General features: G+C 32.8%; 15 protein-coding genes, 1 long non-coding RNA gene and 1 pseudogene across 27 annotated transcripts in view; 8 read left to right on the forward strand and 9 right to left on the reverse strand.

Annotated features, from left to right (window-relative positions):
* Nucleotides 1-8,618, forward strand: part of LOC114399637 (katanin p80 WD40 repeat-containing subunit B1 homolog) — a 15,498-nt gene extending 6,880 nt beyond the window's left edge. The window contains exons 12-19 of the mRNA XM_028361845.1: nucleotides 1,750-1,809; nucleotides 1,887-2,005; nucleotides 4,142-4,267; nucleotides 5,320-5,394; nucleotides 5,559-5,671; nucleotides 7,442-7,558; nucleotides 7,659-7,727; nucleotides 7,999-8,618. Coding sequence (XP_028217646.1) covers nucleotides 1,750-1,809; nucleotides 1,887-2,005; nucleotides 4,142-4,267; nucleotides 5,320-5,394; nucleotides 5,559-5,671; nucleotides 7,442-7,558; nucleotides 7,659-7,727; nucleotides 7,999-8,062 — 743 coding nt within the window. The 3' untranslated portion in view covers nucleotides 8,063-8,618. The remainder of the gene's footprint in view (nucleotides 1-1,749; nucleotides 1,810-1,886; nucleotides 2,006-4,141; nucleotides 4,268-5,319; nucleotides 5,395-5,558; nucleotides 5,672-7,441; nucleotides 7,559-7,658; nucleotides 7,728-7,998) is intronic.
* Nucleotides 8,619-9,848: 1,230 nt separating this feature from the next.
* Nucleotides 9,849-14,847, reverse strand: LOC114398095. 2 transcript variants are annotated; one of them, XM_028360241.1, is made up of 7 exons: nucleotides 14,486-14,847; nucleotides 14,247-14,420; nucleotides 14,086-14,164; nucleotides 13,941-14,000; nucleotides 12,021-12,142; nucleotides 10,363-10,434; nucleotides 9,849-10,259 (listed from the first exon to the last, which is right to left on the reverse strand). In XM_028360241.1, exons 1-7 carry the CDS (start codon nucleotides 14,779-14,781, stop codon nucleotides 10,157-10,159), a joined length of 906 nt encoding a protein of 301 aa, XP_028216042.1. In that variant the 5' UTR covers nucleotides 14,782-14,847; the 3' UTR covers nucleotides 9,849-10,156. The 2 variants fall into 2 exon arrangements, with proteins under 2 accessions (XP_028216042.1, XP_028216043.1); XM_028360242.1 differs by lacking the exons at nucleotides 9,849-10,259; nucleotides 10,363-10,434 and adding an exon at nucleotides 10,613-11,206.
* Nucleotides 14,848-17,565: 2,718 nt separating this feature from the next.
* Nucleotides 17,566-20,085, reverse strand: LOC114400037 (pyruvate kinase, cytosolic isozyme-like). The gene is made up of 4 exons (XM_028362281.1): nucleotides 19,851-20,085; nucleotides 19,473-19,754; nucleotides 18,925-19,386; nucleotides 17,566-18,580 (listed from the first exon to the last, which is right to left on the reverse strand). The coding sequence occupies exons 2-4, from the start codon at nucleotides 19,728-19,730 to the stop codon at nucleotides 17,768-17,770; spliced, it is 1,533 nt and encodes a 510-aa protein (XP_028218082.1). The 5' UTR covers nucleotides 19,731-19,754; nucleotides 19,851-20,085; the 3' UTR covers nucleotides 17,566-17,767.
* Nucleotides 20,086-21,814: 1,729 nt separating this feature from the next.
* LOC114399198 lies at nucleotides 21,815-23,847 on the forward strand. Its single transcript, XM_028361333.1, has 4 exons — nucleotides 21,815-22,051; nucleotides 22,137-22,203; nucleotides 22,287-22,370; nucleotides 23,594-23,847. Exons 1-4 carry the CDS (start codon nucleotides 21,890-21,892, stop codon nucleotides 23,656-23,658), a joined length of 378 nt encoding a protein of 125 aa, XP_028217134.1. The 5' UTR covers nucleotides 21,815-21,889; the 3' UTR covers nucleotides 23,659-23,847.
* Nucleotides 23,848-24,846: 999 nt separating this feature from the next.
* On the forward strand, nucleotides 24,847-27,584 carry LOC114399196 (actin-97-like). 3 transcript variants are annotated; one of them, XM_028361330.1, is made up of 5 exons: nucleotides 24,847-25,166; nucleotides 25,785-25,862; nucleotides 25,957-26,350; nucleotides 26,597-27,210; nucleotides 27,299-27,584. In XM_028361330.1, the coding sequence occupies exons 2-5, from the start codon at nucleotides 25,803-25,805 to the stop codon at nucleotides 27,362-27,364; spliced, it is 1,134 nt and encodes a 377-aa protein (XP_028217131.1). In that variant the 5' UTR covers nucleotides 24,847-25,166; nucleotides 25,785-25,802; the 3' UTR covers nucleotides 27,365-27,584. The 3 variants fall into 3 exon arrangements, with proteins under 3 accessions (XP_028217131.1, XP_028217130.1, XP_028217129.1); XM_028361329.1 differs by having other exon boundaries at nucleotides 24,848-25,166; nucleotides 25,788-25,862; XM_028361328.1 differs by lacking the exon at nucleotides 24,847-25,166 and having other exon boundaries at nucleotides 25,713-25,862.
* A 5,278-nt stretch (nucleotides 27,585-32,862) lies between these two features.
* LOC114399197 (heavy metal-associated isoprenylated plant protein 21-like) lies at nucleotides 32,863-33,548 on the reverse strand. The gene is made up of 2 exons (XM_028361332.1): nucleotides 33,401-33,548; nucleotides 32,863-33,311 (listed from the first exon to the last, which is right to left on the reverse strand). The coding sequence occupies exons 1-2, from the start codon at nucleotides 33,470-33,472 to the stop codon at nucleotides 32,949-32,951; spliced, it is 435 nt and encodes a 144-aa protein (XP_028217133.1). The 5' UTR covers nucleotides 33,473-33,548; the 3' UTR covers nucleotides 32,863-32,948.
* Nucleotides 33,549-39,403: 5,855 nt separating this feature from the next.
* Nucleotides 39,404-41,849, reverse strand: LOC114398936. Of its 2 annotated transcripts, XR_003663616.1 has the most exons (4): nucleotides 41,536-41,849; nucleotides 41,301-41,401; nucleotides 39,888-39,947; nucleotides 39,404-39,808 (listed from the first exon to the last, which is right to left on the reverse strand). It is a non-coding gene; the product is annotated as an uncharacterized LOC114398936 (long non-coding RNA). The 2 variants fall into 2 exon arrangements; XR_003663615.1 differs by having other exon boundaries at nucleotides 39,404-39,947.
* A 12-nt stretch (nucleotides 41,850-41,861) lies between these two features.
* LOC114398934 (50S ribosomal protein L22, chloroplastic-like) lies at nucleotides 41,862-44,021 on the forward strand. Its single transcript, XM_028361020.1, has 2 exons — nucleotides 41,862-42,168; nucleotides 43,397-44,021. The coding sequence occupies exons 1-2, from the start codon at nucleotides 41,958-41,960 to the stop codon at nucleotides 43,780-43,782; spliced, it is 597 nt and encodes a 198-aa protein (XP_028216821.1). The 5' UTR covers nucleotides 41,862-41,957; the 3' UTR covers nucleotides 43,783-44,021.
* A 750-nt stretch (nucleotides 44,022-44,771) lies between these two features.
* On the reverse strand, nucleotides 44,772-46,995 carry LOC114397962 (eukaryotic translation initiation factor 5-like). Its single transcript, XM_028360051.1, has 2 exons — nucleotides 46,899-46,995; nucleotides 44,772-46,607 (listed from the first exon to the last, which is right to left on the reverse strand). Exon 2 carries the CDS (start codon nucleotides 46,310-46,312, stop codon nucleotides 44,978-44,980), a length of 1,335 nt encoding a protein of 444 aa, XP_028215852.1. The 5' UTR covers nucleotides 46,313-46,607; nucleotides 46,899-46,995; the 3' UTR covers nucleotides 44,772-44,977.
* Nucleotides 46,996-48,083: 1,088 nt separating this feature from the next.
* On the forward strand, nucleotides 48,084-51,562 carry LOC114400507 (elongation factor Ts, mitochondrial). 2 transcript variants are annotated; one of them, XM_028362981.1, is made up of 7 exons: nucleotides 48,084-48,724; nucleotides 48,798-48,863; nucleotides 48,958-49,142; nucleotides 49,396-49,521; nucleotides 50,823-50,911; nucleotides 51,135-51,184; nucleotides 51,279-51,562. In XM_028362981.1, the coding sequence occupies exons 1-6, from the start codon at nucleotides 48,187-48,189 to the stop codon at nucleotides 51,175-51,177; spliced, it is 1,047 nt and encodes a 348-aa protein (XP_028218782.1). In that variant the 5' UTR covers nucleotides 48,084-48,186; the 3' UTR covers nucleotides 51,178-51,184; nucleotides 51,279-51,562. The 2 variants fall into 2 exon arrangements, with proteins under 2 accessions (XP_028218782.1, XP_028218781.1); XM_028362980.1 differs by having other exon boundaries at nucleotides 51,135-51,562.
* Nucleotides 51,563-53,959: 2,397 nt separating this feature from the next.
* Nucleotides 53,960-54,927, forward strand: LOC114399840. The gene has a single exon (XM_028362059.1). It carries the CDS (start codon nucleotides 54,115-54,117, stop codon nucleotides 54,715-54,717), a length of 603 nt encoding a protein of 200 aa, XP_028217860.1. The 5' UTR covers nucleotides 53,960-54,114; the 3' UTR covers nucleotides 54,718-54,927.
* Nucleotides 54,928-56,008: 1,081 nt separating this feature from the next.
* LOC114399394 (mediator of RNA polymerase II transcription subunit 33B-like) lies at nucleotides 56,009-65,614 on the reverse strand. The gene is made up of 10 exons (XM_028361579.1): nucleotides 64,871-65,614; nucleotides 64,038-64,360; nucleotides 63,824-63,915; nucleotides 63,119-63,470; nucleotides 62,371-62,581; nucleotides 61,536-61,650; nucleotides 61,225-61,386; nucleotides 59,659-60,325; nucleotides 57,810-58,016; nucleotides 56,009-57,437 (listed from the first exon to the last, which is right to left on the reverse strand). Exons 1-10 carry the CDS (start codon nucleotides 65,551-65,553, stop codon nucleotides 56,317-56,319), a joined length of 3,933 nt encoding a protein of 1,310 aa, XP_028217380.1. The 5' UTR covers nucleotides 65,554-65,614; the 3' UTR covers nucleotides 56,009-56,316.
* Nucleotides 65,615-69,315: 3,701 nt separating this feature from the next.
* LOC114399151 (protein DETOXIFICATION 9-like) lies at nucleotides 69,316-73,814 on the forward strand. Of its 2 annotated transcripts, XR_003663650.1 has the most exons (8): nucleotides 69,316-69,742; nucleotides 70,473-71,017; nucleotides 71,133-71,219; nucleotides 71,464-71,520; nucleotides 71,615-72,059; nucleotides 72,150-72,314; nucleotides 73,129-73,314; nucleotides 73,538-73,814. XR_003663650.1 is itself a non-coding variant. In XM_028361278.1 (6 exons), exons 1-6 carry the CDS (start codon nucleotides 69,434-69,436, stop codon nucleotides 72,201-72,203), a joined length of 1,497 nt encoding a protein of 498 aa, XP_028217079.1. In that variant the 5' UTR covers nucleotides 69,316-69,433; the 3' UTR covers nucleotides 72,204-72,530. The 2 variants fall into 2 exon arrangements, 1 of the variants encoding a protein (XP_028217079.1); XM_028361278.1 differs by lacking the exons at nucleotides 73,129-73,314; nucleotides 73,538-73,814 and having other exon boundaries at nucleotides 72,150-72,530.
* A 3,162-nt stretch (nucleotides 73,815-76,976) lies between these two features.
* Nucleotides 76,977-83,852, reverse strand: LOC114400330 (methionine aminopeptidase 2B-like). 4 transcript variants are annotated; one of them, XM_028362753.1, is made up of 13 exons: nucleotides 83,690-83,852; nucleotides 83,422-83,590; nucleotides 83,272-83,308; nucleotides 83,068-83,175; nucleotides 82,477-82,576; nucleotides 81,787-81,932; nucleotides 81,197-81,288; nucleotides 80,985-81,079; nucleotides 78,992-79,088; nucleotides 78,175-78,318; nucleotides 77,874-78,091; nucleotides 77,173-77,313; nucleotides 76,977-77,118 (listed from the first exon to the last, which is right to left on the reverse strand). In XM_028362753.1, the coding sequence occupies exons 2-12, from the start codon at nucleotides 83,570-83,572 to the stop codon at nucleotides 77,203-77,205; spliced, it is 1,299 nt and encodes a 432-aa protein (XP_028218554.1). In that variant the 5' UTR covers nucleotides 83,573-83,590; nucleotides 83,690-83,852; the 3' UTR covers nucleotides 76,977-77,118; nucleotides 77,173-77,202. The 4 variants fall into 4 exon arrangements, with proteins under 4 accessions (XP_028218554.1, XP_028218552.1, XP_028218553.1 ...); XM_028362751.1 differs by having other exon boundaries at nucleotides 76,977-77,122; XM_028362752.1 differs by having other exon boundaries at nucleotides 76,977-77,132.
* Nucleotides 83,853-85,193: 1,341 nt separating this feature from the next.
* LOC114400720 (protein PLASTID MOVEMENT IMPAIRED 2-like) lies at nucleotides 85,194-88,211 on the reverse strand. 3 transcript variants are annotated; one of them, XM_028363326.1, is made up of 3 exons: nucleotides 88,023-88,211; nucleotides 87,652-87,796; nucleotides 85,194-87,124 (listed from the first exon to the last, which is right to left on the reverse strand). In XM_028363326.1, exons 2-3 carry the CDS (start codon nucleotides 87,781-87,783, stop codon nucleotides 85,493-85,495), a joined length of 1,764 nt encoding a protein of 587 aa, XP_028219127.1. In that variant the 5' UTR covers nucleotides 87,784-87,796; nucleotides 88,023-88,211; the 3' UTR covers nucleotides 85,194-85,492. The 3 variants fall into 3 exon arrangements, with proteins under 3 accessions (XP_028219127.1, XP_028219128.1, XP_028219126.1); XM_028363327.1 differs by having other exon boundaries at nucleotides 87,652-87,814; XM_028363325.1 differs by having other exon boundaries at nucleotides 87,652-87,819.
* Nucleotides 88,212-91,777: 3,566 nt separating this feature from the next.
* LOC114400721 (transcription factor RADIALIS-like) lies at nucleotides 91,778-92,366 on the reverse strand. Its single transcript, XM_028363328.1, has one exon. The coding sequence runs from the start codon at nucleotides 92,322-92,324 to the stop codon at nucleotides 92,082-92,084; it is 243 nt and encodes an 80-aa protein (XP_028219129.1). The 5' UTR covers nucleotides 92,325-92,366; the 3' UTR covers nucleotides 91,778-92,081.
* A 3,539-nt stretch (nucleotides 92,367-95,905) lies between these two features.
* On the forward strand, nucleotides 95,906-98,921 carry LOC114399218 (annotated as a pseudogene).
* Nucleotides 98,922-111,957: the final 13,036 nt, after the last annotated feature.

A 111,957-nucleotide genomic window follows, 5' to 3' on the forward strand; every position in this document is an offset into this window, starting at 1 on the left:
AGGATTTATTAACCTCTAGCTTTTTTGCCTCTCCTTTGTTTCTTATTAAATTTAGTTCTTTGTTTATAAAAAATTATTGTGGAATCAATTAATATATAAATGACAAGCAATGTTGGGCATTGTTTCCCAATTTAGTACCCTCTCTGATTAGGTTTGGTGTTCTTATTGTATTTGTGTGCTTAGGCTTGTACTTGTAATTGTAATACACTTTTTAGAATTTGGGCTTGCAGTGAGGGTTTCCCTCACTTATATACACCATGTTGGCCATATTACTAGTCAATGTGAGATTCCAATACACCCTTTGATACCGAGGACTTCACCTTTCGAGCTTGAAAAAAAAATGATAACATTTTTGTGTTTTTAAATTAACAAATTATTATTACACCATATTAATCTAATACAAACTACTAGGAGTCTGTTCTCTGCTTTCTCTCTTACTCCTTTCATGTTGGGAAAAATCCAAGTCCCACATCGACTAGAAATAAAATTAAGATAGAGTATATAAGTGAGAGGCAATCCTCACCCTATGAGCTAGTTTTTGGGGTTCAGTTAGGCCCAAATCCACATTCTTAAATGATATCCGAGACTATCGTAGATCCATTAAACAAGCCACCCACCATATTATTATCCACACAACAAGCCCAAAAGTGTCTGGGCTTGAGGGGGTGTATTGGAAAAAACCAAGTCCCAAATTTTCTTAGAGATAAGGCAAAGATAGAATAAATAAGTGGGGGGCAATCCTCACCCCATGTGCTAGCTTTTGGGGTTGAGTTAGGCCCAAACCCACATTCTAAGATGGTACATATCTAGATCTTATAATTTCAACCGATTTATTGTATGAATTTTAAAAAAAATCTTTGGCCAAATTATTGATTAATGTGCTTTATCTAATATCTACATGTAATAAACTTTCATGTGAAGGTAACATGTCTAATCTAATCAAGGCCATTTTTAAGTACTTAATGACTTAAGCTGTTGAGTGATTTTTTTGACAGATAGTATTTCTTGTTTCTCTAGATATTATCTCAATACATGTCATGTGCCTGAGCGAGAAGGCCCTTGTGTTACTCACAATAAGAAAGTAATACAAGTGTGGGATGGAAATTAGTTTTGCGGAAGATAAACTTAGATTGATTGACTACCATGCCTGTAAAAAAAAAACTTTGTATAAAAGTGAGTTCTGTGCTATGTCGAGAAGCCCCAATCTGCAATAACAGAAATTGACCTTTAATTAGTATTACTATAGCAAGCCATTCTTGTTTTATGCTTTGGGCTTCCATGAATATGGGATGTTATAAGAAAAGATGACATGTTTTCCCAGTCATCCTAACATCTAAAAGTAATATGCTGTTAATAATTTTGTCAGGCATAGGTCTCAAGTCACAGTGTTAACTTGCAGGAAGCTTTAACTTTCCAACATGATTTGCTTATTAGGAATGATTAGAGGTTTATCAATGCATCTCAACTTGTCATGGGAAGGGCCTGTGCTTATGTGTTCTCTTTAGTGTTCTGCATGTAGCTGTTTTGATCTCTGTGTGAATTTACATGGACACTGAATTCAAGGATATAATGAGACTAAACATAATCTTACGTAGCCAATGTAACCTAATGCCCAAAAATGGTGTGAAGGTCCACTGCACCATGTTATGGTTGTTACAATGATTGTTGAGTATTTGTTAGTGAAAATCTGGATGTCTTTGTTCTGTTGGATGGTGTATTAATAGTGTTTAGAGTTCTGTCTTGTGCCAGATGAAGCTCGAGGACTGAAAGTAAACAGAGATGTATGCTCTGTCGAAGTACAAAAAGGAGGTATCTTTCTTTGTGTAAATTGTTGATTGTCATTAATATAAATGGTTTCTTAATTTTATGCTTTTTATCATATATAGGGAGAATGCGCTCACTTCTCAATTTAGAAAAGAGGGAACGATCTCTTAATTATGAGGGACCTAGACAAGGGATTTCTCATGGAAGGATATCATCAGTTCATGTGCTCCCTTTCAGTGGGGTATTATACCTCTTCATATTGTCTGCTATGATAATTTTCTTGCCTTTCTATTTCTACCTTCTGTTATATGTGATGATTAATGCATCATAATTTTGTTTACAGACATAAAACTTAAAGAGCACAAAGAAATACTTGTATAATCAAACCTTTCTTCTGTAAGAATGTGCATAAATTTTTATTTATTTTGGAGAGGGCATTAAAGTTAGTGTCAGAATAAGTGGACTCTTATATAGTTATACTTCTTTTGTATGTGTACCCTTTCTACTATAAGGGCCAAGGGGTAAACCGTAATTGTTTTCTTTTGGCTTGTGCTTGTGAAAAGTGCTGCATGTAATATGATGGGAACTAATGACAGATGAAATATACAAATAAGAAACACTTATAAGCTCAGCTCCTTGCAAAAATGAGATTCTGCAAATCTCAGACTGCAACCAAAGATTACCGAAAGGAAGAAAATGACAGTGCTTTAATGGATCCTTGAACCTCACTTTTGGCTTAAGAATAGGCTTACCTTAGCTTTCCTCTATCACTACTTTTTTTCCACCCTTCTCTCATCCCCCTTACCTTAATCATATATCTCCCTCCACTCATACTATTATATCTCCTTCCTTCTCCTAAATTTATCATTTCTCCCTGTCCCATAACTAACTCCTCAATTGACCACACCTCTCTTGTCCCTTGATCTCTTAAGGATACTACTCTCTTAGCTTCCCTTTTCTTCCTTCTTTCATACACCTACCACTCCTTTGTATCTCTGTTTCTGTTCTTATTCTTATTCTTCCTAGTATAAAACATCATAAAAATTCTAAACATGTTTAAGGCGTGCATTTTTTTCCTTATCTCCTTGATATATTTTACTATTGCTGGTATTACATGTTTGCAATTTTGGTAACATGTTGTAGTTTTTTATCTCAATATTATTGTATTTTTCTTTTGTAGAAACATTAGGCTGTAGTTCAAAGTGAAAACAGTAAAATTGTATACAAGTGGAGATTGTTCTCCTTTATAGTAAAGAGTGTGTTCAAAAGAGTTTGTTGCTAGCATTTCTCTAAAATTTTAAATCCATAGAGTTTAATAACCATAGTCTTAAAGATGCTTTGGTCTCAACTGCATGCTGCTTTGCCTGGCTTGAAGAAAGTAGCATATCACCTGGACGTCATGTTACCTGATACATAAGCTGTGAGATATTCTTCATGTCAAACCTGATGTGGCCCCATCACTCATCAGGCACTTATGACCACCAGATTATGTGTTCCATTGGCCTTGTTTTTCTTTCCTGGCTGTTATGATATTAGTTATTGTCCTATTGAAATTCATTTTTAAGAGAATCACAGGAGAGAATGTGTCTTTTACCTTGCTTATACATCAAATACATTACCATTAACACTATATGGGTGCTGTTTATCTATGATTAAGAACACTAGTTGAGTGCAGTTTATATATGATTAAGAGATAGCTGGATTTTCCCTTTGTTTTATATTCTTTATTTTAACTTTTTTCTGTTTTGGTTGACCAGAGAGGATATATCCTCCTTTGTACTTTTGTTTCTCTTAATGAATTTTCTTATTATATAAAGGAAATCTATTGAAAATAGTTTAATCGTGCACATTTCTATCAGAAAAATATATGCAACATCTTAATGAGTTAGGACAGTCATGTTGAACTTGGAGAGTTCATATATTTAGAAGCAACTTAGGGGGGGTTTGGTGAATGTAATCTTTTTTCATTCTTGGAAATCATGTTTCCTAGGAATCATATTTCCTGGGAATATCTAAAATATTACTGGAATTGAAGGACATAATTGTGTTTTTGCATTATAAAAAACTTCCCCCCTTCATGGGAATCTTGGACTCCACCCCTCCCATAGGAAAATTTTACTGGGAAACACAGTTAAAAAATAATTTCTGGGAATGTTAAACTCTTCGGAATGATTATTAAAATTGTCATACCAAACATGGGAATTCAACATTCACAACCTAAGATTCTTGAGAAACTTAAGAAATCTTCCTTCCGAACACTGCCTTAATGTTTGATTTAATTGTACTGAGACATAGTTGTTTGCTTTTATCTTGTGTCCTTTTCCCTGTTTTCTTTTTATTGGAGTATGTAATTTCCTTATTCCTCAAAGTTAAACAGAGAGCACATTCTATATCCACTGAGAAGGCTACAGTTTCTGCTACCGATGAAGATTCCATTGCTGATGTGATGGAACAGCATGACGAATTTCTTAGTTCAATGCTGGCTCGTTCAGCTAAGTTACAGGTATTGATGATTTAATTATGACTTTATTAATAGTTTAAATTGAGTCCTTTGAATTGTGTATCGGCTATCTGTTATATGATAGCAAGCAAGGGTCTTTGAATGTTATTAAAATGTCAACAGGACACGGTTGTAGGAAGGTAACTTGGATGAACATGATGTGCTTCGGCATCTTTTTCTTCTCATAGATAAGAGAACAAAAAATACTCAAGAAGAGGAGAGAAGTTCATGATCAGATGATAATATATCTGTTGAAATTATAAGGATTTAGGTAGGGAAAGAGAGAGAGATAGAACAAACTCCCAATAATAGAATATAATATTCATACACGGTGTTTATACTAATACTACACTCAATCCTAATTAAATGAGGAAACCAATCATGAAATACTGAAGTGTGGAAAGCACCCCTAAGATATTCCAGGTACTCTAAAATATTCCGTGATACAATGATGATATTATTGGACATTTTCTACATATTTGATTTCTTACAATACCATCCTATAGAGTTTCAAGTCTACTACTTACATAACGTCATAACCTCGAGTGCACAAGAAAAAAACATATCTACTTGACAATGCTTGCTAATAACTTTGTATATCATATGAAGAACTCTTAGAAAGGTATTCACCAAGGACCACAGAGAAGCTAAGACCATTTTATCCCATAAAAAGAGGAAATGACAAATATTTATACCAGAATTATCCCATAAAAAGAGAAAATAGCAAATATTTATACCAGAAAATTCCATCAATCCTCTATAATCGTAGATACGCTAAACCACTGCAACCAACTTAACCATTCTGAAGTTTGAAGTAAGCTTTTTTTCTTTGGGCAAGTTGAATTTGTCCCTAAAACCAATCTGACGGATCCACAGCCTGACCCAGAGCAATTTTCCTGAACAAGCAAAATGAGAACATGGTTTTTTATATAAAAAGAAAAAACATCCTTCAATAAGCATTTACGAATTCTATAGACTAAAATAGAATTTTGGTAACTGAAGCAGACCTACTTGCATTTGTACATTTACTGAACTTCGAAAGCATTATACTGCAGATGGTCTTCAGATGTTGGGAAAGAAATGATGTTAAGGAGGTCATTGGCATAATGGCAAGGATGGATGATCATGCTGTGAGCATCTTGAGTTTGCTTCTTTTTTTTTCCTGTCATTACAGCATGTCATTATTATTTTGTGTCCTTGTTTGTGGTATCGATGATATGTATACACAAGGTTTTTATTTTTTTGCAAATGTTAAATTCTCATAATACTCCTGTCTTATTGGTATTTATTCCAGGTGATTGCTGATGTTGTTAGCATTATAATGGAAAAAATTGATATCATTACACTTGAGATATGTGCTGGTCTTCTGCCACTTCTAACTGATCTTCTACAAAGTGAAATGGAAAGGTGAGTGATATCTCTTCTGATACAAGGCAGCAGTGTAAACGCATTGTGCTGGACAAATATTGTCAAAATTGAGAAAAGGAAGAAGAAAATGATAACCAGATTTCTGTGGGAATGAGGGGGAAGATCATTTTTAGAGAAAACTGGTGTTAGAATAATCCAATGTGTGGGTAACTAAGGCCATGATTAACCTTGTCTGAATTTCATTGGATATCATTCTCTCTCAATATGAGTACTAACTAACTGGTGTAGAAGGTATTCCCAACAGCAAGAATGAGGAGGTCATTTTGGGGATTTAAGGGAAAGGGGTGGATCATAAAAGTGATGATTCACTCTGTTTGATGTTTTATTAAATATAATTTCCCTCAATTTGTGTGTATTGGACCAGCTTAAAGGATACTTTTAACAGTATTATGCAGTAACTATTAATTGTGAGTTTTTCTTATTTTGTGGCGAGAGAAAGAGGAAGGAATTTATCCAAGGAGAGTGACACTGATCAGTAATCATTAGTTTAAATTGCAATTGATCCTTACATGATAATAAGTTAGTAAATTAGGGGCCATTTAATTTAAGAAAACACTTTCTATTTTCATTTTAATTATGAGAATGCCACCTTGTTTATACTTTGTTTCCTATTTTCAAAAGTTGTACAGAAAATAGTAATCAATAATCATTAACTTTTTTTATTGTTTTCTATTTTCACTGTTTCCTATACAATTTTTGAAAATAGGAAACAAAATGAAAACAATGTGGTATTTTGTGAAATAGATCTGTTCTCAAACCAAACAGTCCCTTAATTCTGTGATATGTTAAAACTATATTCTCAAGCAAGTACAAGTATGTTGTTAATGTTTGTTTCAGAATATAATTGATGAGTGACATACATGACAGGCTGAGCCATTATTTATTCACTTCTTGTAAGCATCCTAGTCCTGTTTAGAAACCTGATTGGGAAACTGAATTCTTCTATTTGAAGGAATCAAACACTAGGGGAAGGAACTTCTGGATTTTAATAGTTATTAACTTATTATTTCTTTCAAGGATCTTGGCTATTGTCTTTTTCCTGGGATAAAATAATCAGTAGATCCTTTATCCTTGCAGTTTTGCTAAATTTTTAAATAAGTCCCTATAATTTGAATGTTTTAAACAGAATCCCTGTACTTCTATTTTTTTTCATAAGTCCTTATTTGCTAATTTCCATTAAGATCTATTTAACAATTCAAGTTTTGCTAAATTATAAAGTCACTTGGAAATAGGTGTTTATGATTTAGTAAAAGTTAATGACTGCCGGCAAGTACGACCTATTTAAAGATTGATAGAAATACAAGGACTCTGTTAAAACTTTAAAAATATTTGAATCTACTTTAAAATTCAACAAATTATAAAGACTTACCAAATAATTTAACCTTTATGAGGGGTGGGGGAGGTACAAGCTTTTATCTTGTAGTTGTGAGCTGGTGTCAATTGAGCGCAAGCACTTTGGCTCTTTATTGCATGTTTTATGTCTCAGCTTCAATAATATATGATCATTTTTCTAATAAATTCTGCGAGTATTCACTTGTAATGTGTCTTGGGCTTTCCTGTTTAGCTCAGCTGCCAAGACTCTACTTCCTTAATTTTGTCCAGTTACGAAGTTTTCATCAGTGTTGTGACTTGAGATTATATCCACGTAGAACATGAGGAATTTTGATGTGCTTTTATATATTTACATTTATAAATTACAATTTTATAGATTTAGTTTTGTTGACTATTTTGATATTTATATATCTGTAGACATCTAGGAATATCCTTGGAAATGCTATTGAAACTGGTCAGAATATTTGGTTCAGTAATCTATTCAACCGTATCAGCTACACAACCTGTTGGTGTCGATATCGAGGCAGAGAACAGGTGTTAACTCCTCAGGGCTTTCCATATATATATATATATGTGTGTGTGTGTGTGTGAGATGCGCATATTCATTCATCTTTTGTTTGTTAACGAGGTTCAGGCTAGAGCGTTGCAACCTCTGCTTCACAGAGCTTGAAAAAGTCAAACGTTTTTTGCCTTCTCTTTCAAGGTATGAGTTCAAGTTTATTTATTTGGCTTTTCTGAAAGAAAAAATCCTTTTATTTAAGCCGCTTTTGGTAATGCTAGTAGTGGACTAGTTGTAAATAGTTTCTCAAATATTTAGCCAGAAATTCTGAGGAAATGTAGAAACATTAATATTTTGAAAGCTCAAAAAGCATGAATACTTTCAAGTAACTGAGGGTCAGTGAGTTGATATATTATTAGGGTGATTTAAAATTTCTGGTGCTAATTTCTCATTATTTGTTGTCTCTTCCCTGTAGAAGAGGAGGATCAATTGCAAAATCTGCACAAGAGTTGAATCTGGCTTTGCAGGATGTTTCGTGATCTTTTCCTGATTCAATTATTTCCGCCGCTCAAGTTTTACCGGTGCTTTTTAGGGGTTTTGTGCATTTTAAAGATTTAAACCTCCATACAAGCCACCGAATAGTTTGATGCATTGTCATTTGGCATTGAATGAAGCCTTTTCCTGTATGTACATTTATTGCTGTTAAAAATTCATGGTAATTGATTAGTGGAGGCACTGATAGCTGCTAATTCTGCGACATATACTCGAAGCCAAAGCTTGAGGCATGTCACCCTCTGCTGATGGTTGCACAGCTGACTATAACCTGTCGATATCTGCTTAATGTGTAGATCTCAGTCGGTTCCATAACTAACCTAATATGTGGCGCAAGATACTACTGCCTATCTAATCTTATTTCAAAATTTCATGATTTTTGTTATGGTTCTTTAAGTGCGGTTATACACAGTGAGTGGTGCCGTTCATATTTCTATTTGTTGCATATTTTTGTATGATTTTTTTAAAATGCTTTGGTGAATTATGCCGACGGATAAGTGTCATGTATGTGCTAAGAAATGAGATCACAGCTTTGCCAAATGATCTGATATTTATGGACTATATGAATTGTTTAGAATTCCCATATTTTGGGTTATTTTGACTAATCTTTAGGCACTTGAGTTTGATTCTTCATAAGAGAAAATAGCCTAAATGTTTTTTTCACTTGGGAAATTTTCTAATTGTTTAGACTTAAGAGTAAAAAGTTATTTGATTCCCATGTGTGAAAGAGGATTTGTCAAAAATGGCTTTCGGGAGTGCATGTATCCAGACTAAGGTGGAAACTGGGTAATGAAGGTATTGTTCGACTCATGATGAAGAGAACAAAAGAAAGTATTACTCGAAAAATCTTTCAAAGGCTCAAGTTTAGATGGTCAAACCAAGAGAAAAATAGTACGGAAATATTTGAGGACCCTTTGAATATGGAAAAAGTAAAAAGCGCTAAAAAAAACATGAAATTTTACGGGGACATTCATAAATTGATTGATTCGAGAACTGAAAAAACCGATTAAAAAACTAAAGAATAAATAAAAATTGAATGGATAAAAAATTTGAAAAACATAATTTTTTAATTGGATTGGATCAGATTTTAAATTAGATTTATAAAATTGATCTTATCCAATTCAAACTAAAATTATATGTATTTATATATTTATTCATAATTTGATAATATCACTCGTATTTGTATTTTTTTTATATTTATAAAATTATCACATAGTCTATATTTATTTATAAAAAATATATTTAATCAAAGATTATTTTTATTAACTATTTGAGTTAAGATTCATAAATATAAATATAATTTCAAATAGTATAAATTTATTTGTGATAGAGAATATATATTTTTTATTTTAATATATTTAAAAATTATAATATTATTAATTATATAATAACATAAAATATTTGATATTTTAAATTATTTTTTTGTTATATTTATTATAAATGTTATCATTTCTTTAATATTATCTGAAAAAAAATAAAAGATTAAACTAAAAAAAACGATCCAATCCAAATCGGGATCGGACTAGATTAATGTTTCGAAGAAACTGATTAAATAATGAATTTAAAAAAGCAAAGTGAATCGATCGGATGATTCTTTTTTTTTTTTTTTTCTTTTCAAAATCAATCCAATCCTCAAACACCTGGGGAGAATCAGGCATGATTCTGACAAACAGTCTCAAGTGGTTGTCAAGAGGACACGTACCCAGACAATTGACAACATCGTAGGTAATTTAGGCAATTGTACACATTTGTAATTTGAATCGTTAGGCTGAAAAATACTTGTACAAATCTTTGTAACACCACGCACGTCGCAATACAAGTTAATGAAGAATATGCATGTTTTCAACCACAGTCAAGTCCTTTATATTCTTGCCATTTACTTTTGATTTCGATTTATAGGTTTCTGTTCTATTTATGCAATTTTTATTCCTTCCTACATTTTTTTCTCCAAGTGACAACAATACGAAATAAAAGGAATGGCCATCGCCCAAAAAGTTTACCTTTTCGTATGCACAAATGCACTATACAACCCTTTTTGAACAAAATGGAAAGTACAATGCATAGCTGCAACAAGTCCCAGTTTAAATCTTGAAGTATTTGTAACCATACTCAGGGCTTGTCATCCCCTCTTCCCAATCACCCATGCGGCGACCACCAAAAACAATTTGTTGGATTCCAAGATATCTGCCGCCATTTCAGATAGAGGTCAATCACAATTGCTTTTCCAAAATAACTAACAAGACAAGCATCTCTACTTTGTAACATGAAGTTTGGTATTCGAACTTACTCCGAGCTCAGGACAGTTAGGCAGTTGAGGAGCACATCAATTGCAAAATAATCAGATGTACCCAAGTCCACCCTGTAAGATATGTATATAAAGCTAAAATGTATTAGTCTGTCTTTATCACAATGTTCTAACTTCTTCGCCAACCTAAACTTTAGTTATTATTTTACCAACCCAAATTAATCTTTATTTTCTCCAAATATTTTTCAAGACTTCTCTTCCTTCCCCTTTCTTCATTATCTTTTTGTCTCAATTTTTTTTCAGGAGCTTATATTTATTTTTTAACCGAGCCTTTCTGTCTATTTGCCATGATAGAGAATTAACCACAGATCCACAATGACCTAGTTAGTCCCGGAATCTAATATTGTCACCTTTGCAACAATTTTGCACCGTATATTTTTACATCTCCAGGCCAGTATTCTTACATCTTTAAGCCAATATTCTTTTTATACAGGTTTTGAATCCAATATTCTCAACCACGTGACTGACATGAAAAAGGTAAGAATACTAGTGTAGACATGCAGAGGTGATAATAATAGATTAATGGACTACTTAGGTTCCTGTGGGAAAAACCCAATTAAAAAATATAAATTCAAGGACTCAATTGAAAAGGAAAAAAAATAGTGCAAAGACCTAACAACAAATTATCAAATAGTTCAGAAACTTGCGAGGTAATTTAACCTTTTTTTCTTGTTCTATTTATCCTTAGCAAAAGTATTAAACACCTCCAACAAGAAAATGCTAGAGAATGGTTGAAAGGAATAACAAGGGACCTAGTCTTTACTTATTCTGAAAAACATTTGGAATGTTTCTTCTTTATCTCTCTTCTTCTGGTTTGTGTCTCGGTCTCAATCATGCAATCCAAATAAATCCTAATAAGTGTCTTGGAGAATCAAGTTAACAGTTATTTATCTATTGTTTGTTTTCCTAAAATTTAATTTCCTATCTTGGTTCATTTCACGATAGATATAATTCATGTTACTGAGTTTCAAAAAAATAATAATTCATGTTACTGTTTTTTTAATTAGTTTTGTTTGAGTATACATTACCTTTTTTTTTTGTCAATAAAAGATTATGTAACTAATTTTGAACTTTATCTTTTGATAGAAATTTTGCTGGAAAACATTTGGATTGTTTAGAGTTTATGCAAATTCGTATTATTTTTTGTGAATTTATCATAATTCTCAACATGAGAAATTAACCATTTTTTAATGACAGCTTATAAATTATACGGTGAATATTCTACAATATATCAAATTAGTAGAGAACTTTTATTTAAAAAAATATATACCCTATTATGATTTCATATTCTTCTACATTCATGTATTTAAGTAAATGGCATTGTTTATTAGTTATTGATTGTCCGTATAGAAACTTATTAAGTCTATACTCTTCTTTAAAAGATGCCACGGCCTTTTAGATACTAAAAGCTTCGTGAGATTAAAGAAAACTTCTCAACTTTTCGATATCTAATTAGACGAGTTTTACAGCGAATTTAATACTTTTAATATTGAATTTTTATTGCATAAACTTATTTTAAAAAATCTTATTATAGTTTAAATTTATCTCTATCAGTCAATATTTTTAACCTCCGTGCATTTTAAGGTCATAAAACAAGTTTTTTATTTTAGTTTTAAAGACTCGAGTTCTAGAGCTAATACCAAACACGTCCCCAGTTTTCCTGGAACTCAATATCACTGATATCATGGAAAGATGACGGCATCACTTTGAAACCTTTATCTGCATCATATAGAGGATCATACTCCACTGATGAATTTGCCAGCTGTCATCAATTCAAGATACTTCAGTGCTTGTTAAAAGGTAACGGCTACAAGTAAGAAACTAGAAATAGAATACAATGCCACGACTCAAAGCTAATCCAGGCATATCATGGCTATAGCATCTAGCACTAAGCTAAAATGGACAATATTTCCAAACACAAAAATCAATAAAAGAAAAATTTGTTATCAGGGTTAAGAAAGTCAATATAATTTAGAGCGATGTTAGTAATATACTTTGATACTCTTTTAAATGCACTCTTTACTATTATCTTTTATTGAGAATCACAAAATATGGGTCTTACTCCTAGTTTAATGAGTCTAATTGGTGATTTCTTAGTTTCCAATAGATTTAACCAATAATTGTGTTTTAGGGTCTTAGGGAATATGTTACTAAGGAAAGCTAACCAATGTCTTTTGGACATCTTTGGGCATTGGTTAAGAAACTAAAAGAAGAAATTTTTTTATTGGAATGCAAAAATTTGTGTTGTCTATAACTTTTTTATGTTCTCCTATAATTTTCATGATTAATATTTTTTTTTAATTCCTTAATCAATATCTTAAGGATACTGATTAACAAGACCATATTACTAATATTCCTAAATATTTATTCCTAGTTGTTTTGGAAACATAGAAAGAAAATAATCCTACAACATAGTATTGTTGGCAATAGATATCCAAGCACTAATATTCAAGCCAGATACTGCTAACGTGCGACTATGCATATTCAGAAGCCTAAATCTAACAAAAGAACTACCATAATGTGCATATGCTTACGTTTCATGTTCCAAAACAAATCCTCATCAACTTCTTTATCCACACTCATTCACTACTGAAGTGGGAATCCTTGTTTACTTTTCACTACATCCAGCAAGCGATGCAATACCTCTTGCTCATTTGACATTGTACCAGAGCCATACAATGCGTTGATTCCAAGCAACAGCCTAACATTAACAGTCTCACCCATTCACTCATGTGATAGAGATTCAACATTCGACAAAGATTTACATTGGTTATTGACTGCCTAACACAACCCTCACCTTTTATTTTGGGACCTGCTATGTGAAGATTTACAAGAAAGCCCACCGTGGCAGTAGATACAACTAAAAAAATTCATTGGAATGGTGGGAGAAATGGTACACAGCTAGAAGAGCAAGTTGGAATGTTGCATAGCCGAAGAGTAGACACAGTAACACAATTAAAAAGATTCATTGTAGGAAGAAAGAAAGGCATTGGTACTAACAGTCACAGCCTGGAATCACCTATGGAAATTCTTCTCCAAATTCATCGACAATAACATTTGGAAGATTCAATCAAGATTACCATCAAGTTTATACATGAGGCCCAAGAAGATTGAGAAACATGTCTAGCATATGAAAATAATCCATCACATAATGGCTTGCGGACAGACTAGAACACAGCAAAACACAAGATAAAACCAATTCAAATAGGGAAGCAAAATATAAATGTGTTTTTCCCAATAGTATAAATAAATAAACTTAAACCATTGGTTTTCAGAATCTCAATACACTTTCTCCCGTGCACTATTCTCTTCCTCCTTTCTATTCTCTTGATAAATATAAAAATGGAGCCAGAACTTAGATGATTTCAAGTCAACACTCAATAGACTCGAAATATTTATTGTATGATTTCATTATAAGAAACATATCTGTAAATGTAACATGTGTCATGGAGTTATTGGATACCAACAGCAAACTGAAGATGTAGCGAATAGTGATGGAAAGAGAGAAAATAACCATGGAATAAATAAATAAAGGGAAGGAGAAGTGAGCATGGCCTAACCTGCAAATTTGAAGAATTAAAGGCACCAAGACGACCCATGACATACCATGATTGAATAACCTGCATATTGTATTGTATATGAATGAAACAGGAAGATTTTATAAATAAAAATTAAAAGCTAAAAATGTAAGTGAAACACACTTACATTACCAATTAGATTAACATCCCGATCTGATGGTGATCCAAACAATTCAAACCAGATATATGAATCAAGTGGATTGAAGCTGTAAGAGTAATAAAAGATGACATGAAATGATGGATCCATAGCATTATTTATATAGTGAGAGAAGAGAAAAGGAATAATACTCTCGGAAGGTGACTTTGAAAGCAAGGACGGATCCTGTTTTAGACTTTTGAAAGTCTCTACCCTTCTTTCTCACCCTATCTTCGACTCGTTTCCTCATGAGTTCGGGGTTGCCAATGCTATCTCCGAGAACGGCACGGAGTTCAGCATCGTCTTTGCAAGCGTTTTCCAGGACTCTGCAACCATTTATTTAGTTAGAATCATAGAAGCATTCATTCAATTAATTCATCAACTTACTTACTTTGCCCAAGCAGGGTAGTTGTTAAGGAGGTCGTATTCCCGCTGTCGTTTCTCTTGGCGAATTCTAAGCAACCTGCGATCTCTGGCGGTAGTTCCTGACCCTTTGATGCCTTCTTCTTCTAGCTTTCTTCCGCTGCTAGTGTAAGAGTGAGAGTTATCATCGGAGATAGCAGAAACAGAAACAATCACAGGCCGGAAACTCCTTTTGGTAGTTGAGGAAGGGAACCAACAGCCCACTCCCATGGATTTCGCCTCCGCCCACTGCCAACGGCAACTACATCCAGACATGCCCGCCATCCCTATCTTCACCCCTTCTGCTGCTTTACTCTCTTGCTCTTCTTGTCTATTTTTCAAATACTAACATATCCAATGGACAATTTATTTTTATTAGATTCAACACTGTTATATTAGCAGTAAAAAAATTATCACATTCGGCTACCAATCAGAAATTTTATTTAGTGTTAAAAATATATATATTTTTATAAAAATATCATTTTTATTACAAAATATGTCAAATCATAAATCATAGCAGAAGAATCAAAATACCTATATTTTTATAAATTATAATTGTTATTTATATATTTTTATATTTTAAAAATGTATTTATTAATTATATTCATGTAAAAAAATCTTGTGGAGATAATTTTTCTCATATTCTGGTACCTTTGGATGTAGATCCAATGATGGTTGTATTACATTTAAGAATTCTAATAATCTTCTTGGCTTAAATTCACTGTTCCTATAAAAATTTAATTATATATTTAGTCATTAACTTCTTTAAAATTGAACAATTTTAATCCATCGATAGTCTGTCATCCAAAATTAAGTGATAAATTTTGATGTGATTGGATTCTCAAGCTACCCAAGCTAAGGAGTGTCCCCGATATAAATTACATGGCATCCTACGTGGCACTCAAAGACACGTGTTTACACTTCACGATAGCAGCCCTACTACAGGAGCACAAACACCTGACCCTTGGCAGTCGAGCCCCCCAACAAATAAGTTATCTCTAACCTAACTATAATTTAAATATATTTGAATATCTTGTTTATTGGCAAATGTTAAATTATCTATAACGCCATATTATCTACAAAGTACGAATATCTTCTACCTACCTTTACCGGTAATTCAAATAATTATCTCTAACATTATCTCTAAACTATTGGTTATTACTATAAATCAGAAATTATCTACAAGGCTAACAACAACCATTACAAACAAAGACCAAGACCCTTGCTCATCTACTATAAATATAGGTTCTATCGAACCCATTTACACAACTTGCTCTCACACACTCATCACACGGCAACAAGTTTGTGCCCCTCTTTTTCTCTTTCGCTCATATCAGCTATTTACATCATTACTTGCTTTACTCTCGTTACATACATTATTACTTGAGCGTCGAAGTCCTTTATTTTGCAGGTCCCCCCTCCTGTCAAAGACACCCTCAACGTCAACGTGTGAAGTTCGGGGCTCCACTCAACCACGTCAACCCTAACGTGTCAAGGCTCCAGATTTTGGTAAGAACATAACATAATCTACTTAACTAATAGTGTGAACCACTTATTAGTAAAATTATACTTAATTATATACCTATCAGAGTTAACCACTAAACATACATGAATTAACACTTTGAAATACTCTTCAACACATACATGCTATGACCAACAAAAATTTTGATATATTAAATTAGTCAATCCATTACTTTTTAACACAAATTTAGTCAACTTGATAATATGTAACAAAATATAAAAAATGTAACACCAACAAAAATTGACACCATTAATACTAAAAACTTATAGAAGGTTCATTTTGGTTTAATAGATACATTATAAGAGAACAAGATAACTTGGAACATAAAATATAGCTTAGAGACACAATTTTTATTTTGCTAACAAAAATTAATGCATAAATTTAATATAGGTGAATAATACTAAATTTGAAAGTATTTGTGAAGATCACCTTATAAAGAATTATAAAATTTATGATCATATGTCACTAGGAACGTAGAAAAATTACTTCTTATTTGCTTCATCCTTGTGAACTCAAGATAATTTTTGGGTTCAAATTCATGTCGAAGATAATTTTGTTCATTTTTCTCACTAGTTTTTCTCTTAAAAAATTATTTCTTTAATATAAAATTATCAATTATATGGAAAAAGAAAAAAAAAGCATCTACATAATCATCATAATTTAAAATAAAAAAGTATATAAATGTCTAATTCAACATGTATGTGAAATTTTTTAATAAAAAATAAAAATCAATGCAAAAACATAAATAATATACATGTATATTTATAATTTTTTTACTAAGAGGGCAAGATATTTTTTATCTCCTAACAGTCAAGAAATAATTCTCTAGGTATTCTTTCTTCCTTCTTATCTCGTCCATATATAACTAATGATTCATTTATTATTTATTATATTATAATTATAATATACATATATTTATATTTTAAAAACAAAAATTGGGAGGTCGTGACTCTCCTGTCCTAATAAAGGTTCACCCCTAGTCACATGTTTTTGTTTTAGTCTAATTTTGGATGAGAAACTAACAGTGAACTCAGGAAACTAAAATTGCACAATTTTAAAAACGTTGGAAACCAAAATATGTAATTAAATTTGTATAGGAACCAAACTTACACATTCGCAATACTATAGGACCAACAGTTGATTTAAGCCGATATTATGCTCAATGAATCTCATTTTTTTTATTCTCAAAAAATCAGTTTTTAATCATAAAAAACTTTAATTTTCATATAAAAACTGGTTCTACAATTATCAATTATACCAGTAAGTTCTGATGGTATTATGGTTGAGTGTCATAGAACAAATTTTTATTTATAAAACAAATCCTAATCTAATCTAGAAAAAGACCTTATGAATAACGTGATGTAAACCCTAATGGCCAATGGGTATTTATATTAGAATAAAAATAGAAAAAAAAATGAGATAATCTAAAATAAAATATAGAAACGTGAACGATTTTAAATGTATTACTACTTTATAATACAAGGAAGAAATAGGAAACTGGTGGCAGAGGCAAAAATTTGGAGGACAACGAAACAAAAGCAATCACATTTTAAAAGGAAAAAAATAGTAATTATTTCCATGATAAACTCATTTAGAAGTACTCCGTAATTTAAACAGAGTATACAAAAACCCAGTCGTTCTACAGGTAGTAAGTAAATCCTCCATTTTATGATAATATGGATAAACAGCAGAAAGAAAGAAAGAAAAAGGTCAAAACATAATAACCCTGCATGAGTTGAGCATGAAATATTATTTGACTATGCAGATCTTTATGACAGAGGCAGTACCAATACGATGCAGGGCAACAACTGCATCACCAGGCTTACAAAGGCCCCTTTGTGTTGCGGACTTAAGAGCAGCTTCGAGAATGACCTCTGTAGATTCTGCATCAGTAGCCTTGGCAGATCCCTCCCCCAATATAGGAATCAAGCCCCTATATATCAAGCTGTGCCTTGCTGGCGTCTCATCACTGCATGTCCAATCAAATGAGTCTGTGCTCAACACTGGAACCACCACCGATAATATTGGAACCGCTGGCCTATACTTAGCAACCAACTTAGCTGTAGACCCGCCACGTGTCAGTACAACAATGAGTTTTGCTTTGGCCTTGTTTGCTGTGCGGACAGCAGATGATGCAAGGCTCTCCAATGGACTCATTGGCAATGGTGTAGACCTTATCATCTCTTTGAAGATGGCACCATAGTCAAGGGATGATTCTGCTTCAATGCAGATACGAGCCATGATTTTCACAGCAAGTTCTGGGTATGCCCCAGCAGCACTTTCACCACTAAGCATCACACAATCTGTTCCATCAAGAACTGCATTGGCTACGTCAGTTGCTTCAGCTCGGGTTGGCCTGGGAGACTTTATCATTGATTCAAGCATTTGGGTAGCAGTCACCACTGGCTTCCCAACCAGATTACACTTGTATATCATCATCTTCTGCGCCAGGAATATCTTTTCAACTGGGATCTCCATTCCAAGATCACCTCGTGCCACCATGAATGCATCAGTCTCGCGCAGGATTTCGTCAAAATTCAGGACTCCTTCCTGATTCTCAACCTTCAGCATACAATCATTCAAATATAAATCAGGATTTCTGAATTGAAAGACAAGAACGAGAAGAAAGATGATCTATAAAACAGATCAAGCTAGTCTGCTACATACTATTGGATGCTATGGAGGCTAAAAGCATGGGTTCCCCACTTATTAGTCCGAGCACTTAACCATTACAAATTACATTTTCACAATACACTAGCATAATCTGTTCCTGTCGTCAGTCAATGTACAACTCATGTATGATGGAAAAAATTATAAAAAAAAAAACACAGCCATTGCCAGAGCAACTGAGAAACCGCATGAATAATAAAAACTCTAGTTATTAAGGAAGTTCAACAAAAAAATACCTTAGACATCAACTGAATAGTCTTTGCATGTGGCCCCAGAACCTTGCGGACATTAACAAGATCTGAGCCTTTGCGAACAAATGAAAGAGCAATCATGTCAATCTTGTTGGGTACACCCCATTGAAGAATATCTTCCTTATCCTTCTCAGTAAGTGTGGGGAGATCAACAACAACACCAGGAAGGTTAACATTTTTTCTCTCACCCAACGTAGCAGTGTTTTCACAACGACATCTAACAGTACCAGCATCAGGATCACAAGATAAGACAGTGAGAGTAATCGTCCCATCAGAGCACAATATGGTGTTTCCAGGCTTCAAGTGGACAGGCAGCTTCTTGTAACTCATGGATATCATCTCCTGATCCCCCTTAATGTCATAATCAGTAGTTATGGTGATTTCTTGTCCTTCCTTAAGTTGAATAGGTTTTCCATCTTTCAGAAAACCAGTCCGAATCTCAGGTCCCTGCACAAAACAGAAGCGTTAATGAATAAGAAATCGATCACCATTCACCATTCACCATACATAAGGCATTCAGTGAGAAAACCTACCTTAGTGTCAAGCATGACGGCACAGAGTATACCAGTGTTGTGCATAGCAGTCTTGAGATTGTTGAGGGTTTCCTGATGATAGTCGTGGGTGCCATGAGAGAAATTGAAACGAGCAACGTTCATCCCAGCCCTAAGAAGCTTCTCAGTCATTTCCACGGATCGAGAAGCGGGGCCCAAAGTGCACACTATTTTCGTCTTCGGAACGCGCCCATCATCAGGCTGCTGCTTCAAGATCCCTTCGATGTCTATGTTCGCCATTCCTTTGCTTTACTTTACTTCTCTCTACACAACACAGATATGACTATGAGATATCTAAGTAAACAAAAAACACCGACGAAACTGAGACAAGACAGGGCACAAACACAAACACAAACAAACCTTGGATTGGGACAACACCAGCCTTTGCCTTCCAAACCCAACCTCAGCCTCACTCGCAAACGCAAGGGTTAGGTTACTACTATTTACTTACCACAACCTTCCTTTGCTGCTGTAATGTATTTTCCTCTTCCAAACAGCACCAAGCACGCGTGCGATTTTTATTTACCACAAAGTCGCCACGAGTCCCACACCGGTCTTTCATTCCCACAGACTTACAAAAACAAAAGTACCTTACCCTCCAGAACCGAATACTACATTACATTTCTGTGGGATAATCCTTTTCCTTCCTATTCCTTTTTTTAAAAAAAATAAATAATCATTCTTCCTGTTTACAGTCAAAATACCTAAAGGATACTAATAAAATAATTATTAATAATTTTTTCTTATTATTGAAACACTACATTTTAGTAATATTTTTTCTTTCTTTCTATTTCCAATACCTAAGAGTAGTATTACTAGGTAAGTATGTATTTACCGTAAATAATATATGTAATATTTAAGGCCACTTACCTTATTAGTAAGAAGTAGTATTACCGTTTCGAGCATCCTTTCGCTTTCAAATCCGCAGCCCAACAACACCTTGGGTTCGGGCCCACCGATTTGGACTCTGCGGACCACGTCTACTTCGGTGTGCGCCCCACGGTTTTGCGGGTGATTCTCAAGAATGGTATTCTAGAATTCATTTCTACTGTTTTGGTCCAAAACAAGAATCACTTTCTACTTGCTAGTTGCTTTTTATATTCTTTTCCAACGCTTTCCTGACTTTTTTATATATATAAAATTAGCTGAAATCTTCATATAAGTTAGATACTGAAAAATTAAGTTAGTTTATTTAACTAAAAGCATTTGGTAAGAATAATGAATAAGTTAATTCCTTAAAAAATGGATAAGTTAATTAATAAATATTAAATAAAGTGAAAAGATATATTTAATTGTACATAAATCTATAATTTTTTTCCCTATTAATAAGTCATATTTTTGAGTCAAAAATTAATAAAAAAGATATCTATCTTAGGCTCATGTGGATTTACTCCTTTTAATATAACACATTTGTTATCAAAATTCCAAGATGAATTATAGGATTTTATCTTTTTTTTTCCTTCTTGGATTAGAGGTATCAACCTCACACATGTATTTTAATTTATTATGTTTTGAGACTGATGTGACGGATTGATCTATAAAATTTTATACTTAAAATATATAATTTTTTTTGTTAAATAAATCATTTTTTTTATATGTGAAATGCAATGATGTACCACACCAACTCAATGAATTAGTAGGATTTAATCTTTATCATTCTTGGTGGAAAAGAGAAATGCCAATAGATTTTTCTAGTATCTGGTAGTATATACCTCCTTTAACATGCCAAAAATTGATGGTTGTAGTCTTGAAAGTCTTTGAGCAGGTAGATCCATATTAGAGGATCCTACTAAATAACCACAATTCTTCTTTTTTTTAAAAAAAACCCATAATTCCTCCTTATCTTGCATACATGTTTTTTGAACGAAAATAAATAATATATATACTACCTTAGAAATTGTTAAGGCACATCAACATCGGATAATATAAAAAGTAATTATACTCTTATTTAACCCTTATCTTATTATATTATGATCATAAAACGAGTCACACGAATAAGGATTTTTTTATTATAAAAAAAACGAATACGGAGCCCTTGTTTCAATTGCATGAATATTGCAATTATTAAAATAATTTTTATACCTTAAATTATAAGATAAAATGCAATTTAAAAAGTTTTATACTTTTAAATTTGAAATTGCATCATTTCATTTTTAAAATCAATAATATAATGTTTAAAATTTATTATTACTATTATCAATACAATACTACGGAAAGAGAGAAAAAAAAAAGAATTGTTCGTATATGCTTTTTTTTTTTTTTTTTTTTTTATAAATACGTTTTATTTTATCTTTAAAGTAAAAAAGAAAATATGATCTAAAGTCTAAACAGCGATATTAAGAGGAATTGAGTTGAAAGGGAAGCGGTGGGTTTAGGTTAGGGTTTGGTGAGCGATAGGGATGGCGAAGTTCAATGTGGTGCAGAAGAAAAGAAGAGCTCTAATAGCAGAGAAGAAGAGACAGCTTCACGGAGACCCTTTAACCGGCAAGCTCAAGATCAAGGACCAACCCCTTTCCCTATCCGGAAAACGCAAACGCAAGCTCTTCAAAAAATGGCGCCGGGTTCTCTCTCTCTCTCTCTCTCTTTTCAAATCATGACCCATCCTCACCCTAACCTAATCCCTTTGCCTGCGTTTTCACTTTTCAGGACCAAAAGGACGCCTTGCAGAATGGTTTGGTAACCATGGAAGATGTTCAAATGGCAGTTGCTGAAGGTATGTCACTATCTTACTTGCATATTTTGTATGTAATGTTTCATGGCCTCGCTTAAGCTGACATTGTTTTATTTTGTGAGCAGGGGATACCAAAGATGCCCCTAGACCTTCAGCAAAAATTCACTTGAAGAAGAAGACATTGAAACTTAAACAACTCAAGCGCAAAGGTAATTTCTTCTTCTATCTCGCACTAGCTTCCGTTCTTTCTATGAGTTGGAATACATTTGCATCAATAAATATATCTGTATATGTGAGTGCTCTCATAACATGTAACGACAACACCTTTCCAATGTAGTAGTAAGCAGATTTAAGCTTCGGATTGGATAAGGGGACTTCAATACTCTATCTGTGAGCCTCATTGTAAACTAAGCTTTAAAATTCATTTTTTACAAAATGATAAATTTTAACTTTAATCCTTGGTACATTTGATCTCACCTTACTGCAAAAATTGAACGTCCATTTTTTAGTTGTCAAGGCACATATAATATACCCTGTGAAAATTTGATGTTGACTATAGGACTAACCAACAAGATTTAATTTTCATTCTCATATACAAAGGGATAAATTTAAATTTTGGGCTGCATGGATGAAGATTGGATAAAATATGAACCCATTTACCATTGCATTACCATAGAATTTAGAATGACATTTGTATCCAGCTTTACAAAATTATATGAAGGGTTTAAAAGATTTCCTCTGGTGTTTGAGTTGATCTAGATTAAGTCAAGAGTCAAGACATGTTTTCTCTGCTTCTGGCTTTACTCAAGTGGGGATTATAAGCATGAAACCAGTGATGATGGGTTAGCTATGAGGATATAGAGGGGAGGGTCCATCTACTGCAGCCATTTGCTGTGTTTGGGATGGGATTCAAAAATATGAGCCATCTAACTTGCTGAGATCCATATCCTCGTTGCATCTGATCATGTCCGAAGTTGAAATTAAGAAATATATCCTACAAGTAATGAATAGGGTTGTACCGGATCTGTGATTTTACTTTATACACATCACACATGGCTTGCCCGTTGCCGTGGCAGACTGGCAGTCCATCATTGTTGGGTTCACATCTACAATACTAGTGATAAGATTGCATAAGCAAAATAACAGGATGAAATCAATTTAACTACATAGGAACTAGTTGTAGCTATTTGATTGCCCATGTGGGACTATGTTAAATGAAGTATGCTGAGAAGGTTTGTCAAATTGGAAACTTAAGAGTAAAAAATATGATGTTGTCATTTGGTGCTTTCTTAAAATGCTTAATCTTAGACAAAAGTTGACTGTTATGTAATTTCGTAGTTGTGGGGTAGGAAATTTTAAAAAATAACCTTCAAATTGTTTTTGCAAAATATTCTCTGTTTTAACTTTTAATATTTGCCGTGACATCAAACAGGGAAGAACAAAAGAAAATCTGATGTGCCTGCTGCTGATGTTTCAGCCGATGCAATGGTGGAATAAACAGGAAAAGCTTTAATATTCTACGTACTTGGTAGGGTGGAGGTAGAAGAGGCAATGTCTGATGGTATAAAATGTTGTAACCCTCGACTCGAGTGATTGTTATGGTATTCCTATATTTTATTTTATTTACTGACCTGCATTGATTAATAGAAATTAGATTAAAACATGGAAAATGCTTCTACCGTGACAGCATAACGTAATTTTAAAATTAGTTGCTATTTTTAAATTCTTAGATAGACATAGTATGAAGCAGTTTATGCACTTATCAACTGAAGTGACAATTAGTTGCTATTTTAAAATTCTTTTTTCGACGAAATGAATTTTGTTTTTACAAATCAATCGAGTTTTCTTTTTGTTGTGCGCAAACTGATTTTACATCGTGTCTGTGAATCTTCCCCCCTTTCAAATCAAACTGCAGGGACGAGAAGTTTGTGAGAGGGGGAATGGGAATCATATGTTTTTAAAAAAAAAAAATAATTTTAATAAAATTATGCTAAAATGAGTTACCTTCCAAAAGTCATTTTGTGGCTTATGGCCGTTTTAGATTTACATTGGATTATTTAAAATTACGTTTATATATATTAGTTAACCTCAAGTGTATAACACAAAATGACTTTTCTTTTATGTAACGGCAAAATGACATTACTGTTGATCACAGCCAGAAAGTATTACAGTTTGTTGTCTGTATAATGTTTTTTCATGTTAAAAAAATGGTCGTTATTTTGCGCATAAAAATAAAGACATAGCATCAACTTGTATAATGGACAGCTATTTGCCCTAACGCGGCAATATCTTAAGATACACCAAGACCAAACATCCATTAACAACAGAAATCTTGATCCGCTTGTGAATTACTAATTAACTTTCCGTCGCAAATGAGGAAGCTGCATCCACTTTTAGCAGTTAGAAATTGAGCACTTGGCGTTTGTAGTACCTGCAGAGTCGCATGATTTTAAGCCTGAACAACTCACCATGCATAACTAGGTTCGAACAAGTCATACTTTGTCGATATCTTTTTCAATGTTTTGCTGGCATTCTTAAATCTTAATATTGTGGTTATAAAAGTGGGTCCTCAAGTAATATTAAATTGAAAGTTGATTCATCTGAAAGGCTGTGTGTAGAATCATTGATGTATTTTCTTAAATCTTTGCCTTGACACTCCACTCCATAATTAGAGGAAAAGAAAAGAAGGGGTGGGGTGGGGTGTTCATCTTTTCCTTTTTCCTGTCCGTTCTTTTTTATACATTGAAATTAACCTTCCGTAAATTCCTCTCTATTTGGTATGTATAGAGAAAGAGAGAATGAATGGGTAAAATATAAATGTAGTAGCTCCGTTCCGTCAATTTCTCTTTCTCTCTCCAAAATTAAAACGGGGAGCGAGGATCCAACGGTCCCAATTGGGTGTGATGGTTGTTATATTCATTTGAATTAATTTGGTTCATTTTGTGTGTTTCTCAGAGAATCGCTCTTCTTCCATCCTTTCCTCTCCTCTCTCCGCATTTCCCAAGGTAGGCATTGTATTCTCCGCCCCAGCAATCGCATTGTCAAATTTTCAATTCATCTACTTTGCCTTGTTTAATTCTCTGCAATGTCATTGTCATTGTGTTCTAGTTATTTAGATTTGTTGCGGATAGGGCTGGATCTGTCAATGTTAAGGCCATTCTATTCACACCATTAATCTGTATCTCTGTTTGTTAGTTTTGTAAATTACTGGCTCTGCTTTCTCCCTTCCCACAGGATAGGAGATTTCATAAATCATTCCTCCTGTCTATTCTTTTTCCTTGGACCTAGTTTTATTTATTTTTTAATTTGTTCAATATATAGTAGATAATTAATTTGTGGCTAAATAGTGAGTGCATTGTTCGGTCTCTGTTTTTTGTTGTAATTTAAGCAAAAAAAAAAGAAGAGAAATGCTAGTAACACACTACTCCTTTCATGTTGGTTGAAACTTGAAATTTATTGAAAATCAGAATTTTGTGGGTCACATATCCTATGTCATTTTGTAATTTTCAATTAATTTTAATCAATAAAATAGTGTATTGTTAATACTCCTAAAAAATATATATTGGTCTCATCACTCATGTCATGCCATCCCTTGCCACTACAACTATTTGTTGTTTATCCAGCAGAGCAGATATTAGAAGATGGCAGACGCTGAGGATATTCAACCCCTTGTTTGCGACAATGGAACAGGAATGGTTAAGGTACAGAATGCACACTTTTTCGTTTGATGCTTCTCGAGGGAATTGTTTTGCGTTAACTTTTCCCCTTCGTTCTAATTGCAATGTGTCTTTTCAGGCAGGATTTGCAGGAGATGATGCCCCACGTGCTGTGTTTCCTAGCATTGTTGGTCGTCCTCGTCACACTGGTGTGATGGTTGGTATGGGCCAGAAAGATGCATATGTTGGTGATGAAGCACAGTCTAAACGTGGTATTCTGACTCTCAAGTATCCGATTGAGCATGGTATTGTTAGCAACTGGGATGATATGGAAAAGATTTGGCATCATACCTTCTATAATGAGCTTCGTGTGGCCCCAGAAGAACATCCAGTTCTGTTAACGGAGGCTCCTCTTAACCCTAAGGCTAACCGTGAGAAGATGACCCAAATTATGTTTGAGACCTTTAATGCCCCTGCTATGTATGTTGCTATTCAGGCTGTTCTTTCACTGTATGCCAGTGGCCGTACGACTGGTAAGATATTCTTGAACATTATTTGGTTTTGTTAGGTTCAGATTGTAGTATGAGCTTATCCGTACAGTGAGAGTGTCATCAGACAGCATGCACCTGGTTTACAATGGAATGATTCTTTATTGTAGAAAATTGTTTTAAAACTATCAGTGTCGTCATCAACCAGGAGGTGCTCCTATATTGTCTGTTTTTTTTTCTTTCTCCATTTCAGTTTTCCAATATGATGATGATCTATTTTCCTTTTTGCAGGTATTGTGTTGGATTCTGGGGATGGTGTCAGCCACACAGTGCCTATCTATGAGGGTTATGCCCTCCCACATGCAATCCTTCGTCTTGATTTGGCTGGTCGTGACCTCACAGATTTCTTGATGAAGATTTTGACTGAACGTGGATATTCTTTTACCACCTCAGCAGAGCGTGAAATTGTGAGGGATATGAAGGAAAAGCTGGCTTACATAGCCCTCGACTATGAGCAAGAGCTAGAGACATCCAAGACCAGCTCTTCAGTGGAGAAGAGCTATGAGTTGCCTGATGGGCAGGTTATCACTATTGGCGCTGAGCGTTTCAGGTGTCCGGAGGTCTTGTACCAACCATCCATGGTAGGAATGGAAGCATCAGGCATTCATGAAACAACATACAACTCCATAATGAAATGTGATGTTGACATCAGGAAAGACCTGTACGGTAACATTGTCCTTTCAGGAGGTACAACCATGTTTCCTGGCATCGCTGATAGAATGAGCAAGGAAATTTCTGCTTTAGCCCCAAGTAGCATGAAGATCAAGGTGGTAGCACCTCCTGAGAGAAAGTACAGTGTCTGGATTGGAGGTTCTATCTTGGCATCCCTGAGCACCTTCCAGCAGGTCTGTTTCTGTTCTTTAATATGACTAATTAACTATTAACTATTGCTTTGAATGCTTGCTAATGATACAAACTGTCGCTTGAGTGCAGATGTGGATTGCGAAGGCAGAGTACGACGAGTCTGGACCATCAATTGTTCATAGAAAGTGCTTCTAAATTGTTTGGTTGATAGGGTTATTGAAGAAAAAGATAGCTGTTTTATTCCTCGGGAAGAAGTGCTGCTTGCTTGTAACCCTTTCATTCTATTCTAACTTTTGTTATCTGTTTACGTTATTCTCTGGAGTAATGATTTGGAGAAGGCGAGGAGTTTGTTTTGTCAAAACGGTGCAATTCTTCAGTATTATTATATATTTTGATTTTGATTTTTTGAGATTCATTATGCGTCTGAATTAGCATAAACTATCAAATGAACTATGGTATGCAAAATTATGATCCCAATATTTTGCATTAGATATTTTTATAGCCGAGGAGGGTACGGCTAATATGATCATTGCTATTGAGATATGGGATTATATTCTAGGTTCGCGGACACGGGATATGAAAATTCGGTTATTCTTCCCACTTGATTGACATTTAGCAATGGGAATTCAGGAAGAATTTCTCTGCATACCAGTTCTGTACCCCCATGGACATGAGCACAAGCTCTCTAATCAAAGATTCACCTTGGAACCCGAAATTTGGAACCAGTTCATAGGATTACTAATGATGGAGCAACGATAAGAGCAACCAAAACTGAGGGTTGCTGTATAATATTACCTCTTTTTTCATATTTTGATGTTTTAGCTTCTCATTTTTTCTCAAAAATAATTGACGATTTAGAATTTTAAAGTCTAATAAATGTTTTTTTCTCAAATATTTTCTTATTTAATACCCACTATTAGTGTCTCCTGTCTAGTGGTGTGGTGTATGCATCAAAGATTAATGTATTAAGTAAAGATATTTTAGTCAAAATATAATAATTTTTAGTTTTATTAAATATTTTTTAATCTATGTACAATAATCTTAAATATTAATTTTGTTAAAAAATGAAATTTAAACATTAAAATATATGAGAATGAGATATAATATACATCTTATATATATATATATATATATATATATATATATATATATATATATATATATTAAAGTAAAAGTGTTATGATTGAAAATATTTTAATTTATCCCTTTTTTAATTAGTCTTAAATTTCTGGAAGGAATTGACTCATCTCATAGCCGCAAAAATGTGAGTTCGATTTATGTTACTAAACAAGAATGTATGTACTAAACTTTTTGACATTAAAAATATAATTTAAGATTTTTTTAAAAATTAAAAAAAATTATAATGCTAAATTTACTTAGATATTTTAAAAAATATTTTTAGTTATTATTTTCAGAAATTATTTTAAAATAATCACATAAAAAATATATATATATAAGTAAAAAAACAAAAGTATTAAGGTAGTAATTATTTGATGCTATTAATATAAGTATTTTTTTTTATAAATATTTTAATGAATTCATAGTTTTCTTATATAGTATTAATTATTATATTTATTAAATTTAATAAATATAATATAAATATTTAAATGAATTCATAGTTTTCTTATATAATATTAATTATTCATATTTATTTAAATGCAATACATGTATATTAGATGTACAGCCTTCTAAATGGATCTATTTATTTTAAAAATCTATTATTAAAGTAAACATAATCATTTGAAAATTTAATATAATATATATAAATTGACACATACATATAATTAATCTCATAATTTATATTTTTAATTATTTTTAAAAATAACGTAATTTATTTATTTTTCTTTATATACCACATCCACAAATTTGAAATCACTAATTTTTAGATATCAAGGAGAAATTTGAAACCACTAATTAATTTGCGCGCTGGTTTAAAAAATAACTCTTATTATAATAACTTGATAGAATAACATTCTGATATTGCAATTTTTTTATAAACCAATGTCAATTGAATTTTTGGGATATTAATAAATAAGTCGTTTATAAGTGATTTTATATAAATAAATTATAATACTATTTATTAAAATACATACCAAATTAAATGAAAACAACTTATTTAATATTATCACAAATAAAGTTGGAATGATTAATAATATAAACAAATTACCTATTATATAAATTTTATATTTGTTAAAAAATATACTTAATTATTTTTATGAAAGTATAATATTAATTGATTTTTTAAATTTACATATAATTTAACTTAATAATTAATAGTTAAGTATTTTTTAAAATTGCTTTTTATATACATATTCTATATTATTAAAATATTAATTTACTTTTAACCGAAAACTCAAATGTCCTTGCATTGAGTCGCCGTATGTTTTTATTTAGATAAATGTTAATAACCATTTTTCTATCCAATTTGTTTTATAGATTTTATTTTAATTGAAATTTTTATAATGCTAATTACCTTAATTTAAAATTTTTCCAACAACGTTACTGTTAATAAATATCCAATATTTCCTTTTAAGTATTAATACTACTAATAAAAATAAAATAATATTTTTCTTACCTAACTAGCATCTCCAATGAAGTGCTTTTATAACTTTAAGTAAGTTACTAACCTTTTTCTTTTCACTGAAATATATAAGATGACATTGCTAATATAAACAATAACGTTGCTTAACAAGTTTGTACGATAAATAACATATTTTTTAAGTACGGTAAGACTCACAAAATTAAGTTAAACATTCATTTTAATAGCATTAATATTAAAATAAATTTTAATATAAAGTAGTTAAAGTTACATGAAATTATAAGACCTAATAAATTAAAATAAGTAACTCATCTAATTAATTATGTATTGTATAGATGTTCTAAGATGTTTCATATTTCTTTTTTAAAAAAAGAAGCTTCATATTTATAGTATTTATAGTACTCCTTCCGTTCATATTTATAATTAATCTCGGTAATTAATAACTCATTTACTTTTTATATACAATATTTGTATTTGATTAAGGATAGTCTTAAAAAAAATATTTAATACAAATAATATTGATTTTTTAAAATGACATATTTTAGATTATTTTTTTCTTTCTCAAACATCATATACGATGAATTTGTTTAAATTTTAAAAAATAATTAAAAAAAACACTTTTTATGAAAGTGGTTTTTAAGATAAGAAACAAATATGATTTATTTCTTAAAATAAGTAAAAAATTATTTTTTTAAAGCACAAGCAGACTAATACACTAAATAAAAAAGCTGCTTCAACAAACAAATTCAAACATAATCTGGAACGGAGGGATGGTGTAAGAAAGAAAACAAAAAAAGGTTTATCATTAAAAAGATATAAATTTAATTAGGATCCATTTGTTTATATTTTTTTAGAAAAAAATGAAGATTTTTTTAATCATTCTTTTTCTTTTAAAAGGGAATTTCATAAACGTTTACATCAGATTCATGCATATCCCAGCTGGTTCTTGATCTGATAAGCGTCCATTCAATTTGTGGAATGTAAGTATATATATAGAGGGGCGAGGCATAAATTATTGAGAGGGAGAAAGTGTGAAATTAAGATTGAGATGATGGAGAGTCATGAGGGTGGGGACAATAGCAATGGTGAGGGAGGGAAGAGGAAGAAGAACGAAACATTATTCTCGGAGATAACAAAGGACACCGTATCAAAAATAAAACGGCATTGTTATCGGTCACGCGGCGGAAATGAACCGAAGTTGTGTACAATCCATGACAACACATCACCAGGCTATCAATGGCTGCTCCCCGGTTGGGTAGCAGAAGAACGCCACATGATGTCGGGCAGGGTCTACAGGGTACGTATTGTATACTCATTTTTTATTTATTTATTCTAAAATGCTTCAATTTCAAACATTGTTGTTCATGTGCACTTCATGCATGCAGTACTACTATGACCGACAAGGGCGTCAATATAGAAGCCAGAGCGAGGTTGTAGCTGCATGGGAGAAAATCGGGGTGGTTCTCATTGATGACTAAGCAACATATCTATCTCTAATCTGTTGGATGTTTCATTACCTGTTTGCTAGCTATAATTATTCACTTCACTGCTGTAACCCATATGATTTTACTTTCATAAACAGAATCTCTGTGTTTAAACACAAGTTTATTTTCACCGGAAAATTGGTACCTGATTGTTACAGTGTTTATTTACTTAAAGCTAGATTTCTTCTTCTTCTTTTTGTTGAAATAATTAGGCTATCTATCTATGTTTGATTGTTGTTTTGTTATGTGTATCACTAATTAATGGACTCTCTTACTAATGACAAAAACTAAAATCCAACATAAAGAGATGTTAGGTAGTTAAAAAAATAGTTTTGGTCGTAAAATTAAAATGAATTATTTGATAGGTATAGAAATATATATTTAAAAGCTTTAAATAAATAAAGCATAATTTAATAAAACTGTAGTTTTGAAACTCACCTCGATCAGTATGAATGGGAAGCACAAAATGTGGTACTGAGAGTGTCTTAAAAGCTCACTAGCTAGCGCCCTAGGCTTTAGCAGAAGCTTCTTTTACAAAAAAATTAATTGTCTTCGGTCATTTTAAACTTAAGGGGCGCTGCTCTTTAATTCTTTATCATCCTTCTGATTCTGAATTTCATATCCATACCTTTTGGCATTGGTTATTATCCATAAAGTAAGCTATAAGCATGCGCTCCCTCTGTTAACTACTATTGTGTGTGATTATGGAAGACATCAGATATCAAATAAAGTCAAAAGCTAAACCAACTATATTTTAAAAGGGTTTGTCTAACGGAGGCTTATTAAAAATAAAACTGGGGCGTACTGTCGAAAGAAAATTAATAAATCAACTAATAATGGTTAATTTAGCTTCTTTTTTTTAATGGTGGGATGATATATGATTACAATTATATATCATATTAGATTCAAATAATACACTAGTAAAAGCTAAATTTTAGGGATGTGTGTTGTTGGCTTCGTCATTCCAATTGCAATGGTATTATAAAGCCAAAATTTGCATCTAAAAAAAAAACAAAGCCAAAATTTAGGGATGTGTGTTCTAAATTGTTGGCAACTTATATTGTGTGGAAATTGTTTAGGTGCACGCGGGGCCAGGGCCTTGTGATTAATAATTAATTTTGTTAGTAACGGAAATGATTCATGAATACTATTACTTCAATATTGAGGCAATAATTTTCTTTGTATACTCGAATCAACCATTATATTTTTTAATTTCAATTCAGAATTTTCTCAGCCTTAGGGGGAACAAATTATAATACTTTTTTGTAGTCTGATTATAACACATGCTCCGTTCCATCTTAATATATTTAAAAATCTAACTAGTGTCCTAATTTAACTGCTTAAGAAAGTAATTGGAGAAAGGTTCTTTACTGGAAGAGGTCTTGGGAATTGGGCGAGGGGTTTCTCTGCTACACTATAAATTGAAAAACATGGTTAAGTGATACGTGAAAATTGGTCAGGATGACATATACAGCCATAGGTAATATAATAATAATGTCATGTATAAATAGATGGATCTTGTTAATCACTTAGGTGATTGATTAAAGAACTAAAATGAAAAAAATATTTATTTTAAAAACTATAATAAAACATAAAAAAATAGAAATAATATAATTTTACATATTTCAATAATAATTTTTTAATTAGTGTGTTAAAGAGACAGATTAATATTTGTGTATATAGATAGCATGGCACTGCACTTGAGGGTTTGTGAATTAAACTGAAAAAAGCATGTTAATTGATACAAGAGAAATGATTACATGATGGAACATGCATTTACGTTGTCGTCGCTGAAAAAGGAGAGAAAGTTGTCTTGGGCATGAGATGAAGGCTGGAAGACGTTTCTAACATAACCGGAGGGTGCTCTACGGTCATATACTCCGGGGGCATAAGGATGGTAGACCAGATGCTGTTCAACATATGGCCAAAACTGAGCTCTTACTTTCCCTGTGCTCCTTACCCTCTTCAGCACCTTCTTTGGATCCACATATCCTCTCACTACCACCCTGCTCTCCTTTCTGTTCACCTCCACAGATTTCACTCCTTTTATTGAACTCACTGCATTTCTCACTCTTCTTTCGCAACCATCGCAGTCCATTCTCACTTTTATCTCTGCTGTCTGCAACATAATATATATCTCAAGGAATCATACAATTAATTATAGAATTCACTATTGCCTCTCTCTCTCTCTATATACTTCATTCTTACCTGCATTGCTTTCTGCTTGGTCCTAGTGCTGGTTACAGTGCAAAAGTTGGAGAGGTAATCTAGTGCACCCATTTTCTAGAAATCAAACCAAAGCCAGATAGTGAGAGTGTGATTCATGAATGGTGTTTATATAGGGGAGTCTCTAAAAGATTCAGAGGACTAATTAAGGCGCAAAAGCAGGTTTCTTGATAATTATATTATAAACTGTAATTATTACAGGGGACATTTGCTCGTAAAAGATCACCAACTGTGCTATGTTTTATTGACTTTTTTTTAGAATCTTTATATTTATTTTGTACAATCATTATTATGCTTTACTTTTCCACAGTTCACTAACAAATTGCTCCAATAATGCCTTTTATTATATGATTATAATCACTGTGTTATATATTGAATGGTTCAATATCTTATTTCGTGTTCATAAGAATTTTCTTTTTTTCTTTTAATATTTTTCAAAAACACACTAAAAAGTAAAAAGAAAAATAAAGAACAATTCATAATATTTATCGTAAAGTAATTAAGGGTATTCTAATTAAAAGTTAAGTAATATAAAAGATAACTTTAAAAAAATCTTATAAAAATGAGACAAATAAATATAAAAAGAGTCTTATATAAATGAATATATTATAATTCTCTCATTTGCAATTTTGACCCAAAACCCATCATTTGAGCTACATTTTCTCTTGTATAAAAAAAGTCTAATTCCAACAAAAAAATACAGCCTAATTAAAATTATATCCATTGTGATTAAAGAATTTCAAAAATAAACTATATGCAGTGACAGTTTTATATCCTATCATCTAAATATAAATTATCATGATAATTTTGTTTACTTTCATTATAATTATCTTAAATCATATTAACGATCATTTTTAATTGATTGAAATTAAAATACAAAAGTATATTATATTATTATTGTATGATCATTAACCTCAAAGTATATACAAAAAGATTATCTAAGACAGTTTCAAAATATTTAGCTTAATATTGATAGGATATGAAGTATGAACAAATACTTAAGAATTTTAAAATTTTATTAAACATAAATATGTGTACACAAATATACTCTCAGATATTTATAGACTTCCAACCTCAAATGCTAGTAACACGCATGGCGTTAGCATCCTAGTTTCCAGAGCTAGAGGGGTTGCGTACTTGCGTAGTATGTAACTATGCATGAGATCTTAGGTCTGATATTTATTGTCACCATTGTACACCAAAAATGAGAAAATACTTGAGGGAAGTCACAAAAACTCGTATAACTACTGCTTGTAAAGCTATTTACTCGAGTGAACAAACTGCGAACACGATGAGATACCATTGAAAACTAGCTAACTACATGGGGTCTTATGAATATAGTTAGATCTGAACGGAAGTGCTAATTAATAAACCATTAATTCACATAATATGGGTTATGATTTCAATTATTGTCTACTAGTAACTAGTAATTAATTGATGTCTTCAGTTTGGTTCATATTTTATTTTTTATTGGTTCCCACTCTGTTAAAAAGGTTTGCAAAACTTGGTTAGAAAATGAAACATAAATGCTAATATACTATACCAGAAAGATCTAACTCAGTAAACTTTTCTGTATTGTGTTTAATTCTTATAAATAAAAAAATAAATACTAGTACTATATATTAGTTACTATTGTACATGGCCCAATATGGGCATTATTCTACTCCGAAAGAGATAAGATATGGTTATAAGATGTATTAATTAAGTCGAAATAAAAAACAAGAGCGGCGCTACGGCGGGACCGATTAAGTTGAAGGAGAAGCAACCATGGAATATGATTTAATACTTTCCGCAAGCATAATGTTGATTAATGATTATCGATTCAATCCCAATCCCAATGCAAGGGCTCAATAATTTGTTATTGTTTGTTGCCTACCGAAAGTGTAAAGTTGCTCTTCTTTAGACCCATCAGAAATACAAAAATAATGAGCACGATCAAAACTTTTTGTTGAGTTGTTTGTGGAGATGGATATATATAAGGTATATAATTAACGAATGATATGAAGTACGGAACAACACAAAACGTAGACCATTAGATAAAATAAACGGATGGGATGTGTGACCTTAACTGGTAGAGTAGACAATTTTCAAACTTTCTGAAATTGCAACTCAGTCCCGATATGATTATGACTTATGTAAGTTTGCTGTAATTGCAAAAAGATAAATATGATTGAAGAATGAAGAGAAAAAAAAAAAGCCTATCTATCAGAGGGAGGCAGCCACATTGTTCAAGGGGATTTTGTTGGGTAACCACACCATACTTTTCAATAATAGTGGATGACTTTTCTCATGTCATTTGGATATATCTACTCGTTGATAAGAAAAAAAGTGTCACGCATATTACAAATTAAATTTCTTTTCCATGGTTGAGGGGCAGTGTTACAAACAAGTGACAATGAAATGGAGTTCACATGCACAAAGAACTATTTTCTTGAACATGACACGGTTTTCCAAACCTACTATGCAGGATGTTGTTTCAAGAACCTATACTATACATAGGCACATTTTGGATTTGTGTTCCAACAATTGGCTATTTGATCATCGTACTCGATCTACTAATTTGAATGGGAAGACACCTATAAAATTCTTCATTGGCAATTGCCTTCATACCAACTTCAGGGTCTTTAGGTCGTTGTGTTATGCACACAATCAATCTGAAATGGAACAATAGCAGAGGTCACATGCCAAGGATGGAAATTGTATTAATTGGAAACCAATGACTTCTTTGTATCACAAGATGTGAACTTATTTGAATTTGAATTCCTGTTTGCACAAGAAATCATTACACCTAGCCATGTGATACGAACAACTATTCTCAACTATTCTATTCTACTGCTACAGCTAAGGAACTAAGGGAAGCTAACTGAGGTAATTGTTCTCAATTTTTTTTTTCATTCCACTTCTTTTACATATTTATACTACTATAGCTAACAGAAATTCAAATTGCTGTAACAGAATTATCACTACCAACAAACTAGTGGAATGCTGTAACAAACTCAGGAAGATTCTACAAGCACTTGGAGCCTTGGCGCAATTGGAACTCAAATGAAGGCCTGCAAGTAAGTGGGCTTCTTACTCACTCTTCTTGGCCTCTTAGTAGCTTCTGCAATGTGGCCTGTGTTCTGTTGCTGAATTGCTATCACCATGATCCTTCTATTGATGTCACTCCAAAAAACTTTGTTAATGAGATACCCACAGGCACTAACAACTATGTTTTTCTTCACATTGTCACTATAGTGAATAGGATCATGACGTAAGGAAGGTACCTTGACCATAAATCTTTGTTAGGTCTAAGACAATTAAATACTATATTTTAATGATAAAAAATAAGGCATAAGATCGATTACTCTATGATAAAAGTTTGATGATTTATTAGTACTACAGATCGAGCTAAAATTTGTCTTATGTAGAAAAAACTATGTACATTATAACTTGTTTCGTCAGCCCATTCCTGAGCTTTGCCTGAAGGCTTCTTCTGATGAGGAGACTACTATGAATTAAGGCATCTTGAAGACATACAAGTCATATATGCATTCTTTATGCATTTTGTGCTTGGCTTTCATTTATCGCATTACTGTCCTCATGTTCAGCTACCAGCAGAAGTTGATTTTTAAAGAGTTAATGATCTTGCTTTGGAACACATGCTCGTTGATGTGCAGACATTAGAGGGTCAATCTTAAAATGATTTTTTATAGACAGGCAGCATATGGGAAGTGAAGCAATGGTGAGCCTATATTCTTATTGTCAGTCTATTCTGAGATATTCATTGGAGAATTTGCTTGGAAGAATGTAAATATAAAATCAGTTTGTGTGTGGATTCAACACACAATTCCTGAAACTTTATAGTAGTATTTTTTACGGTATTATATTACATTTACATTTAGAGTTTCATAGTAAAGGCCTTTTATGAAGTATTTCATCTTTTATTTGTTTAATGACTTCTATAGGACCTTTGAGGAGGTAAAAGTACAACTCTGTATTGAATATTTATTGAAGGTTTCACTATTACAATTATATATTGTTCTTTATTTTTATTTACGGCCGATGTGTAGATTGTATTAGGATTGATAATGTTTAATTATTCAATGTTTTGAACAAATGTTTGTTGCCACTCGCTAGCATCAATACCGAATTTGAATTCAAAACTTGTGTATACTAGTGCTCCTTAAAACAAGGAGCTCCCTAAACTCCCGCATCCGTCATGGGCTTCCCATCAGTCTAGACAAAGGAAAAAAAAAATGCTGAAACCTATTTGTTCTGAGTAAAGCAATGACTGAACAGGGACGTATAAGGTAACAAATGAAGTAGACATCTCTTTGCTGGTGGTAGCTGAGTTAAGCTCAGCAGGTGCTGATGGCATGTTATGAAGCATGGACACTCCAGTCTCTTGCCGTGTCCGGTGTCCGACACGTGTCTGTGTCAGTGTTTGACACCAACACGACACCCGTACTACGTTCTATATTTTGGACATTACAGGTGTCCACGTGTCCGTGTCCGTATCCATGCCGGTGCTTCATATTGGCATGTGCAAATATATTATACAAAACCCATACTATATGGTTCACTGTGAAGTACGAGCATAAAGTATCGTGTGATGGTTTTAAATCCTCTCTCGCTCCCCCATTCAAGCACTTCATGTTAGATTGGATTAAATGAGCGAAGATTTGCCCTTATGCGACCTTTTTATATGCAATTAGGCATTGAGCAATGAACATTATAATTTCAGTGAGATCACTTCAGTAACTTCGTTCACTGGAGCAAGTAACTTATCAATCTATCTGGGAATCACATACATGGTGTTAATAAACGATGCAAAATATATATAAAAAAAAAAGTGTCCATGTTTGAGAAGCCCTTTTACAGAGAATTGCAAAGGTTGATAGTTATACATAAATCATATAAAATTTGTCCAGAAAAAAGAAGCATAAATCATATAAAGTGAAAGAAGAAAATAAAAATTTGAATCAAATCAAAACAAAAAAATGGATTTTCTGAACAGCCAAAAAATAATTTAAAATATGGCTTTCTATTTGATAAACCACCTCTCACAATTTCTTCAGCTTCTGCCCCCGCAGTCCATTCCAGAAAGCAGCTGAGTTTACTACCTTTTTCCCAGGAAGCTGAACTTCTAATACCTGAGTGTTACAACATCACTTAATTCAGAAAGGCATACTTGATTTGCAAGAATACTGGTCTCTCATACCTATGCTAAATTTGTGTAAAAGAAGTGTTCTTGTTTAGATTGAAGACTGAAAAGCAAGTGCTTCCTCAATGCTTATTCCTTTTGTTATAAAGAAAAACACTTGTTAACAGTAACTCAGAAAGCAAGCAATTTCCACTTGCTTGATTGTATTATAAATTTTTTTATATAATTACAAACTCAGAAATTTTGTATTTTCAAAGTACAAAATGCTCTTTGAATAAAGTGCGCATAAACAATTTGGATCCCCAAAGACATTGCCTCTTCATCCAACACCATTTGTTTTCATAAATATTATATTTGATATTAGTTTTAAGATGCAAGACAGTTAGAGAATTTCAAAGAGTGCTTGGACAAAAGGAGAACAAGAGGCACGGGAATCTCCCAATTTTTATGGAGGCTCATGCATGAACTATATTAAATAGTGATTTTCAGTAAAAGATATGAATTAAGTAGCAGCTTCAGATTAAGGGAACATACTACAGTAATAAATTTCAAAAGCAAATGATTGTTTTTGGCTTTAAATTATTGTTTACCTATTACTTTTTAAAAGCAAATGAACAACTTCCGTAGTAAAAAAAGCTCCTTCTAACCAAATATAATTTTGAAATTAACATGAAACAATCTATTCATTTGTCTCCAATTTCCATCTCTAACAGGGAGGCAATTTTTTCTTTTAATTCTCCCAAATTGTTGTCTAAATAAATAGTTTTGAAACGAATCTAGAAACAGAAAACCAAAAATCTGATTGATAAATTAGTTCCAAAAAAGAATTGTTTGAGGGGAAATGAGAAAACAACTGTTTAACAAGATCTCTGCACTGGAAGTCACTAGCCATAACTTTGAAATTAGCTGAAACTAAAGAATGAAACCTATATAAGAATAAGCAAGAGCTACCAAAAAATAAAAACAAATTCAGCAGTTTAGAATATCAACTTTGGGAGTAGTTCTCTGTTGGTTTTCTTAATATACGTTGGTCTTCTTTGTGTCTGAAACCTGCTCTTTGTTTTCTTTCTCAAGTGTGGTGCCCCTTCCACATGGAAACACCAACGCACCCTCAACAAATGCAATGTCATCTGCTTCATCGAACTGCACACTTTCATGACTGCAAACTCACGAGGCTATAATTTTAATCTCCCAAGTTTTCTGCTGACCATTTTTCTCAACCACTAACACTCTTGCTCTAGTTCCTGGCCACCCAGAAAAGGCACGAACCTAAAATTGTTTCATGTCACAACAGTGCAGTTCAGATAAGATCATGAAGTTTACCTTATTGTGTAGAACAGATGCTTCTTGATCAAAGGATAGCCATGATTCATCTGGATTTATCTGCATAAAGTAGCAAAACAAAAATATGAGTTGAGCAACTCCTTGTAAGAAAGATCTTTTACCAACTGTATTTACTTGAGTATTTTCTTTTTCTTTCTATGAATAACAGGATATTTACTGCACTGAACAGAAAGACACATAACACAATTTCTCCCCCAATTCAATATTTGACATTCACAAGTTTTTAACTGAACTGCAGCTAACTGTTTAATGAAATCACGTAAAAATAAATAGCATGAAACCCTATTTCTGATCAACAGGAGCTCCTAGCCTAGAAAGCTATAAGACATGAGAAAAAGAAAACAATTAAATATCTGCAATTGATGCAGACACCCTAGAAGATTATTTCACAGGGAAATACTTCTTATAGGCTACAGGCTTCTTGAGTTGGGTGAAGGTTCACATATTCCATTTTGGAAGGAAAGTGAGTAGTATTCATTTAAGTGTTTCATGGTCACCTCTGTCATCTACATCCTAAGCATAATTTACCCATAAAAAAAGTTTATACTCTCTTCGCACAAACTGAGTGATAGAAAAACAAGTCCATGACTCAGTTTTACTCATCTCTCCTTCCAATAAGATGCAATTTGGTGGTTTGTATTCTTCTGGTCTGTCTTGTGCCTTGTTTTTGATCTCTAACTCATTTTCTTAATCACCAAAGCTCTCCAAAACAACCTGGAAGGTCAAGTCTTTCATTTGGACGGTGGTACACACTACACAATAGGATCAATGCAAATGACAATTTGTAGATGTAGACCTAGTGACAGCTCTTTTACCTAACGTGTGTTATGACCAAATGTGACCAGAAACAGTAGGCCACTTATTTTTTTGCTTTGTGAAGCTTTCTTTTTTTTTTTTTTTTTTTTTTTTAAGGCCAGGAGTCCCTGCACCCTAGCATGAATTTACTTACTAATCATTCGTTAGGGTTCACTAGATGTGTCCTGCCACTTTTGAGAATTCTCATGTATGAGTTTTGTGAGGAATATGGAGGCTAAAATTAAGGCAATGTGTATTGTATGGTGTAAAGAGGAATACAGAATACCATATCTTCAAGGGTGTCTTTTTGCTAGAGCCCTTGAATTTATTATAGTATAAAGTTGAGCTGGTGGCCTCTCATCTGTGCTCTTTTGATTATTATTAGAAGGGAACTTATGTTACTGACTTGCATCAATTTGTTGCCAGAAATACAATAATAGATTTGTATAAGTATATGCAATATAAACTTTAACCAGTCTAGCAAATAGCATCAGACAAAAAATTTGGAGGATCTGATATATGTTAAACTAATATCAATAGGAAATGTTTTTCCATTTCTGCTTCCTAGTAACATAATCAAGGCTCACAATCACATACCTTGGGAGCCAATGTAGCCTTAGAGTCATCTTGAGGTTGAGCCTTTACTATTGCTGATCCATCAAGTATAGAAGGAAGTTCCCCAATCAGAAGTTTAGATCCTGCTTTGTCAAATAAAGATAGTAACTCATTCAGTAAAGAACACTTTCGTTTAAAATGTCCGAATAAGAATAGCTTAGTACAGCACCAAGAGAAAGGTACATAGGATAGCACGACAAAAATAGAAGAATCATACCTTTATGAAACAGGAGCTCAAGCAAATCAGGTGCCTACATAGAAATCTAAAGTTTTGTCAGAAGCAGGGGGAAAAAGAAGTAACTGCCTTATAAGTTTCACCAAACAAGTTGACAGTTATGGTTAGAGGAGAACAGATCCAAACCCCTAAACAAGAAAGTGAGTCACTGACCCAATGATGGAATATGTACAAAGTTGGTAGGTAATGTATTGACATTGGTTGGAGAGATTTTAAATTAGACAAGAAAGTAACTAAATAATAAATTATTATTTATTTTGAAAAAATAATTTAATTGTTACAAAAAATTATTCAAATTTGATTAAGGGGAGGAGGGTGTGGGTGAAAAAATAAAAGAAAGTTGATACTCCTCTCTTCCTTCCCTTTATCTTATCCGCAGAGAGAGTGGTGTGTTGCGAATTGCAATGGCAGTTAACCGTCCTGTCCTTCGTGTTCACGAGAATCTACCATTAGCATTAACTGTTGCTCCTCACCAATTCCTCCCCTTCAAATTCACCTCCGTTGGAATTCGCTGCTCCCCTTTCAACGACAAAACCCTCATTTCCATCAAACCTAACACTTCCCACCTCAACCACGACACTCTCGCTTGTCGCTTTCACGCTGCACAGTTTGCTGGTACGCACTTCCCATCTCTTTTCTCAACCCTAACTTTTTTTTTCATACTTTTAACTTCATTTCTGTCCCTTTTTCTTGTTTCAACAAACAGCCATTCTATTCTTCCTATCAACCCACAATTAACTAACTTGCATACACTTTTATATTCCCTGCATTTACTGATAAAACAATTGCTTCTTCTTAAGATATTTAATCTAAACAAATTTACAAAGGAACACCACTCATCTCATGTACTTTTGGTATAGTTTCTTTCCAAATTCTTTGCTTTGTGTGAAAATCAATCCTTCTCAAATGCTTTATTGCAACCCAGTATTTCTAGAGCCTGGATGAGATAACCTTTCACTTAGGCTGTCTTTCAATTTTGTTTTCAAAATGCAACTAAATAACAGAGTGTGGCCTGCTGTTTCTGTTGTTTTTTTTTTGTTCTGGAAATAATTTTCAATACTTAAATAGGTTTTGGATGAAAAATTGATTGTTGAGTAGTGTGGAATTGTTCTAGAAAACAGTTTTTAAAATAAAAAAGTGAGAAGGGAATCAAAATGGCCTTTTCCTTCACATTCTGTGTCTTCATTCATGTTGTTACTCGGGTATTTAGGCTGACAAAAGTGTCGGTCAAGTTGTGAATATGGTTATGTTCAGTATTATATTGTGAATTCCCAATTCCTTTGGCTGGTTAATGTTTTGAGTTAGTGGTGGATGCAGTTCTAAGAGGGCTTCTAACATGCGCATTAGTTATCCATGGAGCACATTAACCATGTCTATCGTCTAGTGCTTTTATGTCTTTTCTTTTTATTCACTTTCTTCTTGATACTGTTTCCAGTACAAACTTAGCGGCAATGTCTTTAGTCCTTGTGTAGGATAAAGAAAATTACTGTATATTCAATTAATTGGTTGAGGCATATATATAGCATACCACTATTAATGCATGTACATGTCTTTCAATTAAAGGGTGAAAGTTCTGCCTATTTGTTTGTGTGTGAAATGGAAAGTAGATGTGAGAGTGACTATGAGTCTATGAGTATGAGGTCTTTCTGAGTCTCACTCTATCACAAAACAAAAGGCTCAAATTAGATATTTTAGGCACTCAACTTTTTAGCTTTACATTATACGGGTTCAGGTGTTACTTTAATTACTATTCCATCATGTATAGATCTTAATCTAGTCAGAGATCTGCCACTTAGAATATATTGGGAAAACATGTAACAGATATTTAAATTCAATGGTGCAGAACAGGAGAGCAACAAGTACGTGGAAGCCTATGCTGTGGGGAGAAATATTCGTATGTCTGCTAATAAAGCTCGAAGAGTGATTGATCAGATTCGTGGAAGTAAATATGATGAAACACTAATGGTATTAGAACTCATGCCTTATCGAGCCTGTGAAGCCATTCTCAAAATAGTGTTTTCGGCTGGAGCAAATGCTAGCAATAATCTGGGTTTAAGCAAAGGAAGTTTAGTTATCAGTAAAGCAGAGGTTAATGAAGGGAAAACAATGAAAAGGGTAAAACCTGTAGCTCGAGGGCGTGCCCATCCAATTAAAAAGCGCACTTGTCATATAACCATCACGGTAAAAGGCTTACCTAGTGAGTCCGTCGAGGAAGCAAAGCCTGCTTAATCCAATTTTTGAGGCAAAATGTATGCCTTATTATGAATTCCCTTCACCCATAACATGAAAATTTCTGCATTTCGACATTATAGAGGAGTAATGAACATGCTAATTGTTTACGTCCATGTAAGAACTGTTTAAATGTTCAATTTAATTAGTCCTGAATATGAAATGATTTTGGATTGAAATTTGAAAGAAAATTTGTAACATCAGTAATACTTACCATATATATAGCAATTAGCACGTAAGCAAACAATTCTTTGAGTTGCTAATATTAGTTCTATCTTTTGGTATTGTATTACTTATTATACCAAACAAGGTTTATTATACATTTTGAATAAATTAAATATGCAAGTGCTGTATTTTTTACAACTATAACTGTAATCATTGTATTTCAATAGCAAAATTTTCATGTTTTTATTTCTTGTGCTTTCGTCTCATTATCATCCCTATAGTGAAGGGTAATATATTGTGGTAGTAGGGTGGTGAACATTCTCCCTTCGTCGTGACATTTGTTTTGCACCGTGCTTGTAATAACAAAGTATGCTCAATCTCCTGCTTCGCAATGAGGATTAGCTGAAGGAGCAAGATAAAGATTTAGATTGCTGCTTTCTTTTCTGTTAGAAAAATTACTCGCGTCACTCAATAAGTTTCTTTTTAGACTCGCTCAACTAGATATTACACATGCATCATAATATGAAGAAGAAAAAAAATCACCTTTTTGGAAAAAAATTCTACCTAAATCTCAATCATAAGGTACTTTGAACACAATAAATTAATCAAAATATAAATTTTCTTAAGTATATGTTTGGTTTTGCATACTTTTGCGGGTTTTTTTCTTTAATATGAAATGCTCTTCTCAAAAAACATTAATTATTAATTATTTTAAATATAAAATAAAATAATCCAAATCTCTAGATTGCTTAGCTTTCCCTACTGTCCATGGTTTTCTCAAAGTATTCTGAAATTGGCCTAAAAGACTTCTGCAAGGATAGATAGAACAGAAATTGAATCCATACTCCATGGGCAACGAAAATAAAATACGATGACAGCACAAAAGGCTCGTAATGTTACTCAAATCCAGACAAAAACAAGCACACGGAACAAAGCTCAGCAACAGAACGTAATGGGCCAACTACAGCTACTCTTTAATGGAAATAAAAGACAATTAAAGAAAACTGAAATGAAAGACTATTCGTGCACATTATTCTTCCTCTGTTTCTGATTCTGCACTTTGAAGCCATTCAATCAAAGGTTTGGTATTCTTCCATATCTGAGAGTGCTTGTTGTCACCCTTAAGCCCTTCTTGATACCACTGCACTATGTGCTCTTCCTCCAACAGATCAGCATCATACAGTGCCTTCAAAACAATGGCAATTTCCTTCAAAGCATTGGAAGTGGACTTTAGACAGAAAGCCTCAATTGCACGAAGCAATAGCAAATGTGATCCCTCCCCCATGGAAACTGCAGCATCAAAGTAGCGCTTCTTCTTGACCACCTCTTTTGCAAACCCTTTCTCAATGCCCTCAAATAAGGCCTCAATCAGAGCACTGATCTTTTCTTGAGCTGGTGATGGAATTGCTTCCATTTGGGACTGCAATTCACTTGCCACAACACCTTTGTTCAAGATTGCTTTCACTTCTCCAACCAGTTTCTTGTAGTGCATCGTGTTACCATTTTCAGAACCATCACTTTTCTTACTTGATGCTGTTTCCTTCTTCTCTGGCTCATCTGTGGAGAGCATGACCATATCAGCTGTTACGGCACTTAGCTGCTCTTGGATACGTTGCCGAGCAGCCTCTAATGACGTATCTGTTAGCCATTGTACTTCACCATCATCATCTTCATCAGGTGCCTCTTCTTTCTCATCATCAACTTGACTGTGATCTGGAGATCGACAATCTTCATCAGAGCCACTGGCTTTCTTCTTTGTAGAGTTTGACTTTGTGGTCTCATCCTTGGAAGTGGAAGATAAGCTTTTCTTCTTAGTCTCTTTCTTCATTTTCTTTTGTTCCTCATCAGCTGCTGCACCTTCCTTCAGTCTCTCCTTCTCGGCTCTCCTCATGGCCTTCTTGTCTTTGGATCCTTTCTTTGTTTCAGGAGGGTTTTTTATAATAAAGCTAGTCAGCTTGTCTCTCATATCCACATCTGACACAAAACCACAAGCAGCGCATTTCAGCTGGATCATTTGGTTCTTAGTAATCAATATCTCAGTTTCAGGGTTTCCACAACCATAACACTGGACATATTTCTTGATAAAGATCTCAAGAAGACCAGCAAGTTTTGGGGTGTCATGTGCCCCATTAACATGAGAAGTCCCAACTTTCTCATCAAACTTAGACTGGGCCCCAAGTTCACAACCAAAGTACTTGGTTGTGTAAGAGGGTGGCCTTGCCAATGCCTTGGCAATGTCAACCATGTTGACAATATTTGTTTTGATGCCATTTCCTCTACCCTCGATCTTGGTAATCATTTTAGGCATCTTATACCGATAGAAGGCATCATCACTATTTCCAGCACCAATGTTCTGCAAGGCCATGATGACGACTTGAACAAGAAAAGTTCCAAAGACAGAAAAATCACAACAGACGCCTTTGGCTTGGGAAGCAAATGTAGCGAAGGTTGTCAAGAACAACAACAAAGGTTGGTGTATTCCAGGCAGTGCATACAGGTGGGTCTTGTAGGCAAGGGCCTGTTCTTTTTTCTAGAAGAAGAAAAACACTCTCTAAGCAACTCAATTGCTCCCAAATGGATAATAGCCCGTTCAAACATGAAAGAAAGTTCAACGTGAACCTTTCACCTTGGAATCTGCTACAGCAGCACTTGCAGGCATCCTAAATCAAAAACAGAGAACACGCATGGTATTAAGTCTTCAGAAGGGAACAATTTCAAAGCAATACACAAATATATATATATACGATGCATGTTTCGTGAAGACGTAGAAATGGTATAGATCGTCGAAACAGATTAATAATAGTAAAAGCAAACAAAGGTTGATTTATAGGAAATAGCAATCCAGATTATTGATTTTAGACACAAGAAATGTAGTTATTATTATAACGAATGAGAATAGGAAAGGAAAGCAAGAAGCAATTGATTGAAGCTAGGGAGAGGAAGAAGAAAACCTTACGATGCGATGGTGCGCCGCGGCTCAAATCTAATGTTCAAATCATTATATATGCCTTTCCGGGGCATAACCGGCAATGCAATGCTACATTTAAATCTTTTCAGCAAAATTACCCCTGCATTTGGGATTCTTGGTTTAGTATATTTTCATAATATTTTAATCAAAAAGTTTTTTTTTTTTACACAACTAAATAGTTTTTAATTAATCATTGAATATAATAATTTTTTTTTGTTTTTATTGTTCAGTCTATTCTTTTCTTCTTTGAAATACTATGATTGTAGCTCAATTTTGAACCGAATTTAAACAACATTCTAGTTTCGATTGAGACAATTCAGGAGATACCAACTAGGATGTGGTCAAAGAAATTTATAAGTTATAACAACTTCTCAACCTCTCACTTAAGAATAAGGCAAAAGTCGGGTAATATTTTGATTTTAAAATTACATTTTTAAGCCTAATTTCCGGGTATTTTTTAATGGCCCAATCCCCATTTTAAACCTTAATTCTATGCCTAAATCTTTTTTGTTTTTATTGACAAGGCACTTTGATAGTCTATTTCCTTCCTGTTTAAATACTTTAACCTAAAATGAAAAATCAATTTTTTGTCACTTAGACTAGCATACACTAATATTACAATTATTTCTATAAGGATATATTTGGACATTTTGGGAGGTAAAATTTTCATTTCAAATAAATATTATTTAATTGAGTTATCATGTGAAATAAAATAAATAAAATGATATATTGGCATAAATTTACTGTTATAAACTTTTGTTTATTTTTATATATATCATATCATATAACTCTCTTAATTTCAAAATAAAAAAAAATATGTCGTTTTGTTGTTTCTTTAGAATCCCATCCATGTACTGATAAACGTACTCCAAATATAAATGGTGACTTATATTTATTTTTATTTTTTACTTTTTTCATTTATATATGAAAAATGTCTATTTTGTATTTTCTTTTTCTTGTGTATGCTTAAGTTGCAAACATGAATTAAAAGTACTTATATTTGGACATTTTGTATTTCTTTAAAGTGTTCTGCATTGGTAAAATTTGAGAAGAAGAAGAAGAAAAAAAGGCTTGAATGTAATATGTTAGAGATATTTAGTTTCTATTTCAAAATTATAGAATATAAAAAATTAGGAATAAAACTTTAAATTTGACAATTAAGAAATTTGTTTTGTAAAAGCAAGAGACAAAGAGAGAGAGGAAGAGGAAGGTGGAAAAGCCCTAGTGTGTGTTCTGCTGAGAGTCCGATACACATCTAGGAAACGCTATCTATGGCTTTTTACGGAGGCGCGAAACGCGTTTGTGTATCCATAAGGCACTATTGTTCGAATTCAGCGTCAGAGAAGGTGAATCTGATAAAGCAGCTGAGAGAGAGAACAAGCGCAGCTATGAAGGACGTGAAAGCGGCTCTGGTGGATTCGAATTGGGACATAGAGGAAGCTCAGAAGGAACTGAGGAAAAGAGGCAAAGTTTTGGCGTCCAAGAAATCCTCTCGAACTGCCTCCCAAGGCCTCCTCGCTCTCGCCCAATCCCCCACCAAACTCGCTCTCATCGAGCTCAACTGCGAGACCGACTTCGTTGCCCGAAACGACATCTTTCAGCACCTCGCTTTGCGTTTAGCCAACCAAGCTTTGTCTCTGTCGCTCGATTCTTCTTCTTCTTCTTCTTCTTCCTTTCATCTTGGACCTCAATCCCTTCAGGACATGCCATTCAATCTCGACCATCCTAAGTTCAACGGCCAAACAACTGTTCACAACGCAATCACTGAGCTCGCCGCCATGATGGGGGAGAATGTCAGGCTTCGAAGAGGTTGTTTCCTCATTCCTTTTCTTTTTCTCTTTCTTTCTTAACCACTGAACCATCCTTCTATTTATATCTCCAGGTTACGTCATTCCTGCATCACCCAATGGCTTCATTTCTACATATCTTCATACCAGCCCCCAACCAGGTTCTTTTCCTCTTCTTTACTTGATTCAATCCTCTTCTTACTTACTTTGAATCCTCACTCCCTCCTCCTATTTTTTTTTTTTTTTTTTTATTAGGTTTGGGTCGCATTGCTGGAATTTTGTCTCTTCAAGTGGACGATGGTCAAACTCAACTCCAAGCTCTTCAACGTGTTGGATCCGAATTGGCTATGCATGTAGTCGCAGCAAAGCCATTGTTTTTAACTAAGGAACTTGTACCTTCAGATGCCTTAGAAAATGAGCGCGAAATTCTTAAATCTCAGGTATTTTCTCTTTTCTTTACACATGTCTTGATGAATAGAATAAGAGTTTAGGATTGACCTACTTAAGACCGATTCGACTTGTTGATAAACCACTTTTTACTAGCACTTAAAAACATTCAGAATTGAAGAAAACTTTGTTCGGCAAATGCAATCTGCTATCTCATATAGTTGGCATGCTGAAGTTCTGCTTTCTTTACCATATTATAGAAACCAAACAAAAACATTCAACACTGTTGTGGTTTTATTATTTCAGGCAGAAGCCTCTGGTAAGCCTAAGATGGCCATAGAGAAAATGGTTGAAGGACGTCTCCGCAAGTATTTTGAGGATGTTGTATTTATGGACCAAAAGTTTATTATGAATGATACTATGAATGTGAAGGTATGTTATGTTTCTGTGAATTGAAATGAATTCATTTATGATTTATTTGAGAATTTTAATTATGATGGTTATATTTATTGATCAATGTCATTGTTTTGATTGATGAAAGAAATGAAAATTCTACCCCTGCATTGGTTTATTCATAATCCATCACCCTCTTTATTTACTTGTTTTGAGTGATAAAAATTAACCCTTATGGATATCCTATTTGTTTTATTGTCTATCAAAGCTTTATAGACCCGAGTCTCATTCAGGATCAAAGGTGGCTTGCTGCATCAAAGTTTGCAATATACATAAGTAGTGGCTCCTTTGTTTGATTCTCACAATTATCTGAAAGAATTATGAGATTCTCAACTTTGGCTTTGTGGCAGTCAGTATAAAACAATTTAATAAATATGCTAAGGAGTATCTGGACTTCTGGACTAATATAAACTTATTAGTGTGAGGATTTGTTTTCTGTATTGTATGTTACACTGCCATCCAATGTATTCACTATTCAGTACCATGGTAGATATGTGAGAGATTCAGAAATCTGCAAACAGCTCCCACATCAAATGGTAGGTGGCTGTAACTTGAGAATTTGGTGTAAGGTGTCAATTATGATGTCTTCACAGCTGAAACAGGTGAAAGAGAGGATGCACATCAAAGAGTTTGGTCGTCTTTCCTGGAAATGCCATAGGCCACCTGTTCCTATCACATCTCATAATTGGAATGCTATTTCCTTTCATGGATTATGGTTGAAACCTAATTTTGTTTTTTTAAAAAATTTGAACTTACTATATAGGCTTATAGCCCACATGCCCCTAATCCAAATCATTTAAAAATTAAATGATGACGTCTTCTTCACTTCTGATTCAAGGATAAGAAATAGGAAATGAGAAACCTATATTTGCTGCTGGGAATCTGGGAATTTTCTTCCAGTCAAATTTGCTATATAGTACCGTGGGATGTGGGTAGCCATTAGCCTTCAAATCCATTCAGGGTTCAAAACTCTAGGATGGCCTTAATATGTCTTCCAGACACTAACCAGCAAAGAAGGTGTTTTGTTGTGTGGAGTGCTAGCAATTCTTTATCCCAGGACCACAACACAGATGTAGGATTTCATGATAGGTTTCCAGATTTTGTGCCTTTGATTAGCATTAAAGATATATATAGTGGAATTATGAAGTGTATACTCCTTAGATGTGTATTTTCTATTTGTGTGTGTATAATTCTGTGTACCTTTTGTGAAGCATCCAGCCATGGAGCCACTATGTTAGTTTGATAATTGATTGTTTACTATCTTTCATTCATCTTTGCAGGCAGTGCTGGATAATCTATCCAAGGAGGTGGGTTCATCTGTGAGGGTTGTTGATTTTCTCAGAATGGAAGTTGGGGAAGGAATTGCAAGGTAAAACCAGTACCTTTTTGGATGTCTTCAAACTTAGAAACTTCGTGATCAGTTTAGTTTCTTTTCAGCTTTGCAGCCTCCTATTCCATGACTGATCCCCTCCTATGTCCTCTATAACAAATGAGAAAAAATTGTGGATCAATTTTTTTTTTATGTCTGATAACTTAGTTGATTTTACTTTTGATTAATTTTAACAATTTTACTGACCATCTACAATTTTCAGGCAAGAAACAGATACATCTGAGACTGTTGCTCAGGTTGCCTGAGTTTAAGGTGATTCTGTGTATTCAGGGAGGAAACCCTGAGAGCTCAGCTTTTGTTTTTAAGGCTTTTGCTCTCTAGCTGATATTTAAACATGTATGTTCAGTTATTCATCCGTGGAAGATGAGGTACAGGTTCAGTTGAAAATTTGGCTATGGAGTTCTAGCTGATCCCTGTTCGACTGTATTAGTTTGTTCTGGCGCACTCGCCTGATAGTTGAACCACATAGGCTTCACATTCAAATTACTAAAGTTTTGTTTTATATCTTTTGTGAGTTCACAAAGTTTCTCAATTTAATTTTACAAAGCTGACAAATAAGTTGATACTTTGGAATTATCGAAACAATTGTCGAATAGAAGACATAACCTTGTTTGTGTTTGCTTGATGGTATATGTTTTCAATTTTAATCACATTATTCTTTTAAAGCATTTTAATTCACGAGTCAAACTGATTTTCAAAGTAAGGTTTGCATATTAATATGCTCCACCTTGAAGGTGGAAATTCTATAGTTCTGACTGAGATATCCTTTTCTTGTAACTGTTATTTTTCAAAGAAACAATTTCAAAGTTTCTGATTTAATTCAATTTATTTTGGATTTGATCAATTTTTAAATTTGGGTTTGAAATATTATTTAATTCAATAAAAAAAACTTTAATGTTTTTGTTTTGTTTTTTTGTTTATTTTGGCTTTTAATTTAACTTTTACAGTGTATATTAGATTAAATTGGTTCATGAGTACCCTGGTATGACTCGAGCATAGTATTGAAGCAAAGAGTTAGTTCATAGGTAGAATTCGTTAAAATAGGTAAGTTTACAGAAATAGTTTATACCTGATTAAGAGGAATATGAATTTTGTCACTACAAGAAACATAATTGTGTTGGGGAAAAGGAAGTAGAAAGTTTGGGTTTAAAAATGTGGTTCACTGGCAAAGCAAAAGTAAGAACAAAATTAATAATGGATTGAAAATAGGCATGGATCGGATTTATAAAGTCTTACATGCGCAAAGTTTGACTATCCATCAACGAGTTCTTGATGCACTTGTTAACGATGATAAAGAAAAAGAAATGAACCAAATGGAGCTAAACCAATGACTTTTGGGGGGAATGGTTTAAAGGAACATAAGATGTGTGAATAACAAAAGAAAGAAAAAAAAAGTGTAGAAAAGTCAGAGACTCTATTCAAGTTTCTTTGTAATAAGAGGATGTGCGTGTCATGCTTTTATTGTGTTTGAAGTTCATAGCTAATATGTTATGTTTTTTTTAAGGCTTTTGTAAAACTTCTTTATGCTATGTTTGGTTGGCACGGCAAAAACAAATGGGTGCAGATGGAATTAAATGACAGTTCTTTCGTCCGTAAAAAAGTCATTCTAAGTTATACAGAAAAAGTCATTTCTACTCCTATTTTTGTCTTTTTTTCACGTGATTTGTAGAAAGAGCATAGACACGTGGTTTGTGGAAAGAGAAGCTAAAGTGCATCCCACAAGAAAGTGCTAATAGTATTTGGCAACAGATGGGTAGAGGAATTTATAAGGTAAAGATTAGTGAAAGACAAATTTGCTGTTGTGTTTTTTTCCATAATAATAATAATAATAATAATAATAAATAATAATAATAATAATAATAATAATAATAATAATAATAATAATAATAAGTGGTGATGTTTTAATATGCAGTATTATGTTATTAATCTGATTGATTGCCAAGTGATACATGCTTTTTTTTTAATTTAGATTTTTCTCATCACAAAATAGGGATAAAAGTAATGAATTTGTACTATGCATTCCGTGGAAAGACTAATCTTATAGTTATTGCTTAAATAATGCGTTTACTACATAAATTTGTACTATGCACTCCGTGAGAAAGACTAATATATTGGCACAGAAGTAATGTGTTTTTTTTCTAATGATATGGCTAACGTTACATGAGATTCAGAGCCAAGGAAAATTATTGCTTAACCTAAAAAATTGGTGGTGGCATGGGCTGATACTCTATCACATTCCCTCGCTGCTGAAAGCAAAATAATTGAATACTTAAGAAGGCAACATGAGATTTCCCATCATCACGTACACAAAACTTACGCGAAACATATTGCAAAAGGAATCTTTCTAATCTGAAGAACAAAGAAATAATATCACAGCAATGGTGTACGGAACATGTGTAACTGATCATGAATATATCAGTTGATAGATCCTCCCTGCCATTGACAGCGAATGCGATGTCATCCAATAAACCACCTTTAGTATATTAGATGGAAAAACATGTCCTATTATATATATTATAGCGTAGAAGCAAGCAAGCATATTCCTTCTATTATTCATTCATTGCAATCATGATATAATTGTTTCTTTTTATATGTATAATCTATAATAATGGGAGAAAAGAATGTATTGGAAAGTTGGAAATGTGTGAAACCAATCATCTCGTGAATTAATATTAGGACTTATGAGCTGCTACCAATCATCGCCACCGTCACCGCAAATAATAATGTCACGCAAAGCTTCCTATAGTGTTTTAGAAAATGTCAATTCCGTGGCTTCACATGCATTCTAATTAAACTTTTGCGTCCAAAAATACAATAAACAAAGTCCCTTCCTTCCTTATTTTGTGCTGAAGGCACCACAGGTATAATGGCATTAATTTGTGGTCAAGAGCATAATAATAATTAAGGAATATTGCATTTGGGTTCCACGCGTACGTACATACATTGTCTTAGCAACAGATCATAATTCATAAGCTTGCTTGTCTAAATGTAAAAGTATAAGTAAGCAATAAATTTATCACAAACAAACTACACAAAGATGGCAAAGAAGCTTACCATTGGTACTTTTTCATTAATCCTAACGCGGGCTCTAGCTATTACAATGTCAACCTTGTGTGTATTTAATTAACTGGCACCGTTGAATCTGAAATTTCTTATTGGACTTGTTCACATGACTTTGACATATGCACCCCTCTTGTGTGTGTGGGTGTATATATTCAAGTAGATCACTTCATCCCATCTCATGCATTGAAAGTCTCAAAAACACATATATATTACTCACCCTCGATCGATCTGAAATGGGGAACTACATTTCTTGCACTCTATCAACAGCAGGAAGCAGGAAGCTGCATTGGAGAGGCATAAAGGTGATATTTCCGAGTGGGGAGATTGAGAAGTTGGAAGAAGGAGTTAAAGCAGCAGAACTGATGCTTGAGATGCCAAGCTTCTTTGTGGTGAACACTCGGTCTCTAAAAATCGGAGGAAGGTTTAGTGCACTGAACGCAGATGAAGAGCTGGAGTGTGGCTACGTGTATGTGATGGTTCCCATGAAGAGGCTTAACTCTTTGGTCAAAGCATCTGACATGGGTGCCTTGTTACTCACAGCAAAAAAAGTGACCAGAGTTGTTCCAGAGAAAGAAGAATCAGAGGAGCCTAAGTTCAAGTTGGATGATGGCATTCTAGAGTTTTCTAGCCCTGAGTTCATGCATAGGTTGTCTATGAGCAGGTCAAAGAAGCCTTTGCTTGAGACCATAGCAGAAGAACCTCATGTGTGTTCAAGATCATGATTCATGATTCATGAATGGCTTTCTTGTGATTCTTCATTCCCTGCTTCCATGTTTAATTACCAGTTACGTACGTACACGACATCATTTTTAGGATTGGAATTGTATGTATTACTAGAACTAATTCAAGACATGTATGTAGTAGGCTATTCCTATATTCAATTGTTACATTTGATTTCATAAGTCATCAATCCAATTGTAGATTTTCGCTTAGGATATATTAATTAAGAGCGAAATTTTATATTATAATTAATTAATGTCCCTTTGGTTCTGGTCTGGTGTCTAATAGTATTGAAACCTGAATTCACCCATCATGTTGTTAATAAAAGTAAAACTAATGGACCTACGTAAACAATAATAAATTAATAATGATTTATTTGTGCCTTTTCTTTTCTTAATGTGCATGATTAAGGGTCTTTCTATATACAAACGCCAACTCCGTTTTTCTACATCCAAATTTTTTTGCTTTACGGCAACTGTCTGAGTCAGATTGTGTATTTATGCATATATGTTTAAAGTCCTTTTTCAGAGTTAATCAAACAGGCGCAGACATTTTCCTTAGGCATCTCATATATTATACGCGGCTTTCAATGAATTATATCAATCAAAGCAAATTATCTTCCTTATCGTTGTCTGTAGCAGTGTCCATCCGGTGATTAACCCGGTCGAAATAGTGCGTCAATGATCTAATTGGTAGGTCGATAATTGACCTTATTTGATTCGATATATATTAAAATAATGAGACATCAAAACGATATAGTAAAGGTGATCAATTTTTTCTTTTGCGTACATAGCCCAATCTAGGTTTGTAAAATTGAGCCGGGTCGTCGGATTCTCTCAAAATCAGTCGGTCAGGTCATCCCGGATCACATGGATAAACAGTCCAATAACAAAACTGATCCAGTTAAATCATTGGGTCCCGGTTGCACTGATCCGACCGACTTGATCGATCCGGATTTCATAACAATGGTGTATAGGAGTTGGGTGTTTGGAAACTTTTATTAACTCATTGATATCGTATTGAATTATTTCTTTCCCTACCAATTGCCATTTTTTTTTAGCTAGTTAATCTTGAAACCAGTCTTTTCTTAAGCTTATATAGAATTTTAATACCATCTTTTTCTCTGATAGAAATACCATCTTAAACTATAGTTAATTCACACTATTTTCTTTCTAACAACATATTTCATACCATCGTTTAATAATGGTGCTTTCTTGTGTATAAAATCTAAATTTAAAAATACCCGAAAACTTGCTAGCACTATTGGGAAATGTATAACCAAGTGCTCACAGATTAGGAGTTCAAAATATTTTTGAAGGAAAAAAATATTAAAACAAAATCCTCATATGACCCACGAGGAAATCTGTTAACGCTACAAGTACACATGGAGACAATATCTGCTAATGCTATAATACTTATTATGATCAAAGGTTTATACTATTACCTAAACGTAACTGATCTGAATTCAACGGGTAATACAAAATTATGAAATTTACATTGCTATGTACAGAAATGGTAGCAGGTAGCAAAATAAGTCATGTCATTTTTCATAAGGTCTTTGGTATCATCACATATGCACCATGCTCCCAAGTTCTGCTCGGTTATAATCTAGTTTGGCAGATCATTTCAGCTGCCTCACCCATGACGCTTGTCCCTCTAATTTCTAACAGGCGCAGAGCCAAGTCTTCTTCGTTCAACTGTCTTAATCCGCTGCTCATTCTCTTCAATATACCCACATCAAGTTCCTGAATCCACAGTGGCGTGCAACTCACCATCAAGCTCATAACCCCAGACACATATGCACGCCAAGTAGCACAATCACAGCGAAGAGATATTTTTCTATCTAGTGCATTTGCAAGAAATTCTAAATGAATCTCAAGGACCTTTGGTCGTCGTTTTGATGCTGGTGACAAAGAGTCGATACCCCAGGCAAAAGTCCCACCAAGTACCGCAAAACATGCAAGTGCATAACCTCTCAGCATAGCAACCACAACTCCAGATTCTCCCCCTTCCTGCTCTAACCCTTGGGCTGATAAAAACCATGAAGGCAGAGTTTCTGTAATCAAAGATTGAACCAAACCTGAACCACCAGATATCCAAAGAATCGAAGCCCCAAGAAGAGCGGCGTGCTTAACGCGAGTCATCGATGCAGCAAGAGAAACCTGTCCGTATCTTATTCCATACTTAGTCTTCTTTAGCTTCTCCACTTCACCCTTGGGCAACCCACCATTTGCTATATCTCTAACTGAAAGCATTAAAAGAGATACAATTTCATCTGTCAAGAACATGACATCTCTAATAGACCTGTAAACTCTTAAGTAGAGAAACCCAGGAGCAACCGGAGTGAACCCTCCAGAGTAGTGAGAACCAAAGCCATGACCAAGGAGGGTGCCAACACCACCATTGTTATAAATGCAGGCAGAACCAAGCCCAAGGGTGGAGGCGAAGCAACTTCTTAAAAGCTGAACTACGGCATCCCTGCTGTGGTGGAATACAGTTGCAGAAGCAGAGAATACAAAAAAGTCACTCCAGCGCTTCACCTTCTGAGCCCACAAAGCACCTACAATGGGCATGCATGGCCAGGGGCAACCAGAAGAAAGGGCAATCAAAGATGGGCCAGCCAAAATAACAAAGCGCTCACAAGATTTATCCAGTTTATATGTTATTGTGAGACTCAAAAAAGCCGCCAATGGCAAAGGAAGTGTAGCTGGAGCATTCCCATCTGTTTACAGCAGTTAAAATGCAGTGTCAACTGATTGATTTAATAAACCTGATGTGTGATGTCCATATAAATAGAAAATGAAAACATGGTTTGCCAAAAATTCGAGACAGTGAGTTGATATTTCTATGTCAACATATAGCAGGTAGCTAATTGAAAATTTATTCATCACCCACAAATTACTTTCAGAAATAAATATGCATATGCAAAACATGACAAGTTAGTTGGTCTATCGGGAGAAAATGACAATGCTGCAAGAATCACCCAGGAAAGGATAATATGAACTTGCAAAGAGGGATTTAGCTAAGAGGATTTCTGTTTAATTATTCTGTTTAATTAACATTTCCACAGATAAAGAAAGTATACTTAACAAACCTATAGCGAGGCTAGGAACATCAACACCTGTGGCCGCTAGAATTTTCTTGATTTGTTGCTCAACAATAGATAAATTTGCAGCAGGGCTAGGCCAATCAGTTCCATTCATAAAAGCAGGCTTCCATATGCAACGTGTTACTTCAGATGATAAGTAGCTTACAATGGTACCCAAAGTTGCCGGAAGAAAATCAGCAAGATCTTTGAGACCTAAGATAAAAATCAAGCAGATAACTTCCTAAGCAAACAGCCTTAGAAAAGCTTAAAAGTTAAGACATTGGCAACCCAGTTTAATGAATTCCCAAACTTGCAATTTTTATACTAACATACATTTAATCAAATAAGCTTAATATATGCCAACTTAAAGAAGCATGGACTTACCTAGCATTTGGCCTAGCTTCTATCTTTGAAGCTACTTCTAAGTTGAAGTTTAAAATAAATAAAAAACTTCTAATGTTGCTTGGTAATTTTCTGGTTTTTTAGCTTAATTGCAAACTTCTACATTACTAGTGATTTTGTCAAACAATTGGCATGCACTACAAACATGTCAATACTTGGAGTACACATCCTCAAGACTAGTGAGCACAAAGCTATTGGGATTCGAGAGGCATGGTTTTGAGAATGCATATGGAGCTTGATACCCAGGAAAACATCACTTAACTAAGAGCAAGCTTTGAGGATGATAGGATTGTGGCCGAGACTGATAGAATGAAACAAGGGCATGCATATTGTTGAGGAAATAGTAGTAGATCACAACTTTGAAGGAATAGAAATTGGGGGAGGGTTGAACAAGAGATCACCAATGAGGAGCTGTGACAAACATGGACAAGGAGGGAGGTATGTTTTCAAAATAGAGAAGCAGAAACTCATGTGAAAGCTCCATCTTTTATTTATTTTTCTTCATTAAAAAAAAGGCTCCTTTTATTTTTGAACTCAAAAATTATGTTTACCTCAACCTCTCCTTTTAAGGAAAAGAGAATCTCTAAAAAAAGCTAGGTCAAAACACTACTTATTTGAGAATGCAAGTTCTAAAAAAAAAGATCTTGAACCAATTGTCCTTGTCCATGGCCAAAAAACTATTACGACAAAGCAGTGTCCAGTCTAAACAAAGAAGAGAGGAAGCTTAAGGATCTTGAAAAGTAAAACTGAGGAGGATGAAGGTGATGATAATGATGATTCATAATTTGATTTGAAGCTAAAAATGACTGGGAGTGACAAGATGCCACCTAAGTGTCTAGTATTGGAATTGGAATTTACTAATTTACTATTTTTCCTCTAGGGACCATACAATCATTAGTTAGACATGCAATATTATCTTTTGGAGTATCTCTTCTATATACCTACCTAAAAAGATAGCTACCTCTATTCTTACATCCTCCTCAATTTTAGTTAGACATGCAAGATAGAATGCCTCTTCTCTTGGATCCTCCTCTCCTCATTTACCTTGCAAATTGCCTCTAACTAACTAATTACAATAACTGTCCTAACTATCTTTATCTTCCTAACTCCTAGCAAATACTGTATTTATTTCACTGACAAATGAACAAGGATAATCAAGTGAATGAGAAGACAATTACATGAGATTTTGGTAGTATAATATCATTTTTTATTATATATATATACACACACACACACACCCACAGTCACTTCACTTGCTAAGTTATTCCAAGAATCACAGGTCATGTTCAATTTTGTTTCATCTTTTCACAGGACATCTTTATTTCACAGCTGACATTCTCACATCTTAAAACATGAAAGCCTCAGTATAATCCTGAAATAGTTCTCAATGATACATAATGATTAAATCTATTTTAATAAGGCTTGAATATATCCATGAGTAAACTGGGTAAACCTGTAGCCAATTCACGGGGAGAGAGACTTCCATGAGCACAAGCAGTGAGAGCAGCATCAAGAACAAATGGAGTTGCTTCAAGGATGTCCCATGCAGGTACTTTGAGTTTCATCAAAGCATCATCCAATGAAGGAAGAGATGAATTGCTGCTTCCTGAAGTTGTAGGTGTCAATGACTGAGCACTTCGATTTATTTTCTTGCACATCATGGTAAGTAGTGCTTCAACGATCTGAGAAACTGGCCCTCCAGGTGCAAGAGTATTACAGATGGATGCAATACATTCTTGATGTTGCCGATACCAAATGTTCAATTTAGGAAAGGAATCCATAAATAAAGGCTCGAGAGAAAATCTTATCATTTTTGAAAATCTTCTACTCCTTACTCGATCTCTTGGTGATTTCCCAAAGGCTGCTAACATACAATTCCGAACCAATAAAAGGTACTCAGGACCTAATTGTGATCCTAATGCTGGAGTTGCTGCACCCCCCATCACATGTTCAACAGGTGGACGATCAAACCGCCATAATCTCAGCAGGAGAATAAATGCATTAGAGAACACTGCATGACAAGTGAGTTTTTCACCAGTTACAGCAGTCCATGAGACATTAGGAACAGATGATCCAAAAGCTTCGCATATTGGCATTAAGACAGCTGCAAGTAGTGGAACCTGAAAGACAGTAAATGCATAGAATCAGCCAACAAACTAAAAGCTGTGTAGGAATCACCCAACAAACTAAAAGCAGGAATAGTTATTATTGAGGTCCAACATTGACCATCTCACAACACAACACGGTTTTATGGGGTTGAGTTAGGCCCTAATCCTAAATTCTAAAATGGTATCGGAGCATATCCTAAATTTGTTATTGGGTCACCCATATTTGTCTACACTCTAGATGTCTATTCCTAGGCATTTGGGGTGTTATAGGGCCACCATCATTTGCCCAAGCTTTAGATGTCCAGTCTAGGTGTGAAGGGGCACGCATCAACTACATATATGGTCAATGTAGTTTTTATAAGACTTGGACAATTCTCACCTTACAAGTCAGTTTCGTGGGGTTTGACTTAAGTGGCCATAGGCCCATATTATATGATGATATCAGAACCTATCCTAAACCCGTCATTGGGCCACCCATATTTGTCTCCATTCAAAATGTCTATTCTGAGGCGTGAGAGGATGTTGTCATTGGGCCACCCACACTTATCCATGTTCTCTATATGTCTAGTCTTGCATTTGAGGGGGGGTGTTGAAATCTCATTGATTAGAGATATGGTCAATATAGTTCTTATAATGCTTCACCAGTCCTCATCTTACAACCCAATTTTGTGAGGTTAAGTTAGGCACTAAGTCCAAATTCTAGTAGTTATCAACCATTCCCTTCTCTGAAAAGAAAATATTATAATAGGTTTTGATTGATAGTACCTTAAAATTGAATAATACACAATTTTCCTTGTCTATGTGTATTGGGGAGGGATGTTCTCAAAAACATTTTCTTTTGAGTAAAAAAGATTGTAAACCACTTGCTATGCACATGTAAGAATCAGAATACACATTAAATCTGAACATACCACGCCATGTAGGGAGAATATCTGAACACTGTCTACAGATGAAATTCCCACCAGAAAGACATTCAAAAAAGGAGCATGGCTAATCAAATAACTTTCTGTCCCGGAATATTTAGGAGGAACTGGAGGTGAAAGCATATTTATGATGAAAAAAACTATGTGTTCCTGCAAACAATGATAATCATTATAATCATGAAAGTAAAAAACAAAAAATGGAAAAAGAAGGGGAGGCAAACAAAATGAATAAAAAAAAAATAGTCTAGTATGATTTTCTAATTATGAAGAAAATCAAATTAAAATGGTGTTGGGATCACCTGCACATTCCAACCACGTACTAAAGATGCCCCACAAAGAATGGTAGCAGCAGATATCTTTTCTTCATCCGAGCCATTGATTGCAAATTCAAATATTTTCTCAATCTCTGCTAAGCTTCCATTACATCCACGAGCTTAAATTCAGTTGCATTACCACTAGTAAATATACAAAATAGAGCATCTGATATACCTGACTTCCGGAAACAGAAAAGTGTAACTGAAGCCCAGGTATTAAGCAATACTACAGCCAATTAGACAGCAACCACTTTCACACAGACATTCATGCATACTTTGATTGTGTGTCTCTATTTAATATCTACATATTCATTTCTACTTTGACTCAGGAACAAGTAATTTTCTATTTTCTTTAAATGGAAATAAGCCCCTTTATCCAAGATACATGGGATGGGAGTAATAAACCCATAACTATGTATTTTGCATATCACGTTCACTTATTATCATTTTTCTAATAACATAATATATTTTAAAGATTCAACTTTTTTTATATAAAATATTTCAACCCCACTTCAGTTCAGGATGAATAAATTATTAAATTTCATGATAATGCAACCACAACCAAAACAGCAAAGATTTCCCCATAAGTACAGCACTTGATGTTGAGTAGTATAAATTGAAGCGGGATAAATACTGTAGTAGGAAGTAGATTGTTATAGTGAAACTGATGAGGAAGAAACAGAAAAGTGAAATAGAAAAACTAGACAAGATAATAACTTTTTAGTTTTGTCATTGCTGCTTTGCCATGTGGAAATAGCAACTCTCACAACGCACATGTAATGTATGAAAGCAGAAAATGATACATGACATAGCAGCATACCTAGAAGCAGGAGTTGCAACTAAGACATTAACCAATGGAGGAGTTAGTGGTGATCCCTTCATCAATGATGACCAGCTAGGTAAATGGTTAGGAATACTATGAGGCAGCTGATTGAAAGGTGTGCTCACATAACCATGCCAGAAATACGCTGAGGTATCAAGCAGATGTCTTGCAATACAAGCCTCAACAATAAGATGCCTTAAGTTACCAGCTGCAAGAAAACACAAGATGATGAACTGTCACTCACAAACCAAAGAGGTATAATCAGGGGCCCAAGACAAACATGAAAATACCCGTATGAGACCAACACATCTGAGAGAAAAATAAACAGAAGAAAACAGAAAAATAGATCATTTACCATTGACAACAAAAATATGATTAAATCCCATAGGACCAAGCTTAAATGGAAACAAAAAACTGTTGATGTTTTAAATTATGATGAGCATGATAGATAGATAGATGTAGGGAGAGAGAGAGAGAGGTCAAGTTGTATGCCCCTGAAATTCATTAAGGAACAATTAACAGGATAAATGAAAGCAGGCTCTTATTATGGACCATATTGTCAATTTTTTCTTATCATGAAATTTCTGTATATTGTAGTTATAACTGTATGAAGATACAATTGGACACAAGTGTTTTTAATTGTTCTTAAAACTGCCCATTTATTTTTATTTTAGGACCTCCAACTTAGAGTTCTTTCTAAAACCAAACACCATTAGAGATTCATATTATAAAAGCAATTACTTACAACAGTTTGTGGGCAAGTCATTCACATTCGTATGTTCCAAGTATCCACTATGTCCAGATACAAACAAGGTAGCCTTGGCAGCAGCCTGATTGGCTCCCCAAATAACAGATTGAGGAGGAGTGAGTAAATTCTCATAGTCCCCCAATAGCTGTAAGCTGGTAACCAATGCCCCATGACGCTCTCCCAAAGCCTGCTTGTCCATCCTTTGATTTGCAGGGCTACGTTCAGCTTCTTCAATAAGTTTCCCTTCCTCTTCTTCAATAAGGTTAGCAACTACAAGGGTTGTAATGCACAATAACATAGACAAGCAGGTATCAAGGCGAGGTACAGGCCCCTCTCCTGGATCCCTCTCCTATAAAAAGGGGGAGAAAATGTACTTAAAACAAGTGAATAGAGTCCAATAGCATCCAAAATTAGAGTCACCGATTGGATTTAGTAATGAACCAGTAAATCAGTTAAATGCAAACCTACAAACATAATAAAAATAGAATAGCTATGCTGCAATATGTTATGTTTTTGGGTGACTACATCTTACACATGCCTAAGTTCATCAAGCAATTTCTCTCTCACACACACACACAAAAAAAAGAGTTCGTCACAATCTGAAATCACTAATCTGCATTTTCTTTCAGGAATTCCCCTTTTCCCACATGAAAAGAAATCACCACTTACAACAAATTAATTTCCCCTTGCATCAGTTCTTACCCTTTGAACTAGCCGTAGAGCTGCAATCCATAAGCCTAAAAAAGCACTGTGCCATGCAGTACCATTAACTGCTTGCAAAGCCTTAACCAACCCTGCAATAAGCCAACAACAACCACTTCAACGAAGCAATTCAATCATGCATCAAAAACAAAAAAAATCTTATGAAAACAGTCAAGTCTGGTAACCATGTTACGACAGTGAAATTTCTGCATACCAGTGAGTGCTTCAACAGCACTAGCTTCTGCGACGTGATTGCCATCCATTGCATCCTCAAGGATAAGATCAATAGGAAGCCAAAGCAAAGACCAACTATCGTGACGAGACTGAACTGCGCAAGAGTCAGCCATGACAGCATTGAGTTCCAGCGTAGGTGTTGTTTTCCAGTCAGAAGACAGAAGCTTAATCCCATTTCCAGTAGTGGAATTGAAATCCAAAGGCAAAAGGGACTCAGGAGTGACGTGCTTCAAGCTCCTCAACACTGTGGAGTTTGCCGCAAGCTGCTGCAGCTGGTGTAGAAAAGGTCCCCAATGCGCTGGCCTACAAATAAGCATCCACCAACTAAAAATGTGAACATCCTAATCAGAGAAAACCTAAAAGCAGTTTTTTAGTTGCTTCTGATTTTGTTCTTGAATTATAATTGGAGTTTGAGTTGAATAATCAGCATAATAAATATTGAAATTGCTGAGATAAAAACTTAAAAATTCTGATAGAAGAAGGAACTGTATCTAAGTTTAGTCCTATCCTAATTGCAAATAGAGAGTGATAATATTTTAATGACAAAAAATTTCAAACAACCAATCAACAACTATCTTTTCTCTCTCTTCCTATCATTGCATTACATCATCAATAAAATCAATCACTTGTCTATCCTCTCTCAAGGTTGTCCAAAAAATCTTTTTCTTGCAGATAATGAGCATTAAAAATATTTACATTCCTGAGTATAAAAAAAAAATAAAAATGCAAGGAAGTGAATGTAAGTTTTATCCTAAGGAATAAGGAGGTAGCAAAAATGAAAGTGAAGGGAAGTGAAGGTGTTTATTAACATACATGTTTCGTTGAACCAATGCAAGGATTCTGGAAGTGAGTTTGTGGTGAAGAAAGCGCGCAATAATCTCAATGGCCATGGCAGTGTTTTTCCGGTGCAAGGCATCGTTGTTGTTGTAGGGATCGGGGCTGTGTTGGAGAAATCCTTGGTCGTCCAAGGAAGATTGGAGAAGCTGCGAGACGATAGAGAAGAGAAAGTGAACGAGAACGACGCCGGGATGAGGGTGGTGGTTGGAGGGGGGAAGAGATAGGGAGTGATGGATGGAGGCCATGACTTTGAGGTAATTGGGGAAGTGGATGTGAGGGGAGAAGGCGTGGCGGCTGAGGAGGTCCATGTAGAGAGCGTAGGCGGAAGGGTGGAGGCGGCGCTGAGGGACGACGCGGGCGGAGAGGAGGGAGAGGACGAGCAGAGGAGGGAGGAGTCTGACGGACATGGCTTTCTCGAGGAACTTCCACGTGATGGGCACGTGATTCTCGAAGCAGATGTGGGAGACCAGCCGCTGTGCCAGCTCGACGGAAGGGAGGGAGACGCCGCCTGAGTTCAGGGCGGAGCTGACCTGGATCGACCATATCAGAGGGTCTGTCTTCTTCTCCTGCGCCCACTTGGTTACTTCCATAACTCCATCCATCACACTTCCTTCTTCTTCTTCTTCTTCTTCGCTCATATTTTGAAACACTTCTCCCATCGCTTTCCTTATGCTGATGCAACAACAACACCTTCTTTCAATTAGTGCTGCACAAATCGATGTTGCATTAATAATATACTACAATTTAATCGTAAATTATTTTGTGTGATAAGTTTATGATAATTATATTAATTACTTTAATATACTTGTTTGAATGTTTACGTTTTTTTTTACAAAACTATTTTTAGTTAAAATTGATTCAGATTTAAATATTTATATTCTTTTTTAGATAACGCATGATAAAGAAAATAAAAATAAAGAAAGGTTGCATCCTTGGAAATTGCTGCATCTTAGCTTCAGTTAAGAGCAATCCAATCATGTCCATGAAAAGGACTATCTAAAATCAAAATCTCAACATCAAAGTGTGTCCCTTAGTTAGCTAGACTAGTTATAAAACTACATATAACCAAAAGATTTAGCTCAATTAAGTAAGAAGAGTGCATAAATTGTTATGAATTAATCTCTTAATACTTATTTTTTATTCTTACAAATAAAAAAAATGTTCTAAAAATTTTAAGCTAATGTAAAAATTATCTAATTTTTTATATCAACGAGGCATATTCCAACTCTTTTACAAGTATCAAAGTTCCCACAAAATTATCTAATTTTTTTCACTGAAAAACAAATTTTCAACACAAAATCAAATCTGAATATTTATCTAAAACCATATTGGTTACATTTCAACATGATTTTAAATTATGTAATGAAAATTCATTTTTTTTTAAGATTAAGACCATATGTATTTGTCCTCTAAAAACACATGTAAAATCTTATTTGAGTCTTGTATGAAATACAAAATTTTCTATATAGGTATTTAACATAATTGTACACTTAGCACTTAGATTTATGACCATTCGTTAAGTTAAAACAATTTGATGATATTTAATGAAACTCATTGTGAAAATTTTTCTACTTCTCATCCTTTTTTACTTTTAAAATTTACTTTCTAAAATAGTTGAATCATATTACATATGTGAAATTATTTTTTAGAATATAATTAATCTTATAAAATTTTGAAATTTATTTTATAGAATATTATTAAACTAAATTTGGGAAAATAATTTTGAATTTTATATATTTTAAATATATGTTCCAAAATTAGTTTATAAAAAGATATTTTTGACAATAAAAAAATACAAAAACTTAGAGGGAGGGGGAAAAATAATGCAAATAGAATCCCCTTGAATATACATAGAAAAAAAGAAAAAAAAACTTGAATACAAAATGGAAACAAAAGAGGACTAAGCTAAAAAAAAAAAACCAATTTAGGGCCTACGCCTGTTTGGTTTTAGACATGCATAAGATGACCCCTTTTTGGGTATTGCTATTGGCACTACCACGTGGGTGTCTTTAGTTGTATTTCCAAATTACCCTTGGTTGGAAACACAATAGTACATATTTCCTGTTATGTAAGTGGGTTTTACTTTTGTCATTACTGTGTATGCCTTTTGTCATGCGGTTGCCTTTTGCTATTGACACTACCCACTGTACAGAAAAAATATGTTTTTGTTGTATTCTACTTTTGTCACCCTCATTTTTGTAATAAAAACACATTTTTCAAAACAAAATTGTGTTTCTATTATTTACGGTACAACGAAATCGTATTTCCATTGCACAAACATGAGTGGAAAAATAAAAAAAGAATGAAAATATGATTTCGTTGTACTGTAATTAACAAAATCATTTTTTTTTCACTCCTAGGATGTGCAATGAAAATATGATTCTGTTATACATTATTCAATAATGGAATTGTATTTTTATTATTGATTGAAAATCCCCAACCCTTCCTCTCCTCACTCCAACCACTAATCCCCCTCCCTTCGAATCGTCAAGAACCCATTTCACAACCCTTTGTGGTCGGCAAGAGCACGAACCCATTTTCCTCCCTCATCTGCCATGTTTGTCCCTCTATGTGGGTGGGATGTATTGTAGATCTAGACATGGGATGTGTTGTAGATCTAGACATGGGTGGGGTTCTCGTACCCTCAATTTTGCTTAGACTAGGAATAGTGCAGTGCGGTAGTGCTCAGATCTGCAGTGGCATGGTGATGAAGTTGTTTAGGGTGAGAAAATGGTTTTGAACAAAGAGAGGAAAAGGGGAGGGAGTGTGGGAGCGGGTAATTGAGTAATTTCACACGTTTGGCAATGTTAATAGCAATTTAGGTAGTGCCCATATCAACTCCCATTTTTTTCACCTGAACACAATCTATCTATACAAAAAAAAAAAAAACTAAACCAAAAGCCCAAAAGTTGTTGTACGCTTATGCTAAACTAATTATGCTCCTTTTGAGGTTTGGGACTTTCGTTGTAAAGGGAATTATTTTGTTATATTTTTAATATAAATTTATTATTAAATTAAACAAATAAATGAATATTAATTTTTAGTTTAATTTAAGATATGATAATTTTAATATATTTGAATTTAAAAATAAATATATTCTATTTTTTTTGCTTTTAAAAACGTTTTCAATTTTAAAAAGATATCGTCCTTTATATTTACGTACATATATATTTACATAATGTTAAAAATATTGAAACCAGGTAAAAATGAAGAAGACAAAGACAACACTAAGATATTATCTTTTTTTTAGAGACAATAAAATACTAACTAAAAAGTAAAAAAAGAAAGAAGATAAATATTTATCTTATTTTCTCTTCTCTCATTTTTATTCCTATTTTCTATTTTTTCTACCACATTAATTATTATAGTTAAAAAATAATCTATGAACACCTAATCTTAATATACTCCTAATTATAGAGAATGTATAAATGTTAAAAGTAATATAATATAACAAGAAGAAAGAAATAATAAAAAAAAATGAGAAGTTTCAAATAGAATATATACACAATAGCATGTGTTTATGATCACGAAGCTTCGATTTATAATTTTCTCTTAACTCTTTTTTTTTTTTTTTTACTTACTGTTTTCATTTCTCTACTATTGATTCCAACCCATTCCATGTTTGAGTTTACGATGATAAGATCTCTACTTTTCCGTGTTTAATTTGGATTATTAAGGTCTTTTATTGAGATATAAGATTAAGATTTAACAGTATTTATTTATTAATTAATTTGTGACAAATTTATTTATTAATTACTAATCTAATGATAAAATTTAATTTAAGTTCTATTTTGTTTTCTGTTAAAAAAGTTGTATTTTATTTCTTCACTCATGCAAGAATTTTTATATTGTTTGGAAACTTTAGCTATAATTAGTTTTATAAAAAAAAACTATTTGTCTTAATATATATTTTTTAAACTTTTAAGTGCTCATGATTAAAAAGAAAAAAATATACACATGTGACTCAAGAAGTAAAAGAAAACTTTTTGATGCACGCGGTGGAACGATTACGGTATCTGTCTGTCATGATTCGTGAATTCTCCTATCTTTTGTTTTTATTATTATTATTATTATTCAAATTCTTGATCTTTACCTAAAAGGCGTAGACTGAAGTCACTCAACTCTTAATTATGTTTTTTTCAGCTTTGGTTTCTACATTACATTATTGTATTACCATCTTGCGCAATCTTATGATACACCGCATGGATCTTCAAGCAATACAAAATATTAAAATTTTAACCAAGTTTCATGATAAGATAAACAATTGAAATAATCATCAAACAATGGTTCAATCAGGATCAAACATAAATATACATGTGATCAATAAAAAAAATAATAAAAGAAGGAAGCTAGTTACATAATGCACGTAGCATGATTAGTTTATTTGCAGTTCTCAGTAGCGCAGCTGGTTTGACCACAAAATAATGGTTTGGTAAAAAGAGGTAGAAGTAGAAGAAAGAAGCTCCACTTTCTCTTTCTCTTCCTATATATTCCTCTCTTCACAGCACATCACAGCACATTGACCAGTGTTGAGAATATATGGAAAGCTCTAGAGAGATGAATAAGGAGTTGGCAGCACCACTGCTAGTGCCAAGAAAGAGTGGTGATGGGCAAGAGAATAATAATAATAATGGAGTGGAGGTGGTGGCATCATCATCAGAGAGTACATTTTGCCAAGAGTTGAAGAGAGTAAGCTCCATGGCGGCTCCAATGGTGGCAGTCACGGTGTCTCAGTACCTTCTACAAGTTGTTTCTTTGATGATGGTGGGACATTTTGGGATACTGGTCTCCTTCTCTGGGGTTGCTATTGCTACCTCTTTTGCTGAAGTCACCGGATTCAGCGTCCTTGTAAATATATACAACTAACTCCTCTTTATGATTCTATATGTGCACTACCCTCTGTTGTTTTTCTCATTTTTAATTCAACTTTTCGATTCAACTATAGCATCTTTTAAACATATATATTATAAGCTTGTATTCTATTTTATTGGAAAGCTAGCTATTTTCTGATTCTTGGGTGAGGGCTCTTGATACAGTTAATTAGTACCTAGTATTAGCATACTACTAACCGGATCACATGTAATAGTACAACGGGTTAACATTTAGGTTGATTCTTAATTGATTTATCATCTACATCCAAAAAGCCTTATTCTTTGTAAGAAGCTTCTACAGTTTGGAAAGAAGTTTTGATTCTTTAAAAAAGAAGAATCTACTTCAACCGATATGCCCTAGGCACGGCATTAACAAGTTAGCCAGATTTTGGGTTGGTGGGGTGGCATGGATTGGATTTTAATATAGAAAATAGCATTCTATTGGTTATTTATTTGTGTTTGATACAGTTCAGTTTGGTTGATAAGCCTTCTTTTGAAACTGGATCTGTACAAACAGTTGAAAGTTGAGAAGTTAAAAAATTGCCCTCATTCAACCCATATCGAATGTTAGTTGTTAGTTTTTGTTAACAGGAAGATTCGATTTCCTTCATCCTTTATCAACAAGCCTACCTTATATCTTCCGCGTGTCTGTGTGTTTGTATATATCCTTTTGAAATGCCTAGTGAATCTGAGTACTGTGGTTGCAGTTGGGAATGTCCGGTGCATTGGAAACTTTATGTGGGCAAACCTATGGTGCGGAAGAGTATAGGAAGTTTGGAAACTACACTTGGTGTGCGATTGTGACTCTGACATTGGTTTGTCTCCCGATATCTCTGGTGTGGATATTCACTGATAAAATACTGTTGCTGTTTAGTCAAGACCCTGAGATTTCTCATGCAGCTCGTGAGTACTGCATATACCTCATTCCAGCTCTATTTGGTCATGCTGTTCTTCAAGCTCTCACTCGCTACTTCCAGACTCAGAGTATGATCTTTCCCATGGTTTTCAGCTCAATCACCGCACTGTGTTTGCATGTTCCTATTTGTTGGGGTCTGGTTTTTAAGTTGGGACTGGGACACGTTGGAGCTGCATTAGCCATTGGAGTCTCGTATTGGTTGAATGTGGTTTGGCTTGCAATTTATATGATCTACTCTCCGGCTTGTCAAAAAACCAAGATTGTCTTTTCTAGTAATGCTTTACTTAGCATTCCAGAGTTCTTGAAATTAGCTATCCCTTCTGGACTCATGTTTTGGTAAATATGTTTGTCTGATTGTTATATAACTTTGCATCCATCTCCTGCAACATTTTTTTAATTTTCTTCTGCTAATTACATTTTCACATTAATTTCTATCTATGTATGTATATAGTTTTGAATGGTGGTCCTTTGAGGTGCTTACATTACTTGCGGGAATTTTGCCTAATCCTCAACTTGAAACCGCAGTTCTGTCAATCTGGTGTGTGGAATTCATTTCATTTCCATCATTATTGTTGAGAGGCTAAAATATATTTTACCTCATATTAAAATGATCATTTTTGTTTTAAGTCCCTAAATTTTTCAGTTGTAATCGGAAAAAAAAAATTATTTATTGGTGACTCAAAATAAAAATTGGTCATTTATTACCTGACTTAAAACATATTTAAACCTTAAGTGAAACAACTCATATAGTTAAGTTTGATCGATCATACGCTTTTTTGCAGCCTTAACACAACCACATTGCACTACTTTATTCCTTATGCCGTGGGAGCCTCTGCAAGGTAAAGGTTTGGTCCAAATTTGCCTTTTTTTCATGCTTCCAACACAGTAATTAGTTATTTTGATGATGGATGTTTGTTTTGTTTTGTTTTGCAGCACTCGGGTTTCAAATGAACTAGGGGCAGGGAATCCAAAGACAGCAAAAGGTGCTGTTCGTGTGGTAGTGATTCTCGGGGTGGCAGAGGCAGCTATTGTGAGCACTGTGTTCATTAGTTGCCGACATGTATTAGGATACGCGTACAGCAATGATAAGGAGGTAATCGATTACGTTGCAGAGATGGCTCCACTCTTGTGTGTGTCTGTTACTGCCGATAGTCTAATTGGAGCACTATCAGGGATTGCGAGAGGGGGAGGATTTCAGGAAATAGGGGCTTATGTGAACCTGGGAGCCTATTATCTTGTGGGAATTCCAATGGGTTTGTTATTGGGTTTTCATCTGCAACTAAGAGCCAAGGGCCTTTGGATGGGAACTCTATCAGGCTCTCTTACACAAGTCATTATTCTTGCTATTGTAACAGCACTAATAGATTGGCAAAAAGAGGTTCGTTCGTTTTAAGTTTTCATTTTTACATCCTTTGCATGTGTTGTGGAATGCTTCTGAATAACTGTATTTTGTGGTGGTTTGTTTCAGGCAACTAAAGCCAGGGAGAGAGTAGTTGAGAACTCAATTAAAGCTCACATTTGATGTATTCCTATCGAGTTTAAGAAAACTGAAAAATAAATGACTGCAAGTGCTCACAATCGAAGTCTTTTTGGTTTCTGCATTGACTGTGATCAGCAGTGGAGTGGAAAGATAGTGAGTGTGTGTCAGGTTTCATTAATTATGTTTTTGGTTCATTTTTTGTGTGTTTGTGAAGAGATTTAATCATGTTAACATAGACAACTTGGTGTGAATATGTGATGGGATTTTTGTACTGGATTTAATCATGTTAACATAGACAGCCTTCAGTTACATGTTTCACTAGTTTTTTTTATTGACTAGTTAATAGTAGTAATAGGATTTTATTTTTTACGTTGTTAGCTTCTCCTCGCATGACGAAAGGTATCTTCTACTTCAAGTCCACACATGAGCTGATCTCCTTCGATTCTTTTATATAATCAATTTACAAAAAAACTTATCAAGTAATATACTAGTATTTTTTTTAATATAAATTAAAATTAATTATACATTACCACTATTAGACTTTTAAAAAATAAGATAAATAGAGTAATTCTTCTTTTTTTCACAGATTAAATAAATAATTCTCAAAAAAAGAATCCTACAACATGAGGCGTGTTGCAATTAATTTATTCCTTGGCTACCTGCCTCCTTTGTGCCATTAGATCACGAAAACATGTGTGTGATATACACATAATCCAACTACTCATTTATTGTAACTTATTACATAGCTTTTAGTATGATTTTAAAAAATAACATTTTTAAGAAAGAGTGTTGCCCAAAATGTTTTTTAGATAAGTTTTTCGCAAAACTAATTTCATGCGAGGTGAATTTAACTTTTCAAAATTTAAAAGATATTTTTATTACCATAAAAATATCACATTATTTTTATTAAATTATTTAATGTAACAAATAATTAATTTGACACCTCTTTGGTCAATTGATTTGAAAGGTATGGTGAATGGTGCCGTGGAGACCTGCAAGGAGAGTTTCCATAGGTTTGATAAATACCTAAACTTTAGTAATCCACTGATTTCCAACAACTTCAGTCCTGATGCGTGTGGCTGGGCATTTGGCATGAATATGTTTGACTTGAAGGAGTGGAAGAAACGAAACATCACTGGTATCTATCATCATGGTAAATTTCACTAATCGTATTCCTTCTTTTTATAGTTTGTACATAGATATCTCTGAATATCATTTTATGAAATTACTTGCCTGAAGATTCCTATGTGTGCATCATGCCAATGTTTATTTTGTTGTCAGGTCTCAATTTGGAAAGCCAAGCTTACTGTTTTGTACATGTAGATAGTATTGTCATCTTATATCTTCTTATCTGATGTAGAATTAATCCTTTGCAGAATGAGGATATAACCCTCTGGAAGATTGGAACCTTACCCCCATGACTAATCACCTTTTACAAGAGATAGAATGGAAACTACAAGCCATGGTTGAATCTTGCTGTTTCCAAATATAAATCGTACTGGTCCAGATATGCTGTGTTCGATAATCCATATCTTCGAGTTTGCAACCTTAGCGAATAGTGATTTTTGAGAATGCTACCACACTACTCTACGTAATATAGTTGTGTCTTTCAAGAGAGACTGAAATGATTAAAACGTCAATTTTGTCCTGAAATTGGCTTTCCTTTTGTTTCTTTTTAATCCATGACATTATAAAAAAAAGCAAATTTACTTGTTGATTTTGATAGTTCATCACTCTTTGATTACCAAATCAGTCAATATAGTATCGAAATTTAACAATTTTTAGTTAATTTGATCTTTTAAGTGGATGGACTAAATTGATTGATTCATATCAAATTAGGAATAAAATTAATTAATTGATAAAATTTAAAAATGTTTTTCTATGTCAAAAGTCAAATTAACTAATAGTTTATAAAATTAAAGATATTTTTTAAGGTTAAAATATGTTTTTGGTTCTTAATCTTTTTTTGATTTTGTATTTGATCTCTAATATTTTTTTCTTGACTTTTGGTTCTGTAAAATTTAATTTGTGTTTTGTTTGCATCGGTCATGTTAACTTGACCAAATACAACAAGTGGGTTTGGATCGGCTTGATTAGCTCGATTCATTTTGCATATAATTTTGGCTCAAAATTTAGAGCTTAAATATAAGGTTTATGTTCTTTTTTTGGAAAAAATATAAATTATATTAAACCCAAAATGATACAATAATAAACGGGACATACCTCGTCGTTAAAGAAAATCAAAAGTCTCCCTAATACAAGAAGACCTATATCAAGATGCTAAAACAAATGCAACAGGTGCGCTTGTCTATACATAAGAAACTTAATCTTGCTAATAACCTCTATTACAAAAAATTGATAATCTTAAAAAATCAGCTTGTTCCTAGACAGCCAGATGCAGTAGACTGTAATTGCTATAACCAGACAACGTAATTTTCCTTGAACACCTGATGTGGATCTATCCCTAATTAAAGAGTCAGTAATGCGTTATAAAGAAGTGAAACGCCTGCGGAAAGGAGCCAAATCACGAATGTGAGTCCAAACTTAGAGAGATTTCCTGCAAGAACAAATGAGCATTTGACTCAGCCTCATTTGAACATAAAGGGCAGAGGGAACCCTTGTTCAAAAAAGCAACTTTGTCAAGAGTAAGCAGCCGGTTCCTTTTAGCAAGCCACAGAATGAAAGACATCTTAGGGGGGATTGCTGGGTTCCATATAACAGAACTCCAACTAACAGTAGGCTTGACACCTCTAATGTATTCATAGACTTTGCCAACAAGCAATTGTTCATTGGTGCTTCAAGATTGAATCCTCTTTTTGGCCTAACGTATTCATAAGGTTTAGGTTCTTAATTGGGTTAAAAAGGTCCACATCTAATTTGAGTTCAAAATTTAGAGCCTAAGTCTTATACTTTAACATGTAGGTTTTGACTGGCTTGACTAGCTTGATCCGTTTTGCATAATTAAAAGAGTGACATATTTGTGTATACATTTGCATGTGTGCTTTTAATAGGAAGTTGAAGAGCAAGTTTAGTATTTTAACAAGACCATTAATATAGCATTTTATGAAATTTTGGAAGCAATTAGTCACATGGACAAGGGTCTATGAATGATACAACCACCGTGCACTGCCAGCAGCCCCAAACCATCCCCCCCTCAACCCAGATTTTGCAACCACCAACCAATCCACTAAAGATAAGTAATTGAAAAGTACAAAGGGGCACGGAGTAAACACTAAAGAGACAAACCAAGCAGAAAAGGAAAAGCAATTAGTAGCAAAAGGAAAAGGAGCGTATGGTGTTGTGCAGCCCCGTTGTCGGATTTACCGCAATTCTTCTTCGCCCTCAACCGCGGGGATGAGGCCGTGCAAAAAGAAGGGAAAGTTTTTTTTAGTGATTTATAATTTTTAAAATAAAATAAAGGTATGAGTTTGGTTGTCTTAAATCACAGTTTTGGAATGGGTTCCTATGATAACTATCAAATTCTTGAGTTAACTCGCTAACTCATGATGTTATGAATCTACTTTTTCTCTGCGAGTTGACTCTTGAGTAAATTCTCTCTTTAGTAGATTATGAGTAAACTTGATATAGACTATCGAGTTTATCACTGAGTCAACGAGTTAGTAAGTTAAAAAAATTAGACCAAAATGTAAGTCATTTTTTATTATTTAACATTCAACATACTTTCATTTAGCGTGTTATTCTCAAATACAAAATTATCACCTTTAATAATATAAAACCCTTATTCTCTAATAACATCAAACCCTCGATGAGAATGATTTACTACTACTATAACCTCTACAAGTTATTGTCTAGTAATGATATATTATTACTAGACTTGATTATTTAAATATTTTGAACTTTATGATTTACTGTTTTGTTTTATTATATTGTTGAAATGTTTAATTAGTATATTATTTATAAATATTTTATTATTATTTTTATATGAAATTAATTCTTACGAGTCTATAAAATTCTTATGAGTTTACTTAAACTATCGAGTTTCCTTGGTTGATAATATTGGGATGGTTATTGTGTCATTTTAACAAATAGATGGCAGATCTGAAGTTCGCTAAGAATGCAGCGCATGTTATCCCTTTAGTTATCCCTTTAGTGCTAAATGTTAATTGTTTGTGCCACCATTCTTTGGCTTTGTACTGTGCAGGCACACCTTTGCTTATTTTGTTTTTAATGAAATCTTGATTGTTGAAAAGAAATAAATATAATAACAATTTTTAACCATCACTATTTTGAATTTATTATTTCAAAATTAAAAAATTAACCGAACAATAATATTAACAGAAAACTGAAAAAAAAAGACTAAAACAAACCTCTAAAAAAACATAAAAGACTAAAATAAAAATTAATTAACCAAAACAAAAAAATACTAAGGCATACAAGACTAACGGTAACATTTAATCTATGATAAACACGATAGTAAACCGAAAATGATTTTAGTTTCAATTCAACTGCACTTGTAGTCTCTTAATTTGTCTGATTTTGATTAATTTTGTATATTTAGTACTCATTTTTCCTAACTCGCACAATTAGTTCTCATTGTTTAACTAGTTGAAAACTTTGCCCTCAACACTCAAATTTGTCAGCAAGATCCACAAATCTCCCAATCCAACAAATGAGTTGAAAGCAAGACTATGATACGTGAAATTGATGTGTCATCACACATAATATTTAAGCACCAAGGCATCCCACTTGATATTATATTTTTACGTGTCCAAGTTGGTTAAAGGAATGATGTTCTGTATATTTGATTTCAATTAGTAAAATGGTAATGTTTTGGATGGACCTTCTAATACGATGTTTATCTATTGGGGAAATATCCAATTATTAAACTAGTAATGGCGTCCTCCATAGGCACATATATAAAACCGAAGTGTTGATGGTATAATGAAAACAGTTCACAAAGATAATGGTACAGTGAGTATTAAATATATATATATATATATATATATATATATATATATATATATATATATATATATATATATATATATATAAAACAAAGCAAAAAAACTTCAAATCCACATTAGTAATCGTCACCCTTTGATATAACTTCTTTGCATGTTGGTCGGAGTAAGATTGTATGCTCGAATTGTGATACATAGCTTCCTTTCACATCACATAGAGGAGGATAAGGCTGCATAAATAAACAGTCACAATTAAGAAAACAACAACATACAAAACTAAAGGATATATTGCACCAACTTGAGAATATGATGAATAACCTACAAAGCATGAACACCATTTTGGTGCACAACTATATCATCAGACATGTCCAACACAAATACTTGCAATTTACTACACGTGTTAGACACACGTCAATCTGTGTCCCATTTAAAAATTCAGCACACAACTCAGATCCAGCCATTTAAAATCCTCAATTTTTTCCGACTGTACTTGACAAGTATAAATAGTTTCCTTTACGTTCAAAAGAACATGTAATTATGTTAACCAGAATTTCATGTCTGCATTGAAATGTAACCTGCTAACGGATTTGGTGTTTAAATATTGGATCAGAACTAAGTCAAATCAATCAAAGCTATCAAATTATTAATAATGTACACTTTCAGGCCAAACACTTCTTTCAGACACAAATTACTTCTCATTGAAACCATTATAACATGCATTCAATTTTTTAAAATTTTAAAAATCTTTATATCCTCAATTTCTTGGTGTTTACAGCTTCCTGAAGCGTACCTGAACAATGCCAGAGTCACACAAGTTCTTTAATGCCATTAAGTATTTAGTCTCCCCTAGGCGATCTAAATACCGCCTACAAAAGGCCAAAGTAGAGAAGTTCTTGTTAATAGTTGCTAACAGTTGCTTCGCTCTAGGCAATCTCAGTGGGATATGACCAACATCAAAATTTTTCATGTAGTGGCTGCATTCCAGGTCTTCTCGTACATATCCTTTCCCTGAACATAACGTACATAACATTTAAAGACCAATTACATACTGCATTATTCAAAGACAATGTAACACCCAAAGAAACTATTACCCGTTGATGCAAAGGTTTCAATAGCAAAAAATTCACCCTCTTCCATCTTTGTCTGCTCCCCACCCTTCACAATGGGAACAGATTTTCCAGCATGGATTTGGTAGCGACCAATGCTATGTCCATTCAAATTCCGTATACTCTTAACTGCAATGACATTCTCATTGAAATATATATCACATTCTATATGATACATAATACTAGTAAACGCTATACTATAGGAATATGCAGACAAATATCATCAATTATATGATAGTGGGAAAAATTTCAGCCAATAATAAGAGCGGGTAGATAGAATTTCTCTTGATATATGCACGAGCGTCATGAATTATATAATTTAAAATTACTAAGAGTAGTATAATCCTCTTCTTCCTATTGAGATCTACACTCATTAGCATAAATATATACAGCAGGAGAAGATTTGGCTCAGTTGCCACTCCTTCCATTGTGACAATCCCTGTTTTTCAACAATATCAAAATTAAAGAAATTGCACGCAAAGTTCCTAGTCTTGCCAACACATACACAAGTCAGGTGCATTTATGTCAATAGCAAACACTTCAATCATCAAACTATCCCATTGAAACAAAATTTAGTAGATGATTTATTATGTCTGTGCCTGTGACATTATGAAATATCAAGCACAAACCCTCGACAAAAGTGCCTTGGTGTCAAGGATCCTTCATTAGATAATAATGAAATGTAAATTTTAGATTTGTTTCCATTCTTACAATTCAATGCATGCAATACAGATTGACAAATATATAATCCAAATAAAATGATCACAAAAATTAAGCACAGCCATCCCTACAAGCTTCATACCTTGATACACCTTCCCATTAATCTCAACTTCATAAGATTCCATGACCTCTTGAATTGCGGCACCAATGTCACAAAGGCGCACATCGATTCCAGCTTCCTAGATGGCAAGCCAAAAATTCCATAGCATGTTAGAGGAACCAGCAAATTGCATGATTTAATTGGTGCATATCGAAAACATCACACCACACAGATCAAACAAAAGAAATATGGTGGAGGGGTAGGGATCAGAAACCATTTATTAGGCTTCTGAAGCTTTGCCATAAAAGAGTTCTATAGACAGAGAAACTGAGAAAATCTGCGAAAATAAAGTTGAGTATTCCTATTCTGATTTTCAGAATTCTCTGGTTCTTATTATACAGGATTTAAGCTTTTCCAACAAGCTTCTAATTAACTGAATGTTACAGAAAACTAGCTTTCTAACAGAAATATTAATTGATTGACTAAGGAACATTCTACATTACAATGGACATCTAGTAACAGACATTGTTATCAATGGCATATTGTAGCAGCCAGATAAAAACTGCTATATAAATATAGCAGTAGGCATTGCAGCAAATGGCAGAAAGAATATGTATAAAAAAAGAGTTTAAAAAATAGAAAATAAAAATAAAAATATAACAGGATTTAAAATAAAAACAGCATTAAAAATAAGATGTACAACATAATTAAGAAATGAATAAAATAATAGCTTTTTAAAAAAAGAAAATTAAAAAGAATTAAAAAATAAAAACAAAATAGTACTTTAATAAATAAAAATAATAAATAATCAGAATTAAAAAATAAAATAAAAAACAGTATCAAAATAATAATAGAAAGAGAGAAGCAAAGAAACTTGAGTTGGAGGGTGAATTGCCTCGGCAGATTGGAGAACTTGAGTGGGCAAGGATGAAAGCTAACGGAGTGGAGGAATTGAAAAAAAAATTCAGAGGATGGCAACTCAAAGCTGAAGTTGGCTGTTAAAAATGTCAAAAAAATTTCACCTATGAAAGAACGATTAGGAGAAAGGGAGATGTTGTTAGAGAGACATTATGAAAGAATGGTTCTTCAGGGGAAAAATGGAATACAGAACTTTATTATCAAGAGATGAAGAAGGCATTAAGTTTATTAGATAACAGACAGTTAAAACTGCATCACCGCAATGATGAATGAAGAGGACTGTTTGCATGTAGTAATAATGTTCGAGCAGTTTCTATCAATTGTCTATTTTCTCATTTGTGATATTCCATTCTTGGACGTAACTCCTCATCACTCTTCAAGTCACATATGCAGGCCTTGAAAGTTGAAACATCTCTTGTTGGACTTCTAGCATTATGTTGATCATTCTTGGACCCTTTTTGGATGCCAACTCAATCATGTAAACAAGCTGTAGTTCACAAAGCACTCTAAACGAGCTTGAAGTTTGGTATTAAAGCTTTTCACCGTGTCTTTTAGCTGCAAATGAGCAGTGCATGTGGTGATGTTAACATGGCAGTGTTCGCAAGGGACTAGCCACATGGCTGTGCATAGCAAGCCCGCACCGGTACTGAGGCTACAAAGTGTGCATGTTAGAATCCAATTGCAAGGTATGGGACATGAATCCAACATTGGAAATATGGGATTCTAGTGTGGGATTTATAGAGCCTTAGGCTCTCCAACTACAATGCCTAGCTTTTGTGGTATGGTTCTCTCAACATTCTTATAATAATGATACTGATATTTAGCTTTATGCTACACAATTCATAGAAGTTTTCAAGGTAGTGAACAGGTTTATTTCATGTCAAATTTGTAAACTAGTTAAAAGGGCCACAGACAAGTTTGAGTCGCATGTGACCCAAACATGTTATTAATTTAATTATTTCTTTAGACAAATGAAACTACACCTGTCAATATGAAAGGATAGATGAGTAGTGTTCTTTAAACAGGTAGGCTTTGGGCTGAGAAATCTGACATTATTAAATTCCAGCTACAATGCTACATGATGTAATACCCCTCATTTCACATAGGGTGAATGTACCTTAATACCCGTATTGGTTGCTTCACGAGAGGCTTCAAGCAGTGGATCAAACATGGGGTTGAATGCCACGGTAAAAGCACAGTCAACTATATATCCTATAAACAGAATCCATGACAAGAGGTTCAACATAGTAAATACTAAAGCATGCATACACTAATTACTCATATTATCGCAGAAATACAAGATTGACTAAAAAAATTTCTATGTATTACCATCAACATGGGTACCAAAATCCAATTTCATCACATCATCATACTGAAGTATAGTCTTATCCCCTGAATTTGGGGTCCAGTGAGCAGCAACCCTGGAGGAGTAAGAGTCTAATTTAAGAAAACAATTCAAGGAAGAAACCGTAAACAACTAAAGCATTTTCCATCTAGATGAGGTCAGTTACAAACATCAGACAAAACCATTACATTACAATGATTACATAAAAAAACAACACGGGACATTTAAATTTAAATCCTTTTTAATGGTTTAGGCCAAGGATTTTCCAGTAATTGGAGCTATCGCTTATTTGATCAACTTTTCTAATTAGGGCTTCCACCAATCTTTCTCACATTCGAAATCACGTAAGGTATGATTTTGCCATCTTTTTTACTTAATAGGTGTCATTACTACATTTTCTCAAATACATTCATTTCCATTCAATTTTTCTTTTACAATCACTCATCCGGAATTACATTCTCACACATTTATGCTCTTGGTGGCTCTTCATCGCTCATTCTTAATATTTAGTAGCATAAAGCAAGAAACCACATAACAAAATGGAAAAGCAGAAAACCATAGTATAAAATGTTACCAATTTAAAGAGCATCCTGTGGGGAATGCAATGCCTGCTTGAAGGCCATCCTCTGATATTAGCTTACGAACAGTGTTCTCCAATGTTTCACATATGTCAGTCATCAACATTCCGGGCTTTAAAATGCCTTTAATATATTTGCGAACCTACTTAGAAATAAAGAATATACTGAGCTACTGTTATAACACCAAGCTTTATCAAAGAATAAATATACTTCTCAAATTTTCACTTGAATGTAAAAGAAAATCAGATGAAACAAGGGAAATAAAGAAAAGGAAAATAAGACTTTATTTTCTTACGTTAAAATCTAATGAAAGTATAAGGAATGAAAGAGCAGAGATAACAACATTTTTCTTGTATGGTTGTATTGTAAAAAAGGAAAGCAAAATTTAACATTTGAATATTGACATATTTTCTAATCACTTGGTAAAATAGGTGATTTGATTTACATTAAACCCAACTTTCTCTCCATACGTTTCAGAATTAACTTTCTCAGAATGTTTTCCACAAATTCTTGGAGAATAAAAAATAGGGGGTCAGACCCACATTAATTTTGCCTCCACTTCCCACTCTTCATTTCCTCCTCCATATCCAAACAATAAACAGTGACAATCTTGTCCAATTTTCCTTTTTCAAAATTAGCCATCAAAATAAAGGGTTAAAGCTGGAAAGTAAGACTAAAATTACAACCTGACGATGAACTTCTGCCGCTCGACGAACTGAATTATATAATGGTTTCTGCAGGCGCTCCAGTTCTCTCTTCTCCTCTGAAGTAGTTCTCCATAGGTTACTGGCAAAAAGATTCTAAAATGATTACAACGATATTTGAAAATTTACACAAAATAATTAAAAAAGCATGAGACGCAAACAGTTGTTGATGTTGTTCACACAAGTGTTTCATCTTCTGCTCAAACCGCTATTGACTCTTGTTACCAGTTAATCTTATTCTACAAAAAAGGGACAAGCTTCTATTTCCTAATGTTGTTTTGGGGTCCAAGGTCTCCTACAAGGATGAATTCTTTCATTCCACTTTTGTTATTTCCAAGACTTTGGGAGGACTATATAGGTGGGTAAGAAGTTATGCACCTATCTCCTTTATTATTAAAAAGTAGTTTTGTTATGTTTTTTATAGTGCAAAGCTTAGCTACTTGCTAATTCAGAGGGGTTTATTTAACATAAAAGCTTTGGTTAGACAATAGTATGCTTCCTCTGTTTTGTTTTTTGTTCAATGAATTAAAAAAAGGGAACAGATATTGCTGAAATTGATTCATCACAACTTACTCGTCTTTGTACTGCTGAATTTCACCTTCAGGAAAATCTCCAGATGGGAAAAGGTTAATAACAGAAATTGATGGTGGATCAGTCTGTTGTAAGAGTTCTTTCTTTTTCCTGATCATGCAAAAATAAAATCAGAACTTGAGAGAAAAAAAAATGACAATCAAGAGAATAACCATATAATGGCAGAAAAAGTCGTCAAGTCCTCACTTGCTTTTAGATTTCTTCTTTTTCTTCTTTGAAACTTCTGTGAGAAGAGAAAAAAGAACATGAACATGATATCATATATATATATATATATATATATATATATATATATATATATATATCAAGTGAAAATAGGAAATGAACTATTAGTACCTTTAGCGTCATCTCCTTTTTGTGATGGTGGAGAAAGCTCAGCATCAGCATCAGCATCAGCATCAGCAGCCCCTTCTACAACATGACTTGATGTTCCATTTTCTTCATCTAGCAAATTTTTTTTTAATTGAGAAGTAATTTCCTCCGCCATGAAAGAAAAAAAGAAGACCTGCATGCATGCTCAATCAATCAAATTACAGAATAACAAACAACAGAAAGAATAATCCATCCAATCCATTTGAATCTGAAACAATTAAAATGAAGAAACCTGGTGCGGTGCGGTGCGGTGCTGCTATGAAGCTGCGACTTGATGCGATGGTGGACGGAGGAAGGAGACCTGTAGCTTTAGGGTTCCACTCTGAAGGATGAGACCAGAGCAAAACGTGATTATTATTCACAACAACATTTTATTTTTATTTTTTATTTTTTTATCAGTACAATTCTTCCATTGCACCGAAAGATTTTATTATTATTTTTGTTTTCTCATTCCTCTTACACATTTTTTTATGTTACATTATTTATTATTTATATTAAAGTGATCTAACTTATTTGAGTGTTGAACATGACGTATGTCTGAATGTTATAAATTTTGATAGTGTTAGATTCTTATGAAAAAAAATATTACATTATTTATTTTACTTTTTCACTTGATTTGAAATGTTTTAAAATATAATACAACAGTTTACATAATATAAAAAAACAGTAAAATATGACTTTCTTAAAAAACAATAAAATACATAATATGAAAAAAAATATAACAATTAAAACTAAAAATATAATGAAAATAATTTATCATTATATTTTTATAAATGTTTAAAATTAATTAAAAAACTAATTTATAACATCACAAAATACATTTTTATAAATAAAATAAAATAAAATAAAAATTCACATAAAAACATTTTATAAATATATTTATTTTTATCATTTTACACTTTTCAACTATTTCAATATATAATTTTAATCAATAACTATAATTTAATATATCAACTTAAAAATATTAATATTAGTTACCGGCTAGTCATTTTTTCCTTTTTTAGTTAATTTTTCAATTAATTTTGTCATATGTTTAGTTAGCATTTCAACTTCAAATTTTTTTTACTGACTAAAACATTTATTTTGAATAAGTTTTTTTTAATAACTTTTAACATTTTTTAAAATACTATTTTTAAAAACTAGCTTTTTATCCTCATTATTATTAAATTTCTTTATTATCATTTTAAATAAAATATTTTTTATTATTTATTTTTCACTTATTGCCCTCACAAATTTTTTTATATTACCCTATTTATTTTAAACATTATACTATTTATAATATTTAATTTATGTTTTCAACATTACACTTCACAAAATTACAATCATAAATGTTGCATTTATTTTATTTTCTATTATTTTTTGAATAAATTTATATTACATGATTTATTTTAACTAATATGTTATTTAACATAATAAAAATATAATGTCTCCTTAAATATATATATATATATATATATATATATATATATATATATATATATATTACTTTATTTTTAACTTGATTAAACATATTTTGAGTGTAGTATAAGATTAATAAGAGTATAATCTCTCAAAATTTAAACTATTAATCGACACTCTTTTTACCCGGAGATCAATGATTAAGAGCGTGTGAGTAATGTAAATTCTGGATAGATCATTTTATATTATCTACACACCTATATAACATTTAGAACTTTTTCTGTTGTGGGTGTGTGCTTGTGAAACATTTTTACTTAATTAATATTTAATATATAACATGCACGTACGCGAGAACAATATTCATTCTGAATTCTTCATCCTCGTCTAGAGACTAGAGCCACTTTTATTTACAAAGTCAAAATCCGCAATGAATATTTCGGGTAAGTGGCGCAATATATAAGACTGGTTTGCTATATGTGTGTTTGGGGACTTTAGATACAGTTATGGACATAACTAAGGTGAAAAGAAACATGGGAATGAGCCATGAGGGAATATAATGAAGAAGAAGTTGTGCAGTGCAGTACATGTTTTTTTGCAGTTTCAATTCCCAGCTTAAAGAAAGAAAGAGTGTTGCTAGCTAGTGGTGTTTCTTCCCTCTAAAAATCTTGGTCCAATTTGTTATTACCTTGTTTTTCTTCTTAACAATGAAAGGACTGACAGGACGATGAGGTGAAGAAGCCTTCTGATGAAACTTAGAATTAGCTCCTCTAGAAGGCGTCTTGATGCTCTTTCTCGAAATGCCAGTGCCATACTTGGACCAATTCTCCAACTCCAATTCATTATTAACTCTCTTTGGAACCAACTTTTCTTTTGCTTTTCCCTCAGTTGCAGCTATCTTAGTCTTCATCACTATCTCCTTCTCACTCTCCCTCACAGCTTCAACCCACGCCTTTGCCGCTTCAACTTTCTTCTCAGCAATTTCATTTGCCATCCCTGCATGGTTTCTCAAATACTCATATTCAAACTTTGATATTATAATTAACGAACTAGGCTTTGTTAAATTACTAATTCTCTCTTTCATGGCATTCTCCGTAAGAATCTTGAGCTTCTCCAAGGCTAAAGCTTCTGATGATTTCACTGCTTCTAGCTCCTGCATGGCACCTTGAAATCTTTCCTCACTCCCCTTTATCTCCAACAAGGCCTTTTTAATCTCTTCTTTGGTGCCTGCAACCTCTCCATTTATTATAAGCTCTTTTTCTTTTTTTGCTGCTTCTGTTTCGGACTTGAGCTTATCAAGAGTTTTTGACAAGTTACTGACTATTGATTTGGCCTTTTCCTCTGCAGCAGACACGGCTTCTAATTTAGATTTTGCTCTCAAGAGCTTGTAACTGAGGTTTCGAACTTTTGCACCAATTTTCGATTCCGTGTTCTTTAAATGATTCGTGGCTGCACTCACATGCTTCAGCTCATTTCTTGTGACATCCATAGAGGCCATAAACTTAAAACCTTGTTCTCTAATGGAAGCCAAGTCTTTCTTTGCTGCCTCTATTTCTTCTTTTGTAGCCTCTAACACACCAACATCTCTTGATTGATCTTCTTCTATATGCTCCATGCTCTCACCACCTCTTCCATGTACCCTTTTCCCCGTTTTCTTAACAAACTTCAACTCATTCTTCAACATATCAATATCAGACAATGTCGTGGCCAATTTCATTTCGAGCTCTTTTGTCTCATCTATCTCTTCAATGGCCTCTTTCAACTTGTTCCTTGTGTTTTCAACAGTTTCAATGTCTCTCAGTTCATTCAAAGCGTCCATTCTGGCCAATTCAACCACCACTTGTTCTTCACTGGCTTCCTCAATCTCCTTCCTCAGTTTTTGTGCTACTCTTGAGAAGGACAGCATGGTGGATCTCGATGCTTCGATTTCCTTCTCCGCTCGCAGTTTCTCCTCCAAAACAGAACCCACATCAAGCTTAAGTTGGAACAATTCCCGCTTAGCATGTTCCAATTCTCTCATAACTTGAGAATACTCATTATCATCCTTGCTCGGTTTCACATACTTCTTTAGTGGTGCCATGTCTCGCATTTCGGCTTTTGCCTTGTAGATAGATTCCCCAATCATAGAGAAAAGATCTTTCACTGTCTGTTTAGCATTGGAAAGCTCAGCTTCTGCTTGAGCTTTTGCAGATTCTGCTGCCCATTTGGTCTCTTCGTACCGAACAATATCATTGCTTGCTCTGTGGAGTTCTTTTGCTTTTGAAGAGTGCTTCTGAGGAATATTTAACAAAACAATGTTGTTATCAAGTGCTCTAATTAAAAGGACACCTAAAGAATCTATAAATAGAATTTTTTTAACTCAAAATCTTAATAATGGTGTGTTCATGTTGTGTGGGCAAGAATTGTACACGAAGAGATATTTGGTGCAATACTAATTGAAAGATATGGAAAAAAAAAGGGGGTTAAAATGATTTCGACATACAGAAAGAAGACCACTCAAGACATGAGTGACGAGAGTAGAATACATGGTGTGTTTATTTCATGAAAAGGGAGATGAATCTTATAGTAAATAATATATCTCCTAAAATTTAATTAACAAGGTGTAATTTATGTAACTGACTTTTATTGTTATTGTTGTGTGTTGGTAAGGGTTTTTCAGAAAATCTTTTCAATTTAGATTTATTACTTAACAGTGTCAAACTTGTAAAAATTCTTGTTGAGAAAAATTGCACAAACCAATTTAGTAGAATAAATGGCATCAACTGCAGCTAGATGAAGATTAATGAGGAACATACATACCGTTGAGAAATCTTTTTTCAGCGAAGGACTATTAACATCTGCAATATTCCTGTTACCACATAAGTTAACACCGGCTTTAACCAAACCAATTCCTCTTGTTGTGTTACCAGGCTTTGAGGCTGAGCCATCCATATCCTATGTATTCCTGTTTGGAACCACACTACTGAACTGATGAAGGTTTAATTCAGATACATAATCAGAATTGTTCACTTATAATTTGTTCTATAATAATAGTGTCACTTTTGAACTAGTAGTTGCAAAAGGGTATAACACTAAGTACACGTAGTATAACTTATAGCTAGCTAGCTAGCCTAGCCACACTAAGCAGTGATATAATTAAGAAACGAGCATAAAGGCTTGAAATGGCTTACCAGCTGAGTGAGATTGTTGTTGGAGACTGGTTAGCTCAAAAATCAAACATGTTAGGAGGGAGAACTTTTGTGGCTGAGAATTGTAATAAGCTCAAAGGGTTGAGAATAGGAAGAGGGTGATGAGGTCCACATGACTGGCTGCTATTGGACACATTCTACTGTTATTCCTTTCAGATTTTTCGTACACTATTCTCTTCTTCAAAATATTGTTAAGTTGTTCTCAAATTTATTTTATTCCATTGGACATATCAATTAAAATATCATTTTCATACTTTGTCTGCTTCGTTTCCCTTATTGCAAAGGTGGAAATATATCCACCGGTGTTTTTTTTATTATTATATGTTAAAACACAATTTTATGATATTATTTAAAAACAATTTAGAGAAAGATATTCCACTTCTATTTCTAGCGTGCAATGAGCGCCAACTCAAATATTTCGTTTTTTTATAGCATCTTGATTTTGAAAGTTCTCATAAAATTCCATCGTTACCTGTTGCATCAATCCTTTTTATTCCTAAAATTTCTCAAATTTGATAACTATGATCGCAATTTAAAACTTTGTCTTCAGGAAAATAATAACAGCATTGCTATTCAGTTAAGGAAAAAAAAAAAGAACAGTACTGATTCACCATGAATAAAAATGAATGTTTGTCGTTAGTCAGTTGTTAAGTATCAATACAAACAATAAATTGTAACAAAAAGACAAGCCACGATTTTAGTTTAAGGTTTTTGCCTTTTCTTTTTTGTGCCAATATGTGATTTCCGAATACTAAAAATACATTTAAAACAATAACAGACAGAATCTATAATATAAATCCTTGATATAAAAGTTTTTTTTTATATATAGGAGTGGAAAAAACTCCGATCCGCAAATACTTGCTGTTAAAATTTGGTATGATATAAAATGTATAGATAAATAAATATTCATTTAACATTTTATTATTTCAATTTTTAAGATGATTAGTTATTAAAAATAAATTAAAATATTGAAAGTGACATCTCTTTTATCCTACACTGGGAAAAAAATAGAAAATATTACTATTTTACCTTTTGTTTAAATGAAATGTTAGGACACGATAGTACTATATTTTTCAGATTCTATTTAAACTAATTGGGTATTTTAATAGTTTATATTGTCCTAATAATTTCGTTGAGACAAAGGGTAAAATTATTATATTTTTTATTTGTAGGATAAAAGAGAAGAAGTTGAAACTAAAAAGGAGCAATTACTTAATTACTTAATGCAACTTCAAATTTTGTATTAATATCTTTTTTTTATTCTTCTTCTCCTAAGCAAAACTCTAGTTATCTCTCTCCCAAACATTCACCTCCACCTAACACCACCCCCACACCCAAACACCACCATTGCCACATTGAATGCCCCCACATCACACCAAATCCACCACCATGCCCCCACCCAACAATTCATTACCGCCACATGCATCATTATAATCCATGAATCATCATGTCATTTTAAACACATCATGTGTCACACCACCATAGTATAGTTACAAATTGAGTAATTTGTAATGTATTTATGTGTATCACCTATATACTTTAATTTGATCCTAATTCTTATTAGATTATTCAATCGGCAATACACATCACTTCTTGCTTCAACACTATCCCTGACCCAAGTTGACGATCAACCGCCTCCATGCTCTCATAGGACATGCTTTGTTCAGCGATGGAGAGAAGAGATTGAGTGAGGTGAGAAGGATAAGATGAAGACTTTACAAATATAGGAGGTGTACCAAGCAAAAAATGGGGTGCCTTAGTAACTGTCCTAATAAACGTTATGATTATGACCCTAATCTGAGGTATCAACGAAAATGAAAAAAAGAGAAAACAAAAGTGTAAGAAAGAGAGTGAATAGAGAAGATGGAGGTGGAGCGTTCTTCGCTGTGCAACTGCGTGGAGCTTCTCGACGATGGTCGCCACGACCAGGCCATTCGCCTCCAAGAGTACTTGTCTGATCCACAAACTCTTCTCCAACTCAAAAACGATTCCGAACACAAGCTGTCCATCACCGATTACCAACTTCGTCTCGCCAAACTCAAATCTCAACTCTACGTTGCTTCTGCTGGTTCCTTCCTTCTTAATCATGCAAATAATTTAATGATAAATTGATTGATAAACTTTACAACTTAATCATGTAATCAATTTGTACTTTTTATTTTAGATATCAATTTGTCAGATCATCACACTTTTGTGGATAAATTTGAGTATTTACTCTGTCTTTCCTATCTCATTTCTTATTTTGAGTATATATATGTGTGTGTTATAAATCTTCCTGCAAATAGTGTTCGGGATTACCTCCTGCCAGCTACACAGAACCTGTTAAAAGATTCGGATGCACTGGATCCAGCACACAAAAAGAAGCCATTGAAATTATTATAAAGGAAAGATCTGGGGCAAGTGTTAGTGGTGGTGGTGCAAGCAAGTCGATGGGTTCTCATCTTGGGCTTGTATCATCAGTGAGCAACTTCTTTGGTGATGGTGGCTTGCTTGGAAAGAGAGACAGCACAGAAGCACAGAAGCACAGCAGCCAGAGAGAGTTGTATCCCCCAAGGCTACATCACAACCACAACCAGAGGACACTAGATTAAGGCGCATCATGCTGGGACATTTCACCTACATACTTAGGACCAAGGGAAAATCCCAAGACGAAATTCACAACCAATAAGATGCATTTTTCAAATTTTTTTAACAAGTAGAATTATTTCCCAAATAGGCAAGATTTCTTTTTTGTTCTGTTTTGGGAAACAATTCAATCTTTTTATAGTGATTGTTTTGCTATAAGAGCTGGAAATGTCAATAAAGTTTGCTTTTGAAGGAATCAGTACATGTTTGGTTTGTCATTTAAAATATTGTGAATGTAAATTCATGGAATAAAAGGAGAATAAATATATATACGTAAAGATATTGATTTATTAACAAAATTACTTTTGTCTTAAATATATTTTTGTAATGGTTATCCTAATATGTTGTTAGTCGACTATCAATGGAATGGAAAGATATTCTTGGTGCTAAAAAAAACATCAATAGATTTAACTTTCCTAAAAAGATGAAGATAAACTTAGGATTATATTTGTCAAAATATAGTTAAGGACATGTTTAGATAAACTTATATGTAAACACTTTTAAGAGAATGAAATAAAATAAAATAAGTTTTTCTATAAGTGAAAATTAATTTTTTTTCTTATTTTTCTCTCTTAAAAGTACTTAAAGTTTATTTAAATATATCCTGCAAAATTAGTTGGGACTGAAAACTATTAAAATTGGTTTGTTGGATTCCACATGTTTGATAAAATTATTTGTTAAATAACTGATATATAATTGATATAATTATTAATTTATTGGGAGTCAGTTGAATAAATATCTGTAAATCTGTAATTCGAGGGACTAAGCTATGATTTGAGAGGTACCTTGAAAAAAATGTAGCCATAATGTGAAAATACAAACTAGTACTTTTACGGTAAATTTCTGACATAATCCATGATTGCAAATCTTTTAAAAAAATCCACGACTGCAAACGCCCAGTAGAAAGATTAATTTTCTAATTAATTTGGGTTCGCGTGTTTATATAACTGATTTGTCTACTAAATCGCATATTAGAAATACAATTTGTAACTAACCGAGTCTATTGATCAGTTAGTAAGATAAGTGTTATTATAAATTATTGTCTTCCATTCTTACTTTTTATATATATAAAGAAATAGGATTCGTAAAGCAAAAGCACTGTGCCGCTGATACTTACAACATTATGTTTTATCAGTACATGGCAATTAACTTTGATAAATACAACCACATGCATGCAATATTATCTATCGTACAGTACCCATTTCCACATTACTATTATTTCAAGGTAATAAAAATACATAGACATACACTGTGATAAATTCACATTCTTTTTCTTTTTGCCTTGATTAAATAACTTACGGCAAAAGTTTTAAGAATATTATATAAAGGGTATATATATATAGTATTGTTGTAGGTAGTGATTGATGATTTTGGATATGAGTGGAGGAAAGAGAGAGAGAGAGAGAGAGATATCTATCATGCCCCATCTTGGAGGTTCCTGTAAATTGGAAAGGGAACTTGGCCAGACTCAATACGCCTAATGTCCTCCACAAGACGATCATAGTGCCTCCTCACTTCCTCTGGAGTTTTTCCACCAACAGCCCTTGCAATGTTGCACCACCGGTTTGGAGTGTCCTTGTCATAAACTGCTAGAGCTCTTTCAAACGCTTTGTTTTCCTGAACCGTCCATCTACTAGTACTAGAGGAAGAAGACATCATATATATATATATATTGAACTAATTAATGAGACTGAGAAGGCAAAAAATTGAATTGAAGATACATGGTGGCAGTTTCCTTCTCCTTTTATAAGCACAGTAGAGTGCCAAATAGAGAATCAGTCAATTCATCAGAATAAAAAAAATTCTCCATTCTTTACTTGCAAGGGTGTATCAAATTCAAAATTTAATTACTTTTTCTAACGCCCAATCTTGTACTAATTACATGAGTTTTGATAGATTGGTGAATGAATGTAAAAATTAATTCTCATGAACACACTCTATTATGAATTAAAATTTATTAGTTCTACTTCTTATTCAATGTGTCACTCATAATTTTGTAATTTTTAAGTAATAAATATATTATCGATCACCAGCGCTCATAATTTAACATATATAATGTGTTGTTTACCGTTAACATTTTCATTTGCTTGTAGTGGAGCTTCCAATATGCAAGTAGCACTTCTCATGGGTGCATCATATTCATATACTCGAATCTGGATGGTTTCTATAAAAAAAATCTTGCATTAACTTAACCCTAAAAAATGTTTTCTCCTTAACGTACTCTAAAAAAGAAATTGTGGCCACAACTCTAAAGTCTGGACCATTAGATCGATGGCATTCAGAAGTGTACCTCATCATGCAGTTTTATCCCTCTATTGCACATTAGTCATACCTTGCCACACTGTGATATATATCTTCTTGTCTTGTTCTATATATATATCCCGATTCCTCATCAAACTTACCTGTCGAATCCCACACATGGCTATAAATTATAGTTTCTACGCTATATTTTAATAAAAAAAATAAAAATTATATGGCCAAGGTCAACACTAACTGCTTTCTTTAATTTGAGTTGAGCAACACCATTCTTAATTATTTTCCAAGATTTATCCTTTGTAGAGTTCCTTTTCTTTTAGTCATTAGGCACCCCTAGCAGTTGCAGGTTATACTTACAAAGGGTGTGACTTGTTGGAATCATGACGTAGCATCCTTATCTTTTCCTCCATATGATTAGCATAGTCTCCTTATGAATAGGCAACAACTAGTTTATATATTCTGGATCTATGCTTTTTCACAAAATGCATTCCTGATATTCCTTTAGATTTTAGTTAGAAAAGGACAGTTTAAAACTAATATATGTATATTTGGAATGAAGCCAACTCAAATATTACAAGATCAAGCATCAAAGGGGGTGGTGTGAAATCATGGCTTTAGAATAGCAACTTGGAGAAATTGGCTAGCCCTATTGGGACTGTCTTTAGCTAATATCTTGCAAGTAGACCTCAATATATATACTCCTTCATTAATTCAAAAAAAAAAAAAGTGGAAACTAATGAATATATAGCCAGGGAGTTATAGTATAGAGAAAAAAATAGTATTAGACAAAAGATTTTTCTGTTACATTATTTTATAATACTATATTTTCTCTATATTTAATTTTCGTTAGCATCATTTTATTCCCTATTTCTCTCTTTATTATACAAAAAATGTACAAAATTGCTGTATAAAGACAATTTCTCTGGGTTCTTCACCTCTTACGATGACTGATATATTGGGAAATTTAATTTGAATATACATAATGTCTAGATTGTATTAAATTTTTTATAATATTGTTGTGATGATAAGGGAATAATAATGAGTATTAATGTTCATTATTCCAAGACCTTTGTAAGTTGTAGCTATATACCTGGTCCTTGGTAGTACAATTAATATTGTATACGGATTCTTCCACCTTTATTGGAAGATCCTTTTTTTAGTGTCTTTGACTTGACTATACCAATAAGTACCAAATAAGGCTGGATTATGGTTGACCCTAGTTTATTAAAGAGTAGTTATACTTAAATAATAACTTAGTTGATTGTTGATAACTTGATCCTTAATTTAAACCCGTAAGTGTATCAATATAGGAGTTTTAAATAAGATTAAGATTATGTCAGATAAAATTAACTAAAAAAGTTGTATAAAAATTAAAAAGTTAATTGTTAGTTGAAAATTATAACTTGAAGTTGAAAAATAATTTTATTAAATTATAAGTATTTAATAAAATTATTTGTTAAAATAGTTGAAAAATATAAAATTATATAAATAAACATATTTATGTAATGTTTTTATACAAATTTTAGTTTGATTTTCTTGATAAAAAAATATTTTTTATAGTATTTATAACTTTAGTATCAAATTAATTTTAAACTTATTAATATAGAAAGAAGAGAATATCATTATCAATATCATTTATAATAAAAAATATAAATATGTCAAAGTTAAAATTGAATTATTCAAATAATATTTGAGTTTGAATCAAAAAATTTAGATTAAAAAATATAATAAAAAGATAAAAATAAAAAAACCCTATCATATGTAAAAATAGGTAAAAATAATAAAAACTTACCTTAAAATAAAAAAGATCAAAAAAGAAATATGATAACTATTCAAGAACAAAAAAATAATGAGTAAATATAAAAAGTAAAAGATAAAAACTAATATTTTATAAAAACACTAAAAATTACTAAAAACATTTATTTATCAAATAATTATATAAATTTTTCAATTAATAAAAAAACTAAAAACTAACTAAAATATATTTACACTCTAAAACATTTCTTTTCTGCGTGAATCGTCGTTACAGAGCACGGAACCAGGAATCGGCTTCAAATGGGACAAGTAGACGAATCGAGTATGTGTAGGTTGGTCCAAAACAAAAGCAGCTGCAAAAAGCAGAGAGATATTTCATGAAGGAATATTTGTTTTTGATCAAACTAGTTGACATTAAAATGTTTACCAAGTTTATCTTCTAGATAATTAAACTCATCTATCATGCACAAGTTCTTAGAAAACGAGCTAGATGTTAAAGCAACAATTATATGAAAAAAATGTTTCCATCCCTTTTTATCTATCATGCAGGAGTTTTTCAAAATGTAAATGCCTTGAGCTCTTCCTTCATCCAAAGCCTTGTAAGTTCTAAGCCACATAATTTGTTTAGTTCTCAAAACTTTGTGATGAGACATCATCCTACCAAGGGAAAATATGTAGTTCCATTTTGTTAGATGAATATATAGTTTCATTTAGTATCTTAACATTTAACTTTTACTACACTTTTGATGATAACTAAATTTTAATGTCAAGTAACAACTTGTATTTAGGATGAAGTTGACTGGTTCAAGTGTTCAAGTGTCAAGAACGGCAATAGCAAAGCTTGAAATAAAATAAAAGTTTGTGAATTTTACCTTATATCATTTATTTATTAATAAACTTAAAAATTAGGATAAAATTTATAAAAAAAATTGAAGTAAAATTTGCTAAAAAAATAAAAAAGTTGGATGAAAAAATTACCAAAAAAAATATTGGAATAAAAAATATAATTATGTTAAGTTAAAGTAACGGAAAATAAAATTCGTAAATTTTTTAAAAATTAAGAGTAAAATAAGTTAAATTAATTTATTGAAGTAAAATTCATCAAAAATTAAAAAACTTGAAGGTAAAAAAATACAATTAAGAGTTTTTTTTTATGCTGGATCCATGTTATTTTGTTGTAAATCTTTATATGTGACTATGTGTTTGATTTAGAGTGTAGCAATTAGTATGGATCAAAATAAAATACAATTTTTTTTTCAATTTCTATGCTTGGAGGTTGTGCCGTTGAGTTGAGTTGAGGTGATGGGCTCTAAACTCCACTGAGAAGTTTGATGGTAAGAACAGAACCAAAGAAAGGAGAAAGGCTGTCTCTTTACCTCTTTCAATGCTTCCCCCTTTGCCCCCAATTTGATTTGACTGTATTTTTGGCAATTTTTTATTTGGAGCTTCTCATATTCCACATGGGTCTCCTCCTTCATCACGCTTTCTGATTCATTTCCTTCTCAAGTTTCAATTTTCCTTAACGAGGAAGAAGAAAAAGGGGGTTATGGCGTTTGAGAGATAATAAAAGACTCGATTTTTGGTGGTACTGGTTATCTTTGTCGGAAGAGCTGAATTTGATGGACAGAGTTATTCAACCTCCATTGGTAATTAGCTTATTATGTCCCGTTTTTCCTTTTACTAGTTTATAATATATGCCTTTTCATGTTTAGATTATGAGGTCAAGTGGTAAACCCAATGCTAGGTTAGTACTGAAATGTTGCTACTGGCTTTGGGGGCATTATAGATGACAAATGCTTACAAATTAAATGTTGTAATCCCGGTGTTTAGATTAGGACAATATTTTGAATAATCTAACTGCCAAATTCTCAGTATTTCCTAAAATGTTAAGCATGTTATTCATCCTGAATTTTGGGGATTGTTGGACACTGAACTAGTCTTCTAACATGGACCAATCGTTTGAGGCTTGAGGTCTGTGTACTATGATTTATTTCCTAGGACGAACTTGATGTAGGTCACATTACATAAGACCTTCAAATGCTTTATCATATTGTGCGTGCCAACTCATGCAGTTCAATATTCATCAAAATGTCATAAAGCTTATTGTAAATTATTTTTTCATGATTTATAAATTGGTGATTAGCTTATGTATATACGACTTTATCTGAAACTGAAAGACTGCTCTCACTAATTAATGTTTATTTTGTTAGTAAACAAGGTGCTCCATCTGTTGCATCTCAAGTATTATATGTATTATATTGCTGTGGGACATCAATGTCTCGTGTTTGAGTCCATGGATCATAACTTCACGTACTACCGGAAAAAAAAAGGATGTGCTTTCATTTTAATTAAAAGTGTAGATAAACAAATTTTCTGTTTCAAATGTGTTTGTGCAGGTTGATACAACTGCGTGTTTATGCAGAGTAGATACAGGTCTAAAAACCGTTGCTGGAGCAAAGAACTATGTCCCTGGAACAAAGTTCTGTCTTCAACCTGACATTAAACCATCCATTCACCCAACTAGAAACAAAGTCGGCACATGGTGACAGAAGCCGTAATCAATCCCCTCTACTTCCAGGACTCCCTGATGATCTGGCTATTGCTTGGCTAATCCAAGTCACACGAGTTGAACACCGTAAACTTTGGCTAGTCTGCAAAAGATGATAATGTCTTTTGGTTGGTAACTTCTTATACTCTCTCCGCAAGAGTCTTGGAGTCGCAGAAGAGTGGATATATGTCATTAAGAGGGACCAAGATGGAAAAATATCATGGCATGCCTTTGATCCTGTGTACCATCTATGGCAGCCCCTGCCACCTGTTCCTAAGGAATATTCTGGAGCTCTTGGTTTTGGCTGTGCTGTTCTCAATGGCTGTCACCTGTACCTGTTTGGAGGGGAGGACACACTAAAGGGATCCATGAGACGTGTCATATTTTATAGTGCTAGGACAAATAAATGGCACTGTGCCCCAGATATGCTTCGTAGGCGGCACTTCTTTAGCTCCTGTGTCATAAACAATTGTCTGTATGTGGCTGGTGGGGAGAATGAGGGTGTGCACCGGTCCTTGAGATCAGCTGAAGTGTATGATCCCAACAAGAATAGATGGTCATTTATTTCAGATATGAGCACTGCAATGGTGCCTTTCATAGGAGTTGTCTATGATGGGAAGTGGTTCCTGAAGGGACTCGGTTCTCATCGGCAGGTTCTGAGTGAGGTCTACCAGCCAGAGAACGATAACCGGTACCCTATTTATGATGGAATGGTTTCTGGCTGGAGGAACCCTAGCTGTACCCTAAATGAAAAGCTCTATGCCTTAGACTGCAAGGACGGCTGCAAGATTCGGGTTTATGATGAGGTTGCTGATTCATGGAGCAAGCATATTGACAGTAAAATGCATTCGGGGAGCTCACGGGCTTTGGAGGATGCTGCTCTTGTCCCCCTGAATGGGAAACTCTGTATCATCCGTAATAATATGAGCATTTCTCTGGTTGATGTTTCAAAACTTGAAGATTTGAAAGGATCATCTCCTGAACTGTTTTGGGAAACTATTGCTGGGAAAGGACAGTTCAAGACCTTGGTCACAAATCTGTGGTCTAGTCTTGCTGGGAGAAACCGACTCAAAAGTCACATAGTTCACTGTCAGGTTCTTCAAATTTAGAGGCTGTATAGTTCTAAAAATTCAACAATTAGCTTGTCACAGGTTACAGTATCTCTCATCTTGATGGTATATGTTTGTGAGAAGCTGGGACAAATCTTGCCAGAACACCATGATGCAGTCTATAATTGCTTTTCATCTCAAATCCTTGGCATCATGCTCATCACAAGAGGTGAAACATAGATGAGATGTTTTACTAATCAAGTAATCATATAATGTTACAGATATTGATGCATAGTTGTTACATCTGAAAAATTGAGTAGGCTGCTTACAGATCACATGGTTTTATCATTAGCTTGTCTTTTGTTTTGCTGCAACCAATGTATGACTTGGAGTGTTGGACGGGGGAGAATTTAAGAGTCAGTTTGGTATTCTTATAAATTTGAGGGTGAAAATTTCAAGAATTAGTTTTGAATATAATTTTTCATATAAAAACTCATCTATGAATTTTTCACCCTCATTTTCTGTAGTGACACCCAACTGACTATCGACTCTTAATATTATATAAAACTCTTTGCATTTACATATTTATACATGAGCACAAGTGGAATTGGGTTTACTAGTGAAATACTACTATCCTGTTTTGTATTATGATGGAAGTTACAACTTTTGACAGTTTGGATATAGCTTCAGCGTAGTTACAAATTATCAATTTATCATGCACGTACATATTACTTTTGACGTTCAAACCATGAAACTGAATTATTATGTTCAATTCATTTTTTATAATGTTCAACTGTTCATACAAATTGACAAATTACCAAATTAGTTATTAAAGGAAAAGAGAAAAAGGAGCGACTTAATTCATAAGGAAAAAGGTTTGGGTAAGTGTTTTAGTTCATACACACACAAGCTAAAGTCTAAAACTGTAAAATCCCCCACAACAATAAGCTGGGATAGCTAGAAAGCTTTCCCAACTCTACAAGTTCATATAGTTAAATTAAATTATAAAAAAAAAAACCTGTTATTCTTCTAACATTAAAAAAAGAATGAGTTTGTAAGAGTATTTTCAAACGGAGTTTGATGACAATCAGCACAAAAAAATTTAGCTGGCATTCAACATGATCTGTTATTTGTACGTGCCACACACAATCTGCTGTTAATTTTATCGTGTTGATCCAAAAACAAATGTGGTTTGTAAGGGAAAAGTAAAGAGGCACTTAATCTTCCTTCAGTGGAATGGAATCAACTAATCAAGTTGATAGATGACCCAATTGCCATTTGCCGATCGGCACGATATTTCATTTCTAAATAACTTCAGTGCAACAACAATTGAGTAAGAGTGGATTGGTCCTTTGAGTAATAACTACTATAAGGATCACTAGCTTTTGTGGGTTCCTTGCAAGTATCCATAGAAATATTAATTAATCTCCACAATAACAAGTAGTTCAGTTACTAGCTTTTGTGGGTTCCTTGCAAGTATCCATAGAGATATTAATTAATCTCCACAATAACAAGTAGTTCAGTCGTTTACTGTACCACGAGTTGTATTGTACTCCTTCTAAGCTCAAATATAAATAAAAATACTTAATTTTACATTGTTTAAGTATATTGGTTAAATTTCTATAAAAAAAAGTATATTAGTTATATTTATTTATTTTTCTTAATTTCATATATATATATATATATATACATAACTGAGTTTTATTGTTTCATTCTTATAAATTAAAAAAAAAACCAATTAAGTTTCACACAAAAATTAGTCAAGATTATAGATGCATGATAATTCTAAACCGTATAATGGTTTCTCAAGCCAAAATTCTAAACGGAGTACTCCTTGAAGTTTAAACTTCAAATTAACGTTGTTAGGTCAAGTGTCTTACAATGTCATCCCACGAAGAGGTTTTCTAGGATGTCCAAGTTCTAGGTGGGAGCCTTTGCATGAACACTACATTATTAACACTCACAGAATCCTAATTTTTGGACAGTCTAAAATAACTAACATCCTATCCACATTATATATTTTTTTTCACATCACATTATTCATTTATCAATATTAAGTATTTATCTCTTTTCCCTTTTTTTTTATCTCTCTTAAGTATATTTTTCCAAACTTATATGCCTCACCAACCTATTCTTCCACCACGTCATAGCAATAAGAGGGTATTTTCTTTGGCGTTACTGCATGCATAAAGAAAGATTACAACATAATTTGACTATTGATGAAGATGAGCTACACGCAACTGACTGTGTTTCATTAGTGTTTTATCACCTAATCACTCCCAAATTGACGCCATAACTATACCTATATCATCGAAATCTTTCTTTTTTCTATTTTTTAATGTGTAATTTGAAATTCCTTTAATGGGGAAATTACATACGGACATACCGTTTGCCATGCCACTCCCGTTGTATCTAAAGAAAGCTAGAATGAGTGTTGAGGTCTCATCGATCGATCATTGTTAATTCCCAATCATTTTCATTTTTCTTTTCTACTTTCATTGTAGATACCAAAATGACAAATTATTAAATTGGAAACAGAAGGGGGAAAAGAATGAGTTAACCTATAAGGGGAAAAAAAGTTTGGGTCAAGTTAGCGTATAAAATAGCCCATTTGTAATTTTGTTCTCTTAAGTTTAATTTTATTTGTTTTTTTAACCATACTTCCAAAAAAAAAATCGTACAAAATAGCAATCCTATATCAAAATTATAGAAACCAAAATTTCTCTATAGTTTGTTAATGTTGAACCCACTTGCTAAGAAAGTAAAGTCGAATTAACCGAGTAACTTGGATTCGGTCTATGCTCTTTTTCCTACCCCATACTATAATACAGTATTTCATTTTTTTACGATACTCTGTATTAACTATAAAGTTAGTTTATTATCATTTACAGAATCATGTGTTGTCCAACAAGAAACCACAAGTACTAAATTATAACAATAAGAAGCTGAGTTAGAAAGTTTTCCCAACTAGACAATGAACTCTAATAAATGTCAGGCTAATATTTTCGTTCTTGCTTCCTTCCACACGGATTGTCTTTAACAATAAATTAAGAATGACTAGTAACAATATATAAGACCAAAATTGTGTGTTTTTAGACTTTAGACTTTTCATAGGATTGAATCAATAGGATAAAACTCTTCCATTCATACAAATAAGAACTATTTATTTAGTGGAAGAATAGTATTTGATTCTCAAAGAATACAAAATTTCCTTAAATCAACGATAATCAGGTAAGGTGAGTGGAATTAATCTATGAGCTTGTGGATTGGATGACACCAATAATATGACCCTAGAAAAAAGAAGAAAAAGACCTTTCCGTATTACCATTTCAGCAAAGATTGAGTGTGAACACAGCCAGGGTTTTATCACTTATTGTCATTATGTTTTAGCACAACAAGTGGGACCTTAGATGTTAATTAGATTTGAGTCCACCCCACAGACCGTGTTTGAATTGTTTGTATATAAAAGCATAGTTTGAGCACATAGAAAATGGCACTCAGTAGAGAATTAAATAAAATCAAGAAAGCATGCATATGATGAAGAAGGTGTGTGGGTTTGCAATAGTGGTGATGGCAGCACTTTTTCTGGTGGAGATGAGTCCCATGGCAGAGGCTGTGACTTGTAGCCCTGTGGAGTTGAGTCCCTGTTTGGGGGCAATCACGTCCTCTTCACCACCATCGACAACTTGTTGCCAGAAGGTGAGGGAACAAAGGCCATGCCTCTGTGGTTACCTCAAAAACCCTAGTCTGAGGCCATATGTCAACTCTCCTGGTTCCAGAAGGGTTGCTAGCTCTTGTGGGGTTCCCTTCCCAACTTGTTAGTCACTTTTTACTTCATATATATGTAATAAACTCCCCCTACTGTTGGCTGGAAATTATATATATATATATATATATGTTGAAGAAATTCACTCAATAAATTTGTTGTGTATTTCAGTTCTTGATCCCTTGGTTTTACTCTTTTTCCTTGAAAAACACTTGCGTGGTCTATGGATCAATTAATCTGTTATGATGATTTTTTTTTTCTTTTTTGTATAATAGTCTATGGCTCTAAGCATCTCGCGACTGTAGGGTCAACCAGTCATGGTAGTTTCAAACTAAAGGAATTTAGGGTAAATTAATTATTTTTTGTGAAGTATATTTTTTCAATCACATTTTTTCATCCATTAGATTGAAATATAAGATTATGCTTAAGATGATCGAATCCAATACCACTCAAAACAATACATAACAACAAAGAGAAATGTAGTAATTAAATCTTCGTGAATCCCCCCTTTTTTTAATTCCAGTTAAATCCCTTATCACATTCACAAATATACATAAAGGGGGAAGTTCTATTAGAAACTTGCGTTTTCTCTTTCTTTTTTTTTTTACCAAAAATGGATCGAAGTTTCTCATATAATTCGGGTGTTAGAAAGATTACCATATATAACATAAAACTTCTCCGCCAATTCTTTCTAATCGAGCCTCTCGATCTGTCATTATACCTCTAGAAGTTGAAAGAATTACAATCCCCATGCCCCCTAAAATTCGAGGGACTAAAATTTATTTTTAGAAAAATCTTTCTGAAAAGATAGTCTTTAAAATCAAATTTTGGTTTCATGAATAGGAAGTGTGTTAATATCTTACAATATCCATCCTAAAATGGTAATCTTTGATTATATGTATAAATTTAGATTATTTTAAAAAGTTTTTTATTCCAAATATATTTTTTAATTTTGCGTTTGTTTTCTAATAAATTTTCTTTTGCATTTGCTCCATTATATTTAAAAAGTTCTAAGTTCATACTATTAGTTAAGTGATGACATATCTATTAAATACTTTATAATATAATTTCTGACAAAAAAAGCCGTTGGTATTTGCTTAGAAAACCCACTGGTATTCATTTTGAAACTAAAAGCAAACCCAAATGGAAACACATAACCAATCAAGAGCTGGTGAATTTGGTGATGGCCTTAGTGCATTCCAAAAGTGTGTGGCCAACTCTACCAGGAGCGAAGGTGGCCTCTTTTTGCATGTGTGTTTTGATTGCTTTATTTGATTCTAAATTTAATTCTTTAGATGACTAGTGATAGTTTCAAAACCGTCACAACTTGTCTTTTAAAATAATTAGTAGATACTTTATCACTTAACTGAAAATAAAGATTTATAACAAAATTTTTTAAATATCAAGGAAAAATGTGAAAGAAAAATTTATTAGAGCAAACATAAAATTTGGGTATATATTAGAGATAAAAAAATATTTAAGCCTTTTAAAAATATTTATTTTATCCATCAAAAGAAAAAAATTCTTAAACATTTTATTTATTTATTATTTTATTGGCAATATATATTATTAAAATAAAAAATGTTTATGGAAATATTGTTTTTAGCTCAACAAGGGTTGTTCATTGCTTCTACATATCTCTTAATGCTTAGAATTATGTAAATTTTTTTGGTAAAAAGCATTTATGCATTAAAGAATTTTAATTATTATTATTATTTGATGCTATGAAAAAACAAGATTTATTATTTTTCAAGTAAGAATTATCTTTCTTAATAAATATAAGAATTCAGGCTTCTCAAAACATAAGAGCTTTCATGATAACTAATTAAAAATACATTTAAAATAGTTGTCACTAAACCTTTATTTTTAATTTAATTTGGAAAGATAGAGATTAATTAGTAATATGTGACGTCTAAGGTGTTTCGCAAAATATAGATTTTCATGAAAACTCAAAAGAAATTTATAATGTCCAAAATAATATCAAGAAATCTTTTAAACCTTTTAACTATTACAAGATGTCATATTTTAAATTTTGTTCGATAGGAATATTCACGGATTGGATTGGATTGGATTGGATTGAGTTTGATCAAATTCATGACTTAATCCAAACAAACTCATTTGGTTGAATCAATTTTTTGAAATTGTATTGTAATACTCAACACAAATCAACCAATTAATGAAATAATTTATTTGAATTGGATCAATGAGATAAACATTAAATTTTATTTATTATTTTTTAAAATATAATATTTTTATAAGATACAAGTTTATTAAACTATACTTGAATTCCCCACCAAAAAGCTAATACAAAAAAGATAAAACAAAAAGCAAATAAATAAAATTTCATGACTTCACCTCTATCATAATTTTACTCAAAACGTGTGTCTCACCCTTAATTACATTAATTTTAATTGCAAGTTATAACATTTATTTTAAACTTTTTCGTCAAATCATCTTATCCTCAATTTTTTTAATCCTCGCAATAATACAAGAAAAACTAAATAACTTGAATTTAATAGAAATATTCAATCATTGAACTTGTGTAAGTGTAACGTGTTGACTCTACTAACAGGTGTTATGACTAATAGTCCAAGTATAATAATATTTGTTTTTAATTTAAATATATATTATATATATTTTATATAAATAAGTTATTTAATATTAAACAACGAGTTTACGGATTAGATAAACGAGTCAATAAATTTATAATAAAAACTCATGAACCAACCAACCCAAAAGTCAATAGAATTGATTCGGATTCAGTCAAAACACAAAAATATATATAGGAAACAAGCAAGCAAAAAAAAAAAACGGACGAAAAGGAGGAGCAGCACTAAAAGTTATTTATTATTTCAATGGATTTTTATTTATTATATATTAAGGGTTGGCTTTGCATTATTGTGTAAGGTCAAGGCAGGGATAGAGTGGGCCGAGAGAGGCCTGTCTCACGAGTATAGATGAAGGAGAGCGATCGTATGCCTTTAAAGGGAGTTGTTATTCTCACATCATCATTTTTTTATTCACACCACCATGTGCTTTAAAAAATTTGTTATTCCAAAAATATCCTTTTTACTGAAACATAATTTCATGACAAATAGACATTGGAATCGTGTTTCCATTATGTAAGAGGGGTACCAGAAAATACACAATAAAATCGTGATTCTATTGTGTAATTTTTTGGCACATCTCTTACACAACGAAAACATGTTTTTGTATCTTTATTAAGTGCCAAAAAATTCCTTTTTTCACCATATAGTATTCATCTCTACTTGGTGATAAATAAAGCATGCATATTCTTTATTGTCTCATAGATTTCATAAAGTAGACTTTCTATGGACCCCAATTATCAATCCTCACGTGAATTGCTGGAGATCCAATAAGTCTAACATTCTTCCTTCTAACATGTTAATTGGACAAATGCGTCAATAGTGACTAAGGCGAATATCTCGTATCTGAAAACTAGCAGTCCGCCCCACTAATCCTCTAGGGATAAAATAACCTGATTTTCTCCCATGAACTATATGAGCCAATGGATAAGTTTGATCCAAAACTTGAGATAATGGATGTAATCCAAAAAAAAAAAATATTCATAAAAGTAGTTGTAGAAGCAAATAACATAAGAAAGAATATTGAATTATGTTTTTAGAAATTTAAAACTTTTTTTTAAGACTGAAAAATACATTTATCGTCTGATGAATATAAATCTCTAAAATACATTTATCCCCGAGACTACGTTCAATTCTTGGCAACCATCAAGTTCCCACTAACTTATCAAAGCTATAAGTATTGTTCACTGTCACTTCTAGTTTTTACACTTGCAAGTTCTACCTTAAGCTTGACTTAAAACCAATATTCTTTATCCTGTCAAGCCACTGTTGGCTCTAAACAAACCAACAAGATTTGTTGGAAGTTTACTCATTGACTAAAGTATGATTGTCTAATAGACAAATATATCACTCAACACTTTTAGTCTTTTCTCTCAAGGTATACAAGATGTTTTGAGAGCTTTCTATCTTTACAAGAATTTACATAAAGTTTTACAAGAAAGAATGAAAGAATAATTTGTGTAGATAGTTTGTTGTCTTAAAGTTTCTTCAAAGCTTCTTCTATATATAGTCTTCATCTTCAAGTATATATTATCTCACAACGATTGAACTCTTCACTCTAATCTTCGTTTGAAGTCTTGAGTTTGTAGGAGCATTTAATGTTTGCATTAAATACACGTCTTTTCTTCATGCAAAGTCCATGTTGATAGGATAACGTGTCTTGTACTTCAAAAGAGAAGTCACTTCTTTCATCATAGAAAGTCTGTAACAACAGTGTGCACCTTTTGATGAGAATCATCGTCTTTCAAATTGTGGACTTCATTTGTTCTTCATATAACTTTGATAGATCTTAGGAGAATTTTTTTTTTTGTATAAAAGAATCTTAGACAAAGTATTAACGAAGGTCTTAGCGCACTACTTAAATGCTACATTAGATAATCTTATGAGTACATCGTTTGAAATCTTCAAATGCACAAATATAGATCATGATTTGATAGCACATCAGACACAACTTTTATTATTTATATTTATTTGCATCTAATTAAAATAATTAAGAGTTTAGATTTGTCTTTAAGACATAAATGTCTTTTAATTTAACAATAGTTCTTAATGGAGTTGAAGTCATCATTTTCTAAGGAGTTGATATCAATTTAGGTCTAATTAATCGCTTCAGATATAATTCCTCTAACCATATTTGGCACTTGCTATATTCACTCTGCTTCTTTTTTTTATTCACTACCCTTTTTCAATTTTTTCCCCAAAAATATCCTCTTTTAAAAAATGCATTCTCATGTTGATAGTTTTGAGAAAATCACCTACACCCAAGAAAACTCAAGCAACCCCCAATTTTTGCACCCAACCAACACATCAAAGACCTTCAAGATTTCGACTTTCATTATCATAACAAACTTCATGCTATCTTTCTTTCTCTCTCCTCTTAAATGTTCATTATTCATCATTATTCTTTCCAAAATTCAACTTTGATGATTGTTGAGAAAAATCCTAATTTGTGTGACCTAATTCAATGTGACCAAGAAACCAATGTGGTTTGATTTCATATCGTATGTCACAATATCTTATCATCTGCTTACTATATCTTAATTGCATCTGATCATATCTTACTCGAATTATATCTTATCTCTATGATTTATGAAGATAAGGTGTGATTATATCTTACCATAATCAGAAAATCTTATATAATTTGCACCTCACCCATGAGTATCAACAAAATACACTTTTATGCTCTATGACAATAGACCTTTAACCGTGCGGAGGAATCCTATTTTAGAACAAATCCAAATTGATCTTTGTAATAAATCTGTTAGGATCAACGAATACATTTATTTTTCAAATGATTTATATTGTCAAGTGTTGATCAAATACAGAAAAAAAATATGATTTCTTTGTGTTTTTCTCATCAAAATATCATTTTTGTTATGCTAATTTTTTTTTATTTTTTAATTAGTTATGGATATCAATTATTTTTTTAAAGTAATCAAATTAATGGTGATATAAATTACTTTTTTAAAATTGAAATTAAATCAATTAAGATACAAGTTATCCTTTTTAATAGTAGTTAGTATCACATAAATTATCTTTTTAATTAAAATTGATTTAATTAGATAAAAGCTATTATAAATGTAATAAAATTAATTATTATGTAAATTATATTTATTGATAATAATCAAATTGATTCTTATACTAACATGTATCATGATTAATTAGATTATAATTAAAATGTAACTTGTGTCATCATTAATTAAAAAGGTAATTATATCACAAATATTTATATTAATTACTATTAAAAAAAGGTAATGTGTAGTTTTTAAAATGATGATATGTATCATAATTAATTAAAGAATAATTAAAAATGCAAGAGAAAATACACAACAAAAATATGTTGACACCGCTGTGTATTTTATGGGTGTATAAAATCCTCCATTTTCATTATCTAATTAATTTGTTGAAAGAAACAGTGAATTAGTTGAGGTAATTTCTTTATATATAATATATCCATGCATATATAGAATTATATATTTAATACGTGTGCAGCATGCATGCACTGGCTCAGCTCCAATTGATGAGAAGACAAACCCAACCCAACCCAATCCGGGATCATAGGGTCGTCGGTGGTGATAGTTACCACTTACGTAGGGTTCCCAATTAAGGTAAGTGGTGTTGTGAAGTAACTTCCTTAATTTGAAAGTTGAAACCTCCCCCAAGTTATAACTCCCTCCATGTAATGCATGCATTATTCCCCTTCTCTCTGTGGGAGAGGAAGTTACTATTATGAATACTTTTTTGTTTGTTTTAAGATGCATGTTCACACCTACGTTAAACTGTTTCAGTTTCAAGGTACCAACCTGACTACTATAATCTCCTTTTCCCGGAATCTAGTAATCTTCAGTTTCAGAACATGCATTGCACACTGCCCACTATACCTTCCCCGTGTACCACCCACCGTCCACTTCAACCAATATATGTTATCATATATAGACGCACTTTTGTTTCAACACTTAATTTCTGTTTACTATTATTATTTTTTTAAAAAAATATAAATTATATTAAACCCAAAATAATACAACAAAAATAATCAAAAATTTCTATAATATAACAAAGTTTATATCAAGATACTAAAACAAATATAAAATATACGTTTATCTATACATAAGAAATTTAATCTTGCTAATAAGTTCTATTAAAAAAAAATTGATATATTATCCGTTGATTTATCTGTTGGATGGTCTACTTTTATTACCTTGATTTAAGAACGTTAACTTTGTCTTAACAGGAATTTACATATTCCAAATGCAACTGATCGAGTAGATTGAGATATCAAAACTTACTCTATAAAGCAACATTAGCTTCTAGAAGGGTTGGCCCCTTTCGCCATTCCCCACACGATACATATGGCATCAGCCAGCTAAAATCTCAAAAACTCCTCCTGCCTCCACACTACTACAAAGTACAAATTAATTTAATTAAGTGAAGTTTCAAAGCCGATAATATAATTAGTATGAAAATGTCATTTAATTTATTAATGTCAAAAAATGGATAATATCATGTTCAAAATTAATGGTCATTGTTGACATTAAAAGTTGAAGAGATAAAAAAAGAAGCAGCTATTCTCATCAGGTTCATTCATAGTTGTTCACTATCAGTACCAATAACAGTAATTAATATCAAAATATATATAGTGTACCAGATAATGATTTCATATAAAAAATTAAGTATTTTAAATTTAGTTTTTTAAGTCAATCCCAATTATACTGTTATACAATTTGATTAAAGTAGTCTTGATAAAATAGTATAGGAGTAACAAAGTCAATCTGTTTGTGGTGTGGAACATTGATAGCTGTGGCTTATTGAAGTGCGTGTGTATTGAGATTTTGTGAGAGCATAATAAATAGTGTTGGTGGCGTCATACTCATCCCGCGGTGTTTAATGTTCATTTCCCAGTTGATACCTACCTCTATTACAGTATATACCTAGCTAGCACGAAAATGCAAATGCAAAGATCAAATCATGCCCACCCCGGATGGATGCTACCCTAAGAACAGCAAGGATATTGGGAATTGTTTCCTGCACACTAGTACTATATACCTCCTCCGGATCTGATTTTTCTGTTATCTCTTTTCCCGTTATTTTGATATTATCTCTTAAAAATCACATAATTTTAAAATTAAATCATAAAATTAAATGTTAACAAAATTAAATATTAACATAACTACGTAAACAAAGACTTTTAAAAAAAGTACAACAACAAATAAACCAATTTCATATACCTATTTTCACATAATCACTACTTGCTCTTTCCCTAAACTTCAATATCTCAATCACTACTCTGTCCAAGTCATCAACTTTTTCGGTCTATCTTTCATTTCAAATTACGTGGCTTTTAAATAGTATGTGCATTTATGGTACATAAATACGGAGTACTATTATTTAAGGTTAAATTATTATATATTAAAAAATTAATTATTCATTTAATCTTTATAATTTATTTTAAAAAATCTATCAATTTTTTTACATAAAATATCTTCTTTTAGTCTTTATTTATATATATATGATTTTTAAAATTCTATATATCATTCCATTTTGAATAATATTAGCTTTTAAAATTCAGTATGATTAATATTTTTTTATCAAATCTAAAATAAAGAATTTAATGAAGTGATTCATGTTTAAAACTTTTATAAAAGTTTTTTTACTATGAAACTCTTATCCCAAAAGCAAATACATAAGTTTTTGGTATAGAGTCTTGATTGATCACAATTACATTAACAAAATTAATCAAATATTATTATTCTTTGTGTATAATTTTCTTCTCCTTTGGAGTTTGGAATAATGGATTCCTTTTTTGGCAATTAACCTTCACCGGTTTTAGCCGAAGCTTGGGAAAATGATCAGCCAAAGTTGACATAATTATTTGCCGCATAACAATACTTTTCATTTGAACACCATATATATATATATATATATATATATATATATATATATATATATATATATATATTCCTACTTTACCAAAAAAAAAAAAAGAATACCATAATAAATTGCCATTGATTAGATCAAGTGATTGCATAGACAGTGACATGGCAAGAGCCGAAAGATAATACGTTAACATTTAAAATTGCATCTCTAACGTGGCTATAGTGCATTTGCAAATTGCAATAAATGAGTAAATGGTCAACCTTGGGGACTTTTCCCGGAAACATATATAAATATAAATTGCACTTAAATCCCAAAATGGATAACAGTAAATAATATGTATCCTTAAAGATGAAATGCATTACATATATACTGTGTATGTGTATGCTTAAAATATTTTAAATTTCTTATATACTGAGCATTATTTTTTTATAGATGAAATTCAATGTTTATTTGAATATATTTAAAAATTGTGAATTGCCGCTGAATAATTGTAGCTAGGGCAGATCTGAGTCGCCGTGTTCCACGTACCTGCCTTCGTTGCTTGCTACGCACTAACCACTTGTCTCCCATACATTCCACTTCTACCCGTGAATCATGTTATAGGATGAATCAATTGAATTACATGAGTTTCATACTCACACCAGCTGTCCTACCATCAAGACCATCAAGATTCAAAAAATAAAATATGAAATATATTTGTCTTTTTATTTATAATAGATTATGATTAATTATTATCATTTGAATAAATTTATAATGATTAATATATTGTTATAATATTTAGTTTTATACATTGGTAGAATGTTTATTTTGGAAAATTTTTATTATGATAATATTAGGTAGTGACAAAATCAAATTGAGTCTCATTTTTTTATAAGGATTGACTTGATAATTGTGCATTTTTTGTTTGAGTATCATATTTTGAATAAAGTATTATCACATTAGAAATTTCATAGCAACAAACAAATTATACTTATGAATCAATATTATGGTTATTGTTATGTTTGTTTTAATTGATGCTTGTTTTCGTATTTTTTTAAGTATTTATTGTAATATCATGCTTACAATGATAAAAAAAAAGATGACAATTAAATATATTTTATCCTTACATGAAATGACATTTGGGGTTTGACAAATTAGTTAATAGAAAAATATTAAAATTTTGGTCCAAAAAAAATTATAAATAGTTTGGTCTAATGAAAATTACTAACATTTTGGTCCAATGATAATTTACATTATAGTTCATTGGAAACGTATTGATATTTTGAACAAAAAAAATTACTGATATTTTGGTCTAATGAAAAATTATTAACATTTTGATTCAATGATAACTTATTGACATTTTGGTCTAATGATAACTTAATGACATTTGGGTTCAATCCAATGATAATTTAGTGACATTTTTTGTTCAATTTATTTAACAATCATGTTGACGGTCATT

Source organism: Glycine soja, chromosome 19, assembly GCF_004193775.1.
Source record: "Glycine soja cultivar W05 chromosome 19, ASM419377v2, whole genome shotgun sequence".
Lineage (NCBI taxonomy): Eukaryota > Viridiplantae > Streptophyta > Magnoliopsida > Fabales > Fabaceae > Glycine > Glycine soja.

Excerpts from the sequence above, each read along its gene's own strand:
- LOC114398095 (XM_028360241.1), bottom strand. The coding sequence starts at position 14,781 with ATGGCGGGCATGTCTGGATGTAGTTGCCGTTGGCAGTGGGCGGAGGCG. Across the intron at positions 14,165-14,246 it reads TTCAAAGTCACCTTCCGAGA|CTTCAATCCACTTGATTCAT; the intron begins GTATTATTCCTT and ends TTACTCTTACAG. Across the intron at positions 10,260-10,362 it reads CTAACTGTCCTGAGCTCGGA|ATATCTTGGAATCCAACAAA; the intron begins GTAAGTTCGAAT and ends AAATGGCGGCAG.
- LOC114400037 (XM_028362281.1), bottom strand. The coding sequence starts at position 19,730 with ATGGCGAACATAGACATCGAAGGGATCTTGAAGCAGCAGCCTGATGAT. Across the intron at positions 19,387-19,472 it reads CCGTCATGCTTGACACTAAG|GGACCTGAGATTCGGACTGG; the intron begins GTAGGTTTTCTC and ends TGTTTTGTGCAG. Across the intron at positions 18,581-18,924 it reads CTATTCAGTTGATGTCTAAG|GTTGAGAATCAGGAAGGAGT; the intron begins GTATTTTTTTGT and ends TGTATGCTGAAG.
- LOC114399198 (XM_028361333.1), top strand. The coding sequence starts at position 21,890 with ATGGCGAAGTTCAATGTGGTGCAGAAGAAAAGAAGAGCTCTAATAGCA. Across the intron at positions 22,052-22,136 it reads TCTTCAAAAAATGGCGCCGG|GACCAAAAGGACGCCTTGCA; the intron begins GTTCTCTCTCTC and ends TTCACTTTTCAG. Across the intron at positions 22,204-22,286 it reads TCAAATGGCAGTTGCTGAAG|GGGATACCAAAGATGCCCCT; the intron begins GTATGTCACTAT and ends TTTTGTGAGCAG.
- LOC114399196 (XM_028361330.1), top strand. The coding sequence starts at position 25,803 with ATGGCAGACGCTGAGGATATTCAACCCCTTGTTTGCGACAATGGAACA. Across the intron at positions 25,863-25,956 it reads ATGGAACAGGAATGGTTAAG|GCAGGATTTGCAGGAGATGA; the intron begins GTACAGAATGCA and ends GTGTCTTTTCAG. Across the intron at positions 26,351-26,596 it reads TGCCAGTGGCCGTACGACTG|GTATTGTGTTGGATTCTGGG; the intron begins GTAAGATATTCT and ends TCCTTTTTGCAG.
- LOC114399197 (XM_028361332.1), bottom strand. The coding sequence starts at position 33,472 with ATGGGTGCACTAGATTACCTCTCCAACTTTTGCACTGTAACCAGCACT. Across the intron at positions 33,312-33,400 it reads CCAAGCAGAAAGCAATGCAG|ACAGCAGAGATAAAAGTGAG; the intron begins GTAAGAATGAAG and ends ATTATGTTGCAG.
- LOC114398934 (XM_028361020.1), top strand. The coding sequence starts at position 41,958 with ATGGCAGTTAACCGTCCTGTCCTTCGTGTTCACGAGAATCTACCATTA. Across the intron at positions 42,169-43,396 it reads TCACGCTGCACAGTTTGCTG|AACAGGAGAGCAACAAGTAC; the intron begins GTACGCACTTCC and ends TCAATGGTGCAG.
- LOC114397962 (XM_028360051.1), bottom strand. The coding sequence starts at position 46,312 with ATGGCCTTGCAGAACATTGGTGCTGGAAATAGTGATGATGCCTTCTAT.
- LOC114400507 (XM_028362980.1), top strand. The coding sequence starts at position 48,187 with ATGGCTTTTTACGGAGGCGCGAAACGCGTTTGTGTATCCATAAGGCAC. Across the intron at positions 48,864-48,957 it reads TCATACCAGCCCCCAACCAG|GTTTGGGTCGCATTGCTGGA; the intron begins GTTCTTTTCCTC and ends TTTTTTTATTAG. Across the intron at positions 49,522-50,822 it reads ATGATACTATGAATGTGAAG|GCAGTGCTGGATAATCTATC; the intron begins GTATGTTATGTT and ends TCATCTTTGCAG.
- LOC114399840 (XM_028362059.1), top strand. The coding sequence starts at position 54,115 with ATGCACCCCTCTTGTGTGTGTGGGTGTATATATTCAAGTAGATCACTT.
- LOC114399394 (XM_028361579.1), bottom strand. The coding sequence starts at position 65,553 with ATGGGAGAAGTGTTTCAAAATATGAGCGAAGAAGAAGAAGAAGAAGAA. Across the intron at positions 63,916-64,037 it reads TGCTGTTGAAGCACTCACTG|GGTTGGTTAAGGCTTTGCAA; the intron begins GTATGCAGAAAT and ends GGCTTATTGCAG. Across the intron at positions 60,326-61,224 it reads TATTCTCCCTACATGGCGTG|GTTCCACTACTTGCAGCTGT; the intron begins GTATGTTCAGAT and ends ACTGTCTTTCAG.
- LOC114399151 (XM_028361278.1), top strand. The coding sequence starts at position 69,434 with ATGGAAAGCTCTAGAGAGATGAATAAGGAGTTGGCAGCACCACTGCTA. Across the intron at positions 69,743-70,472 it reads TCACCGGATTCAGCGTCCTT|TTGGGAATGTCCGGTGCATT; the intron begins GTAAATATATAC and ends CTGTGGTTGCAG. Across the intron at positions 71,220-71,463 it reads ACCGCAGTTCTGTCAATCTG|CCTTAACACAACCACATTGC; the intron begins GTGTGTGGAATT and ends GCTTTTTTGCAG.
- LOC114400330 (XM_028362753.1), bottom strand. The coding sequence starts at position 83,572 with ATGGCGGAGGAAATTACTTCTCAATTAAAAAAAAATTTGCTAGATGAA. Across the intron at positions 83,176-83,271 it reads AAGAAGAAATCTAAAAGCAA|GAAAAAGAAAGAACTCTTAC; the intron begins GTGAGGACTTGA and ends TTGCATGATCAG. Across the intron at positions 81,080-81,196 it reads TTTTGGTACCCATGTTGATG|GATATATAGTTGACTGTGCT; the intron begins GTAATACATAGA and ends TTCTGTTTATAG.
- LOC114400720 (XM_028363326.1), bottom strand. The coding sequence starts at position 87,783 with ATGGATGGCTCAGCCTCAAAGCCTGGTAACACAACAAGAGGAATTGGT. Across the intron at positions 87,125-87,651 it reads TGAAAAAAGATTTCTCAACG|AAGCACTCTTCAAAAGCAAA; the intron begins GTATGTATGTTC and ends AATATTCCTCAG.
- LOC114400721 (XM_028363328.1), bottom strand. The coding sequence starts at position 92,324 with ATGATGTCTTCTTCCTCTAGTACTAGTAGATGGACGGTTCAGGAAAAC.